Below are 144,179 nucleotides of genomic sequence, written 5' to 3' on the forward strand. Positions count from 1 at the left end.
TCGCGATAGTTGTCTGGACGCAAACGCTATTAGATTGTTTCAGTTTTCGAAGTCTGATAATTCGTGAGGTAGAGACTGAAGTATTGTTCAGTCATTTGACTGATGACAGTTAATCTTTACTGTTCTCAACGTGACGGTATAGTACGACGAGTGTTAGCCTTTGATTGAGTGATACTGGTTTATCAGACTTAGCCTTCGTACTGATGAACAGTTACAAACCTTGAGAGCAATGGATCAACGACAGAAAAACAATTCGTAGTCTTGAGTAGGACACACTAAAACGAAGACATGAAGAAAGACAAGTGCGCCAATTAGTCAAAAGTTGTCGTCAGCGTCACGATTACTGAGCTGAACAGAAGTTAATCTTGAATGACATATCGGTGTGTGTGTGTTGTAGGGACAAACAATTTATAACACAAAGAACAATAAAATCTGAGTCAAAAGGTAAATCTTACATGTCGCCTAACTCTTTAAACATTTTAAGTGACTAAGTGAGTACATGAATAATGGACCACAAAGAGTGATTAGTTTAAACCAGTATTACGGCGTATTTAAAAAAAAAGAAACATTTACTCTAACATAAGTTATCTCTGGAGTTACGACGGAACGTTGTTAATAACTGGACGTAGCAATGGCATAGCAATGGAATAGTAGACAGCAAAATTTCATACTCGCTATGTATGATGTGAAAAAGACCGTAATGATGAAATCAAGAATCACGATTTTATTTCACCACGGAACTAACTGGGCATAAAAATAAAAATAAACAATTGCAGTTTACCAGTTCGCACAAACTGTGAAGACTGTTGCAGACAGATAACAGAATATTTCTAAACCACACAAGGAGTTGTGCTCTTACGAGAGTTACAGGTGCTGTTCCCCGTCACACCAATGGGGACAAACATTGTTACGAGTCACGTCTCTTCCCGGCAAGTGAAGGAGGAGGGAAGGGACGTCACAATTGGTAGTTCCCAACAAATTTCCATTCAATAATCATTTTGTCTTGTGTAAGAATCCATCTCTCATACATTTTGTGATAATCAGTCTCACATAACATCTTGTCTATGACTTTACAGTTGACATTCAGCTGTGCACACAACCCGTTGTTTGTAATTTGCTACTCCTGATGGATGAGTTAACAGAGATTTCAGTATGGCAGACCAAGATGGACATTTCAAATTGTGTGCTATCTGCCATTAACAACTGTTGTGATACAAGAGTTACATATTTCTGAAATTTTAATTACATGATTCCTTTCTCTAAAATACACTAGTCAGCCAAAATGTTGTGACCACTGCCCACTGCACCGTTGGATGCCACCTGGTGACGTTGCGAGCATGTGACGCGGTAACAGAAGTATGTAAATGGAGCAGACACAGATGGGGGACATCCTACTAAAGATACACGCTGCAAATGGGGAAATTCACTGATATAAGCAACTTTGACAAAGGGCAGATTATTATTATTGTTATTATGCCTGCGAACGAATATTTTGAAAATGGTGAAGCTGGTCGAATGTTCAAGTGTAATGTCTATGGAAAGAGGTAGAAAAAAGTGAAACTCCCACTAGGTGCTAAATGGTTGGATGTCCATGATTCTTCACAGCATATGGGGTTCGGAGGGATGTCTGCTCTGGAAAGAAGGAAGATGATGATTTGTGGCATCTCTGCCGAAAGAGCACAATGCTGGTGCACACATAAGTGCTTTGGAGCACACCTTCATCGTGCATAGTTGAAAATGGAGACTACCCCTACACGTTCTTACATTGACCCAATGACATCATGTTACGATTGCAGTGAGAATAGATCCATCAGGATTCGATTGTCGGTCAATGGAAATGTGTTGGCTATTTGGGAGAATCGCATTTTTGCTACAATAGATTGATGGTCATCTCCACAAACACCGTCACTAAGACGAATGGTGGCTTGAAACGTGCAGTGCACCATGGACACAGGCTGGTGAAAGCAGTATTATGCTCTTGGAGACATTCTCCTGCACTTGTGTGGGATATGTGGTAGGAATTGCAGACATGCTGACAGCTGCGAACCACTTGTCTTCCCTGATGGATTTCAACAGTGTAATTGTCTGCATCTCAGTGCCAGAACCATGCTACAGTGGTTTGATGAGCATTATAGTGACCTCAAGTTGATGTCTTGGTGACCAAATTCTCCTGATGTAAATCCTATGGAAACCATGTAGGTCACTATCAGGTGCTATCACTGCATCCACAAACCAGCCACCCAATATTTACACGAATTTTATTATCTGTGTATCTAATGTCACATACCTCCACAAACCTACCAACACACTGTCAGATCTCTGATATGCAGAATCAGTAAAGTATTTTGTCGGTGTATATTGCTCAATATGAAAATTTGAATAGTGGAAAACAAGTAGTATGATTCATTGGAATAATAAATTTTGAAAATGCCAATGTACACAGACACCTATTTTTATGTTTCCTTTAATCTCTAATTTTTCTAATGAAAACTAACTTCACAACTGAGATCCATATGGGGTAGAAAAAAATTTGGAAACACCAAAAACACAATGCATTACCATGCCTAATATAGCGCAGGAAAACATTTGCCATTCCAAACAGCTTCCAGTCATCGTGGAATGGAAATGAAGTCCCATGTTCCTTGGCAGAGTGCAGGGGAACGATGCGGGAGATCCGCTCCACCATACTAGGCAAGGTCCTAATGGAGGTGGTTTGCTGTTGCCTTCCTCTGACCGTAATGGGGATGAATGATGATGATGATGATGATGATGATGATGACACAACAACACCCAGTCATCTCGAGGGAGGTGAAAATCCCTGACCCTGTCGGAAATCGAACCCGGGACCCCATGCTTGGAAAGTGAGAATGCTACTGCAACACCACGAGCTGCGGACTCCAGTCATCATGGAGTAGATAAATACAGATTCTGTATGGTTTCAAAGGGAAAGCATTCTCCTTGCAGAATACTGGTAAGTTCAGCTAATGGTTATGGAGATAGATAGCAATTATGCACCCTTCTCTCCAAAGTAGACCTTGGGCTCAATGACATTGAGATCTGGTGACTGGCACCCAGGAGAGACGTGACAATTCATCCTTGTGTGCACAAAACTAGAATGCAATGATGCGAGCTGTGTGACTGTGTGAGCAGGAGCCTTCTCACCTGGGAACACAGCATCATCTCTGGGGAAGAAATAATATGCCATGGAATGGACCTCATCAGCAAAAATAGTCACATAATCCTTGCCCAAATAGTCACTGAACCCCTGCCATGTTTCACTCTTGGTATCAAGCAGTCTGCATTGTAGGTTTCAGGTGGCATATGCCAGACATTACATGTGCATCTACATCATACTCCACAAGCTACCTAATGGTGTGTGGCAGAGGGTACTTTCAGTAACACTATCTGATCCCTCCAACCCTGTTCCACTCACTCACAAATAGTGCATGGGAAGAATGATTGTCAGTCCTGAAAAGTGTTGCCCAACATTTCAATAGTAAATCCCTCTACAATGCACAATGCCCCTCTTGTAATGTGTGCCAGTGGAGTTTGTTTACCATCTCCATAACGCTCTCTCGCCAGCTAAATGATCCCACAATGAATCACACCGTTCTTCATTGGATCTTTTCTATCTCCTCTATCTGTCCTACCTGGTAGGGATTCCAGACAGATTAACAATACTCAAGAATCAGGCAAACAAGTGCTCTATAAGCCACTTCTTTCATGGATGAGTTGCATTTCCTTAAAATTCTTCCAACGAATCTGAGTTTGGTATCTGCTTTTACACTATCTATTTTATGTGGTCATTCCACTTAAGGTCACTTTGTATAGTTACACCTAGATATTTTACAGCAGTCATTGTCTCCAGCTGTTTGTCATCAATAGTGTAGCTGTACAGTAGTAAATTTCTTTTCCTATGTATGTGCAATATCTTACATTTGTTTACGTTCAGGGTCAACTGCCAGAGCCTGCACTATTCATCGATTCTCTCCAGGTCATTCTGCAAATTCTTACTATAATTTGGCATTACTACTTTGGTATAGACAACTGCATCATCTGCAAATAGCCTTAAAGAGATCTGACACTTTCTACTAGATCATTTATATATATTGTAAACAGCAATGGTCCTATCACACTCCCTGTGGCACTTCGGATATTATCTTTACATCAGTCGATTTTGTTCTGTTAAGAGTGACGTGCTTCAGTTCTATCTGCAAAAAAGTCTTGAATCCAAACGCATGTCTGCTCCAATACTCCGTAAGCTCATATTTTTTTCATTAAACGGTACTGAGGGACGGTACCAAATACCCTGCTGACCTCAAGGGACACGGCATCAACCGGAGTGCCATTGTCCACTGCGCTGTGGATCTCATGGAGGAACAGAGTGAACTGAGTTTTGCAGGACCTCTGTTTGTGAAATCCATGTTGATTTTTATAGAGGAGATGTTAATTTTCCAAAAACGTGATAATTCATGAACATAAAACATGTTCTACAATTCTACAACATATTGACGTCAATGATATAGGTGTATAAGTGTGTGGATCTGTCTTACGGCCTTTCTTAAAAACGGGAATGACTTGCACTTTTTTCCAGATATTAGGTACCTTTCATTGCTCAAGTGATCTACAATAAACTACTGCTACAAGGGGAGCAAGTTCTTCCACATAATCTTTATAGAATCTTATAGGTATTATATCTGGTCCACACATCTTTCCACTACTAAGCGATTGTAGCTGCTTTTCAGTTCTGAGATTAGTGACCTCAATATATGTCATTTTGATGTTCGTATGATGATTGAAAAGAGGGACAGTGTTACAATCTTCTGCGGTGAAACACCTTTGGAAGACCGAATTCAGTATTTCAACTTTCTCTCTGTAATTTTCCGTTTCGGTGCTGGTGTGGTTGTTGAGAGAATGAATAGATGATTTTGCCCCACTTACTGGTTTTACATACAACCAAAATCTCTTAGGGCTTTTACGCAGGTCAGTTGACAACCTCTTACTTTCAAAATCGTTGAATGCTTCTCTCATTGCTCTCCTTACACTCATTTTTGCTTCGTTCAGCTTCTGTTTGTCAGCTAGGTTTTTACTTCTCTTGAATCTGAGATGAAGTGCTCTTTGTTTATGTAGTGCTTTTCTGACACTGGTGTCTATTAAGCCATGGTGGATCTTTCCCATCCCTTAAAACCTTGCTCAGAACATGCTTGTTTAGGGCATACTGAATGATGCATTTGAATTTTTTTCCATTTGATGGCACTTTGGGCCACAGCATGTATAAGAAGAAGATGCACACCGATTTGTACCTACATGCAGATAGCTGCCACCACCCGGCACAAAAGAATGGCATGCTCAAAACTCTTGTACACAGAGCTCACGCCATCTCCGACAGGGACAGTCTCCAACAAGAATTGGACCATCTGAAGACCGTGTTTCGGAGGAACGGTTACAGAGAAGGGCAAATTCAGAAGACTCTACATCCCACACCTGTAGCACTGGCGGAAACCGAGGATGAACCTCAGGAGGCGACGGCCTTGGCTGTTATTCCGTTTTGTGGGGCCTTATCCGGAAAAATTGGACGCATTTTACGTAAACACCAAGTGAAAACCATCTTCCATCCTCCAAGTAAAACAAAGAGCCTTCTTGGAAGTGTCAAGGACAACCTTGGTCTACATAAATCAGGGGTTTATCAGATACCTTGCCAATGTGGTAGTGTATACATAGGGCAGACCATTCGTACCATTGAGGATCGATACCGAGAACATTAACGGCACACTAGACTGCAACAGCCCAGTAAGTCTGCAATCGCTGAGAATTGCCTGTCGGAACTCCACAGCATGGATTATGACCAAACCTAAGTCCTGACACAGGCTTCCAAATACTGGAAGCCATAGAGATCGGAGTAAGGGAGCCACAACTAAATCGTGACAGCGGTTACATCCTTCGCAAAGTGGGAACCCACGACCACCCAGATTAGGAAGAAAAAGGATATTTCCCAGAAGGTACTGACTTCAGGAGAGGTGGGAAGAATAACAAGAGAGGTGCCGGCAGAGCCTCCTGAACGAGAAGACCTAGGACGCAGCGCCCAGACAGTGAGAGAACGGACGCTGTACCTGGAACACGCGAGAGGCGCGGACCACACCGACTCATAGGAAGGGCCTGAGTGAGGAGCGGGAGTGGGACTGTCCTATATATACATGGCGCTGGTCCATCGCTAGTCAGTACATCAGCACACCTGATGATGGCAACGTGGTCGATTGCCGAAAGTTTGTGTCCTATGCACACTCATACTAGGCTGTTCACCCGAGATTTATTTCGTCATAAAATAAGCCTGGAGAAATTGAAGAATTACAACTCTGGGCACGATGCAACAAATAGACAGCTTAGCCTGCACCCCACATGCATTACTAGTTGTCTTCACCAAATCTGCCAGTCGCCAAAAGGAGCCGAGGATGGCCTCAGAACCCAAGCAGAAGGCATCATTTGTGCCGACATGTGCCACTACCTGCAGCCGGTTACACCCAGTGTTCTCGATAGCTGCTGGCAAGGCCTCCTCCACATCACAGATGAGACCTCCTGGCAAACATTCTGAATGCACACTGGAATTCTTCCCCGCCTTGCCTGCTATCTCCCCAGGGTTCTCCAACACCAGCCTAACATTAAGGCTTCCAATGACAAGCATACCTACCCTCTGTACTTGTCCAGAGTGGACAGAAAAATCAACGACTGGATGAACAGGAGAAGCATCCCGTGCTGGCTCAATCATCAACACTGGGTAACACCTCGTACCTGTTGCTAACATGTAGGGAGCCAGCGACCTGGCCTGCTCCCTCTTTCGCCTTTTGTCCAATGACACACAAAACCACCACTATCTGCCACCCACTCTGGACTAAGGACAGACTGGTCAGATGTTGCATGTCAGAAGCTGCAGCAATGTCCGGATCATCACGGGATTCCAGTGGCACAAAAGGTGTCACAGGTTTGGCACTGGTGCTCTGATGTCACTGAAACTTTGAGCATTAACTAGAAGCTTGTTGACAGTAGCCAACGCAGCTTCCAGCTGTTTACGGGCAGCAGAAAACTCTCCTTGTGTCCATTCACAATAGCACAGTCCCTAGCCATATCCTACTGTGTATAAAATAGATACTTGGTCTCAGATGGTGCTATTAAGTTTGTATAATTTCAAACTACGGCAGAGGATAATAAAGTAACACTACAAATTTCTGTGCAGGTTTCTCACTGTACTACGAGACTGCAAGCCATTAAACAGAAATTAATTTCTCTACTGAAGTTGATGTATTTACAGATACCTTTCATTAGAAACCCTGTGAGCTGTGCGTGGCTCATGTTCCTGCCATCATGTATTTCACACCCTGTTTTTAACGTACTTCCAGCTCATTACGTTAATTTAAATAACTACTGTCACTGAGTTGCTGCTTTGCCTGGCCGTGAGCGGCGTTAGCAGCGCATATTGATATATCCCCTCTCGTAGTATCTTTGCTCGACTGCTATTACTTCCCGCTCATTGTCTGTTGTAAGTTAATTGGTCGCAATTCTTGTTGAGAGTTCGGGCCTGCCAGTCAGCTGGATTGTGTCTGGAGCGCAGTCCGGACCTGCCAGATGGGGAGTCGCAATGCGCCACTAGTGCAGTCAGGTTAGAGCAGCAGTGAGGTCTGTGTCAACATGGCACCATTGCCGCCACGCATCACTTGAGCCAGGCCATGGTCTTGGCAGGATCATCGGTCAGTTGTCCTACTGGATGACACATTTTGGCTCGCTAATCGTTCATGTGTGTGTGTGTGTGTGTGTGTGTGTGTGTGTGTGTGTGTGTGTGTGTGTGTGTGGTTGGCGTTACGTCCACTGACGACTGTTTTAGACGTTGTCGGCATTGTGAAAGGAGTCGGTCGGTTGTTGCGGGCAAGTGAAGTTATCTCCACACGGTGCAGTCAGCTGGGGCTGCTGACAGCCCCTGCGCAGTGTCAGAGCGTGTGTGGAGCTGTCCGATCGCTACGAGCTTCATGCTTCACCAACCCAGTATGTCAAAGTTGAGTAGTGGTTTCAACTACCCAGACCATGTCCATTCATGTTGTGGTGGTTCGTTTTGTTTGTTTGCTGTTGGGGAGGCTTTTCTGTGAGCAACAGCGAGCGTTTCTACTGCTGAAATTTAGCCACCATATGGTGCAATTATTTTGGTCGACTACAATTGGGGTGCACCAGTGCAATTTTCTGCCTTGTGGCCATCAGTGTTCTGGTTACCTGCCCTGGTCACTGACGTAAATTTAGGCAGTGTTCTTTTGGGTGAAGTTAACTATATTATGGTATTTCAAATTCAAGTGTACCAGCGGAATTTTCTGCCTAGTGGCTGTTAGTGTTCCGGTTACCTGCCCTGGCCACTTACGCAATTTCAGGCAGCGTCCTTTCCTCACCTGTTGTCGCTGTCCCACTTGATGTGTAATTTTGACAGCTAATACATACTCCATTGTGGATTATCACATCTGTAACCTTTCCGGTTTGAGTTCTCATGTACATTGATGGGAAGCAAGTCATCGTGTCAGTCGGTCCGTGGCTGTCCCCTGGTTGGGTTCCACCAGTTCAAGTATAGTTGGGCACACCACCTGGCTCGCCTAAGTGAATGAGGGCAGACCGACCTCCCTGGAGGCTTCTGAGTGCCACTGGTGTTTAATTATCTGTTGTCAGCTACTTTAAATTTGAGGCTTATGGTTTTTTTTTTTCTTAAAAATTGGCAAAATTAATTTTAAATTTATCTTTCAAGCTTGAACACTGCGGCCCTCTGCCTTTAAAAGATTATAGTAATATATCTGAAAATTTTCAAACTTAATTGTGGCCTTCAGCCACTGGTATTGCACCTTGCATATGTATGTTCTATCTGCTTAGGCTTAAGGCTTTCCATTTAGCCGTGATATGTTTCTTTATTTATATGATTTGCCTCTGTAATTGCATTTTAATCTTGTTGATTTTTAAGATTTCTTGTTGTTAAACATTCTGGTCTTCTGCCTTTAAAAGTCTATGGTAATATATTATACAAATTTTGAAATTCAATTGTGGCCCTCGGCCATTTATATTGCACTTTGCACATGTTTGCTGGTTTATTATTAAATTATTTTATTTCTATCTTAATTGGATTTTTATCTTGTTGATTTGTTAAGATTTCTTGTTGGAGACCTTCAGCCGTGAAAGAGTTGCATTCGGTAAAGGTCCAGCTACATGCCGCTTTGGTTGTAAAGGTTATTAAATTACAATAAATGACAATTAGATGGAGAAACTGACCTCGACCTTTGGCCCTTTCTATAATCTTATTACCTGTTCTGCCCAGTGGGTTTAGCGGGCGTATCATCCTGTTTACCGAAAAGTTACTGCATGAGATAAATATTCAAACTAGAATGCATTAATCTAAACTGTATGTTGTCTACTAGCACAAAATTAAAACTTAGTGGTATGACAGTTTCTGGCGACAGGAAAATTTACACTAAGAAGTCGGCCTGCACAAGGATATTCACAAGACATACACAAAAATAAAAGCTACTTTAATGTGGCCACAAGTTGGAAATATTGTGAAACAAGATTGATTGGACCAAATGACTTTTATGGTTTCAGCACAACATTTTCCTGTTACCAGCATTTGCATCACTGATAAGGGGCTTTGGAATTCCAGTATGTCCTGCATTTCCCAGCTTATGGGGCTCCTTTCATGCTGTTTTGGTTCTGACAGGACTTGTGAGTGTGACATTTAGTTCTGCAGTGACTTTTTGCAGCAGTTGTCCTCTTATTTTTCCATCACAATCCTCTTCAACGACAATCTGTCACAATCACTGAACACAAATTTTCGTCTGTGTTGTGACTCAGCAGATGATGTGTTTCTGTTTTCCTTGTACGCATTACATATCTCCAGTATGGTGTCTTTTGGATTGGTTCAGGTAGCACCCATTGTATGAGCACCAACACATTGACCACATTTGAACTCAGGTAGCTCCGAAATTATTTATTTAACCTGATCTGATTAGGGTCATAAGGCCCTCTCTTACACTGGACCAGGGTTTTATACGTACAGTACCTTTTCCACATTGTAGTTACCTAAGAAATAACAATTTTAATATGACAAATAGTATTAAAATGATTTGAGTGTCTGTAGTGACAATGTGAGTACATAATACTGACTATGAACTAATAAAGTTAATATTGGCAGTAGTTTTATTACTGCAGATGCTACCACTGATAATAATAGCAGCAGCAGCAGCAGTAGCAGTAGTAACAATAACAATAATGGTAGTGGCAGATATAAAAAGAATTTGTAGGTGTACAAATAGATGTTTTCTGATACAGAAAGATCTGGGGAAAATGAAATTTAAGGAGACTGCACCAGCTAACAATAATGGGAAGATCTGGTTGGAAAGAAGGATGTAAAAGGTTAACGACTGCGTGCAGGGCCAATGATAAACATTATTGCTTTAGTATATATGTCATTAACTGCCTTTTGAAGCTGAAGTTACTCAGTTATCTAAAATAATTCAGGAGATTCTTCTGGAGTTAGGTTCCTCTACTAAGGATTTTGAGTAAGTTACAAACAATGGAATGGGACAGAAAAGATTTTGCTCTGATGGGAACGGGTGTTCCTGCCTTGTTGTTCAGATAAGTGCATTAAGGTTGAGGAGAGGTATGGGGACAGTGTACATTGCCAAGACACTAGAGAAGACTGAGGGTATGGATATCTCTGCACGCAGCGAGGATAGCTGTGCATACGGTGATGAAATATGATCAAAAGAGTTGAACATCATAGGTGTAAGAAAGACAGGCATTCATAACCAGTTCCACACGCCATGACCTTTCCTGAGAAAGGCCTTTTAGAATAATTTGGTTTTTAACATTAATTGGGAGTGTAAGTGTTTGTACTGTTTTTCAGGTTAAGAGGAAACAGCTTTTGATATTTTTGTTGGGCACAGAGAAAAGCTGATGCCTTCTTGCATATTGCAGTTATGTGCTCAGTCTAATTTGGATTTTAATATATTATTAGTCCTATGCTCTTTGCTGCAGGAGAGAAGTTGATATTTGTCCCACTTGCGGTTAAAGATAGTAGGAATTACCAATAATTTGGGCTAATGAGCCTAGAATGATCAACCAGTACTGCTTGGGTTTAGAATGGGTTGCAATCACGACTATAAGGGGCGTTCAAAAAGAAACGAGCTGGAGGCATAACAACAGAAAACAGTACCTGTATGTTAGAAGTATTGACCCTGGCTGTTGAGACACTTGTCCCATTGTGACACAAGGTGGTGAATGGCTGCCTCATAAAATTCCCGGGGCTGCGATGTTAACTAGTTCCGCACGTACAGCTGGATGTCATCATCCGAGGTGAATCGTTTGCCCCTCAGAGCATTTTTAAGGGGACCAAAAATAGCATAATCACAGTGAGAGAGGTTCGGGCTGTATGGAGGGTAGCTGAGAACATCCCGTTTCAATTTCTGCAGTGGTGGCATGACTGGGTTGGCCATATGAGGCTTTGCATTGTCGTGTAACAGAATAACCCCACAGGTGAGATTGCCTGGTTGTTTTGATTTGATCACTTGGTGAAGGTTGATCAAGATTCGTGAGTAATGCTGGGCATTCACTGTTGTCCCATGCTGCAGCAAGTGAATCAGGAGGGGGCCATCTTGGTCGAAGAAGAACATCAGCATAACCTTTCCTGCACTCGTGAGGACGACAACGTCCAGCTGCACATTTAGAACTCGTTAGCATCGCAGCCCTGCAGATTTTATGAGACAGCCATTCACTGCCTTGTGTCACAGTGGGACAAGTGTCTCAACAGCCACGGTCAATACTTCTAACATACAGGTATGGGTTTCTGTAATTATTTCTTTTTAAACACCCCTGATACACAGAACGCTGTCTGGCCATGAGAGACACTTGCTATTTATCAAGGGCATTGCACAGTTGCTGTTCGTGGTCAAATACAACAATATCACCAGCATGCTTGGCTAGCATCTGCATTTATGCTCAAGTGTGCATTTTTTGTGGTGTCCCATATTTTTGTTGATCCCCTGTACTTTAGATCAGAAAACCATGCATTGCTAGAAATAAAAACCATACTGTAATTAAAATAATTGCGACCTTTTTATTTCTTATATTGTTAAATGACTCGTAAAATCAATTTTGGATGTGAAAACTAGCACTTCATATAAGGAAAATGATGTACTAATTTGATAATGTATACGTAATCAAGTGATATATGCATAAAGTAATGGAAATTATATATTTCTAACAGTAAATTAACTCTGAAAAGTGACGGCCATTGGAGCTCTGGTGAAGCTATGATAGACCCAGGAAGCCAGTAGTAGACAACCTATTTCCTTTCACCAGTCAAAATGAGCCTTGGATTGAATCCAGTACCAAAAGTGACAAAGCTTCTGAGCAGATCTGCTAGGTATGACAGTCCATATGGTCCCAATGAAAGACGGATTTGTCTGAAGAAATATATAATAATTGGGGCTATTAATGTTGTATCCTGAGAAAATATGCTACAATTCAAGAAATCACAAAGATAATGACAGAAAGGAACATACCAATAATGGGAATAAGCAAGGTAAAAAAGAGAGAGAATCGTAGTGAGGTGTTGGAAAAGTATATAAGATGTGGTGGTCAAGAACAGACAAAATAAGAAATGGTGTTGCAATAATAGCAGCTAAAGAACTGGTTAACAAAGTGCTTATGTGGAAAATAGAAGTGACAGAATAATTAAAATGACATTTGAAGTATTTTATTTGTGCTTCCTTCTGTTACCTAATGTTGTTGTTGTTGTTGTTGTTGTTGTGGTCTTCAGTCCTGAGACTGGTTTGATGCAGCTCTCCATGATACTCTATCCTGTGCAAGCTTCTTCATCTCCCAGTACCTACTGCAACCTACATCCTTCTGAATCTACTTAGTGTATTCATCTCTTGGTCTCCCTCTATGATTTTTACCCTCTACACTGCCCTCCAATACTAAACTGGTGATCCCTTGATGCCTCAGAACATGTCCTACCAACCGATCCCTTCTTCTAATCAAGTTGTGCCACAAACTTCTCTTCTCCCCAATCCTAATCAATACTTCCTCATTAGTTATGTGATCTACCCATCTAATCTTCAGCATTCTTCTGTAGCACCACATTTCGAAAGTTTCTATTCTCTTCTTGTCCAGACTATTTATCGTCCATGTTTCACTTCCACACATGGCTACACTCCATACAAATACTTTCAGAAACGACTTCCTGACACTTAAATCTATACTCGATGTTAACAAATGTCTCTTCTTCAGAAACGCTTTCCTTGCCGTTGCCAGTCTACCTTTTATATCCTCTCTACTTCGACCATCATCAGTTATTTTGCTGCTTACCTAATATGCAGTGTAATATCTTGCTGTCATGCTTAAAATTCTTTACTATTTATTTTGTAAATTTTTGTGAAGACATCTTCTTAGCCAATGGTATCATTTTCCATGCTGCTCGTCTTAGTCATTTCCATTTGTCTCAGTTATGTTCTGTTCTGCTCTTGAGCCATGCTCTCCATACACTATTCTTCTTCTTGACTGCTTCTGCCATTATCTCATTGTACACAAGATGCTGTTCGTTATGAGGGATGGCAGCTGAGCAGTTCCTCTTCCAGACTCTTATGCCAATTAACAGGTCCATACCCCTCAAATTAGCTCCCTCCCCACAACACACATCTGCTTCCGTCTCACAACCCTATTCCAACCATCTGTTTTACATAGTGTTAGCTTGTGGCCTGTTGTGTATATCCCTTTGATCACTACTGAAAAGCAGTATCCATTGGCTCACATTACAATTTCTGTATTGTCTCCATACACTTTTAGCAAACATTAATGGATTTCAACTGGGGCAGTTTGTTCAGCAGTGAGTAATTCAATGACACATTTCTGTCTTACATGTACCTCAATATCAGATGCAATTTTCAAATGCTCCCCTGCCACTACTATGTTTTACGGAACTAGGAAATCAACATGACATTTGATTACTCAAAGTCAACACCAAAGATTTTTGGCACTAATTCTGAAAGGATCCACATACAACAAATACATGACTCAGGCAAATCATTAACAACATAAAAAGCCAGAAACAGAGTTCAAACAAAGGTAATGGAAATTAATACAAAAATTTTTTGGAAAGAAACTGAAACAAATAGCTGAAATTGGAGTAGCCAAAAGGCATTATAGCTAAGAACACAAGGAAACACATGACTGTAAAAAGACGTACCATTTAATGCATCATGGAATGATATCCACAAGAATAAAATGAAAGTAGTTGATGTGTCTTTTAACACATTTAACAACTGAGGGCACAGAGGCCCATGCTAGCCCACATAAAGATGCTATCCACGTTAGGTGTCATTGGTATGGTGCTAGGTATGCGCAAAGGACCTGGTGACGGCAGCCGGTGAGTGGGTTGCTTCTGGTGGCCACCTCAGTTAGTTGCGGGTGTGCTCTCTGAACGTCTGTGTGCACTAAACTTGCCATAGTGTCTAGTGTGAAACCTTGATATCGCTCAGTCAGGTACTGTTTCGAATGACCTCATTGTCAACAGAACATTAAACTCTAATCTTTCTTTTTTTCTTTTTATACATGAAGTAGCTGCACCTCAATTTCCCACATTAAAAATAAATGGGATGAATAATACACTGCACATCTAAAGGAAGAATGGGAAGCGTTACAAAAATATAGAACAATGTCAATGACATTAATTGCCTTAGCCTTAAGAAAACACAAGCCAGAGTAAAATAATAATAATAATAATAATAATAATAATTGAAGAACAGAAGAAATAATAATATTAATAATAAACTACTGTACCTCTAAATCTACAGTTATGTGTGGACTGCCATGTCATTCCCATGCGAACCATTCATTGACAACTTCCTGAGGAACAGAAAAGTAATCATTCCACAAAAAGGGACTTCAGTGGAGCACAGGGAAATTAGTGAAGGACTTCCAAAGCAATCAGTCTTGGCTCCTGTTCCATTCAGTCTATGTATCACAGACCTCTGGGAATATTTTCACATCAATATCCAAATACTATAATGCACAAATTACATGCGTTTATATGATGAAGATAAAAATTTAGAGTTGCCAACTAAAGGTGAATGTAACGATTAGTTGCTTGCATGTATAGTGCATAGATAGTAGACTTGAAATATCTACTAGTACCTCCATTCTGATGATAATCACTAGACTGTGAATTCCAGCAATGAAACTGACACAATACAACTTCCCAATACCAAAACCAATAATATAGTTACTTGCGGGTGTGCTGACTGAATGTCTGCATGCACTAAACTCGCCATAGTGTCTAGTGCGAAACCTTGATACTGCTTGACTGATTATAAATGAAAATCTAAAACTGAAACACTGTATTACAAATGTTATTAGAAGAAGCATGTAGTATTATAAGAGTACAACTGGAGTATGGTGGGGTTCTGATCAATGAACAACCACGGCTTTATATACCAGAGCCTAATAAGGACACTCTTTGGTTACGTTCGCTTGTGCTATGGATCAGTGCCAAAGAGCATATTCAAGATGTTTTATACTATGCAGTGTTTAGTTACAGGGGCTATTACATCAGTGCCAATCACCTCATTACTACTTGAAGGACACAAGCCATCTTTAAAACACTGAAGAAATTTGTTGACAAGATATATTTTGACAAATATATGTCAGTGTAATATATGGGAACTGATGACTGACTGTACATCTGAAAAATACTGAGTAAATAAGTAAATTTCACCAAGATAGCAAAACACAAACAGATAGAAAAACTAAGAAACAGAGTACAAAAAGCTTCAACAATACCAACAAAAATGGGTCATATGAAACAATAATTCTGTAAACTGATGTTAGTATGAGCTTAAAATTTCAAGATCAAAACAAATTGCAAAATGATTTAGAAAAGATATCTGAATGGTGCAAAAATTGGCAGTTGACCCTAAATAACAAAAAGAGTGAGGTTATCCACATGAGTGCTAAAAGGAATTAATTAAACTTCGATTACACAATAAATCTGTCAAATCTAAAGGCTGTAAATTCAACTAAATACCTAGGAATTACAATTATGAACAATTTAAATTTGAAGGAACACAGAAAATGTTGTGGGGAATGCATTTTATTGACAGGACACTTAGAAAATGTAACAGATCTATTAAGGAGACTGCCTACACTATGCTTGTCTGTCTTCTTTTAGAATACTGCTGCACAGTGTGGGATCCTTACCAGACAGGACTGATGGAGTACATACACTACTGGCCATTAAAATTGCTACACCAAGAAGAAATGCAGATGATAAATGGGTATTCATTGGACAAATATATTATACTAGAACTGACATGTGATTACATTTTCACGCAATGTGGGTGCATAGATCCTGAGAAATCAGTACCCAGAACAACCACCATTGCCCATAATAACAGCCTTGATACGCCTGGGCATTGAACAAACAGAGCTTGGATGGCGTGTACAGGTACAGCTGCCCATGCAGTTTCAACACGATACCACAGTTCATCAAGAGTAGTGACTGGCGTATTGTGATGAGCCAGTTGCTCGGCCACCATTGACCAGAAGTTTTCAATTGGTGAGAGATCTGGAGAATTGCTGGCCAGGGCAGCAGTCAAACATTTTCTGTATCCAGAAAGGCCAGTACAGGACCTGCAACACGCGGTCGTGCATTGTTGTTGTTGTTGTGGTCTTCAGTCCTGAGACTGGTTTGATGCAGCTCTCCATGCTACTCTATTCTGTGCAAGCTTCTTCATCTCCCAGTATCTACTGCAACCTACATCCTTCTGAATCTGCTTAGTGTATTCATCTCTTGGTCTCCCTCTACGATTTTTACCCTCCACACTGCCCTCCAATGCTAAATTTGTGATCCCTTGATGCCTCAAAACATGTCCTACCAACCGATCCCTTCTTCTAGTCAAGTTGTGCCACAAACTTCTCTTCTCCCCAATCCTATTCAATACCTCCTCATTAGTTACGTGATCTACCCACCTTATCTTCAGCATTCTTCTGTAGCACCACATTTCGAAAGCTTCTATTCTCTTCTTGTCCAAACTAGTTATCGTCCATGTTTCACTTCCATACAGGGCTACACTCCATACAAATACTTTCAGAAACGACTTCCTGACACTTAAATCTATACTCGATGTTAACAAATTCCTCTTCTTGAGAAACGCTTTCCTTGCCATTGCCAGTCTACATTTTATATCCTCTCTACTTCGACCATCATCGGTTATTTTACTCCCTAAATAGCAAAACTCCTTTACTACTTTAAGTGTCTCATTTCCTAATCTAATTCCCTCAGCATCACCCGACTTAATTTGACTACATTCCATTATCCTCGTTTTGCTTTTGTTGATGTTCATCTTATATCCTCCTTTCAAGACACTGTCCATTCCGTTCAACTGCTCTTCCAAGTCCTTTGCTGTCTCTGACAGAATTACAATGTCATCGGCGAACCTCAAAGTTTTTACTTCTTCTCCATGAATTTTAATACCTACTCCGAATTTTTCTTTTGTTTCCTTTACTGCTTGCTCAATATACAGATTGAATAACATTGGGGAGAGGCTACAACCCTGTCTTACTCCTTTCCCAACAACTGCTTCCCTTTCATGCCCCTCGACTCTTATAACTGCCATCTGGTTTCGGTACAAACTGTAAATAGCCTTTCGCTCCCTGTATTTTACCCCTGCCACCTTTAGAATTTGAAAGAGAGTATTCCAGTTAACATTGTCAAAAGCTTTCTCTAAGTCTACAAATGCTAGAAACGTAGGTTTGCCTTTTCTTAATCTTTCTTCTAAGATAAGTCGTAAGGTCAGTATTGCCTCACGTGTTCCAACATTTCTACGGAATCCAAACTGATCTTCCCCGAGGTCGGCTTCTACCAGTTTTTCCATTCGTCTGTAAAGAATTCGCGTTAGTATTTTGCAGCTGTGACTTATTAAGCTGATAGTTCGGTAATTTTCACATCTGTCAACACCTGCTTTCTTTGGGATTGGAATTATTATATTCTTCTTGAAGTCTGAGGGTATTTCGCCTGTCTCATACATCGTGCTCACCAGATGGTAGAGTTTTGTCATGACTGGCTCTCCCGAGGCCATCAGTAGTTCAAATGGAATGTTGTCTACTCCCGGGGCCTTGTTTCGACTCAGGTCTTTCAGTGCTCTGTCAAACTCTTCACGCAGTATCTTATCTCCCATTTCATCTTCATCTACATCCTCTTCCATTTCCATAATATTGTCCTCAAGTACATCGCCCTTGTATAAACCCTCTATATACTCCTTCCACCTTTCTGCCTTCCCTTCTTTGCTTAGAACTGGGTTGCCATCTGAGCTCTTGATATTCATACAAGTGGTTCTCTTCTCTCCAAAGATCTCTTTAATTTTCCTGTAGGCAGTATCTATCTTACCCCTAGTGAGACAAGCCTCTACATCCTTACATTTGTCCTCTAGCCATCCCTGCTTAGCCATTTTGCACTTCCTGTCGATCTCATTTTTGAGACGTTTGTATTCCTTTTTGCCTGCTTCATTTACTGCATTTTTATATTTTCTCCTTTCATCAATTAAATTCAATATTTCTTCTGTTACCCAAGGATTTCTATTAGCCCTCGTCTTTTTACCTACTTGATCCTCTGCTGCCTTCACTACTTCATCCCTCAGAGCTACCCATTCTTCTTCTACTGTATTTCTTTCCCCCATTCCTGTCAATTGTTCCCTTATGCTCTTCCTGAAACTCTCTACAACCTCTGGTTCTTTCAGTTTAGCCAGGTCCCATCTCCTTAAATTCCCACCTTTTTGAGGTTTCTTCAGTTTCAATCTGCAGTTCATAACCAATAGATTGTGGTCAGAATCCACATCTGCCCCAGGAAATGTCTTACAATTTAAAACCTGGTTCCTAAATCTCTGTCTTACCATTATATAATCTATCTGATACCTACTAGTATCTCCAGGATTCTTCCAGGTATACAACCTTCTTTTATGATTCTTGAACCAAGTGTTGGCTATGATTAAGTTATGCTCTGTGCAAAATTCTACAAGGCGGCTTCCTCTTTCATTCCTTCCCCCCAATCCATATTCACCTACTATGTTTCCTTCTCTCCCTTTTCCTACTGACGAATTCCAGTCACCCATGACTATTAAATTTTCGTCTCCTTTCACTACCTGAATAATTTCTTTTATCTCGTCATACATTTCATCTATTTCTTCATCATCTGCAGAGGTAGTTGGCATATAAACTTGTACTACTGTAGTAGGCATGGGCTTTGTGTCTATCTTGGCCACAATAATGCGTTCACTATGCTGTTTGTAGTAGCTAACCCGCACTCCTATTTTTTTATTCATTATTAAACCTACTCCTGCATTACCCCTATTTGATTTTGTATTTATAACCCTGTAATCACCTGACCAAAAGTCTTTTTCCTCCTGCCACCGAACTTCACTAATTCCCACTATATCTAACTTTAACCTATCCATTTCCCTTTTTAAATTTTCTAACCTACCTGCCCGATTAAGGGATCTGACATTCCACGCTCCGATCCGTAGAATGCCAGTTTTCTTTCTCCTGATAACGACGTCCTCCTGAGTAGTCCCCGCCCGGAGATCCGAATGGGGGACTATTTTACCTCCGGAATATTTTACCCAAGAGGACGCCATCATCATTTAATCATACAGTAGAGCTGCATTTCCTCGGGAAAAATTACGGCTGTAGTTTCCCCTTGCTTTCAGCCGTTCGCAGTACCAGCACAGCAAGGCCGTTTTGGTTAATGTTACAAGGCCAGATCAGTCAATCATCCAGACTGTTGCCCCTGCAACTACTGAAAAGGCTGCTGCCCCTCTTCAGGAACCACATGTTTGTCTGGCCTCTCAACAGATACCCCTCCGTTGTGGTTGCACCTACGGTACGGCCATCTGTATCGCTGAGGCACGCAAGCCTCCCCACCAGCGGCAAGGTCCATGGTTCATGGGGGGGGGTCGTGCATTATCCTGCTGAAATGTAGGGTTTCGCAGGGAGTGCCGTCAATGCAAACAAGAGGTGACCGAGACGTGTAATCAGTGGCACCCCATACCATCACGCCGGGTGATACGCCAGTATGGCGATGATGAATACAGGCTTCCAATGTGTGTTCACCGTGATGTCGCCAAACACGGATGCGACCATCGTGATGCTGTAAACAGAACCTGGATTCATCCGAAAAAATGACATTTTGCCATTCGTGCACCCAGGTTAGTCGTTGAGTACACCATCGCAGGCGCTCCTGTCTGTGATGCAGCGTCAAGGGTAACCGCAGCCATGGTCTCCAAGCTGATAGTCCATGCTGCTGCAAACATCATCGAACTGTTCATGCAGATGGTTGTTATCTTGCAAACGTTCCCATCTGTTGACTCAGGGATCGAGACGTGGCTGCACGATCCGTTACAGCCATGCGGATAAGATGCCTGTCATCTCAACTGCTAGTGATACGAGGCCGTTGGGATCCAGCACGGCATTCCGTATTACCCTCCTGAACCCACCGATTCCATATTCTGCTAACAGTAATTGTATCTCGATCAACGCGAGCAGCAATGTCACGATACGATAAACCGCAATCGCGATAGGCTACAATCCGACCTTTATCAAAGTCGGAAACATGATGGTACACATTTCTCCTCCTTACACGGGGCATCACAACAACGTTTCACCAGGCAACACTGGTTAACTGCCATTTGTGTATGAGAAATCGGTTGGAAACTTTCCTCATGTCAGCAGTTCTAAGTGTCACCAATGGTGCCAACCTTGTGTGAATGCTCTGGAAAGCTAATCATTTGCATATCACAGCATCTTCTTCCTGTCGGTTAAATTTTGCTTCTGTAGCATGTCATCTTCGTGGTGTAGCAATTTTTATGACCAGTTGTGTAGAAAAAGTTCAAAGAAGAGCAGCACATTTTATATTATCACAAAATATGGGAGAGAGTGTCACTGAAATGATACAGGATTTGGGCTGGACATCATTAAAAGACAGGCATTTTCCCTTGCGATGGAATCTTCCATGAAATTCTAATCACCAACTTTCTCCTCCGAACGCAAAAATATTTTGTTGATACTGACCTACATAGGGAGAAATTATCACCACGATAAAATAAGGGAAATCAGAACTCGTACAGAAAGTTACAGGTGTTTGTTCTGTCTGTGCGCTGTACGAGATTGGATTGGTTGGTTTGTGGTATTAAAGGGACCAGACTGCTACGGCCATCGGTCCCTTTTTCCAAAAACATTAAACACCCACAAAGAATAAAAACGAACAATGGAGATGACAAGAGATGACACAGGACAAGAAAGACTCAGACAGAGACCAGACAAAAGAAATTAAAATCACACAGATTGTGACAGTGGTTGGCCGACCATAGAGACAAAAAGGAAAAGCCAACCACCTAGAAACACACTACAAATCCAGTCTAAAATCGCAGGCCAAAGGCCAGACTCAACACAAAAAAAAAAATGACAAACACTTAGATCAAGTGATAAAAGCCCCATGCCCAAATAAAATGCAAAACTAAGCCTGCCATGGCAGTGTCATCTGTTAAAAGGGCAGGGAGCGTATCAGGAAGCGCAAACATCTGCCTGAGCACAGTTAAAAGGGGACAGGCCAACAAAATGTGGACCACTGTCAAAGCCAACCCACAGCGACATATACGTGGGTCCTCATGGTGCAGTAAATAGCTGTGCGTCATCTGGGTCTGGCCAATGCGGAGCCAACAAAGGACAACTGATTCCCTGCGAGTGGCTCGCATGGATGACCGCAACACATTCGTCGTCTCCTTGATAGCACGGAGTTTATTTGCTGTGGTCGGGTTGTGCCATTCAGCGTCCCAAATCGCAAAAACTTTGCAGCGGAAGACTGCTTGCAAATCGGTCTCCCGGAGGCCAAAGAGGAGAGATGATTTACTGGTGGCCTGTTTGGCCAGGCGGTCAACATGTTCATTGTCTGGTATCCCAACATGGCCTGGGGTCCAAATGAAGGTCACTGAGCATCCACTCCGGTAGAGGGCATAAAGAGACTCCTGGATTAGCAATAACAAAGGATGCCTAGGGAAGCACTGATCGAGGACTTGTAGGCTGCTTAAGGAGTCACTACAAATGATGTAGGACTCACCAGAGCAGGAGCAGATATGTTCAAGAGCGCGATAGATGGCAACCAGCTCGGCAGTGAATACGCAGCAGCCAGCCAGCAAGGAGCATTGTTCTGTATGGTCAAAGTGAGCGTAAGCAAAGCCAAAAAGACCGTCGACCAGTGAGCCATCAGTGTAGGTGATGTCTAAGCCCCCAAACTCACCAAGAACAGAGAGAAAATTCTGGCGGAGGACCTCAGGTGGAACTGAGCCTTTGGGGCCAAGAAATAGGTCCAGCCGAAGCTGTGGCTGAGGTATTGACTGTGGAGGGGTACAGAAACGAGTCTGCAGGAAAGGTGGTAGGGGGGAAGCATCAAGGTCATGAAGAAGTGACTGGACACGGACAGTGAAGGGATTCTCAATTCTGGGCCGCCGTTGCGGGAGATGGACCACCGTGTTGGGGAAAAGAAGACGGTAATTTAGGTGGCGAGATGAACTATGGATGTGTGCAGTATAGTTTGTGAACAATAGTTGCCGCCGGAGCCGCAATGGATGAACGCCCACTTCTACAAGGAGACTGTTCACGGGGCTATATCGAAAGGCTTCCGTAGTGAGGCGAACTCCACAGTGGTGGACAGGGTCTAGTAGATGTAGTACAGAAGGGGCGGCTGAACCATACACCATGCTTCTGTAATCAACACGGGACTGTACAATGGCGTGGTACAGCTGCAGTAGAGTACGACGATCAGCACCCCATGTGGTGTGGCTCAGGCATCGAAGTAGATTGAGATGTTGCCAGCGCTTGTCTTTAAGCTGACGAATATGGGGAAGCCAACTTAAGTGGGCATCAAAGACCAGTCCCAGGAAGCGGTAAGTCTCCACTATGTCTAGTAGTTGGTCATCGAGGTAAAGTGTGGGATGTGGATGGACGGTATGACGGTGACAGAAGTGCATCACACAAGTTTTGGTGGTCGAAAACTGGAAGCCGTGATTGAGGGCCCATGACTGCACCTTCCATATAGCTCCCTGCAGATGGCGTTCAGCTACAGCAGTAGAAGAGGAGCAGAAAGAAATACAAAAATCATCAGCATAGAGGACGGGAGAGACTGACGGTCCTACTGCTAGTGCAGGGCCATTGACGGCTATTAGAAAGAGGGGGATGCTCAGGACAGAGCCCTGGGGGACCCCATTCTCCTGTGTATGGGGTGCACTATGGGAAGCACCAACGCAAACTCTGAAAGTGTGGTAGGATAAAAAGTTCTGTATAAAAATCGGGAATGGGCCCCGAAGACCCCACTCACGCAGAGTAACGGAGATGTGGAGTCACCAAGTCGTATTGTAGACCTTCATGAGATTGAAAAAGATGGCGATGAGGTGGTGTTGCCGGAAAAAGGCTGACCGAATGGCAGACTCCAGGTACACCAAGTTGTTGATGGTGAAGCGTCCTTGGCGAAAACCGCCCTGGGACAGAGCCAGAAGGTCCTGAGACTCAAGGAGCCAACTCAACCGCCAGCTCACCATGCATTCGAGTAACTTGCAAAGAACGTTGATGAGGCTAATGTTTTTTTTTTTGTTATGGTTTTAGAGTGCAAAACTGCTACGGTCATTAGCGCCCTGTCTGTGACTTAGAAAAAGCTAAAAAAACGAAACTGGAAACCAGCAGCAATGGGAGCAAAACTCAAAAAAGTGGGGAAACCAAAAACAGAAGGAAAGCCTAAAAACACACCTTTGGAGAGGGGGATGTTTGTCCCCAAAAAGAGCTTCAAATTACTGACGTCATCTCACTGGCACTAATGAACTCGAGAACGCGATCGGCTGATCGCGTGTCATCTGCGAAAACAGAAGATATATCAGGCGACAGCTGTAGACGGGCACGTAACGGAGTAAAATAGGGGCACTCAAGTAAAAGGTGTCTCACTGTCCACAGTTGAGAGCAGTTGGGACAGTGTAGGGGAGGATCACCGCTTAAAAGATGTCGATGGCTAAAAAGACAGTGCCCTATCTGGAGTCTAGTTAAAATTACCTCCTCCTGACAACAAGGTCAGGAGGAAGAGGTCCAAGCACAGGGAAGAGCTTTCACGTTCCGCAATTTATTATTGGGAAGTGTCGACCAATGTGTGTGCCATAAAAGAGCAACATGAAGACATAAAACACTCCGTAGATCGGCGAAGGGAATCATGCGAATAGCTGGCTGAGGAAGAGAGACTGCAGCCTTGGCTGCTATATCGGCCGCCTCATTTCCACAGATACCAACATGTCCTGGGATCCAGAGGAACGCCACAGAGACGTCCCCCAAGTGGAGCAAGTGGAGGCAGTCCTGAATCCGGTGGACCAGAGGGTGGACAGGGTAGAGAGCTTAGAGACGGAGGAGAGAGCTGAGAGAGTCTGAGCAGATAACATACTGTATCCGCTGATGGCGACGGATGTATTGGACAGCCTGGAGAACAGTGTAAAGCTCCACAGTATAAATCGAACACTGGTCAGGAAGCTGAATTCGATTTGGGGTGTCGCCAACAATATAGGCACTCCCAACACCAAACGATGTTTTTGAGCCATCAGCATAAATAAATGTGGCATCATTTGTGCGCAGAGAGCAGGAAATGCCCGACTATAAACAAGAGAAGAGGTACCATCCTTGGGAAACTGACAAAGGTCACGGAGTAGGCAGGTCCGGGGCCGGAGCCAAGGCGGTGCTGTACCCCAAGTTGCCAAGAAAGTTTTAGGAAAGTAGAAGGAAAGAGAATGGAGCAGTTGACGGAAGCGGACTCCCGGTGGTAGTAGGGAGGAAGGGCGGCCAGCATACCCTAAATCCAAGGAGGCGTCAAAAAAAATGTTATGGGCCGGATTTGCAGGCATGGAAGACAGATGGCTAGCATAACGACTCAGAAGGACAGTTCACCAATTGGACAGTGGAGGTTCAGCAGTCTCAGCATAAAGGCTTTCCACAGGGCTGGTGTAAAAAGCTCCATACACTAAACATAATCCACGGTGGTGGATAGAGTCGAGACGCCGAAGAATAGACAGCCGAGCAGAGGAATAAACTATGCTTCCATAGTCCAGTTTCGAGCGCCCTAAGCGCGATAGAGGCAGAGAAGGACCACTTGGTCCGCTCCCCAGGAGGTGCCATTCAGGACCCGGACGGTGTTGAGGGATCGCAGATGAGGACAGCGAGCTGAAAGATAGGAAATGTGGGAGGACCAGCACAGCTTTCTGTCAAACATAAGACCCAAGAATTTAGTGATGTCCGCAAATGGAAGGTTGACAGGGCCTAGATGTAAGGAAGGTGGAAGAAACTCCGTATGACACCAAAAATTAACACAAATGGTCTTACTGCGAGAACAGCGGAAGCCAGTTTTGATGCTCCAAGAGTGGAGGCGATCGAGACATCCTTGAAGACGTCGTTCAAGAAGGCTGGTCTGTTGAGAGCTGTAGTAGATCGCAAAATCGTCCACAAAGAGGGAGCCCGAGACATCAGGAAGGAGACAATCCAGAATTGGATTTATGGCAATGGCAAACAGTAGAATACTTAGCACGGAGCCCTGGGGTAGCCCGTTTTCTTGGGAGGAGGTACGGGAGAGAGTAGTGTTCACTCGCACTTTAAATGTGCACTCTGCCATAAATTTACGAAGAAAAAGGGGCAGCCGACCTCGAAAGCCCCAAGAGAACAGTGTGCGGAGGATGCCTGTCCTCCAACAGGTATCGTATGCCCTCTCCAGATCAAAAAATATCGCTACTGTTTGGCGTTTCTGGAGAAAATTGTTCATGATATAAAAGGAGGAGCAACAAGATGCTCAACTGCAGAACGATGCTTTTGGAAACCGCACTGGGCAGGTGTTAAAAGACTGCAGGACTCCAGCCACCAGGCTAAATGGCAATTCACCATACACTCCAAAACCTTACATACACTACTCGTGAGAGTAATGGGGCCATAGCTAGAGGGGAGATGTTTGTCCTTTCCAGGTTTTGGAACATGAACGATGATAGCTTCCCGCCATCGTCTGGGAAAAGTACTGTCGGTCCAAATTCAATTATAAAGGCGAAGGAGGTAATGCAGACTATGGTATGATAAATGCAGCAACATTTGTATGTGGATACCATCCGGTCCTGGGGTGGAAGAGCGAGAAGAAGAGAGTGCACGTTGGAGTTCTCGCATGGAGAAAACAGTATTGTAGCTTTCGCGATTTTGATAGGAGAAGGCAAGAGGTTGCACTTCCGCTGCACGTTTCTTTGACGCTGGTGGGTAATTTGAAGAGCTCGAAATCTCAGTCAAGTGTTGACCCAGTGAGTTAGAAATTGTGACGGTGTCCACTAATTTATCATGTGCCACAGTGAGCCCAGAGACTGGGGAGAAACTAGGCGCTCCAGATAACCACCAAATCCAACTCCAAGCTTCCGAGGAGGGAGTGGAGGTGTTAAAGGAGCTACTAAAGAAGTCCCAGAATGCCTTCTTGCTATCACAGATGACACAACGGCATTGCGCACGGAACTGCTCATAGCGGATACAGTTGGCCAAAGTAGGATTGTGTCTGAAAACGCGAAGAGCACGTCGCCGTTCATGTATTACGTCACGGCATGCCTCGTTACACCAAGGAACTGGGGGGTGCCGGGGCAATTCGGAGGTGCAAGGTATTGAATGTTCCGCAGCTGTAAGAATAACTTCTGTAATATGAGTGACCTCATCGTCGACGCTAGGAAAGTGACGGTCATCGAATGTCGCTAGAGATGAAAAAAGTGTCCCATCAGCTTGGGCAAACTTCCAACGTCTCGGGCGCATATATGGCAGTTGTGGTTGCAATCGAAGGACACATGGTAAGTGGTCACTCGAGTGTGTATCAGCAAGAGCGAACCATTCTAAGTGCCGAGCTAGCGGAACAGTACCGACCAAAAGGTCCAAATGAGAGAAATTTGTCGTGGAGGCAGACGAAAACATAGGGTACCCAGTGTTGAGGCAAACAAGATCCACTAGGGGAAGACGTCTATCAATAATGAGCCGCGCGGACAAGGATGGGGAGATCCCCAAAGCGGGTGGTGGGCATTGAAGTCCCCAACCAGCAAATAGGGGGTCGGAAGCTGATCAAGAAGATGAAGGAGATCTGCTCGCGCCATTGGTGTGGATGATGGAATGTAGACAGTACAAAGAGAGAAGGTGTATCCAGAAAGGGAAAGACAGACAGCGATAACTTGGAATGAAATGTTTAAGGGGATTGGGTGATAATGGAGAGTATCATGGAGAAGAATCGGGAGTCCTCCCTGGGCTGGAGAGCCTTCAACAGAGGGGAGATCAAATCGGACTGACTGAAAATGGGGGAAAACAAAGCGGTCGTGGGGACGCAGCTTTGTTTCCTGAAGACAGAAGATGACCGGCGAGTAGGATCGTAAGAGGATAGACAATTCATCCCAATTGGCTCGAATGCCGCGGATATTCCAATGGATAATGGACATAGGGTGGACAGAGAATGGAAGAATGTGACCAAGGTTGCCCTCAACTCAACGACTGCTCAGAGCAGTGCGCCTCGGCGACACAGAAGATGGCCAAGGGCGGTTACCACCAGGTGGTGCTGTAGATGAGACATGCCATGGCGGAGAAGGAGAGGAACTGGGTTTCTTATTAGCCTTTTTGGAAACAGAACATTGAGATGAAGGAGGAACCGATGGTTGTGAAGTTGGGGTACGTAAAAAATCTTCACGAGTTGGCTCTTTTTGGAAGTCCAGGTGTCTGATTTTGGGGCTCGAGATTTAGCAGAACCTGATGAAGGGTGAGCCATAGAGTGAGCAGGTGAGAGTGGGGACGTTGAACGGGCTATCTTTGCGCTGGCCGATCTGACGACCGTGGCACTAAAGGGGAGATCACAAGTATGCGTGGCTGCCTCCTTTGTTGGCCGAGGAGAGGCAAGGACAGTGCTGTAGTTACCTGCATGAGGCACAGTGGGCTTTCGACTGGCGAATAACTTTCGAGCAGCAAAGGTCGACACCTTTTCCTTCACTCTGATTTCCTGAATGAGCCGTTCGTCTTTAAAAATGGGGCAATCCGAGAGGACGCAGTGTGGTCACCCATACAGTTGATGCATCGAGGGGATGGAGATGGACAAGCACCCTCATGGGCATCCTTGCCACACGTAACGCATTTGGCCGGATTGGAACAGGACTGGCTGGTATGATTGAACCGCTGATGCCGATAGCAACGCGTAAGGTTTGGGATGTAAGGGCAAACAGAAATCTCATAGCCCGCTTTGATTTTCGATGGGAGTTGAACTCTGTCAAATGTCAAGAAGACAGTATGGGTTGGAACCAAGTCCTTGTCCACCCTTTTCATGACTTGATGAACAGCCGTTACACCCTGGTCATACAGGTAATTTTGAATTTCCTCGCCTGACAATCCGTCAAGGGAGCATGTATAAACGACCCCACGTGATGAATTTAAAGTGCAGAGCGCTTCCACCTGGACACGAAAGGTGTGTAGCAGTGAAGCACACAGCAATTTTTGTGCCTGGAGGGCACTGACTGTTTCTAACAACAAGGTGCCATTTCGTAAACGGGAACAAGACTTTACAGGACCTGCAATTGCGCCGACACCTTTCTGAATAATGAAAGGGTTGACTGTGGAGAGGTCTTGACCTTCGTCTGACCAAGAAACAACAAGGAACTGTGGCAACGATGGAAGAACTGTCCGTGGCTGAGACTCATTGAACTTACACTTGTGAGCAGACACAGTAGATGATGAGGAAACCATTGCGGAAGTATCCCCCATGATTACCGGCGTCTCCGATGGTGTGGTCCTTTCTTGTGGGGACCCTCTCTGAGGGCACTCCCGCCTTAGGTGATTGTTCACACCTCAGGTCACACCTCCCGAGAAATGGACGGAGGGACCAATCGGCACTTTCGGAAGGTATGAGCTCGGGTAATCACTCCTCCCTGGGCCTGGCCGATACCAGGGGGTACGTACGTGTCCTACCTGTCTAGGCGAGGCAGGGAATTATGCGTTACCCCGTCACCAGCTACGCATGGGAATGCGTGGGTCAGCCATCAGACACGCACAGGGAGGAAGAAAGAGAAAGGGAGGAACAAGGAAAAGGAAAGGAAAGAAGAGAGGTCTCAAATGCTGCAACGGAGAAAAGGGTAAAGAGAAGACGTAAGGAAAACAGAAGGGCAAAGGAAGGACTAAGACTTGCCAGCAGAGAAAGCATTGGAGAGAGACTGATTTACAGTTTCAAGCATCCGTCTCTGGACGTAGGCACTAAACATACCCCTAGAGGGGGAGAAAGGGAAGGGAAGAGGCGGTGGTGAGGGGGGGGGGCAAGATGGGGATGGGGAAGGATGCGGAAAAGGAAGGTATGCAGCCCGGAAAGGAAGGAGGGCCACACTAGCTCGGGGTCCTGTGCTCACTATGTACGTATCCCCAGGGGGGGGGGGGGGGGGTGGTGGCTAATGGGGCGGTAGCTGTCTACCTCCAGTGGGCTTTTGCTAGGTTTCATAATGGGGATTATGATGCTTTCCCGCCATTGTGACGGGAACTCACCAGCAACCCAGATACGGTTGTAAAGGTAGAGGAGGCGTTGCTGGCAGTCCACTGAGAGGTGTTTGAGCATCTGACAGTGGATGCGATCAGGCCTGGGAGCTGTATCAAGGCGAGCGGCTAGGGCACTGAGAAATTCCCACTCACTGAATGGAACATTGTACAATTCAGGATGGCGTTTGTGAAATGAAAGACTCCAACCACTCTTTCAGGGAGTGGAAGGCCAATGGGTAATTCACAGAAGCGAAACTCTGAGCAAATTGCTCTGCTAAGTGGTTTGCAATTGTGTCGGAGTCAGTACAGACTGCACCATTCAGTGAAAGCGCAGGGACGCTGATGGGGGTCCGAGAGCCATAGAGGTGCCTGATCTTGGCCCAAACCTGTGATGGAGAGGTATGGAGGCCAATGGTGGAGACATATCTTTCCCAGCACTCCTGCTTGCGATGGCGAATAAGGCGGTGGGCTCGTGCATGGAGCCGTTGAAAGGTAATGAGGTGTTCCAATGAGGGATGCCGCTTCTGACGCTGGAGTGCCCGCCTGAAATCTTTAATCCCCTCAGCGATCTCGGGAGACCACCAAGGCACAGTCCTCCGCCGAGGGGACCCAGAAGAACAGGAAATAGCAGAGTCTGCGGCAGTAACGATGCCGGTGGTGACCGAGTGAACCACTGCATCAATGGCGTCATTGGAAATGAGGCTCAATAGTGGCAATGGAGGAGAACAAGTCCGAGTCAGCCTTATTCATAGCCTATCTGCAGCGGCGCCCAGAAGAGTGATGCTGTGGCAGTGACAGAAAGATCGGAAAGTGGTCACTACCACACAAGTCGTCATGCACACTCCATTGGAGTAAGAGGCTAGGGCTCCAGATCGAAAGGTCGATGGCTGAGTACGTGCCATGCGCCACACTGGAATGTGTGAAGGCACCATCATTTAAAAGGAAAAGGTCGAGCTGTGCCAACACATGTTTAACAGTTCTGCCTCGGCCTGTTGCCACTGATCCACCCGACAGAGGGTTATGGGCACTGAAGTCGCCCAGTAACAGAAGAGGTGGCGGCAATTGGGCTATCAGTGCAGCCAGGACATGCCGCGGGACATCACCATCCGGTGGAAGATACAGACTACAGACAGTAACAGCCTGAGGCATCCACACCCGAACAGCAACAGCCTCTAAAGGCGTTTGTAGAGGGACAGACTCGCTGTGAAGGGAGTGAAGGACATAGATGCAGACGCCACCAGATACCCTTTCGTAAGCTGCCTGGTTCATATAATAACCCCGACAGCAACGAAGGGCGGGGATTCGCATTGCTGGAAACAAAGTTTCTTGGAGAGCAATGCAGAGGATAGGGTGAAGGCTGAGAAGTTGTCGGAGCTCAGCAAGATGGTGGAAAAAACCGCTGCAGTTCCACTGGAGGATGACATTGTCCATGGCCGAGAAAGGCGTGAAGAGACTGGGGAGGCAGATTAGGCCACTGGGTCACTTGCTGCCACCGACTGAGTACCCGTGCAAGTGCTATCCATTGTGTCTGAGGGACCGGTGAGATCTAGGTCGTCAGCAGACACCAGAATCTCCACCTCATCTTCAGGCGCAGAGCTTGAAGGTTGTGGTGGGGTGGGTGCCACCGCAAGTTCCTTGGCCTTAGAGTTCTTCCTCTTGGACTTCTCTCACTGCTCCTTGGGTTTCACTGGCTGGGAGGGCTTCACCGATTCAGTCTCTGGGACGGAGGAGGATCGCGAAGCCCTACGACCAGCTGCTTTTGGGCACTTATGCCACTGTCGGGCGTCATCCTTCCTGCTTCTGAAAACCTGAGAAGGGAGGGACCCAAGGGACCCCTTGCGAGTGAGGGGCGCCGAAGAAGTTGGACGCTTCTCCGGCTTGGAAGCGGGGACAGACATCCCCGATGGGTGGGGGCTTGCTGGTCCCGAGGTAGGTGGTGCACGAGCAACAGGGTGGGTAGTGCCCCCCCCCCCCCCCCCCATTGGCAAGGGGGCATGTGGAGTTGTACGACTCGGCAATCCGGCTGGAATTCGCTGAACTGATGGGGCTAGCACGATTGTTGTAGCGGCGGCATATGAAGAAGTCATTCGCACAGGATGTAGTCGGTCATATTTCCTCTTAGCCTCAGCATAGGTCATTTGGTCCAGGGTCTTATATTCCATGATTTTTCGCTCTTTCTGTAAGATCCTACAGTCTGGCGAGCAAGGTGAATGATGCTCTCCGCAGTTGACACAGATGGGAGGCGGGGCACATGGAGTATTGGGATGTGATGGATGTCCGCAATCTCGACATGTCAGGCTGGAAGTACAGAGGGAAGACATATGGCCGAACTTCCAGCACATATATCACCGCATCAGGGGAGGGATGTAAGGCTTGACATCACAGCGGTAGACCATAACCTTAACCTCCTTCAGTAATGTATCACCCTCGAAGGCCAAGATGAAGGCACCAGCAGCAATCTGATTATCCTTCAGACCCATATGAACGCGCCGAATGAAATGAACAACTCGATGCTCTAAATTGGCGCGCAGCTCGTCATCAGACTGCAAAAGAAGGTGCCTATGGAAAATAATACCCTGGACCATATTTAAATTATTATGGGGTGTGATGGTAACGGAAACATCCCCCAACTTGTCACAAGCAAGTAACCCTCATGACTGGGCAGAGGATGCCATTTTTATCAATACTGACCCAGAGCGCATTTTGGACAAGCCCTCCACCTCCCCAAACTTGTCCTCTAAATGCTCTACGAAGAATTGAGGCTTTGTTGACATGAAAGACTCCCCATCAGCTCTCGTACAAACTAGGAACCGGGGTGAATAACTGTCACTGCCATCCTGAGACTTATGCTCCTTCCCGGTGTGGCCAGGGAGGGGAACGTTTTGGGATCATATTTCTGAGCGTTAAATTGAGCCTAAGAGTGCTTAGAGACTGCTGGCGGCTGGCCACCTGCGAGAGATGATGTACCACACTTCATTGGGGGTCATCCGCCCTGAAGCCACCCACTCCAACCAAGGACCCTCCCCACGGGCACCACCCAGCCTCAGCAAGGGCCACCTGGGAGGATGGCCATTGCTAGGGGAGTCGCAATGCCCCAGGGAGATAGGCATCTACTCCTTGATGCCGTGGGGAGTTAACGGCGCAGGCATCAGCAGAGCGGTCCCTGTGTTGTCAGGGGGTTACAACCAACAGGGTACATGGCAGCCCCACCACAACGGGCTGGCTCCCGTGCTGGATATTAGGTGCAAGGAAGTCCATGGTTGTCGTCTCCGCAAAAACTAACACTGCACAGTGCATTGTGGAAATCGCGCCCAGGAAGGTATCCCCGCCCAAGAGATGGAGAATGAGCAGGACAGCAATGCGGCGACGAGAAAGCTGGCTAAAGGTCTCAATGCACGATGGACACCACAATGCACCATGTAATGCGCCCTTCCCCAATTGGCTCGCTCTTCGGAAGAATTTGGAAATATGGAGGTCAAATCCGACAGGCGGAAATGTTTGTGACTCCTTTTAGTTGCCTCTTACGACAGGCAGGAATATAGCGGGCCTATTCTTACCCCCGAACCTGCAGGGGGGAGTACGAGATTGGAGTAATAGAGAATTGTGAAGGTGGTTCGATGAACCCTCTGGCCAGCATTTACATATGATTAGCAGAGTACTCATGTAGATGTAGATGAAAACTGTGATCTTAGCAAAACAAATGCAATGGAATTCCTCCGCCAGCACATAGCAGTGTGCATAATATACAGAAACGGATTCAAGTGGTGGGCATTAAAAAATGAATGACGAGGCTTGTACAAGCCGGTCCCACACTCTACCACAACAATAGCTGTGTTGATTATCGTACTGGGATCCTCACTATTTGCGCAGACAACCATTGAAGGAACAACAGTCACAAATATCTGATAGCATTAGAAACCTCACAACCATTTTACAAATATAATAGCTAACAAAAAGTAGATATCATATTCCAGATGAAGAGGAAACATAAAAAAACTATAATGGCTTGGACAAAAACGGCATTCTAGAATCCATGAAAATGAAAATGTAGATGCTCTTGCTATGGAAGCATCTGCAAAGGGGAATCTTTTAGTATGAGGAAATTCCAGAAACAGAAATAATTTACACATTCAGAAAGGAGTTGTCAAGGAACTGGCAAGACAAATGATTAAGAACATCTATTAACAAAGGCAGCCAATATGCATTAATTTGTCCAATAATTCAAGTAATGCCAGGTTTCATAAGATGAAAGCCTCAAGAAGTTTCACAACAGATACTGCAAGATTGAAGATCAATCATTGCAGTTACAAGAAACACCTAAATAGGGTCAACCTTGGTGTCACATTCCTGGTTGTCCGTGGCAAGGAACAAGATCCAAGCCTTCCCCCCCCCCCCCCCCCTCCCCCTCAATGTGTCAGGAATATAGGGAGCATAAATTGATTGAAATTAACCTTAGAGAACTTGTCCAATAGTTTCCAGTTCCAAACCTCATCAGCTTCTAACAATATAGCTGTACATAAACTATTTAAACAAGTCAAAGAAACAGAACTATAGAACTTGTGCACTGTCTTCAACATTTGCAACAAAGTACCAAAACATTTGTTTCTGTAATTTAAGGTAGGCTTATACCCTTTGTTTAATGTCTCTGTGTCAATAGAAAGAACATATGCAATATAAAAGAGAATTTATCAGTTTATAGTGCACTGTTAGACAGACAATTCAATTTGTTCTATATAATATTCTTCATCTTATACAGTCTTTGTTTCAAACATTGTATGTGAAAATTTGTACCTTTAAATTTACCATAACTGTATGTACCTTGATTCGTGAAAGTCCATTTTGATACTGCATAATTTAGAAATGTTGGAATCTAAAGCATACAAAATCAACAGTAAGATGGCTGTGTGGGCAAATTCTAAAATCCAGCTTACATAAAGAAGTGCCTATCTCTCATCTTGGCCTGAGATGGGGGCTACCATTCCCTATCCTCTTCATCCAAAATAATATTCTGTTAATAAATGAAAAGCAACAGTTTGCTTTTGTTCTACAATATTACTTTTATTTTACAAAATAAAAGTAATAGAACAAAAGCATTTTCATTTATTATAATGTTGTTTTACCAAGAACCGACACAAGATTCTGTTAACATAATATTCTGTTGCCCATCAAGCCCAATCCCCAAGCTGCCCATGCTTGCAAGCAATCATGCACGTCCTTGGAGCATTCCCCTGTGGACAACACAGGCTGAAGTCCTACCCTTGCACCAGCTCTTCTGAGCCCTACAGTGAGGAGCTGTTTCTCCAATATAATTTTAATTTCCACAATCTCCCATCACTAAATATCCACTAGCCTTCTTCCCATTCCCTTACCATCTCTTGTTTTCCTATATTCCCATTTCCCTTACTGAATGAGCTTTCCAGGTCAGAGGAAAGCAAATTATGTCCAGTTAAACTGTATTCCATGAAGTCTGCTGCTTGGCAACTGATTTACCTTATTATTTGTTTACTAAAAGCTCATATTGCCTTGTAATGATGTAGGTGCTTGAAACACTAATGAGAAATTAATACAAGCTTGTAAAATTTAATAGCTAATCTGGTATGGGTGATATATATATCTACTATATAAAACATTAAATTCTTTTGAACATTGTTCAGACATAAAATCTCTAGTGTAACAAATGATGAAAGTTTTATACAAAAATAATAGTTGTCCAGCAATGAGTTTACTACAGTTACAGAAAACTTATTTTAAAGTGAAATTAAAAGAAAAGAAGGGATATGACAGCTATAAAAGGAACAAACATTTGACACATACTTTTATACTGCAGTGATTGAATTGCACTATTCTACATGTCACATAAGATAAAGCAAATAAAATTGCAACCTACCCCATGGGAGCATAAGATTTTTACATCATTTTAAGACAGAACTTCACATAGCGAAGAAATTAACAATCATTTGATGAATCTGAGTAACATGTTATAAAACTTTGCTTTTAGACATATTAGCTAATAGCACACATTGAAATAACATTTATTAATGACATACATTGCTATGAAATGTGAGAAAAACTTTTACACGAACAATGGATGTCCACACATTATGCTGTTATTATTTGTCTGAGTTCTCGTTGTTTCTTGAGAAGAAATGCCATCCCGTGCACACGGAAATGCTTATCTAATTCTTCCGATGTTTCAAAACTATCATGGCACACACTACATTTGTTTTCATCAGCTTCGTCATCTGATGATACAGTCACTGGGGAGAATCCATTGTAGGGGTCATAACTGTCTTGTTTACAATTAAGATTTTCAGTTACATATTTTTCAACATCTCTTATGCCATGGCAGACTAAAAGGTGCTTCTCAAATGATGGTTGGACAATAAAACACATTCCACATTCCATGCACTGGAAAGAACTAGAATCTGTCTTATGAAGGACAATGTGCGATTCAAATTCAGCTTTATCAATGTGGGTAAACTGACATTTGAAACATTCATACTTATTGTCTTCTTTTTTTACAACTGGGAATATAAGCTTTCCTGAACTGAAGGGTGTAACAGGTGCAGGTGGTTTGTCTTTGGATCCTAATTTTGACTTCTTTTTCTTTTTAGGTGGTTCAGGAGTTTCAGATTTTTCTCCAGAGGAAGTGTTTAGTGGAGGCTCAAGACTTTCACTGTCTTCTGGTTCCATTTTGATGATAGTACCCAACTCTTTCCCTTTCTGTGAATGTTCAATATTAATTTTTTTCAGAAGTGGAGTAAGTTTATGGATCTCTATGTTTTTGTGCTCTTTGCTAAAATGATCCTGAATATCACTGGACTGTATATTAATTAGCTTTTTGCAAATGTGGCACTTGAACTGCCCAGGAGGAGCTTTGGAATCAGTACTACTATGAGGGCCATTAAATGCAAAACGAGCACTTTCTTTAGTTTCTTCCAGTTTTTCTGTCACTATGCTGCCAAGAGGTTTCAATTGCCTGGTAGTAGGTATCACTGTTGTGGGATGTGTGGCTGTAACTGTACTTGAAACTGGAGTTGCCATCAGTTTTGGAGCGGAAACAACAGCTAAAGTTTTATTAGGGCTATTTGCCTTCTGCAGGTGCACAATTGTTTTACTTCCTGAAGTAAAAATACTTCCTGAACCTGAGAGAGCATTGTGTTTTTTTAAGCAGTTGTAACATTTGGAAGGAAGCATGGAGTATTGTTCCAATGAAGGAGAATGGAACACAATCTCTCTTTTGCATGAACTACAATTACGAATAACTCTACGGACTTTTAATACACCTCCATCTGTGCTTCTCACAGTTGCTTGTGCAGGCAAAATATTTGCTATTAGAGTATTCTTTTTTAAATCCTGCGTAAGTGTAATATGTTTTGTTGGAATAAATCTGTTTCCATTTGTCTTCACAGTTACATTGCTGAGCCTGTTGTTGCCGTACTGTCTAATAGGTGGTTTTACAGCCTGTGAAACCGGTTTCGGTTGTATAGTTTTTGGAGACGACAGCTTCTTCACTGGGAAGCTCCGGGTTAAAATTTTTATTGGAAGACACTTTGGCATATCAGACCTTTGGCTGCTTGTAGAAGTAGTATTATTCCAGTTATTATCATCAATATTATCAACAGATGTCTCTAGGTTGTTGGTGCTAACAGAGTTATCACTGCTGTTCATATTATCAGTGGTACTGCTAACAGAGGTATTTTTACCCCCATCTCTGCATGCATTGTCAGTGCTACAGTCAGATGCTATCATACTGTCTCCTTGTGAGTTAGTCCCCTGAGCACGATCTGCACACGCTGGTGGTCCACTGCAATGGTGTGCTCCAAATACAGCCTTCTGCTGGAAGAAGTTTTTGCATCCAGTACACTCAAACCCAAACGCCAGGCACTTTTTACTGCGGGTATGTTCCAAAACATGACCAGCAATTTGTTCTTTTGGGGTGAGGCGATCTGGGCATATCTGGCACTGCTGAAATTGGAGAGTCTTTACATCCTTTTTCACATGGGCAATTGCCTTGTGTTGATCAACAGAAATAGTATCAAAGCATGCTATGGGGCATAAGTCACATTTAAACACTGTCTTGATGTGATCAGAAAAGAAGTGCATTTCAAGCAATTCAACAGAATAAAAAAGTGTTGCACACTTTGGGCACCTGAATCGAATACACCGAGACAAATGAAAACATGAATAATTGAGGTGAACCAGGAATGATGCCCAAAGAGAGAAGATACGTCCACACTCAGGGCACGTGTGGGGTCTCAATTTTTGATGATACCTCTTATGAGCACGAAGACTACATATTGATGGTAAAATTAATTTGCATTGCTGACATTCTAACCCAGGGTCAACATAACAGTTTGGCCTCAGTAAATGATTCCTTAAGTCAATAAGAAGTTTCATGCCACATTCCTTGCACACCTCTGGCATTGTTAGGTTTTTGGAAACTTTAATATTACTCATAGCAGTTGTGTAAAGGGCATCTTCTACAGCTGATCTTTGCCGATCCTGTTCCTCTGTATGCACTGCAACTGCTGCATTTGTAGTTATCTCGGACGGAGCACCATTTTTGTTGAGTCCAACTGTTGCAGTAGATGAGGGTTTCACAAAAATGTTTTGGGTATAATCTTTGTTTTCGAATGTCTGTTGGTCTGTCCTAAGCTGGTCTTCAGCAAGAGGCGTCACTGTGACATGGAGTGTGTCAGTCAGATATCCTCCAGAGTCTGAGTGTTGTTGTAGGTGGTTCAGAAAGCTGCATCTATTGTAATCAGTGATAAAACGATTGCAGTTTTGACAATGATATTTTATTTGCAAACTTCGCCTCTTCATGTGGAATTCCAAGCTGGATTGCAGCAGATACCTAGAAAGAAAAATCAGACTGTAGCTTACACAACATTCAACAGGCAGGTAATTACAGGTTTATATTTCTCATTGTAAGCTGTTCTTCAGAGGACAGTGTATGGTATAGTGTAGTTACTTCCATGTTCTATGGATGAATCATAATTGCAATCTCTGACTATGATAGGGAATGAGATGGTTTCACAAATGCAGTACACCCCCCCCCCCTCTCTCTCTCTCTCTCTCTCTCTCTCTCTCTCTCTCTCTCTCTCTCTCTCTCTCTCTCTCTCTCTCTCTCTCTCTGTGTGTGTGTGTGTGTGTGTGTGTGTGTGTGTGTGTGTGTGTGTGTGTGTTTTTTTGTTTGTTTGTTCCTTAACTACACTGCGAGTGGTTGACCTTTACTCTTTGTATTCTACCCATGGCTTACAGTGTAGTATTAAGTTATCAGTAACTCAAACACGTACACAAGTAAAATGGACAATAGAAAAAGCTACTCGTTCATTCTGTACCTGCTCCTGTACCTGAGGTCATTAACACATGGTTGTGGGGTGGCTCTGAACTTCAAGGTGGTGGAAGACATTTTCACCTTTAATATTTGAATAGCATGAGTAGGTGAGGTGGTGGTGTACAATTCCTGATCAGCAGACTTTGCACTGATGTCTTGGATTAAATTCTAGACATCTCTGCAGTGCCTCATGGAGTGAGGGCACGCTACATTGCTCACGGCGATCGAGCTTGACAGCCCCTTTGGTCTGATTTGGTCACATGAGCATCCTACATAAACAAACTAGCTGAGATGGTTTGATAATTTGCTAAAAATACTTGACCTTTAAGGTTGCTATTTCATGCTCAGTGTATCTAACCCCACATACATCCATCACATTACCTTATAAAGAGTGAACCTGAACTCCACCACCAAAGTTTTGGAGGTGGTTCAGGGACACTTTCTGAGTATTTTGGTGCAAGGAACCTGTGGTCTCTGGTGGCTCATTACACAGTAACTACATTTTGTTGAATTTCTTGTTGGCAATTACTTTTCTTTGTATCTGTATGGCAGTGAAATTATCTGCAAATGCAGAAAATATGTATTGTGTGTCTTGTTTGGAAAGAAACTTGTTCCATTCACTCACGATACTTGCTGCTGACAACAGCAATGCCCTCACGATTGCACTCCGTACTGTTTGTGTCTGTCTCAGGTTTGTTTTTCTGACGCTATTAGTTGCATATGGATAGGTTTAATGACCGACAGTGGCAAAAGTAATGTGATGTGGTTTCATCACTGTGGGAACAGTTCAACATAATGGCACTGTGCAGCTCTTCCTCTGAATTCAGTGAACCCATACACGAGGTGCATATTGGCCCACTCTTCACGAGTAAACCTATCCATATTGAACTCTTCACAAGTAAATCTATCCATACTGCAGTTTATCACTGATAACAAACAAATATCACTACCAGAACAACAAAGCCCCAACAGAAACATGTAGTACCAAATGCGAGCTTGAGGGCCAAGAGTGAAGTGGGCCATATTATTGTCAACAACAAGTACCATGAATGAATGGAACCAGTCTATTTCCAAACAAGACACTGCACACACCACTGACATATATGCCATTGTGTAGGTATTTTCAGTCCAATACAACTTCAAAGGTAAATGGAGGTAAGAAATTAAACAAAATGCAATTACTCTGTAATATTCCATGGGAGACAATGGCTCCCTTATACTAAAGTCCTAAGAAATATCCCTAGACAAAATCAAACATTTTGTCAGTGGTGTTGTGGTTCACCCTGTGGAAATCTACATTTACCAATGAAAATGTTCTAAATGGTGTCACAATAATATATTAAAATAAAGCTTATATACCTTAAAACACATGGTACACATTATAAAAACTATAAATGAATACAGGTAAAAGTAACTTACCTGTCATGACAAATTGGACAGGTATAGAAATTCTGAGGCTTAAAAGGCTCATCATCTTGTAGGACTGGTTTGTAAGGTGGCAAAGCAGCATTTAGAATCTGGTCATCCCAATGTATCCCACTAGAATTACCATTTATATCTGAGTGATTATCTTCCTGATGTGGGCTCTCACTTACCTGAAACAAATTAAACAATTCATAAAAACGTTGAAGGATTTCAGTTTCTTTCCTGAAAGCGAATAAAATTCTGATACAAAGAGAACAAAAGATACCTTTGTGGTGTGTCATTAAAGATTTGTGTCTAAGAAAGCCATTCAGAGTCAACTATGAACTTAAGCTTGTCAACTACCTTTCATTTTGGGACTTGTAAGGTACCCTCCAAATGGCAAGCGATACAAGATCTCACAGATTAAATATTGACAGAGCTAATGAAGAAGAATTATCCTGTTGGCATATTCTTTGTCTTTGCCAAAGCACCTGATTATTTTATCTCTAAATTCTGATCAGAAATCTAAAATGTTATGAAATTAATAAAATCCCACTTGCATGGGGGAAACCTTTTAAGCTTCATAAAGAAGCAAGAGACAGTTTTAATAAGATTATGCAGACTTAACTGGAGAATCACTGCTTGTGGAGAACTTAATGTTGAAGTTAAACAATGAAAAGCGCATGTTGGAATGTCAATAATTTTATGAAAAGAATAGACTATTACTTACCATAAAGATGACATGCTGACTTGCAGACAGGCACAATGAAAAAGACTATTAGAGGCAACAGGACAAGGCTATAGAGTGCAGTGTGGGGAGGCTGTAAGGGAGGGAGGGACGAGGTTAATGGGGAGAGGAAAGAAGAGGGGCAGAGAAGGGGAAAAGACTGGTGAGTGCATAGGCAGAAAGTAGTGCAAAATGAGGGTGAGAGGACGTGATTTAGGAGGAGGTGATAGGACAGAGGGGGTGCAAACAGTTGGATGGAGGGTGTGAGGGCAATTTGTTACCAAAGGTTGAGGCTGGGGTTATTTTGGGAGCAAAGAATATGTTGTAAGGATAACTTCAATCTGCGCAGTTCAGAAAAACTGGTGGTGGAGGGGAGAATTCAAATAGCCTGGGTTGTGCAGCAGTCATTGAAATCAAGTATGTTACTTCCAGCTGCACATTGTGACACAGGTTGTCCACTTTGCTCTTTGCCACAGTTTGGTGGTGACCATCCATCCTGGTAGATGGCTGGTTGATAGTTATACCAACATAAAAAGCTCAGCAATGTTTGAAGCAGCACTGGTACATGACAGGGCTGCTTTCATAAGTGGGCCAGTCTCTGATGGGGTAGGAGATGCATGTGACATGACTGGAGTACGTAGTGGTGCATGGGTAGATTGGGCAGGTCTTGCACCCGAGTCTTCCACATGGATACAATGCCTGTGGCAAGGACTTGGGATTGGGAGCGGCATAGGAATGGACCAGAATGTCTTTGAGGTTGAGTGGGTGATGGAACATCACTTCAGAAGGGGTGGGAAGTATCTTGGGTAGGATGCCTCTAATTTCAGGGCACGAAGACAGATAATCAAGCACATGCGCCTGACATAAATGTCCACACTATGAGGATGAGGGTGATAAGTGTGTGGAATCTTCATAGGGTGATCTCCCATAAAATTTCTCAACACACCCTCAGTCCTCCCACCATTCTCAACAAGCAGCTATGCAAGAGAGCCACATCCTTTGTCAGGGCTTATCAGCTGGCAGAATCATGAGGGTATCACTGCAGTGTGTGTGAAGTCTGTTGCATTCAGCCCTAGTCAAGATATATGGCAGAGTTTAGATTTTGAAATAATCTGGCATGTTTTGTGACTTACACACACTCCACAATGACTCCCTCATCATGGCTTTACCAGCTGACAAGGGCAATGCATATGTTATTCTGAATAAAGCTGAATACGATGCTAAAATTAAGTTGATTCTTGAGGAGGATACCTAACGGACACTGTCACGGGACATGACGTCAAGAATAATGAGGAAGACATTGGAGCTCCTAAAACAGTCATCACTGGAAGATGCCATTATTAAGAATCTCCACCCTCAGGCATTAAGACCACCTATGTTTTATGGGCCACCAAAGATGCACAAAATGGGTTTTCCTCTTCACCCTATTGTGAACACTATTGGGTCACCAGCTTACAGAGTAGCAAAACATCTGGCCAGCCTTCTTAATCAGCATGTGGGTTACTGTATGCATCACATCAAAAGCACCAATTATTTTATCCACCAAATTAAACATCTGCTTCCTGGGCAATGTGATATAATGATCAGTTTTGGTGTGGTCTCCCTATTTAAGCATGTTCCTTTCAAAGACTGCACAGATCCCCTCTCCCAGTTATTTGATAGTACAGTTGTGGGATTGTTTAAGCACACATTGCCATCACCACATGTCCTATATGGCAGCCAGTATTTTGACCAGTTGGATGGCGTGGCAATGGGAATTCCATTAGCTCCATCCATAGCCAACCTTTTTATGGAGAAATCTGAATACTTTGCTTTGGACACAGCTCCCAAAAAGTCAAGTTGCTTTTATCATTATGTTAATGACACATTTATTATCTGTCTCCATGGATGTGAAAAACTGGGAGACTTCTTAGAACACCTGAACTGCATTCATGACCTCATTAGTTTTATGATGTAAGTAAAGAGAGGTGGTGCATTGCCCTTCCTTGACATACTCATTCACCAGAAAACCAATGGACACCTCAGTTACAATGTGTACAGGAAACCTACAATACAGATCGGTATCTGCACGCTCTTAGCCACCACCATCCAGAGCAAAAACATGGCGCTCATCTTAGACGAAGAAAATCTGGCACTAGAACTACGTCACCTCCCAAAAGTCTTCCAGACAAATGGCTACAATCACCAACAGGTATCATGGGCTATTTCTGGCGAGACACACACAAAAGCACCACCACTGAAGAAGAGAACAAGACACTTCCATTTTGTTTTCTGTGGCACAGTGTTGGGAAAAATTAGCCTCCTCCTGATGAGACACAACATCTCATCAGTATTCAGCTCTTGAGGCCTGCGAAGGATGCTCTAGGGCTCAGAATGCCTTGAGTGTACTAAATACCATATCAGTGTGGCCACTACTACAGTTACCATACAGTACCCACTGTGATGCAATGCTGGATGGAACACTGGAGATGCTTATGCGTATGCAATCCTGAAAAGTCAGCCGCGGCAGCACAAACTTTATAAAATCTACACCCAATTCTACACGATGAAATATCTGCCATTATGAGGATGATGGGATTTTGGGATAGCATCACAAAAGAATCAGTAGAAATAAAAATATCTGAAAACACCATCAACAAGGATGGCGGTTTGGGGCAAAAACATTATTAGATTTGTTGAGGGAGACAGCATCAGTGATGTCACAGCCAGTGGTACGGCTATATAACAGCAAGGCTGCTGCGACATGGCAGGCATTTATCACTTGACAATTGTCGATGAGAACTCAGCTGAAAGCTTGTGGGATTTTTACCACCTGATGTAGCTGGAAGCCCAAGAAGATTTTGTTAATTCATATTTCCCTGAGACAAGCATTCACACAATGTACAGTTTGTTTCTCCTTGGTATTCTTCCTGGTCAAGATTATCGCAGCCTGCAGAACATATTGCCAATAAAAGTTTATCATACGTACCTAAAAACCTTCCTAGTTACTGGTAAGTTGAAGGCCTAGGCATCAGCTTTATTAGTTTATTTTCTCTTCTGTTGGTCTGATCCCTTCTGGCAACACAGAATGACCCAGAAAGTCACTATCTTTTGCCATAACTGATATTTTTCTTTGTTCACACCACCACGCCTAATTGATACACCATATTGAAAACCTGCTGGAGGTGTTATTGATGTTCTCGCATGGTGAAGATGGAAAAATTAGCATGTGTTCAAGGTAAGGAAAACAGAAGGGAAACTTGTGCAGAGAGGATTCAATGAAGCACTATCAAGTCTGTGCTGAGGTTTTGAACCCGAATGCCATGCACAAAATGTTGGACAGCCCAAAGGAGGTAGTTATAGGAATCTTTGAAATGTCGTATGTGACCTTTGGTATTTGTAAGTAAGCCTTTTGACTGCCTATAATTTGAAGACTGAAGCACCTGATAATGGATGACAGAAGCCCTGTATATTCAGTATGGGATACTGGTTGGAACTGGTTTGAGCATTGACGGCTCTGTAATCTTCACATACCTGAAATTTACTGTCTTTTTTACTGAACCAAATGAATCGGGGAAACCCACACACTGTTGGAAGGTCATATGATGCCTTTTGTTAACAATTCATCTACTGCAACTTTCACTACATGTAACTTACAAGGGGACAGTTGCTGTGCCTTATAAAAGATGGGAGGTCCCTCTGTAGTTTCAGTCGTATGCACTGTAACCTCTTAAAGCTGTGGCCTTGGTGGGTAAGGGGTTGAGAAGTGCTAAACGTATGTGCATGGGAGACTGTCACTAAGTACACAGTCACTAACTTATGGGTGAGTCACTGATACAAAAGCAAGGTTTTTGTAGAAGATAGGCAATGTCATGCGTGATGATTCTGAGTGATGCAGTGTTAGCTATTTGCACAGCTTCTCTTAGGGAGGAGTGTGTGTTCTTGTCATATTTAGATTCTAGAAAGTCCAAATCAAGTAAAGCCTTGGTGGGCAACTCACCAACATATCTACATTTATTATCATCCTTTTTGGTCCCTTCCTACATCTTATATATATATGAATGAATTTCCACTTAACATTCAACAATAAAAACTGGTACTTTTTGCAGACGATGCTAGTGTTAAAAGAAATCCCATTAGAAAGAAGGCAGTAGAAGTAAATGATGTTTTACAAAGAATTATTAACTGGTTCTCTGAAAATGGACTCTCTCAAAATTCTGAAAAAAGTGACTACATTCGATTCTGTACAACAAAATTAGTTATACCAAAAACTGATGTAGCACATGAGGAAGAGTCAGTAAGTAGGGTACAATGCTCCAAAGTTTTTGGTGTGCATATTGACGAAAACCTAAACTGGAAGAAACATATTACTGAGCTTCTAAAACAATTAAGTTCAGCTACTTTTACTCTTCATGTAATCACTAATCTAGGAAACAAACATATCAATCTCCTGACACATTTTGCATATTTTCAGTCAATAACATCATACAGTATAATTTTCTGGATCAATTCATGAGTTAGAAAAAAAGTATTGATTGCAAAAAATCGAGCAGTGAGAATAATATGTGGTGTTCACCAACAGACATCATGTAGGTACTTCCTCAAGAAGCTAAGCATTTTAACTGCACTGTCACAATACATATTTATGCTAACAAATGTCATCAAAAATAATCCATCACAATTTGAGAAGAAACATGATGTACATACCTGCAACATTAGATGAAAAACTGATCTTTATTACCCATTGTTGAAGCTGTCCTTGGTTTAGAGAGGAATTCAATAAGCATCAATAAAATTTTTTGAGATCATTTGTCCAACATAAAATGTCTGACAGGTAGCAAAGCAAGTTTTAAATTTATTTTAAAATCATTTCTCCTGAACAACTTCCTCTATGCCATCGAAGAATTTCTACTTAAAACCTCGTAGCAAGTAAAAAAGGAAGTTTTTAAGTGAAGTTGTATGAGTAGGGATAAAACGACAATGTGTTCATTAATGTTAGTACCGATCATGTACAAATATAACATCATTTTGACAAAATAATCATTCAAATGATCTATGGAACAAGTAACTAACTAACTAACTAACTAACTAATGAAATGTAGTGGTGTTCGGGATCATGCCGATTTTGGAACCTGAGTCGACAAGAAAATATTGGTTGGTACTGCTGTGCTGTGGCTCTGTGTCTACTCTGCATGCAGCCCACAATACACCCAGACTGCATGGGCATCTGTCTTCCTTTTACATCACACACGCCTTCGGCCATGTTCTGCATGGCCACCAGATGGCAACCCAAGCATCATCAGAGGTTGCCTGCCCCACAAACCTTTTCTTTACATGAATCACGTGACTGAAAATAGACCCAGCTGTATCCTGGTGCCTGGGACTGTATTTAGGCCAGCTCATGGGCCCTGAGCAGCCGGTTCACTGTCAGTCAGCTTCCTGGCCCAGGCGCCAAATGCAGTTGCATTTCATCAATCAGGAGCTCACTCTGGAGTCATCGCTACACCAGCATCACAGTTTGCTTCCGTATTTGTGTCCTAGATCTTCCAACATGGCTGCACCTTGAAGATGATGTGCCCCTGTGCAGTAACTAATCTTTGGATTTGTAATTTATATTTATTCTGTTCTTGGCACTAGCTTCCCCGAACTTAGCTTTGGACTGAGATTTTGATAAATCCCTGAGCCTTATTTTTTTTTTTTACCACCATTGGTGGGCACATTAATTACTACTGTCAAGTACGTAGAAGTGGCCACTGTAGTCAAATGCTGGAAGCAAAGTAGTTTCATTCATGTAGATCAATTTTTGGCATACTTTCATAATATAATGACCTTTAATGCCTAATGAAGTGTTTGGTTTCTTGCATTTAGGGGAGCACTTATGCATGGCAGTTCTGAAGCACATGTAGAACCAGCATAATCATGCAATCTGTGGCCACTGGTAGCACCCTTGGTGCTGAGCAGCACTGGTCAGTTGGCTGTTGTCAGCTGATCACAGTGCATCTTGGTCGCCGGAAGGTACTGACCTGTGGTGGGAGTATATGGAGTCTAACGCGTTTGATCGTGCTCAGACACTGTCAGCCAAGGTGAAAGCCAAGATAACTGCTGCCATTCCATGTATATCTGGTCATGACACATTGGATGCGGTTGGCCTGCTCAGTAGCTGCCAGCTATGCTGAAGCACTTTACATCTGCCAAGTATATGTTCTGCTGGTGGCCGATGGATAGCAAGGGCACCCCATCTTGTAACACAAAAACACGATCTACCATCTGTAATTTAGCCTCTTGTGTGAGACCTTCATTACAAATTAAGGACACTTTAATCCAGTGAGGCAATTTACTTTCCCATATGCCCACAGCATACTGGCTGGTACTAATGCAGGATACACTAGACTTTGTAGATAACGTCAGAATGTTAGGGTGCCCATCCATTCAACTACTCAGAGAAAATTGGCAGTCATATTTGTTGCTCAGGTAAGTTTCACAGTCTCTGAAGTAATGCTGTCTTGGCCATCTCAAATCTGTTAAAAGTAGATGGTTATAGGACCTCATCATTGATGATAGAAGCATACTCTCCTGTGCGATGTAATAATGTGGAATATTTCACTGTATTCTCAATAACACTGTGAATGAAGAACATTTACTCTATGGTGGCTAACCATGTTTGTGATTGATCTGGTAGGAATTGAGGCAGTTTTGATAACATGTGGTGAACAGCAGAAACATTGCTGGAAAAGTGTCTGAATGGCACTAAAGTGAGTTGATCTGGGAGTGTCATCAGGCATAAGCCCATCAACATGGTAAGGAACATGAAAATAATCTGATGCGGCTTGACCAGCCAAGCCTCACCAAGGAGTAAAAATGGATCTGTCACCTCAAAAACTGGTGTAGTAGCACAGTTCAAACTAGGAGGAGTAAGAATGCAGTGTTGCACCTGCACACTAGGATCTAATGTAGGTCCTGTAACACATGCAGGTATCAGTTTCTGTTGTACCTCCATGAGATAAGTCAATCAGATCTGTGGGAGGCACTTTCACTAGCATCTTAACACAAGGGTGAATCATTTTGTTCATAGCACTACGCAATCCATGAGAATCAAAACTGACGAAAAGTCCCAATGACCTTTGATGGTCCGCAGTATTCAATATATTGTCCGGAAAGTTGGTGGTGCTGCATGTTTGTCAAGTTTATAAAAAAATGTATAGCTGTTGGCCACCAACGTGGGATCTTCGTAGCAGTTAGTATGCAGAATAACATGTGGATAATGCTGCCATTTTACCACTTTATTCATGTAAATCCATAGAATAATAAATGGACACTTCAGTCACCTGAGTACACAGCAAGACAATAACAACAAGGAAAAACAAAGACAATAATCAGTTTACAGAAATACACTCTTTCACTGTTCTTAATGCTGATTTTGTAATGTCAATTTTAACAGTCAGTGCCGCCACAGATGTTTATGTACAGGTCATATTGCAGAAGTATGCTGCAGCACATTGGGAACCAGGCACTGACTCCATCTGAATCACGTTAATAACATATCTGTCAGTGATCCTGTGCTTTTTGATACCAGAACATCAGTTTCAGACATGTACTTTTATGCGGGCACTCCCTCGTCTTAGCAAAATGTAATCAAAGTTGTGGGTATGTGGCCATCATTAGGTTCCACCTTTAGGTTGTGTGCAACTGGCAGTCATCTATAGTCAGGTGTCTCAAATGTTGTCATTTGTGGCTGTGGCATATTCAATGGTTGAGAACATTTTGGCCTTATTGAATATTCTGCCTTTGGAGTTTCATTACATCATGAACTACACTCTATCAGTTCGGCTCACTGGTTCTCTATGGGGTGTAAACTAGCTCGCGTCTGTGGAAGAAGTCCACATGTGCACGCTGGGTAATGCTAAATGAGCTAGAACGATAGCTGGCACCAGACTTATCTACTCTAGAGGATCTCCTGGCCTTGCGCACATGGAAGCAAGCCTGTCAGATAATGGCTCCTGCAGGAGCTGCATGATGTATCCTTCACTTATGTATTTTATAGTGTATTTTATCATATAATTTCATAATGTAATAAGTGTAAACCATGTGTGTAGCACCATACACTAAATAAAATAAATACTGGTTCTCTATGAAGCCACTGATACATTTTGTTAGCAATTTATGTGAACCAAATCTGTGATTTTTCTAAGCTCACCTGATACCACTGGCCATTAAGGATGAGGTTAGGATTGCACTAGACAGATTAGAACCTAAATAGGTTTTCTATTTCTACAGTCAGTGGGCTTCGCCCTTAGTGGTCCCTTACTAGTGGTTAGGATGCCTAGGGGCTTTCTTAAGTTGTGAAAAGTCTTCAAGCAAACCAGTAATGCAGAAGGCTACATTGAATCTTATCTCTTGCTTAGTCTACATGAAATTTCTTCTAAATTTTCAGAGGGAAACTATTTTCTAACATCAATCTTGCAGAAGCATACTTTCAGTTACATCTTGAGCGAGATTTTAGTTTTTAACACACTTTTCAGAATGAACCAATATAACAAGTTGCCTTTTGGTCTCACCAGTGACCTCTGTCATATTCAAGAGGTTTTGTGTACTGCCTACTGCAGTGATTTTGCATTGTCTGAATTAGCTTGATAATATTCTTGACATTGATGCACAAAGGAAGAACATGTCACCGTCTATGCCATATTTTTGCAGCCCTTGCACAAAAAGGTGTTAAGTGTAATTTTTTCAGATACTCCTTTTTTCAACCAGTGGTCAATTATTTAGACTATATCTTCAATAACAGGGCCTTTGGCCCACCAGTGAATATGTAGACACCATTCAGAACATGCTTCTGCCTAAATCCATACAGGACCTTCAAGTATTTCTCGAAAAATTGAATTAATATGCTCGGTTTATTCCCAGGCAGCCTCCATAGCCCACCCACTAAATCATCTGTGTAAAAAGGGAGTCCACTTTCAATGGTCAGAAGGATCCCACCTGGATTTTTAGAAATTAAAATCAGCTCTTCATTCAGCACAATACCTTATGACTAATCAGCCCCCACTTGCCATAGGTATTGGCAAAAAATGCATCTCCACATGGCACCAGGGCTGTTCTCTACCATAAATTAAACATACATGTCATACACCAGTTCTTATGTAAACACTGTTTGGCCTTTTACATCAGCATGACTACTACCCAGTTATCAGTCAGGATGAATGGGCATAGGCAGAGTGTATATACAGACAACACACAATATACTGTTGCAGAGCATGCACTACAACATGACAGTCATGATCTCCGTGCCTGTTTCATCACACGTGCCATCTAGATTCTTCCCCCAGACACCAGTTTTTCAGAACTCTGCAGGTGGGAACTAGCACTACATGTCCTTGGTTCTCGCCACCCACCTCACCTTAATTCCTTCTGTCTCAGCATTTCTTCATAGTAATTACTCCTTTCTTCATTCCATTTAGTTTTCTACATCTTCCATTTTCTGACTTGTCTGTTTTTCACAGTCCTGCCTCTCACCTCTGTTGCATACAATGCACTTAGCTTTTCACTCTTATTAACTCATGCACGATGTTTTAATAGCAACCTCTGTCTTGCACATTGCCCTGTCTTCCACCTTTAAGCTCTCAGGTTTTCAAATCTCATCTGCTGCAGTCCCCAACAATCAGTCTTTCCTTCTCATCCCGTCTGGTAAGTCTCCCCTGACCCGGGGTTTTGGACGACTTTTCTGAACTATACCCCTTTCCCTAAGCCTCTCCAGTCCTTTTCTTTCACCCCTCTTTCTTCCCCTTCAACTCTTCTGCCAGAAGAAGGAGCTACTGGCTCCAAAAACTTGTAAAAGTTAAATCCTTTTGTGTGTGCGTTCCCCGCTGGTGATTGGTGAGTAGATTTTGTATCTATCCATTTACATTATATATTAAAAACAAAGATTCCATGACTTACCAAACGGGAAAGCGCTGGTAGATAGGCACAATAAAAAAACACACAAACACACACACACACACACACACACACACACACACACACACACACACACACACACAGACACAAGCAGACATATTTCAACACCTGATTATTTTTGTTGTTATAAATTAAACAATGGAACGGAGAGGCAACCAAATTATGTGCAAGTCATTTACCCAGCACAAGAATGTTATTCACAGATCAAAAAGGAAGCATTAGCGATCTTATTGGGTGTACATAAATTTCACACTTTTTGCATGGTCACAAATTTCATCTTATTATTGACCACAAACTGCTATTGTCGCTTTCTGGACTTCCGCCAAAATTGCTGGAGTGAACACCACATCGCCTTCATCAATAGGCTCTCTATTTGACAAATTTCCAGTAATCCATTCACTATCATGCTTCACCTCAACATTATCTACTGGCCTTGTACCGATGGCAATTTTGCACAGGTGGGTCGCCAGTGTGCCATTTGGCAGGCACATCAGCCATCCATGCCCCAGTCAATCTCTCTGTGGCCAGTGTAACACAGCAGTGGGAGCAATTTCACATCGGCTGCAGTGTTGTTCGACAACACTGGTGGCCACGGTGGAAACTTTGGAATTGATATTCGCAATAAAGGGTGCGCCCTGTACTCTGGTGACTGACAATGGTTCCCAATCCACAGCTTCTAATGACCAGATGTTTTGCATCCTCAATGGAACTAAACATTTTACCGCAACCTTCTTCCATACAGTCCCAAATGGGTTGGCAGAACGATTTATTTATACATTCAAAATTTAAATGTTGAAATCATTAGAGCCTCCTAAATTGACTTCTGTGCTTCTCATCTTCCTATCTTCTTAACGGTCCTTGCTCGTCATTTGTCGAAGCTTGGTGGAGCTCCTACGACACTTTTGGATGCTGGGTCCTGTTTCTGCATTCAGAACATGAAGCAGATGCAGCCTTGCCATACTGTGTGGGTCGCTGAGTGTGGGCATGCATATTTAGGCAGAATCCAGGATGGATCAAGGGATCCATGGAATATCTTTTCTGAAAATTACTTCAAGCAGATAATTAAAGAACCAACTGATGAAGGTAATATCTTAAACTTCCTAGCAACAAACAGACCTGAACTTATTGAACAAGTTAGTGCAGAGTAAGGTATCAGTGAACATAAGGCTGTGATAACAACTATGTCTATGAGCATTAACAAAGAATGTTACAATAGGTTGAAAAATATTTTTGCTTAGCAAGAGTGACAGGGTGCACATTGAAAAGTATGTAAATAGTCACATCAAATATTCAGATTCTTAGGATGAAAATGTGGAGCACAAATGGAAAAAATTCAACAGTATCATTCAATATGCCTGAAACAAGTATGTTCCAAGCAAAGTTTTAATACGTGGGGAAGATCCACCATGGTTTAATTGCCATGTTAGAAAACTGGTATGTAAACAAAGAGAGCTTCACCAACACAGATTCATGAGAAAACAAAACCTAGCTGACTAACAAAGGCTGAAAGAAGCAAAATGCCTTATGGAGAGGAGTGGAGCAAGTGTCCAATGACTTAAAGTAAATCTTGTCAACTGATCTGACTAAAAACCCTAAGCGGTTTACGTCTTACTTAAAACCAGGAAGCTTTTGAAACTCATCTATTAAGCCAATCTGTGACCATACTAGCACTGAAATGGTAGATAACAGAGATAAAGCCAAAATACTGAATTTGGTCTTCTGAAACTGTTTCACCATGGAAGATCATAATGCAGTCCTCCATTTCAGTCATTGTATGAATGTTGACATGACAGATACTGAGATAACCAACTGCAGAACAGAAAAGGAACAACAATCATTTAGTTGTGGAAAGGTATACTTGTAAGATTCTATAAAGGTTATGAGAAAGAACTTGCTCCCCTTCTAGCAGCAGTTTACCATAATTCACAGGATCAATGATGGGTACCCAGTGAGAGGAAGAAAGTGTAGATCATTCTCATTTTCAAGAAGGGTCGTAGGACAAATGCACATAATTTCAGGCCTATATCATTGATGTCAATTTGTTGCAGAATTATGGAATATGTTTTATGCTGGAGAGTTATGGTTTTTTTAATGAAATCTCCTCTATAAAAATCAACATTGTTTCTGCAAACAGAGATCCTGCAAAACTCAGCTAGCTCTGTTCCTCCATGAGATCCACAGCACTGTAGACAATGGCACTCAGCTTGATGCTGTGTTCCTTGACTTCAGGTAGGCCATTTGACACTGTCCCGCACTGCTATTTAGTTCAAAAAAAAAAAAAAAAAAAAAAAAAAAAAAAAAAAATTACTGAGTATCAGACCAGATTTGTGACTGGATTCAAGCCCTCCTTGCATATAGAATGCAATTTGTCACCTTTAATGGAACAATACTGACAGATGTAAAGGTAATTTCTGGAATACCTCAAAGGAGTGTGATAGAATCGTTACTGTTTGCAATATATATAAATGAAGGTGTCGGGAGCTCTTTAATACTGTTCACAGATGATGCAGTTGTGTAGCAACGTCAGAAGACAGTATCAGTTTGCAGAATGACCCACAGAGGATTGATGAATGGTGCAGGCTCTGGCAGTTGACCCTGAACATCAATAAATGTAACATACTGCACATACATAAGAAAATAAATCCACTTCTGTACAACTATATTGTTGATGACAAATTGCTTGAAATAGTGTCTGCCGTGAAATATCTAGGAGTAACCTTAAATATCTAGGAGTGACCTCAAATGGAATGACCGCATAAAGCAAATAGTCAACCTGGGACCTTTACCAGGTAGAACTCGCAAAAGAGGTAGAGAAGATCCAACAAAGAGCAGTGAAAATCTCCTCTATAAAAATCAACATCATTTAGTCAGTGCGAGAGCATTCCAGAAATGCTCAACAAACTCCAGTGACAGACCCTACAAGTGAGGTGTTGTGCATCACGGAAAGGCTTACTACTGAAATTTCGAGAGAATACTCTCCGGCAAGTGTCGGACAACATATTACTTCCTCCCACATACATCTTGCAAAATGACCATTATGAGAAAATTCGAGACATTACAGCTAATACAGAAGCTTACCAAAATCATGCTTCCCACACACCATTCATGAGTGGAGCAGGGATCAGTTAGTGGTACCAAAAGTACCCTCTGTTATACATTACCAGGTGGCTGCAAAGTACTGATGAAGATGTAGATGTAGGAACAGCAGGGGCACCACGTGATGCTGGTGGCTACAATATGAGGGTTGCTACGTCAGCACTGCAACCAATACCAGTAGCAGCACCCTAGTCAGCGGCCTCCTATCAGGGATTCCCCCATGGGCGCAGTCACAACCACATCGCAGTGTACTTCACTTGCGGGTCACAGAGGATGGCCATCTGGTTCCCCCTTCCAGCAGGCTAAAGAGCACACCCATGGACGTTTTTCTGGTTTCGCCGATGGTTGAATTATCAGATCTGCTGAGTTCCTCAGGATGCCTCTGCTTCCAAGAGTGATGAGACTGTTATCTGCACTCCATGGGCTGGTATAACATTTCCATATAGTGTGTGTGGTTTCCATCACCGTAAAATGTATTTGGAACTGTGGCTAATATTATAATTTCAATACAGAGGCCCAACAAAATAGTTGTGCTTCGTTGAGAAACTATTATTGTTTGTCCTGCTGGAATTACATATTCTTGGAGACATACTGAGTCTCAACTTTATCTTTGATAAGGGTAGAAGACCCCCCCCCCCCCATGAACCATAGACCTTGCCGTTGGTGGGGAGGCATGCGTGCCTCAGCGATACAGATAGCCGTATCGTAGGTGCAACACAACTGAGGGGTATCTGTTGAGAGGCCAGACAAACGTGTGGTTCCTGAAGAGGTGCAGCAGCCTTTTCAGTAGTTGCAGGGGCACCAGTCTGGATGATTGACTGATCTGGCCTTGTAACACTAACCAAAACGGCCTTGCTGTGCTGGTACTGCGAACGGCTGAAAGCAAGGGGAAACCACAGCCGTAATTTTTCCTGAGGGCATGCAGCTTTACTGTATGGTTAAATGATGATAGCGTCCTCTTGGGTAAAATATTCCGGAGGTAAAATAGTCCCCCATTCGGATCTCCAGGCGGGGACTACTCAGGACGACGTCGTTATCAGGAGAAAGAAAACTGGTGTTCTACGGATCGGAGCGTGGAATGTCAGATCCCTTAATCAGGCAGGTAGGTTAGAAAATTTAAAAAGGGAAATGGATAGGTTAAAGTTGGATATAGTGGGAATTAGTAAAGTTCGGTGGCAGGAGAAACAAGACTTTTGGTCAGGTGAATACAGGGTTACAAATACAAAATCAAATAGTGGTAATGCAGGAGTAGGTTTAGTAATGAATAAAACAATAGGAATGCGGGTAAGCTACTACAAACAGCACAGCGAACGCATTGTTGTGGCCAAGATAGACACGAAGCCCATGCCTACAACAGTAGTACAAGTCTATATGCCAACTAGCTCTGCAGATGATGAAGAAATTGAAGAAATGTATGATAAAATAAAGGAAATTATTCAGATAGTGAAGGGAGACGAAAATTTAATAGTCATGGGTGTCTGGAATTCAGTAGTAGGAAAAGGGAGAGAAGGAAACGTAGTCGGTGAATATGGATTGGGGATAAGAAATGAAAGAGGGAGCCGCCTGGTGGAATTTTGCACAGAGCACAACTTAATCATAGCTAACACTTGGTTCAAGAATCATAAAAGAAGGTTGTATACATGGAAGAAGCCTGGAGATACTGACAGGTTTCAGATAGATTATATAATGGTAAGACAGAGATTTAGGAACCAGGTTTTAAATTGTAAGACATTTCCAGGGGCAGAAGTGGACTCTGCAAAAAGGTGGAAATTTAAGGAGATGGGACCTGGATAAACTGAAAGAACCAGAGGTTGTAGACAGTTTCAGGGAGAGCATAAGGGAACAATTGACAAGAATGGAGGAAAGAAATACAGTAGAAGAAGAATGAGTAGCTTTGAGGGATGAAGTAGTGAAGGCAGCAGAGGATCAAGTAGGTAAAACGATGAGGGCTAGTAGAAATCCTTGGGTGACAGAAGAAATATTGAACTTAATTGACGAAAGGAGAAAATATAAAAATGCAGTAAATGAAGCAGGCAAGAAGGAATACAAACGTCTCAAAAATGAGATCGACAGGAAGTGCAAAATAGCTAAGCAGGCATGGCTAGAGGACAAATGTAAGGATGTAGAGGCTTATCTCACTAGGGGTAAGATAGATACTGCCTACAGGAAAATTAAAGAGACCTTTGGAGAAAAGAGAACCACTTGTATGAATATCAAGAGCTCAGATGGAAACCCAGTTCTAAGCAAAGAAGGGAAAGCAGAAAGGTGGAAGGAGTATATAGAGGGTCTATACAATGGAGATGTACTGGGCAATGTTATAGAAATGGAAGAGGATGTAGATGAAAATGAAATGGGAGATATGATACTGCGTGAAGAGATTGATAGAGCACTGAAAGACCTAAGTCGAAACAAGGCCCCAGGAGTAGACAACATTCCATTAGAACTACTGACAGCCTTGGGAGAGCCAGTCCAGCAAAAACTCTACCATCTGGTGAGCAAAATGTATGAGACAGGCGAAATACCCTCAGACTTCAAGAAGAATATAATAATTCCAATCCCAAAGAAAGCAGGCGTTGACAGATGTGAAAATTACCGAACTATCAGTTTAATAAGTCACGGCTGCAAAATACTAAAGCGAATTCTTTACAGACAAATGGGAAAACTGGTAGAAGCTGACCTTGGGGAAGATCAGTTTGGATTCCGTAGAAATATGGGAACACGTGAGGCAGTACTGACCCTACGACTTATTTTAGAAGCTAGATTAATAAAAGACAAACCTATGTTTCTAGCATTTGTAGACTTAGAGAAAGCTTTTGACAATGTTGACTGGAATACTCTTGACTGGAATACTCTCTTTCAAATTCTGAAGGCGGCAGGGGTAAAATACAGGGAGCGAAATGCTATTTACAATTTGTACAGAAACCAGATGGCAGTTATAAGAGTTGGGGGACATGAAAGGGAAGCAGTGGTTGGGAAGGGAGTGAGACAGGGTTGTAGCCTCTCCCCGATGTTGTTCAATCTGTATATTGAGCAAGCAGTAAAGGAAACAAAAGAAAAATTCGGAGTAGGTATTAAAATCCATGGAGAAGAAATAAAAACTTTGAGGTTTGCCGATGACATTGTAATTCTGTCAGAGACAGCAAAGGACTTGGAAGAGCAGTTGAACGGCAAGGACAGTGTCTTGAAAGGAAGATATAAGATGAACATCAACAAAAGCAAAACGAGAATAATGGAATGTAGTCGAATTAAGTTGGGTGATGCTGAGTGAATTATATTAGGAAATGAGACACTTAAAGTAGTAAAGGAGTTTTGCTATTTGGGGAGCAAAATAACTGATGATGGTCGAAGTAGAGAGGATATAAAATGTAGACTGGCAATGGCAAGGAAAGCGTTTCTGAAGAAGAGAAATTTGTTAACATCGAGTATAGATTTAAGTGTCAGGAAGTCGTTTCTGAAAGTATCTGTATGGAATGTAGCCATGTATTGAAGTGAAACATGGACGATAACTAGTTTGGACAAGAAGAGAATAGAAGCTTTTGAAATGTGGTTCTACAGAAGAATGCTGAAGATTAGATGGGTAAATCACATTACTAATGAGAAGGTACTGAATAGGATTGGGGAGACGAGGAGTTTGTGGCACAACTTGACTAGAAGAAGGGATCGGTTGGTAGGACATGTTCTGAGGCATCAAGGGATCACCAATTTAGTATTGGAGGGCAGCGTGGAGGGTAAAAATCGTAGAAGGAGACCAAGAGATGAATACACTAAGCAGATTCAGAGGGATGTATGCTGCAGTAGTTACTGGGAGATGAAGAAGCTTGCACAGGATAGAGTAGCATGGAGAGCTGCATCAAACCAGTTTCAGGACTGAAGACCACAACAACAACAACAACAACAACAACAACAGAAGGGTAGAAGCTAAAGAAATGAATTAAAATTTGTGCCATGGGTGGGACTTGAACCCAGGTCTCCTACTTACTAGGCAGATGCACCATCCCCTACATCACCCAGGCAGCACAGCTGCCAGACTAGACTAGTCCAATGCCCCTCTAACACGAACTTCAACTTCAACTTTAATTCATTTCTTCAGCTTTTTGCTTTATTGAAGATAAAGTGGAGACTCAGCATATCTCCAGAAAATTGTAATTCCATCAGATCAATAGGTCACCCACAGCTGAGGTATACACAGCATTTCCCCCATTATTACAAAGCTGAGGTCTTATTCCAGTATCAGAGAGTCCTGGCAATACTGATGGTTTAAAAAGGGAATATCAAGAGGGGCAGGCCTTGGGACAAATTTTACTTCATTTTTTCAGCTTTTATCCGCTATGGACTGCAGGCAGTGGCAAGCACGGAATTACATGGGCCCTCTACATTCCTAATAAATAGGAGGTATAAAAACACTTAATTAAAAATGAATATTATGAAAAGGATAGATAACTACTTAACATGTAGAGGAGACGCTGAGTCACCGACAGGCACAATGAAAAGACTGCTATACATTTAAGCTTTTGACTGGAAGGCTATCTTCTGAATTAGAAAACACAAACACAAGTCTCATACACATGACAACAGTTTCTGGCTACTGAGGCTGGACTGCAGACTGCATCAGTGCTTCATGGGAGCAAAAATTTGTCATGGTTGGTAGAGGTAAGGAGGGGTCCTGAGCAGAGAAGGGAGGTGTAATGCTGCTTGTGGGATTGGTTGGTTTAAAAGAAGGGGGGAAGGGACCAAACTACGAGGTCATCGGTCCCTTGTTCCGAAGGAAACAATGCCACAAGGGTGAGAATAAGACAAAGAGACTTATAACACAAAACAGAATGAAAGGAAAAACCACAACAATGACTGAAGGGCAACAAAGACTTAAATGGACAAAAGGGGACAAGAAAACAACAAAGACACAAGAAACAGGCGGAAGAGGTTAAAACAAGAAAGCAGGTTACCATGGCTGGCTGACCTTGAGGATAAAAAGGAAAAGCCAGCCACTCTGCAACACATTAAGACCTCCACCATCAAAGCACTAGGGTGGAGGACACACAGGGACAAAGGACATGTGCTAAAACTTAGAGCAAATGATAAAACTCACCTTCACAAATAAAACGTAAAACTAAAGCTGCTGTTGAGGCACCAAAGGTAGGGTGCTGGGAAAGTTTAAAGTCAGCCGCAGAGTGGCTAAAGGTGGGCAGACCAGCAAGAGATGGACAACCATCATTCATGAGCCACAGCGACACCAAGGTGGGTCCTTGCGATGGAGGAGATAACCATGCATCAGCCACGTATGGCCAATGGGGAGCTGACAGAGAACCACAGAGTCCCTGCGAGAGGTGTGCACGGAGGTCTTCCACACATTTGTAGTTGCCTTAATGGCACGCAGCTTGTTGTGCGTACTGAGGTTATGCCATTCCGTCTCCCAAAGCTGCAAAACCTTGCAGCGTGATACTGAATGCGGGTCAGTTTCAGAGAAGCCGATCTCCATAAGCGGTTTTCCCATAGCCTCTTTGGCCAGCCTGTTGGCAATTTCGTTGCCTGATTCTGACATGACCTGGGGTCCAGACAAATACCACTGAATGACTGGACTGCTCCAGGGCATAGATGGATTCCTGGAAGGTCACTACCAAAGGATGGCAAGGGTAGCACTGGTCGATAGCTTGTAGGCTGCTCAAGGAGTCAGTACACAGGAGAAATGACTCGCCTGGGCATGAGCGGACATGTTCAAGAGCACGAAATATGGCAGCCAGCTCTGCAATGAAAACACTGCAGCCATCTGGTAAGGAGTGCTGTTCTATATGTCCTCCATGAACTTAGACAAAGCCAATGTGACCATCAGCCATTGAGCCATCGGTGTAAACCACTTCACAGCCCCGGTACATGTCAAGAATCGAGAGGAAGTGACAGCGGAGAGTAGCAGGGTTAACTGAGTCCTTAGGGCCATGTGAAAGGTCCAGGCGAAGCCGCAGCCTAGGTGTATAGCATGGAGGTGTTCATAAACGAACCTCAAGTATATGTGGTAAAGGCAAGGACTCCAGTTCAGAGAGAATGGATCACACATGAACTGGAATTGTAAGCCCTGACCTGGGCCGCCGATGAGGCAGATGAGCCACCATGGGCAGGAAAAGGAGACGGTAATTTGGAGAGAGAACTACAAACATGTGCAACGTAACTGGAGAAAAATTGCACATGCCTAACCTGCAGTGAAGGGACTCCGTCTGCCACCAGGACACTGGTCACCGGACCCATCCTAAAAGCTCCTGTCACTAGGTAAACGCCACAGTGGTGCACTGGGTCAAGTAAATGCAACACTGAGGGTGCCACCGAACCATAAATCACACTCCCATAGTCAAGGCAGGATTGAACAACGGTTCTGTAGATCTGCCGCAGCGTAGAGCGATCTGCATCCCAGTTGAGGTTGCTCAGGCGGCAGAGGGCATTGAGGTGCTGCCAGCACTTCTGCTTAAGCTGACGGAGGTGAGGAAGCCAAGTCAATCGTGCATTGAAAACCAGTCCTAAGAATCGATATGTCTCCATTAGAGGGAGGCGATTGTCATTAAGGTAAAGTTCTGGTTCCGGATGAACAGTAGGACACTGACAGAAGTGCATAACACACGACTTTGTAGCCGAAAACTGGAAACCGTGCGCTAGAGCCCATGACTGTGCCTTGTGGATGGCTTCCTGTAGGCGTCGCTCAACAACACCAGTACTGGTGGAGCAGTACGAAATGTAGAAGTCATCTGCATACAGAGCCGGACTGTCCTACAGCTGCTGCTAGACCATTATTGGCCACTAAAAATAGAGATACATTCAATATGGAGCCCTGTGGGACCCCATTCTCCTGGATATGGGGGGAACTATGGGAGGCACCAACTTGGACATGGGAAGTATGAAGTGACAGGAAATTGTGGATAAAAACTGGGAGCGGGCCTCGGAGACCCCACTCGTATAATGTGGCAAGGTTATGATGTCACCAGTCACATGCTTTTCGTAAATCAAGAAAGACAGCACCAGGTGTTGGCATCTGGAAAAGGCTGTTTAGATGGCAGACTTAAGGGACACAAGATTATCAGTGGTAGACCGACCCCGGCAGAAGCCACCCTGACATGGAGCCAGTAGGCCATGTGACTCCAGGACCCAATCCAACCGCCGATACACCATACATTCCAGCAGCTTACAAAGAACGTTGGTGAGGCTGATGGGCTGATAGCTATCCACATTAAGAGGGTTTTTACTGGGTTGTCCTTAGGGGTTTTATTTTTTGGACTTTTCTCACTGCTCCTTGGGTTTCTCTGGCTGGGAGGGCTTCACTGATTCAGTCTCCAGGACTGAGTATGATCGTGAAGCCCTACGACCAGTTGCCTTTGGGCACTTCAGCCACTGGTGGGTGTCATCTTTCCCATTAGCAGAAACCTGGGAAGGGAGTGACCCAAGAGATCCCTTCCTGGCGAGAAGAGCCGAAGAAACCTTACACTTCTCTGGATGAGAAGTGGGGACTGGTGTCCCCGATAGTTTGGGAGCAGGTGGGGGGTGGGGGGGCAGTGCTTATGAGGTAGGTGGTGCAATAGCAACAGGAGGGGGGGGGGGAGGGAATGGCCCCCAACATCAAGGGGGCAGGTGTAGCCTTCTGGCTCTGAGAGCCGACTGGAATTCGCGGAACTGATGGGGCTACAACTGCTTTCGTACGGGCAGCGTATGAGGTAGTCATAGCCACAGGACGTAGGTGCTCATATTTTCTCTTAGGCTCAGTGTAGGTCAGTCGGTCCAGAGTCTTTTACTCCATGATTTTCCTCTCTTTCTGTAAAATCCTGCAGTCTGGCGAGCAAGGTGAATGATGCTCTCTGCAGTTGACGGAAATGGGAGGTGGGGTACATGAATTATTGGGATGATGGACGTCCACAAACTCGACATGTGATGTTGGAAGTACAGCGAGAAGACATATGGCTGAACTTCCAGCACTTAAAGCACCGCATCGGGGGAGGGATATATGGCTTGGCATCACAGCGGAATACCATCACCTTGACCTTCTCAGGTAAGGTGTCACCCTTGAAGGCCAAGATGAAGGCACTGGTGGCAACCTGATTATCTCTCAGACCTAAATGGATGCGCTGCATGAAATAAACACCTCGCCACTCTAAATTGGTGCGCAGCTCATTGTCAGACTGCAAAAGAAGGTTCCTGTGGAAGATAATACCCTGGACCATATTTAAGCTCTTATGTGGCGTGATGGTAACAGAAACATCCCCCAACTTGTTACAAGCGAGTAAAGTCAGTGACTGGTCAGAGGATGCTGTTTTGATCAAGACTGACTCAGATCGCACTTTGGACAAGCCCTCCAACTCCCCAAACTTGTCCTCTAAATGATATACAAAAAACCATGGCTTCATCAAAACAAAGGAGCCCTCATCAGTTCTTGTACATATGAGGTACCGGGGTGAATAAGGTTCGCTGCCAGCCATAGCCTGGCATTCCTCCCATGGTATCGCCAGGAAGGGGAAGGATTTAGCGTCAAATTTTCTTGCATTGTACTGAGACTTGGAACGCTTAGAGACTGCTGGTGTTTGACCACCAGCAAGTGATGACGTGGTACGCTTTTTCGCACATCATCCGCCCTGATGCCACCCACTCTGACCAGGTGGCCTCCCTACGGGTGCCACCCAGCTGCAGCAAAGGCCTCCTGGCAGGATGACCATTGCTGGGAGTCCCAACACCCCAGGATGTCCGGCATCTACTCCTTGGCGTATGTGGGGAGTTAATGGTGCAGGCATCAGCACAGTGATCTCTGTGTTGTCAGGGGGCTACAACCAGCAGGGTACATGGTGGCCCCACCACAATGGACTGGCTACTGTGCTGGACATGAGGTGCAAAGAAGTCCATGGTCAGCGTCGGCGCAGAAAGTGACACTGTATAGTGCATGGTGGAACTTGCACCCAGGAAGGTGTCCTCACCCAAGAGATGTAGAATGAGATGGAATGCAATGCAATGACGAGAAAGTGGGCTAAAGATCTCAAGGCATGATGCACCATGTAAGGTGCCCTTCGCCAATTGGTTCGCTCTTTGGGAAAATTTTGGAAAATGGAGGTCAAACCCTACAGGGGACCATCACATAAAGGCTGAAACGTGTGCAACTCCTTTTAGTCGCCTCTTACGACAGGCAGGAATACCTCGGGCCTATTCTAATTCGCAGACCCACAGGGGGGAGCTGCTTGTGGGAGCATGCAGGGGTGTAGTGAGGATAGGGTAGGGCGGGTGCATTGGTGGAACAGATGGCTGTGTAGTGCTGGACAGGGAGCAGGGATAGGTAGGTGAAGGACAGGGACTACTGAATGTTGAGGCTCAGTTGTGTACATGAACACAGGATATATTGTAGGGAGAGTTTCCACCTATGCAATTCTGAATCATAGCTAACAACACCAGCTTTTCTGAATTGCACAACCGGCTAGCCTCCCTGCAAAATATCCTACATTCCCATAACCTCCTTGACCTCAACCTTTGCTAGTCCCTGTCCTCTACCTACCAAACCCCTTCTCTGCTCCCTGTCCAGCACTACATTAACTTCTGATCCACCAGTGTTTTTTTCCCTTTCTTCTCTACTTCTTGCGTTTTCTGCTCCCCATCCCCACTCCCTCAACCCTCAAACCTCCCAGCTGCACCTTGCAATCCAACCCCATCTCCTCCATGTCACTACATGCTCCCACAAGCAGCATTACACCTCCCCATCCCTCTCCTTACCCCCACAACCCATGCCAAATTGTTTCTCCCACAAAGAACTGTTGCAGTCTGCAGTCCAGCCTCAGCTGCCAGAGACTGTGGTCATGTGTGTGTGACTTGTGCTTGTGTGAATGTGTTATCTAATTAAGAAGAGGACCTTTCAGCCAAAAGCTTTAATGTATAGCAGTCTTTTCATTGTGCCAGGCTGTGACTCAGCATCTCCTCTACATGGTGAGAAGTAATCTATCCTTTTCATAATATTGTCGTTATACCATCCTGGACTTTCTACTGTTTGAATTAAAAATCAGTTTCTAGAATGCGCTCAATTGTAATCAAGAGGAATACAACATTTAAAAAGATTACTGTGAAGAATTAAAAAACAATTACTTAACCAATAAATTAATATTTATTATTACACAGATCTCGTATCATATACTGATGACTTAATGACTTGTACATTGTTACACTTAAGGCTGTTGGGACCCATTAATGGCATTCTAAGGTATGAAATGAGACACAATGCAGAGAGCAGAGAAAAGTGGTAGCATTTAGGCCACCGGAGCTAAATAGTAATACAGAGCTCTCAGAGTAATACAATAATACAGAACCTATACTAGAGCCCTAAATAGCAGATGCTCTGGGCATCTGTCTCAGGGGAGAAGTTTTACCTCAGAGAATTACCTGGTAACTCCATCCACTGCCTAGAAGCTTGTTAAGTGCTGGTGAGTTGATGGGTCAACTAAAGGACGCAAGAAATAGTGCACCACCATGATTCCTGAAGAGCCCAACTTTTTCTATTTAGAGAGAGTTTCCAATCAGATCGCTGGAGCACTCATGGCTAGCCTCAGTAAGCTCTGACATGTCTGTTTTTCTCACTTGGTGTGCTACTTTCAAATTTATACTTAACATGCTGCTAGTGTTCTCTACTTCTGTTAGCACCCATACCCCTGGATTCAGACACTGTTGAGCAATCAGTTGCCTCCTTAGCTTTTTCTAATGTTTAGAATTAGCCTTCAGTGTAGTAGTTAATCTGATCGCTAACAAATAGTGTTAATCAGACTCCTGAATTCCATGAGTCTCCTGCTGCAAGCGTCCTGTTGAGTCCCAGAACCAACGCCTCTCGTAGGTGTCCTGTGACAGTGTTTGGCGCTGATCCAAGGCATCATCCTGCCTTCACTGGGAATCTGTCTTTCTGCATTTGCTCCTCACTGCTTGGAAATTGCAGACTGACCTCAAACCCCCTGTCTTCCCTTATCTTGTGTCTGGACATGACACTCAGAGGTCATTTTAGTCATTACAAGGGTCAATACATTATTAATATGGAGATATATCCTCACAACACAATCAATGTCTTATTGATATAAATGTAAGAGCTGTCATATGTTAGTAGGTTTAAGGTGAAGAGAAGAGTAGCTGATTCTCCATGAGGATGAGGTAAACATCAAAGAAAGTGGCATGCGATATGGAATAGGATAACATGAAATTTAATTGGGAGAATGTACATAAGGATTCCAAAACCTTTAAAAGGGCGTCCTCACCGAGGGTCAGCTACATGCTTATGTTCACATTAAACCTAATAACAAATGATGATACTTACATTTTGAAAGTTCCCATCCTTTCCACGTCAAGCTTTCCTTCCCATATAGCCTTTACATTCAAGCCAAAGGTACTTGTTCAGGCACAGATTCTTTATGCAAAACACCACAATTCTGACTTCAGCTCCATTGGACATAATTACTCCATCATCCCAGTTCAAAAGCAGATTTCCAAGGCCATCACATTCAATCCTGGTACTGCTGATCCCTTTAAAAAACAGCTTAGGAGTATAGTTCTTGCCACTCAGTATTATCCTGGTCTTGAATGTAACAATCAGCTACTTCGACAAGGCTATAAGACTTCCTAAAACCATACCCAGAGATGAGGTGCATTCTATCTGACATTCTGTCCACCACACAAGTTTTCTCTTGCCACTGCTTGGTGAGTAGATTGTTTACCTATCCAATTACATTATATTTTCAAGTATTGATTATTTTCAAAGGTTAACATTGACATGATACTTAGTCAGAATGTTTACTTTCACACTCATGTTGTACACATCCCCCACTTCGTACCCACTGTGCATATCTGTTGTCTGTGCTGTAAACGGCTCACTATACACTTCAGCCACTTGCCCTGCAAGATTGTGATGCAGCACTTGTGCTCATGCTACATTTTGAACTCTGGCATACCTTCTGCAACAGATTAAGCTCTTTCGAATCGATCATTCGCTCTACAAACTCATCTCCCCTTCTTTTTCCTCTATTCACCCTTCTTCTGAGGAAATCTGTGTGCCAGTATCATTTCTGCCGTAACATCTGCAACACAACTATCAACAACTTTTTGCCCATTCCCTGTAGTATCTCTTAAAATAATATCATCACCTGCAGTCTTTTGCTGCACTCAGCACTGCATCCCACACTCATTCCCACTACCTGAGACTCCACAATTCCACTTGGTATTAGAGCTGGTACTCCTTACTTACTCTCCTTAATTTCAACTATATCATTACTCTGCACCACATGTAACTTCTCAATTATTTGTATTACTACACACGATACAATTGTTTTAGTGTTCACACTCAAACGATCATTCACCTTTTCACAACATTCTACGGTGCTCTTCACAGGATCGACAGGTTTCATTACATCAGTGTTAGTTGGCTGTCCTGCAGGAAAAGGTATACTATCCAGAAGCCTGCTCCTTCACCTTTCAGCTTCCTCCTTCTCCCTCCTCACTTTCCCTTCTTTACATCCAACTCATAATCAACATGTTCCTCACATCCCAAGGCCTGTTTTCGATCAACCAGATATCACTAGATATCATGCTCTCTCTGCAACTTCTCTCTGCACTCAGAAGTTTTGAGATAAGCTATTTCCTTCACCTCAGCATCAAGTGCTTCTGCTCTGTAACACCGCTTTGCATTGCTTGCTCAACACTGATCTACTTTGTCTCTTAAAATTCTCAGCACTTCACTGTGCTAGCCCCTAACAGTATTGAAAACTCTGCTCCCTGTGCTACTGAAAATGACACGATTACCTCTTATCAATTACATAAACACAAACAAGGGTGGGGGGGGGGGGGGAGAAACCTTTAAACATACCACTATCCCAGCTTCTCACTACCCCACTTACCCCCAGCTTCTCACTACCCCACTTACCCCCACCATGTATTGATGAAATTGCACTCCTGCAGTAGTTGTGTTGTAACCTTCATCCCTGGATGACAACTGTAGGCACTATTGCTCCCTCCCTAGCATTAAACAGTGTCATGGGCTTGAAGATCCTGCTGTGGACATTACTCTGTGGAGCGCAGAAGGCACTCAGTGAAAACTGATCTACTTCACAAGCACCCAATTCCATTTTTTAAAATGACTTTTCACTTTGACTTTATGAACTGCAAACTACTTGATGCCAAGTTATGATAACTAAGGAGTGCAGACAGTACTTGTTAACGTAAGTGGTGGAGTGATGGACCGATGGGCCCAGTGACACACTGGTGGTCAAGAGAAATGTTTTACTGAACTTCAAATACACGCCACATTGTTAGTAATGTGAGGCAGACATGGCCCCACTCTGGCAACCCTGGCTGGCATTGGCTCACAGGCGGTTGGCTTCCACTCCAGTGAAGAGACGCAAGTGTAGGCACCCTGTGATGCTGATGCTGAGCCAAGCAATAGCTGGCTGCCTGTCAGTAGGCCACAGCTTTGACACCAGTGACGCTCTTCTACTTTCTCTGTGATAGCGTTCTGCTTATTCCGCTGTGGAATAGCCGCACCCTGTGACACGGGCCCCAATCATGTCCACTGTAGAGGCGGGTCAAGACTGCTGTGCATGGAACATGACCTGCTGCCCTCTGGCAGGAGTCTGTCAATGGCATGTCAGTGGCATTGTGACACCAAGTTCCACAAGGAGACTCAGCACACAAGGTGGCTGGCCCAGTTCAATCTCAAACCAATGATTGTAGCTGGTGGTGCCCAGTCATCTCAAGGAACAAGTGTCATGGCAGTGCTGCTAGACTCCGAATGAATCTGCCCCAAAATTCACATCTATTTATATGGCTGTGAGGTGAATTTGCTGCACTATTACTGAGCCCCCGGTTAAGTAGTTCACAACATGCATCTTTCCCTGGTATGGTGATATCATACAGCCTACTTCGGCTATTGTCGATACGTAGTGGAAGTTTTGCCAAGCACGGCTGGTCCGTCTTCCAATCCTTTTTAACTTATGTTATCCCAACCTACATGTGACAACACTGTAGTACTGGCCCACGGTTGCTAATGCAACACTTCGCGGCATCTTCCTTACACATTTCTCTAAAACTGGATAGCGGCACTAAATAATGAATGATTTAACTGATTTGTACAGAAAGCAGTTTTGTGTTGTGTATTTACAATGGAATGATGTTAGGTCATATTTGTTTCAAGCATTGTAGTTTTAAAGCTAATTGCACTTTCAGCAGCTGTGATAGATCCCCTCGATGTGGCTTCGTGTGCTGTATAATAAATAATTACAATAAAGTCACAATTTGAAGTCTTCTAAACCTGAGTCTACGATAACCTCTAGGAGCCTTGTAGCATATTAGCCTCGCTATTTTCTTTTGTAATTTAGTGGTGGTGGTGGTGGTGGTTAGTGTTTAACGTCCCGTCGACAACGAGGTCATTAGAGACGGAGCGCAAGCTCGGGTTAGGGAAGGATTGGGAAGGAAATCGGCCGTGCCCTTTCAAAGGAACCATCCCGGCATTTGCCTGAAACGATTTAGGGAAATCACGGAAAACCGGACGCACTCTTACAGGTGCCCACAGATGATGCCATATTACTGTGGATTAATAAACGATTGAGAATGAAAATTTCAGTAGCCGATGGTCACATGCCCATTTTTAGTCTTAGCTGACGAAGTTGTGATGTTTTCAATGGTACATGCATGGGTCATCAGCTGCAGAGGCCCATTGTTAGGATCTTCGGTGCACTGTGTGTTCAGATGCACTTGTACTCTGTCCAGCATTAAGATCTGATGTTAGTTCTGCCACAGTTAGCAGCTTGTCCTGTTTTACCAGTCTACCTGGCCTTCAACGTCCAACATCTGCAATGAAGGGTGGCCGCCCTACTCCCCGAAGTTTGGACGTGGTTTCACCACATGTTGAAGACACTCACCACAGCATGCCTCAAACACCCGACAAGTCATGCAGTTTCTGAAATGTTTGTGTCGAGCCTCCAGGCCATCACAATCTGCCCTTCCTCAAACTTAGATAGATTGTGCGCCTTCCCCATTCTACACAAGGACAGCACACTCACTGATACTACATGCACTATGCGTGTGTCTGACTAGCAGTCATTCCTTGCCAGGTGATGCTACTATTGCCTGGATGGGTTTATATCGATAGTAGGTCAGTGGTCATAAGTTCTGGCTGATCAGTTTACATGTTCTATGTTTATTCTGTTGACACATTCCACATAACGTTTATTGTGGGTGTGTTCTATGGAACAAGTAACTCACTAACTTACTAATTAACATACAATTTCTTCATAGCGGGTACCACAGCAGTGAATTTATTAAAAGAAGGTGGCATTTTCCATTTATTTGTTGACTTAGCATTATACCAAGGAAGAGAAGCAAATAAATATCTCAGAAGAAATTGAAAGTATCAGTCATTTAAAAAGTTACCCTAACACACTGCTTAATGAGTAAACAGATCTTCAGAACAAAAAGTTACTTCATAGCATCAGCCACATTCAGTTAATCACCAATCAGAAATGATCTACACAATAAAGGGAAATTTAAAACTTAAAATTTAATCTCACCTCACCATAAATTTTAATATTTACTATATTTTCCATACAACTTTATTTCATCTTATTTTTTAACTTTCCTCAACTACATACATTAGGTTGGTGCATATGTCTGTAGCATTTTTCCGTTGTTGTTGTTGTGGTCTTCAGTCCTGAGACTGGTTTGATGCAGCTCTCCATGCTACTCTATCCTGTGCAAGCTTCTCCATCTCCCAGTACCTACTGCAACCTACATCCTTCTGAAACTGCTTAGTGTATTCATCTTTTGGTCTCCCCCTACGATTTTTACCCTCCACGCTGCCCTCCAATACTAAATTTGTGATCCCTTGATGCCTCAGAACATGTCCTACCAACCGATCCCTTCTTCTGGTCAAGTTGTGCCACAAACTTCTCTTCTCCCCAATCCTATTCAATACTTCCTCATTAGTTATGTGATCTACCCATCTAATCTTCAGCATTCTTCTGTAGCACCACATTTCGAAAGCTTCTATTCTCTTCTTGTCCAAACTAGTTATCGTCCATGTTTCACTTCAATACATGGCTACATTCCATACAAATACTTTCAGAAACGACTTCCTGACACTTAAATCTATACTCGATGTTAACAAATTTCTCTTCTTCAGAAACGCTTTCCTTGCCATTGCCAGTCTGCATTTTATATCCTCTCTACTTCAACCATCATCAGTTATTTTGCTCCCCAAATAGCAAAACTCCTTTACTACTTTAAGTGTCTCATTTCCTAACCTAATACCCTCAACATCACCCGACTTAATTCGACTACAGTCCATTATCCTCGTTTTGCTTTTGTTGATGTTCATCTTATATCCTCCCTTCAAGACACCATCCATTCCGTTCAACTGCTCTTCCAAGTCCTTTGCTGTCTCTGACAGAACTACAATGTCATTGGCAAACCTCAAAGTTTTTATTTCTTCTCCATGGATTTTAATACCTACTCCGAATTTTTCTTTTGTTTCCTTTACTGCTTGCTCAATATACAGATTGAATAACATCGGGGAGAGGCTACAACCCTGTCTTACTCCCTTCCCAACCACTGCTTCCCTTTCATGTCCCTCGACGCTTATAACTGCCATCTGGTTTCTGTACAAATTGTAAATAGCCTTTCGCTCCCTGTATTTTACCCCTGCCACCTTTAGAATTTGAAAGAGAGTATTCCAGTCAACATTGTCAAAAGCTTTCTCTAAGTCTACAAATGCTAGAAACGTAGGTTTGCCGTTCCTTAATCTTTCTTCTAAGATAAGTCGTAAGGTCAGTATTGCCTCACGTGTTCCAGTATTTCTACGGAATCCAAACTGATCTTCCCCGAGGTCGGCTTCTACTTTTTTTTCCGTATGTTTATTAAATACATCAGACTTTAATCATCAATAATATATTCTTCTTCACTATTTACAACTGTCTGTCAATGCTGATAACTTTTCAATTCCATGATTTTAGAAATCATGTAGTTTTGAGGCAAAGAACTCATACAGCCGTGTTCAGAGTGCATTTTTATCTGGAAAGGAAATCCTAAAAGGATGGTTGATAGAGAGCAGAAAAGGTGAAAATCGGAGGGTGCAAGATCAAGTCAACAAGGCGGGTGTGGAAAAACTTCCCAACCTAACTTGTGTATAATGATTTTTGACAGTCTAGCATAATGCAGGTGGGCGTTATTGTGGAGTAGCATTGCTTTACACAGTCTTCCTGATCATTGTTCTTGTACTGCATCTGTAAGACATCTCAGTTGTTAACAATAAATATAATAGTAATGGTAAAACCTCAGAGAAGCAATTCACTGTACACCACACCGTCGTCGTTCCACCAGATGCATAACATTATCTTTTGTGGATGCACACAGATCTTTGTACAGGGAGTCGGTCCTTTGGAGTGAACCATTCCTTTATTTTCCATATGTTAACATATAGGCACTATTTCTCATCACCAGTAAAGATACAGAATAGGAATGGTCAGCATTGTTCATGAGCCAATTGACGATGAGCAAGCAGAGATGCACATATGGCCACCTGCTGACTTTTGTGATTGTGGCTTAGAGCATGCAGTGTCCATACACCCGATTTTTGAACCTTGCCCACTGCATGCAAATGTGGTGTGCATGCATGGTGGAATGATCACAGTCATCAAATTTGCCAGTTCTCGAGAACACTGATGTGGATCATTGTGGATTAATACATATAAACTATCTTCATCAAACCCAGAAGGTCTTCCTGAACATGGAGAGTAACTAATGTCAAAATGATCCTCTTTAAAATGAGAAAGCCATGTTATGGCTATGCTCTGTCCATTGGGATTATGCTCATCCACAGCACAAAAAAATATGTCATAAACATTCTTATTTCTCCACTTGGCATCCACAGCTCCACTCACTACCTTTAAATGACAACTTGTTAACAGTGAACTACACACAAAATATTACAACTGATAAACAAACCCATAACAGCCAGAATACCAACACACAAAACAATAACACTATGAACTTCTGCACCAACCTAATATATACAGTCATAGTATTTGAAATTATTATTCCACTTTACCCTTCGATAAATATAATATCTTCACAAATACCAAGCCGTCAAATCAAAAAGACAGCATTTGTGAACCAAAATGAATAGAAAAACATTGTTTTCTATTGCAGGTGTATGTGTATGTATTCGCAGCATTACATTTCTATTTGTGGAGATAATATAACTTACTCTCTTTTTAACAGGGTACTTGTGCATGACTTAAGGCCGAAATTGTGCAATAGTGCACAAATAAACTTAAATTCTGAGTGTGGCATGGCCTCATCTGAGAAAGATATGGAAAGAGACGATAATTTCTAGCAATTTCATGTTGTAGCCAATAATGTCTGTTATGTTACATCAGAGCTGAATTTAATCATATGAAAATTTAGTTTATGAAAAACAAAGGCACTGCCATCAGAAGCAGTCAACTATGTACAAATTGAGTGCTTGCAATTTATCTTCAGTTTAATAAAAAGATCTGAGAATTCAATAGGATCATATCATAGAACCACCATTGCTGATGTGGCAGGCAGTTGTTTGTTAGCAGTTTAGAAACATGTGCCTCACACTTATTGCTCTTTAAAGACCCAATACTGCCTGAAATATTCATTTCCAACTATTGGTTATGTATCTCAAAACACTTGGTTTAAGGTCCTCTTCCATTTATACATTTTTTGTCCAAAAGTTGGGAACAAACTGTATAGTGCAGCAGCTTTATAATAGTTGTGTTCAGCTGATGTCAGTTTCACTATCCTGTGTTCTTGCAAAATTTGGAATTCTATTTTTTAAAGTTTTGTATACTGAGATAAAAAGTTTTGTATGTTGAGATAACAGCTACATCATAGGCACCAACAACAAAGATATGCAATATTCATTCAGAAATAAAATGTACATGTGTTCTCAGTGTATGACATCCTGTATCTTCAGTCTTAGTTGTTCTGTATTCTCACATATCTGTGCTGGAATATGAATGTTACTTACCTCAGACATAATGACACATTCCTCAATCAGATATCTTCAAATGTTATAACAAAAGTTTCTAGAGAAGTAAACTTCATAAATCTGGAACAAAAAGAAAAGAAAATTAAAAATATAATATAAGCTAAATGATATTAAGCAAAAAACTTGCAAGCTATAAGGGACAGTCAAACTCAACAGTAATCTCTGCATGTACTGAAGCCAATACTGTGAACAGAATTGAATAAGATAAATAGGTGAAAGATGGCAAATGTCATTTGGCAAAAACTTTAATTAATATAGACAATAGTATCCTGTAATAAGTAGATAATGTAGACAACATGTAAGAAGTGTGGTGTGAGTCACTGATTAATAAAGTCATTCCATCTCTAACCATTTCATCACTGTGATCCTACCTAGACTTGAGATGGTTTCTTATACTAGGTCCTTCAAAGACATATAGGATTAGTTATGTTTATGGCAAGACTTCTAGCTCACAGCTGTAAGTCTCGAAACTGTTCTTGTTAAGTGTGGAACTAACATTTCAGTAACATTTTATGTCTCTTTTCTCTCTGTTATTGAGTGAGGTTACTGTTAGGATGAGCGTGTAAGTAAAAGAACCGAATGGAACGAACACACAGACTCAGTCACACATAATGCAGATGGCAGTTTCAAGAATCAGTATTAAATGAGGAAACTATGAATATACTGCAGCCTCCTACATGTTACTCCAATAGGTGTCATGAACACAAGACTAGAATAATTACAGTAATGCAGTGAGGCATTCTCCCCTCACTACCAATGTGAATGGAATGGCTGAACTCCCTATTACAATGCCATCTGTCATTTTCTGCATAGTGATATGGATGTGGATTGTAAAGCATTGACTTCCATTACAGGACCTTCTTTTGCTTGTGAACTTACTGGAATTTTTTCCATCTCCTCTTTTATATTTTAGTCCAGCTCCTGTTTTCTGCTTTTTCTATTACAACAATTTAGCCTGGGTAATAAAAGTAAGAATATAACACCACAATTTTACATCAAGAAATGACAACAGGTGAATAATGACACTGTAAAAGCCAGGGAATATCACAGCAGGAGAGAACGGTTCCGTAAAAAATGCTCACCAGAAAGATGAAATAAGGCTGAACATGTAACTGTGAAATTGAAAAGCCAGAAAATTGTAGCAAAATTCAGGGAGACCTACAGAGGACGGACATCTCCTGGAAGACACAAACAGTTGAGCCTCAATGTAAATAAGTGTAATGTGTAACAACAAACAAAGAGGCAGAATGACTTATTATTATTATTATTATTATTATTATTATTATTATTATTTGAATACACTATTGGCCATAAATAAATGGAAACAATAACAACCATAAAATATCTAGGCAACTGTGAAGAGCAGTCTACAATGGAATGACCACATAAAACAAACTGCAGGAAAAATTTGTGCCAGATTGAGGAGATTTGCTGGGAGAACCATAGGGAACTGTAGTTCAATTGCAAAAGAAGTGGCTTATAAAAGACTCATTCAACCATTTCTTGAATGTTGCTCATCTGGAAGGAACTGTTACCAGGTATGATTAATTAGAGAGAGAGAGAGAGGGGGGGGGGGGGGGGGGAGAGATGGAACATCCAACTCTGTGCATCACTGAGAACATGATGTTAAAATTCTAAGAGTGCACTTTACAAGGAGAGCCACGCAACATATTACTTCATCTGATTTAATTGGATAGATAAAAAATTTACTCACCAAGTGGTGGCAAAACCCATACATAAAAGGATGTTTCAAATAGGCAAGCTTTCGGAACCAGTGGCTACTTCTTCAGCCAGAAGGGTTGAAGGGTTTAAGGGGAAGGAAGATGGATGAAGGAAAAGGACTGGAGAGGTCTAGCAAAATGGATAGATTTTGGGAAAGTCACCCAGAACTTTGGGTCAGGGGAGACTTACCTTCTCATCCCATGCAGTAAGTCTCCCATGACCCATGGTCCTGGGCGACTTTCCCAAAATCTACCTCTTTACCTAGACTTCTCCAGCCCTTTTCCTTCACTTCTCTTCCCTCCCCTTCAACCCTTCTGCCTGAAGAAGCCACTGGCTCCAAAAGCTTGCCTTATTACATCCTCCTTTTATGTGCGTGTTCTGCTGCCGCTTGGTGAGTAGATTTTTTTTATCCATCCAATTAAATTATTCTGTCAAAAATTGATTGTTTTTGTTGTTATATTACTTCATCTGACACATGATTTGCAAATAGACCACAATGGGGAAACTCAGAGAAATTAAATTTCATGCAGATGATTATCAACAGTCCTTCTTCATGTTAATCATTCGTGAATGGGAGAGGGAAGAGGAAAATAGTGTACTCTGTGTTGCACACCATCATGTTGCTTGTATAGCATGAATGTAGATATAAGGATCTAATAGTCCATATGTGCATGGCAATTTCCTATCTCAATAGTAAAAGAGAGAGAGAGAGAGAGAGAGAGAGAGAGAGAGAGAGAGCAGAGGAGGAGGGAGGAGGGAGGAGGGAGGGAGGTGGGAGGAGAGTCATTAGTGCCCCATTTTGACAGGATACTTTCCGGGACTGGATCAGACTCTGAATGTGCTCCAGCAGGGATACGACTTCCTCAAATCCTGCCCTGAAATGAGATCCATCCTTCATGAAATCCTCCCCACTCCACCAAGAGTGTCTTTCGCCGTCCACCTAACCTTCGTAACCTCTTAGTTCATCCCTATGAAATCCCCAAACCACCTTCCCTACCCTCTGGCTCCTAGCCTTGAAACCGCCCCCGGTGTAAAACCTGTCCCATGCACCCTCCCACCACCACCTACTCCAGTCCTGCAATCCGGAAGGTGTACACGATCAAAGGCAGAGCCACGTGTGAAAGCACCCACGTGATTTACCAACTGACCTGCCTACACTGTGAAGCCTTCTATGTGGGAATGACCAGCAACAAACTGTCCATTCACATGAATGGACACAGGCAGCCAGTGTTTGTTGGTAATGAGGATCACCCTGTGGCTAAACATGCCTTGGTGCACGGCCAGCACACCTTGGCACAGTGTTACACCATCCGGGTTATCTGGATACTTCCCACTGACACCAACCTGTCAGAACTCCGGAGATGGGAACTTGCCCTTCAGCATATCCTCTCTTCTCGCTATCCGCCAGGCCTCAATCTCCGCTAATTTCTAATTTCAATTTGGGCCCCCTACAAAACCTTTCACCTGACTCCATCAACCTCCTGACCCCACCGACACCCCGCACCCCTACCTTCCACCTTCTTCCTAAAATTCACAAACCCAATCATCCCGGCCGCCCCATTGTAGCTGGTTACCAAGCCCCCACAGAACGTATCTCTGCCTACGTAGATCAACACCTTCAACCCATTACATGCAGTCTCCCATCCTTCATCAAAGACACCAACCACTTTCTCGAACGCCTGGAATCCTTACCCAATCCGTTACCCCCAGAAACCATCCTTGTAACCATTGATGCCACTTCCTTATACACAAATATCCCGCACGTCCAGGGCCTCGCTGCGATGGAGCACTTCCTTTCACGCCGATCACCTGCCACCCTACCTAAAACCTCTTTCCTCATTACCTTAGCCAGCTTCATCCTGACCCACAACTTCTTCACTTTTGAAAACCAGACATACCCACAATTAAAGGGAACAGCTATGGGTACCAGGATGGCCCCCTCGTACGCCAACCTATTCATGGGTCGCTTAGAGGAAGCCTTCTTGGTTACCCAGGCCTGCCAACCCAAAGTTTGGTACAGATTTATTGATGACATCTTCATGATCTGGACTCACAGTGAAGAAGAACTCCAGAATTTCCTCTCCAACCTCAACTCCTTTGGTTCCATCAGATTCACCTGGTCCTACTCCAAATCCCATGCCACTTTCCTTGATGTTGACCTTCACCTGTCCAATGGCCAGCTTCACACGTCCGTCCACATCAAACCCACCAACAAGCAACAGTACCTCCATTACGACAGCTGCCACCCATTCCACATCAAACGGTCCATTCCCTACAGCCTAGGTCTTCGTGGCAAACGAATCTGCTCCAGTCCGGAATCCCTGAAGCATTACACCAACAACCTGACAACAGCTTTCGCATCCTGCAACTACCCTCCCGACCTGGTACAGAAGCAAATAACCAGAGCCACTTCCTCATCCTCTCAAACCCAGAACCTCCCACAGAAGAACCACAAAAGTGCCCACTTGTGACAGGCTACTTTCCGGGACTGGATCAGATTCTGAATGTGGCTCTCCAGCAGGGATACGACTTCCTCAAATCCTGCCCTGAAATGAGATCCATCCTTCATGAAATCCTCCCCACTCCACCAAGAGTGTCTTTCCGCCGTCCACCTGACCTTCGTAACCTCTTAGTTCATCCCTATGAAATCCCCAAACCACCTTCCCTACCCTCTGGCTCCTACCCTTGTAACCGCCCCCGGTGTAAAACCTGTCCCATGCACCCTCCCACCACCACCTACTCCAGTCCTGTAACCCGGAAGGTGTACACAATCAAAGGCAGAGCCACGTGTGAAAGCACCCACGTGATCTACCAACTGACCTGCCTACACTGTGATGTGTTCTATGTGGGAATGACCAGCAACAAACTGTCCATTCGCATGAATGGACACAGGCAGACAGTGTTTGTTGGTAATGAGGATCACCCTGTGGCTAAACATGCCTTGGTGCACGACCAGCACATCTTGGCGCAGTGTTACACCGTCCGGGTTATCTGGATACTTCCTACTAACACCAACCTATCCGAACTCCGGAGATGGGAACTTGCTCTTCAATATATCCTCTCTTCCCGTTATCCACCAGGCCTCAATCTCCGCTAATTTCAAGTTGCCGCCATTCATACCTCACCTGTCATTCAACAACGTCTTTGCCTCTGCGCTTCTGCCTTGACTGACATCTCTGCCCAAACTCTTTGTCTTTAAATATGTCTGCTTGTGTCTGTATATGTGTGGATGGATATGTGTGTGTGTGTGTGTGTGTGTGTGTGTGTGTGTGTGTGTGTGTGTGTGTGTGTGTGTGTGTGTGTGCGCGCGAGTGTATACCCGTCCTTTTTTCCCCCTAAGGTAAGTCTTTCCGCTCCCGGGATTGGAATGACTCCTTACCCTCTCCCTTAAAACCCATATCCTTTTGTCTTTCCCTCTCCTTCCCTCTTTCCTGACGAGGCAGCCGTTGGTTGCGAAAGCTAGAATTTTGTGTGTATGTTTGTGTGTCTATCGACCTGCCAGCGCTTTTGTTTGGTAAGTCTCATCATCTTTCTTGTTAAATATATTTTTCCCACGTGGAATGTTTCCCTTTATTTTATATATATATATATATATATATATATATATAGAGAGAGAGAGAGAGAGAGAGAGAGGGGGGGGGGGGGGGGGCAATGTCAAAATACCCACACACATGAACAGGAGTCGACAAGAGGTTCATGAACTTACACCACTTATGCCCTATTGCCCGAATCGCCCGTTTCCAAGCTGAAAATATCCTTTTAGAATGGGAAGAATTACCCCAAAGTATAATACCAATGACATACACAAATGAAAATAAGCAAAGTAGACTAATTTTCACGTCGAACCATCACTCACTTCAGATACTGTTTGAATAGTAAAAATGGCAGCATTAAGTCTTTGAACAAGATCCTGAACATGGGCATTCCACGAGAGTTTACTATCTATCTTTACATATAGATATTCGAACTGTTCAGCTTCAATGCTCATATGCCCATTCTGTGAAATTAAAATGTCAGGTTTTGTTGAACTGTGTGTTAGAAAACTGTAAAAACTGAGTCTTACTATGATTTAGCATTAGTTTATTTTCTACAAGCCATGAACTTAGACCATGAACTGCGCTATTTGAAACCAAACCAATGTTTTACACAACATCCTTTACTACCAAGCTAGTGTCATCAGCAAACAGAAATATTTTAGAGTTACTCGTAATACTAGAGGGGCACATCATTTATATAGATAAGGAATAGGAGTGGCCCCAACACTGATCCCTAGGGCGCCTCCCACTTGACTGTACCCCACATCAGCCATTCTCAACATTGTGAATAATAACCTTTTGCTGCCTGTCGCTACTCCCCATATTCTGTAATGGTCCCACTTCTGGAGCAATATTTTGTGATCAACACAATTAAACGTATTAGTTAAATCAAAAAATATGCCTAGTGTTCGAAACCTTTTGGTTAACCCATCCAGTACCTCACACAGAGAAGAGAGTATACCATTTTCAGTTGTTAAAAGACTTCTACGGCCGAACTGTACATTTGATAGCAAATCGTGCGATATAAAATGATCAATTATCCTTACATACACAGCCTTTTCCAGTAACTTTAGCAAACACTGATGGCATAGAAATAGGTCTAAAATTATCTACATTATCCCTTTGTCCCTTTTTATAAAGTGGCTTTACTACTGAGTACTTTAATCGTTCAGGAAACTGACCACTCCTAAAGGAAAAAGTACAAATATGGCTAAATACAGGGACTGCATGTGCAGCGCAGTACTTTTAATATTCTTCTAGGTACTCCATCATAACCATGAGAGTCCTTAGTCTTCAGTGATTTAATTATTGATTCAATCTCCCCCTTGTCTGTATCGCAGAGGAGTATTTCAGACATCAATCTTGGAAAGGTCTTTGCCAAGAAAGTTATATGATTAGCTGTAGCAACTAAATTTTTATTTAATTCACCAGCAATGCCCAGAAAATGATTGTTAAATACTGTACATATATCTGATTTATCAGTAACAGAAATATTTTTACTATGAACTGACTTTATATCATCTACCTTGTGCTGCTGACCAGACACTTCCTTCACAAATGACCATATGGTTTTAATTTTATCCTCTGAATTAGCTATTCTATTTGCATACCACATACTCTTGGCCTTCCTAATAACATTTTAAGCACCTTACAGTACTGTTTGTAATGGGCTACTGTAGCTTGATTGTGACTGCTTCTAACATTTTGATATAATTCCCGCTTTGTTCTACGTGATATCCTTATCCCACTTGTCAGCCACCCTGGCTCCCTGCTACTGCTAGTACCCAGTTTAGAATGTTCTAATGAAAAGCAACTCTCAAAGAGCAGAGAAATGTGTTAAGGAAAGCATTATATTTATCATCTATGTTATCAGCACTATAAACGTCCTACCACTCGTTCCTTGACAAGGTTTAAAAAACTCTCTATTGCTGCTGGATTAAGTTTCCTACATAGTTTGTAATTATACATGACATTTGTTTGAGTGCAAAACCTTTTAGTATTAAAATTTGTGCATTACGATCTGAGGGCCATTCACCCTTTTACTAATAGAATGCCAATTTAGTAATGAAGAATCAATAAAAATATTGCCTATGCCTGTGCTACTGTTCCCCTGCACCCTAGATGGAAAAAACACAATCTGCATCAGACATGAATTTATGAGGTCCACCAACATCCTTTTCCTTGCGCCATCGTATACAAAATTTATATTGAAGTCACCACATATAACTAATTTATGGTACTTCCTACAAAGTGAATCAAGAACCCCCTCTAGCTTGAGCAGAAATGCTCTGATGTCAGAGTTAGGGGACCTTTAAACAACAACAACAACAACAACTAGAAGTTTAGTTTCACTAAATTCAATTGCCCCTGCACAACATTCAAATATCTGTTTAGTGCAGTGCCATGATACGTCTATGGGCTCAAATGGAATACTGTCCTGTCCCCCCCCCCCCCCCCCCCCCTACGTACATAGCCACCCTCCCACCCCACAAGGAACTCCTTGAAAAACAGCCAGCTAATCTGTATCCTGGTAAAGGAAGCCTCTGAATTGTCAGATTATTTAAGTGGTGCACCGCCATACCAATAATTTCAGAGTCAATATCTATACGCAGTTCACTAACTTCATCCTTAATACCTCTTATATTTTTATGAAATATGCTAATTCCTTCTCTGCTTGGAAACATGATGTCCTCTGAAGGTGAGTCCTTAGTCAGAGGGACTTCCTTGAGGCAGGTATACCTATCAATTGACTTCAATCTAAAAAAAGGTGTAGCTCTAACACCAACAACACATCAACACACATCAACAAAAAGAAACTTCAGAGATATGCAACAAGCCAAAGTATGTGACTTAAATGATGACAAACTACTGAATAGTAATCAACAAGGATTTTGAACAGGTAGAAGTACAGAAACAGCAATAATAGATTACACGTAAGAAATAACTAGAAACCTAAATAACAACAATAGTGGCATAGGAGTTAATTTAGACCTTTCTAAAGCTTTTGATACTGTTAGTCATGAAATTCTTTTACATAAGTTGGAAGCAATGGGGATGAAAGGGATAGAAAACATGTGGTGTCAGTCATATTTGCAAAACAGATCACAGGATGTAGAATTCACTTCAGCTCATTCTGACCATTAAATCAGATTAGTATCTGATGCAAAGAAAGTTGAAATCAGAGCAGGAAAAGGTGGATGTTGGACCCCCTTCTGCTCCTTATTTATATAAATGACATGCAGGCCTCAGAAACTGCTGCTAAGATCTTATTGTTTGCAGATGACACTGCAGATAGAATAAGGAATGTTAAGGAATCTCTGTATACAACAATTGAGCAAGTCCTTAAATCCTTGCACATTTAATGACAATGGACTGACCCTTAATGAGAACAAAAGAAATTAAATTCCATTAGGACAAAATGAATCAAAACCAAGTTCCCCAGCTGGTAGTGGACAGAAATGAGTTAGAAACGGTACAATGCACAAAACTTTTAGAATGTATGTTGATCAAAACTTAACCTGGGAAGACCATGTAACAAAACTACCCCCATACTCTGTTCTGTAAATTTCACTCTGAGTATCAGGTCCAAAGTTTACTCCACAGAAGGTGCTACACTGGCTTATTTTCGTTACTTCTAAGCTTGTAGCTTATGGAATGGTATCTTGGGGTAAAACTAAAAGTCCAGTTAATGAATTTTTTTACATTACAGAAAAGGGCTATCCCAGTGTGGTTACATGGCTCTATAAGTGCTCACTCAAGCACCCATTTAAAAAGCTGTGTGTGCTTACAGCATACATATAGAAATCTGTGTTGATGGCAAGGGCTAATCTTGGAAGCTGAAAAATAATAGCGAATATCATAGCTATAAGACTCACAGCTGTGGATCTCTCCATGCAGAATGAGCTAAGACAACTTGTACACAAAGACGTGTGGACTACTTTGGAGTCATTTTTATAAGGCACTGTCAACATATATAAAGAGGTTAGAAAAGGAAACAGCTTTTGGAGAGGTTTTAAAATAATTTCTTGTTAAGAAGTGTTTCTACTGTGTAAATGAATATGTTAGCTTACTATCAAACAATGGAAAATCCAGGATTGATTGTAACAATACGAGAGAAGGAAAGTTGCTACTCACCATATAGCGGATATGCTGAGTCGCGATAGGCACAACAAAAATTGTGTGAATCTTTTTGTTGTGCCTATAGCGACTCAGCATCTCCGCTATATGGTGAGTAGCAACTTTCCTTCTCTGATTTATAAGATTACGTAATACTAGGCTCTCATTTATTGTTGAGAACTTTTTGAACTGTTAACAAATGTACCAACTATGTTGTGTGTGTCTTTGCACAAGAGTACATATGCTACAGGTTTCCTGTTTTCTCTGTTACAGAAGCAGTGCACTACACTTCCTAAGAAAAGTGTCTTCTGCAAGATCAGCGGTGATAGATACAGTGTTGGCAGATATTTGTGTGTTTATACTTTTCAGCAATATTATACAATGTGTTATTTGGTCTGCTTGTTTTAGTTGTCCTTTGGCAATCACTGTTGCCACAACCACAACATGGTCACTGATACCAATTTCAATGTGCTCATCCTCGAAGAGGTCAGGTCTGTTTGCTGCATTAGAGCCAATATGTTTTGATCTAGAGTGGGATTCCTAAGTATCTGTTCTAGGTAGTTTTCAGGAAAGGCATTTAGTACTGTTTCACAAGATGTCATATCATGCCCTCAAGTAACAAAACTGTAATTTTACTTACTTACAAGTGAACTGAGGTCTTCTCTAAAGTATTCGGTTACATCAGGAAATGAGTCTGGTGGGCGATAGAAGGATCCAGTTATCATTTTATGCCCAGCCCTGATAATGAGTTGTGCTCAGACGACCTCACATGCAGCTTCAAATTTATCTCTGTGGATTTGAGTTTGACAAATACGCTACTTCCATTCATTTGCATATCCTTTTGAAGTACACTAAAATTCTCCCCAAAAATATCTTTCTTTCGATCTTACACTGATACTTCCGGGTTTCCTACAGCTATCGTTAAGTGGATTGGATGAAGAGCTGTCAAACATAAAAAGCCCTTGCATGCACCTCATACAAAGTCAGCTACCTCGGTAGCAGCCTCTGATGTGTAGTGTGCACCTGACCCATTTTGGGGGGACCCTACAGTTCGCAATCCTATGGCCCAAGTCCAGGAAGTTGCAGCCTACCTTGTCACAGAACCTCCAGAGTCTCTGATTCAGTCCAGGGGAACCAAAGGGCCATAATTAGTTCTGGGGACAATGCTGCAAATTGTGAGCTTCATTGAACTCCCCGAGCAAGGCTGGTCTTCTCAACCTTCTCTACCAGTTGCTGGAATGATCCAAGTATGACCTGGAGCACAAACAACAGGCATAATTTGTCCCAACGTGTGCCACAATCTGAAGTTGGTTGCACCCTGTTCCCTCAACGTCTGCTGGAATATAGTCTCTTCAACATGTTGAATGAGGCCTCCAGGCATACACACTGAGTACACCTGGTGTCCTTTTCTATTCCCTGCTGCCATTTCCCTAAGGGGTACCATCATTTGCCATACATTTAAAATGCTGACAATTAATAGACCCTACCCTTTTGCGTTTGCCTCCTCTTGACACTGGACAAAACAGGTTTCCCCCAAGCAGCCCACTGGTAAGTTTCAGTGAGAGAGAGAGAGAGAGAGAGAGAGAGAGAGAGAGAGAGAGACAAACTTGTTGGTTAGAGAGATCAGTACAACACCTTGAGTACTCCCTGGTCCCTGTCCACCCTGTACAGGATGCCTAGATCTACCATTGACACATCACCCACAGTAAAGTGGACAAGTAATGACAGATCCTGTACTTTCTGGAGAGGAAACAGGATCCACAGGAGAGGATAGGTCTTGGGGTACCTCTGGTACTGGTTTCACAGGTACAAGACTCTCAGGAGTTCTTCCAACACACCGATTTGTAGCAGCTGCCAATTGTTTGACAGCAGCCAGGCGATTTCCAGCTGCTTATAAATGTTAACCAATTCATCCTGTGTTCAAGGACAGCATTCACAGTGAGGCTGCATTTTGGCTGGTGCCATGTATTACAAGGCAGTGGGGGGGGGGGGGGATTTTTAATGCAGCGAAAATTACTTATAAATGAAGCATAGGATATCACCCATCTGCTTTTAGCCATGACGTCATCAACATGTCACTACAAAAGAAATAAAAAAAGGTATCAGACTCTTCAGTTGACTTTACTATAGCAGGAGAACAAGTAAAATAGTTTTTTTTTTTAGTTTTCTGCTCATCTCTCACCTCCAACTTAACTTACAAGTTGCAACGAAAGACAGGACACACTGTAAAACTTCGCACAACCGACAAGAACGGAACAGCAAACACAAACGAATAAAGAACAACAAAACAAAGATGGCAATGAATTGCGAAGGATCATGGTAGCGGGACCGTAGAGACACCTATCGGTAGCTCGGCGTTTGAGCGTACGCTTATCCGTTTAGCACTACCATCGCCCACTATTAGCGGGCGAGGGCACTACATGCTTGTCGAACTGGCTGCCAGCGATTCAGTAGTGGAGAACAGTTGCCGCAGCTTCGAAATGCTTCAAGTTCAAACAGTCAATGATATCGCTTTTCCCACCAAAAACTGCACTGGTATCGTTCCTATTGCAATTACCAACACGAAAAAATGAAATAAATTTACGTCCGTGAAATAGGTCTTCGGCACTCAATCAAGTTCTCAACATCATAAAAAAACTACTTTGTCGATGAACTAGTTTACGGGTACGCATCCCCCGAGAAAAACAGCACTGAGCCCATTGATTATCTTTTAATCTGTTGAGCTAAAATGTTGCTAATTCCCTACGAGAATTAAGGCAAACACACAAAATGTGATTTCTATTAAGGCAACAAAAAAACTTGTGTTAAAGATTGCTAGTTTCCTAAAATGTTTTGAGGTTAATTATAGTTATTTGCAAACTCGAATAAAGGGTTATTTACAATGATGCAGATAATATACAGGGCTACTCCTCTTTAAGCGAAAACAAGATGTAACACAGTATATTAGTTAGAATATCTGCTACAGTAATTAAATGACAAACGCCTATTAACTAAAAATTGCTCGTAGTTTACGCAAATGACAATGGTAGCTTCGAAAAATCTCAAAAACGCACGTTTATTTGCATTGATACAAAATGAAATTCAGGGATGATGGATTCTTGGCAGCACTGTGAACCACAAACGCAGATCTGCTACGAAATAAATTACGTATGCAAAACACTCGTACCAGTAACTTACGAAAATATAGTTTTGTTAAGTGTCCGAAAATTTTCAAAAATAACCTATATTCCACGTAATTATGCAATTAAACTAGAGAATGCGAGGATAGTCCTAGTGTTCTCAAAAATTTTAGAAGAGCACAATTAAGTTTAACCCTATAATTGACGAGAACAGCAAGCGATTTTTGCGGCATTCGCGAGTGTTTGAAATTTCAGAATATACCACAATACAAACGGGTACTAATACAATCAATGAAAGATTATGCAGAAGCGACGCGTTCAGCAAAATAAGCGAATCTAGAATTTCAGATCGGTACACAGTTCTTGTACACGAAGTTTCACACAATGCAAAATTTCGAAGTCAGGTTTCATAAATAAATAAACGTACGTATTGCACACACTTTTTCACTTGGCTGATTCTGTGTACACTTCTACATTGGCGTACCGAAGAAGATCACTGCAGCGCCAGTTTATCTCGGTGAAAATCGTTAAAATGTGCAGCACCAAGAAAGCACGTCTTCTACCTGTAGCAGCTAATAATACAAGACAACACAGTTTTCAATGGTTTGTGGATTGCTGGGATGGTTCCATTTATAAGCCCATGGATGAGTTCCTGTTCTATGCTCGCCTAATTCTACCATACTCTGTATAAGTTTTATATATGTATATGTTATTTCTATAATGTATCTGATATGTTTAACGCTATTATGCTGAACAACAATTCAGACTCACGCCAATGAAAATACGTTATTGCCTCCTCACTTACAGTTATACCACATGGCTGCTGTGTATTTGCTATTTCTAGCTTAACATCTACTTGAATACCACATCCTATTTAGAGTAACTTACTATGTGTCCATATCAAACAAGATAATCAATTCTTGAAAATGTAAGTCTATAAATAAAAAGGTCTACTCGCAAAGCAGTGGCAGGCAAAAACACATGTGAAAGTTAAAGAGATGTGCAACCCTCTGAAGCCAGTGGTTCCTTCTCCTAAAAGAAGGGTTGAAGGAGAAGGAAGAGGGATAAAGGTAAAGGACTGGCAAGGTTTGGGAAATGCAGAGAGTTCAGAAAAGTCACCCAGAGCCCTAGATCATGGAAGACTTACCACATGAGATGGGAATGAAAGATTGTTGGGAACTGCGCCAAACAAGATTTGAAAAACTGAGAGAAGTGGAAAAATGATTACTAAGCAAGACAGAGATTTCTGAAAAAAAAAAAAAATCATTCAAAAGTTAATAATAGGTTAGAGTTAATGAGCTTTTGGAGCCAACAGCAATATGAGAAAACACATGTGCAAGCTATCGGAGCCAGTGGCTCCTTCTTCTGGCAGAAGGATTGAAAGGAAACGAAGAGGGATGAAGGAAAAGTACTATCAAGGCTTAGAGATGGGGAGAGTTATGGAAAACTCATCCAGAACCCTGGGTCTAGGAGACATACTAGATGGGTGAGAAGGAAAGATTGCAATGGACAAGATGTAAAAACCTGAGAGCTTAACGGTGATGATATAGTAATAAGCAAGGCAGAGATAACTGACAAAACATCAACGCAATAGCTAGTAAGATTGGGAAAGCTAAGTGTATTATTTCATGGTAGACGGGTGGAGATGGAGGAAAAATGGGCCACTCAGAAAATAAAACAAACAGAAAACTAAAAGGGAATAATGAAAGGAATAGTTACTGAGAAAAATGATGAAAGTGAAGAAATTAATGTAACTTAGGGCCAGGTGGATGGCGTGAACCAACGACATGATGTAGCACCAGTAAGGGCAACTCTTACAGCACATATGGTCACAGGGGGAGGAGCCACAGGGTAGGGAAATGGATGTGGAAGGAGCACCAGGTCTCACCAGGATATTGCAGGAATTGGGGGATGGGGGCAACGAAAATCTGTTCTATGTGTGGTAGGCCAAATGTCAGATAGATAGGACCTCATTGTCTCTAACCTCTTATTAACTATTACACATAGTTTTTGTCCAGAAATGTCTGTCTTGTTTACTACCCTATCTTCCACCTCTAAGCTCTTAGGTTTTCAAAGTTTGTCTGGTGCATTTTCCAACACTCAGTCTTTCATTCTCATCTCTTACGATAAGTCTTCCCTGACCTGGTGTTCTGGGCAACTTTTCCCAACTCTCCACATTTCCTAAACCTTGCCATTCCTTTTCCTTCATCTCTCTTCCTTCCTCTTCAGCCCTTCCACTAGAAGGAGCCACTGGCTTGAACATTTCCTTAACTTTTATAAGAGTTTTTTCCTGCTGCCACTTGGTCAGTAGACTTTTTATCAATCCAATTATATTACTATGTGTCATGTAATTTTACAATGAACACTGCTACTTGCCATACTTGCTACTTGGCTACATCCAGCCAACAAAACTTTTCAATTCTTGAATCTACATATGCAGATAATGTTTAGAAAGAGTGGCTGATGACGTATGTTTTTCTTTTTCTTTCGAATAGTAGGTATTCCTAATTTCTTGCTTTTCATTATACAGAGGCTTTCTCATGTTATAACACAGAACGAGAAATTTGCAGCCCGACAGTTATATCCAAGTCCTGGATTAGTACTATTGCCAGCATCCAGTCTCATTCTATTTCGTGTCCAAAATAATGTTTCCACAAGAAACTAAATTCAGTGCCAAATGTCTACCAAAAATTGGCAAATTATTCTTCTCGAGTCTAGGTCTAGCTGAAGAAGTACCTTCTCTCCTAATAGAAGACAGTATTTGTGCTGGTTTGGATTCGCTTCATTATAATTATGAGGATCTTAACTCTTTTTAAGCCAATAGTCTTTCAAAGTAGCATTTTGAATGTATTTCCTTTTTTTCCACCTGTTTCATGGAAAAGTGTTTCACCTAGTAGCAACTGGAGGTAGTCAGTTTCTCCAATCAAAATTCTACACTTTTTTATGTTATGGATATCCCTGAAAGTGGTGTTTAAGATATTTGAATCTTTCTCAACTAATCACAGCCACTTACACGTCATTGACTTCCCTCTGTAAAATAGCAGTGATAGCATGAGTTTTGGTAACTATAACCTAAGAGTAGTCAGTCAGTGTACTCGTCCAGTCTCAAATGCTCCTTCAGGTGATTGAAGAGGATAGAGTATAGCTATGCTTCTTTTCTAACAGCTCATTTGATTTCAATTTTCTTTGACAGGACTCTGTCAAATTTTAAATTGGAGATGGTGTATGTGTTTGGGTGGCTTCTAGAAGTATATGAAAATTCTTACATATGGTGAAGTGCCAAAGTTCCTGCTGGTATACGTACATTTGCGTTTCAGAACCTGTTCTACACATGACCTTGTCTTTGTAAATCCAGTGGGGTGGTATTCTCCTATACCAACAGCTCAGTTGTGTTCTTACTGTATTGAGTAATATCTTGGAGAGGATTCTGAAAGGTACATATAGAAAGACCCCTTAGTAGCTGCTAAAGATCAGTTTTCCCCTTTGCCACATACTGGGTGAATGAGAGTTGAGGTACAATGATTTGAAAGTGTTTCTGTTGTGGACTGAGTCCTCAACTGCTTGTTTCTGCAAACTTGCAATGATTCTATTTTCACATGCAGCTTTATTTGTTTCTGAAGTTGGAGGTGACCTGGCCAATTTTCTCATTGGTAGATGTGTGAGAGTCCAGGTCAGTAACATTTAAAATGTAATTGTTATTTACCATCAAGTTCCTAAGTACATATGGGACTTTTGTGTTCTCTGCAACAGCAATTGCAGCACAGCTCAGAAGACGATAATCTGAAATTTCGGTTTTGTACACGTTTCTGATGTTGCCCCTCTGGAAGATATCCTCTGTTTCATCAATGATGTGCTTATTAGGGTGTCTCTTGGCATTTTTGATAGTCCTAGCAGTATATTTCTTTATTATCAGGAAATAATGTGTGATATACGGTGAGCTTAGATGATTCTATGTAAAACATACCTGTTTTCTTTCTTCTCTTGCTTTATGACACAATGACATATGCTACAATTATTTATTTCTTCTTATTGAAGCCATATTTTATGTCAGTTCTTCTATTGGTACTGTCTGTGTATCGGATCAGTCATTTTTCTCCTTGCTATTTCCTGGCATGCTAGTAAAGCTATTGTCTTTCAGTTGTGTTTTGCTGTATTTTAGAACTGTGAACTGACTGTCTTTATTACCTCTTCACTTTGTGAGAGGAATAAAATTAGTGTTGATCAGAGACAAGCAGTGGTCTGAACTGATGTTGGCACTTCCTATACTTTGATACACTTCTTGGTATTCTTTCTACTGATGGTGACATGGTTGAACTAGAACTACCTTAGAAGGAATTTGGTCCCTAGAGAAGTACTCTCAGTAATACTGATTTGAGGAACATGCTGTAATTTTGGTAAAGGTACATCAGTCACTCCCTATACTGACAGGTCCTCAGGGATACAATATGGTCTTACAATGTTACTGAATATTTGCTACATAGCAATCTGAACTTGAAAGAGTACCGTGAAAATAATCGCATTATGTTCTATGTTTTGAAATCTTACCGATTCTTTCTTTCAGTCCTCCCTAAAGCATTCTACATATTTCTTGTTTGTGTCACTGGTAGACACTTGAAAGTTTATGGTTTGAACACTGACTGATCTTTCACAGTGCACAGTGTAACTTGGGGATACATGGTTTCAGCCAAGGGAGACCGCTGGCAATGACACACAGTCACAAGGTTTTCCTGTCATGAGGACAGACCCAACTAAAACTGCATACACAGTCATTAAGATTCAAATCATGTGAAAGTGCTACAGGGAAATTTCTTTGGGTGAGCAAAGGTACAAGGAAGCATAGCACTGCAAGAAACAGACACTTTGTAATTAGCATTGAAATAGGGAAATAAGTGGAACTACTGACCAACATCTCATGTGTGGTAGTGCCATATGTGTTTTTTGTGTGAGCATAGTTTTAGGGATGTATTTACTGGCAAAATGTAAGGGAGACTTTTGTTGCAAAGATGACGTTCCTGATGATTACCAAAACAGCGGGGGTGGTTTTTTTATATGAAAAACCCTGACAAATTATAGAAATGCTGTGCATGAGAAATAAGGTCGAACAGATTTATTTGCTGTTAGATGATGTGTAAAGAAGAAAGAATTTTTTCGACATTATTTGTTTTTGTTCTTTCTGGTTGTTAAGTGACAATACAATGGAGTAATGTCTATGTCTGAAAAATGACGGAAGTACAGTGAGTTAATATTAGAAAATGCTGCTTAAATTATTATGCAACCAACGAACAATGTGGTTCACACTACATAAGAGTAGAGAGACGCAAAGAATATTGTACTCTATGTGTCAACCCATGAAATGTATGAAGATCTTTTTTCAGAAATGTAAACAGTTCGCAATCTGGAGACCACATTTCTTAAAGGGGAGAGAGCATAGCACCACAGCTTTGCCTGGTGTGATAAATGTTTCCTGCATGGATTCAGCAGAATGAGATCATTAGTGGAAAAGCTCACACCAGCTTGATAACTAAATACTAAGTGTTCAGTATACAAGAACCATATGCAGTACACTGACAATGCAGAAGCAGCTAGTTAATTAGCTAGCATCTCTGACAGCCAAGGCTGTCCTTACAGCACCAACAGAGCTTCTGGAGGAGCTGAACAAACACAAAAACAAGGGCAAATGAAGTCATAGTTTCCAAATCATTATGCCTGGCCATTCCACCCTGTAGTGACTTCTGCACCGGGAGTGCTGTCATTTTAGAGACACTAGCCAACGTAATTCAGACCCCCAGTCTCAGTGCCCTCACTAGTGTTGATTGTGCACAGTATGTCCAGTTACCTAGTCAATGCCAGTTGCTACTTGTGACAGGAAGGCTGCTTACACACCAAGAAGAAACAGCCGACTGCCAGCGTCCGACATTGCTATCAGTAGCTCTGCCTAAACTTTAAAGTCCGAATGGAGTCTACTAGGTGCCTACAGATCATTGGCTCACCCACTGAGTGACTAACATCCGCTGCTGGACACCTTCCTAATGACACATGGATTTGAGTCTGGGCCATCCATTTGACCAGCCACAAACACCCAAGTGGGCACAGTGTCACTGTTGCTGTCGTTGTCAACCACTGCATGTGGTCACAGATTTTTGCTGTCCAGCATGTATGGAGGGCACATGCCGTTATTGTCAGCCGTGCAGGAGGCACCTGTTTAACCCTGCTTGCCCTATAGGTCAGCTGCCGTGGCTGCCTTCTGTGACCCGTCACCAGTTGATGCCACTGCTTACAAGGCAACCTCCCCATTGCACCCCCCTCAGATTTAGTTCCAAGTTTGCACAGTAGATAGGCCTTGAAAAACTGAACACAGATCAATCGAGAAAAGAGGAAGAAGTTGTGTGGAACTATGAAAAAAATAAGCAAAATATACAAACTGAGTAGTCCAAGCGCAAGATAGGCAACATCAAGGACATGTCAGCTCAGGAGCGCCGTGGTCCCGTGATTAGCGTGAGCATCTACGGAACGAGAGGTCCTCAGTTCAAGTCTTCCCTCCAGTGAAAATTTTACTTTCTTTATTTTCGCAAAGTTATGATCTGTCCGTTCGTTCATTAACGTCTCTGTTCACTGTAATAAGTTTAGTGTCTGTGTTTTGCGACCGCACCGCAAAACCGTGCGATTAGTAGACGAAAGGACGTGCCTCTCCAATGGGAACCGAAAAACATTTGATCGCAAGGTCATAGGTCAACCGATTCCTCCACATGAAAACACATCTGATATATTCTATACGACACTAGTGACAGCATGTCCGTCAGATGACAGGAATATGTTGTCAACCCACCTAACTTGTACACTTGGCGAATGGGTAAAAAGATTCTTCTACCTTGCCCGATTTAGGTTCTCTTGTGCATACATACTACGGCGCACTTACCTCGCATCGGACGGACGGACATATAATAATTGTCTGAAAATAAAAAATTAAACTTTTCACTCGAGGGAAGACTTCAACCAAGGACCCCTCACGCTAACCACGGGACCACGGCGCTACTGAGCTCACACTGTCCTTGATGTTGCCTATCTTGCGCATGGACTACTCAGTTTGTATATTTTGCTTATTTTTTTCATAGTTCGACACAACTTCTTCCTGTTTTCTCGATTGATCTGTGTTCAGTTTTTCAAGGCCTGTCCACTGTGCCAGCTTACAACTAAATCTGAGGGGGGTGCGATGGGGAGGTTCCCTTGTTAGTGTCAGCATTCTGTTACTGTGCTGACTGTAACACCTGCCACCAGCACACAAATGCTGCCTTCTTGCAGACGACTACTGACAGCATGCCTCAGTGATCGTGCCCGATTATGTCACAGAGGCTACAGTCTACCCCTCCAGCTTCAATTCTGTCACTGTTAACTATCATGAATAAATGACTTTCTTAATCAGCAATGTTTCCCTGACAGGCCACTGTCCAACACCAGCTACAACCACTCCCGCAGACACGGCCTGCCAGGTCTATTGCTTTACATCCTAATGTACCAGCAGCCCAAATCACCAGCCACCTTAGGGATCATGTCTTTGCCACTACACTTTGTTGGGAGTTTTGAAGCTTATGATTGATGTTCTCCCATTTAGGAGTGAGAAGGAGCATTGTTTATTATATTATTAACTAATAATCCGAGTTTTCATACTTTTATATCTGATAGTTTCTAAAATTGGCAGGAAATTTTGTCAAATGGCATCATTACATGTAAGTAAGATCCTTGTAGCAGCTGTAAACGAGGTCTACATCTGCATCTATATCTATATTCTGCAAACCACTGTGAGGTGCATGGCAGAGGGTATGTCCCTCTGTACCAGTTATTAGGGTTTCTTCCTATTCCATTCACCTATGGAGTGCAGGAAGAACGATTGTTTGAATGCCTGAGCTGTAACTATTCTAATCTTATCTTCATGATACCTGTGTAAGTGTTATGTAAGGAGTTGTAGTATATTCCAAGAGTAATAATTTAAAGCCAGTTCTTGAAACTTTGAAAACAGACTTTCTTGGGACAGTTCACATCTGTCTTCAAGAGTCTTCCAGTTCCGTTCCTTCAGTGTTTTTGTGACCGTTCGTGCCGCCCTTCTCTGTGTACATTCAATATCACCCCCCCCCCCCCCTCCCCAATCAGTCCTATCTGGTATGGGTTCCACACAGTTGAGAAATATTCTACGCTGGGTCACACGAGTAATGTGTAAGCAATCTCCTTGGTAGACTGATTGAACTTCCCCAGTAGTCTACCAATAAAATGAAGTCTACTAACTCCTTTATCGAGGACTGAGCCTATGTGATCATTCCATTTCAGATCGCTACAAAGCATTACACCCAGGTATTTGTGTGTGTTGGCCGATTCCATCAGTGACTCACTGTATAGTTTTCAGTTTTGTGAAGTACACGATAACTGCATCATCTGCAAAAACCCTGATGCTACTATTAATATTGTCTGCAAGGTCATTAATATAAAACACAAAGAGCAAGGATTTTAACACACTTCCCAGAGGTACACCCAAAGTTACTTCAATATCTGACGATGACTCTCCATCTAAGATAAAGTGCTGTGTCCTCCCTACCAAAACGTCCTCAGTCCAGTCACAAATTTCACTTGATACCCCATATGATCATTGGAACTCAATGTGTCAGACAGGCAACTCTTGATTCATACCAGAAATGAAATGTGGAAGAAAATGAGAAAAAAGAAGAAGATGAAGAAGAAGAAGAAGAAGAAGAAGAAGAAGAAGAAGAAGAAGAAGAAGAGAGAAAATAGGGAGACCCGTGCTCTTAGTAAACATTTTCATTTGAAGGGTTGGACAATGGGACAAATGAAATCTGATTTGGTTGGGCTCAGCATGCTTTGGGGGTCTCCCTCCCATAGTCGTCCCTCCTTCGATCTGTTATAGTCTATGTGTTAAACATGGGAGCAGAACCCACTACAAGGTCAGAATGGGTCCTACAGAGAGTGGATTCTTATTCAACTGTCTTTTTGTCATAAGTTAGTATTAAAGGTAAGGAATCCTTATGACCTTGCCCTCATCAGAGTGCTGTATCAGTGGGCAAAGGAAAAAAAGGGACTAACTGCATCTAAAAGTAATCAAAAACAGGGTGAAAGAGGGATAATCTGGTTGTCTGGTGGAGGAGGTGCAGTTGAGGGGCCTCTGGCCCAAGGATGTGGTGGAGATACACCACACCCCAACTACTGCCCCAAAAGCAGCGTAAATCATTCAATCAGAGAGTAAAAACCACTTTCTCAGAGGAAATGAAGAACCAGTTCAACTGTCCATATGTCATCTGTCAACATTAGAGGCAAATAATCTAAAAATCCATGCTTGACTTGGATACTCTGAAGGAGGGGGCATTCTCCCAGGGCATGAGTTACTGTCTATAAGGCTCCACAATCACAATGTGGGTCATTACATAAGATAATACTACAGATAAACCTGGTATGACTGATATGGAGGTGAGCAGGAAGGTAGATTCCTTTCAGAAGGAAATAGAGGCTGGATCTGCACTGGCAAATCCGAGCTTGGTATCATCAAAGTGAATGTTGGGTGAATAATCACGTCTACAGCCAGACAGTTGGCTAGTTCATTTCCTGTGGTATTTACACAACTTAGGACCCAGATAAAGGCAACTGAGCAAGTAGTAAGACTAAGGTCAGAGAGAAGATCACAAATAGCAGATATCACAAGGTGACAAAAGTAACTCTGATCAATAGCCTGGAGACAGCTCATTCAGCCACTACAAATTACAACACAGCTAAGGGAAGTCTATTTAATAATAAATGGGGCTCTGATAGAGGCTGTCAGCTTCTCCATAAGAAAACTACATGTTCATGGGAGCTAAGACTGTTCCTGATCAATAGGATGTCCAAAAAGGTTTCCCACCCTATTCACAGTTTTAAAGCCATCAGTGTGGATGATGGTAGCACCCTGATACTCCTTAAGATGTGATGATGATGATGATGATGATGATGATGGTGTTAGGTGAGAGGTATTCACCATCATGGTAATCAGTGCCCTGATGGAAAAATCAGCATGTCAGTCTCATTGGTAGGGATTAAGGCTGTCCCCACATGCTGAACAGTTTATAATGCATTAAAGTCTGCCTCCCTTCCCTGCCAATTTAGGCCTGACCATTCACAAAATGTCACCACTCTTGTAACAGTGGACCAGTAGCAGTGAGGATGGTGGGCAGATCTCCATTGAGACTGTGGACTATCCTGATAGCAGTATACAAGACACAATACGGTGAACTGAAAGTGATGCACCTCAAGCCTTATGGAGTGGTGAATTCTCCTACTGTAGGATGGAGCTGTGTGTTAAAGGGCTATGTCCAATGCACAGCCTGGTAAGCAGAACCACCTCCCAGTGGTGAGGCTGACATGAAATCTGCAATGCCTGTGGGGTCAATTTGAGTTTGTTTTCTGTTGCCTTCAACCATTCAGTCTCCCACTGACACATGATGCATCTGTCAGAGAAATGAGATGACAGTGTGCAAGGGGATGGGGCACTGACAACATCACCATCCCGACATGCTGCTTTGCCTGCTTTCACAACCATGTCATTTCCCTGTAACCTGACGTGGCCAGGTACCCAGCAAAAGATCACCTTCCTGCCATGGGTTTGGAGCTGCCATAAGGAGTCATGGATAGGCTGAATCAACTGGTCCACTGGATACATTTTATGAAGTACTTGTAATGCACTGACACTCAACCCTACAGATACCAGACACTCAGATCGGTACCAAACTTTCTATGTGGATAGAGTATCAACCAGAACTCTGATTTAGTTTGTACTTTGTGTTGTCATTCAGCAGAACGGGTGTAAATGTTAATTAAAAGTAACGCCAGAACTATGGAGCACAGGAAAAGCACAACTGTGAGTAACGTATGTATAGCTTCTGTGGGGAAGTTGGTAGAGCATTAGATCGTTGTACCAAGGGTTCTGGATTCATATCCCAATGATGACAACTATTTTTACTATATTATGAATGAAATTGTTATGTGGGACTATTACTACTTTCACACACTGTGAAGCTACAAATGCACTAGCTGCTTCATCACGAATGGCGTCTGTTCTGTCGTACGTATCTGACAGAACACTACACCTATCTATACAAATGCACTCTATAGGCTTGCTACTTTCAACTGACAAAGCGACAGCAGACTGGCAAAATACCATTGCTACAAACTCCAAACAGTCTTTTTACACGTCAGGAAAATGTTCTCCCCTACAACATTTTCAAGTGTAAACAGTTAAAACAAGTTGTCACCAGTGGGGTTTGACATGACTGAAGTTTCAACATGATGACCTCACGCTCTATCAACTCACCCATGTGATCCACAAAAATGAAACACAATCATTCACAGATATGCCTTTCCACTGCTCTGTAGTTCTGATGTTACTTTTAATTAGTATTTATCCATGTTCTACTGGAAGACAGCACATAGTACGAGTGCAGAGTGTCTCAAAATTCATATCAACTGGGAACCCCATCTGTATGAAAGTAGAATCTGACAAGTCAGATGATTAGGAAATTGTTGCTTGGCATTTTGAGCAAGAGTTGATACCACTGGAAATGACGAGGAAGATCCTCGCTTCAATGAGGAAACTGTCTATGGGACAAGTCCAGAAGGTGGCAGTGGCCAGTCTTACTTGATGATGATGATCTTGGAAAAATAATTTCAAAGCCAAAGGGGTGTTGCTGATTTATAAACCTGATAACCACTGTTCAGTCAGGACAAGATTATGGTCTGGTAAATACAGAATAGAGTAGCAGTATCCACAAAGAAGTGTGGGCAAGGAAGCAGACAGCATTGAGCTTATTAATGCAGCTAGTATTAAGCTGATGAATATGGGGCAGTCATGTCAGCTTTTTATCAAAGAGGAGTCCCAAGAATCGGGACTACACAGCATCCAAGTGCCTGAGTGCCCAAGGAAATTTCTGGGTCAGGATTAAATGTGATACAACAATAGAAATGGATAACTCCATTTTCACAGAAGAAAACTGGAAGCCATTAGACAGGGGCCAAGAAGAGGCCATTCCAAAAGCTCCTTGGAACTGGTATTCAGGCAAGACTACAGGTTGGGAGCTAAACCAAATGCGACAGTTGTCAAGATACAGTGCTGGGGTAATCAGTGGTCCAACAGAACTCATTAGCTCACTGATTGTGATAAAGGTGAGTGGAGCCCCTAGGGACACAGTTTGCTTAGACTTATGGGGAGCTGAGCGATGTACCATTTCTGAACTGAAACAACTGGAGAGATAAAAACAGTTGAAGAGAACATGGGAGGGAGCCTTAAAGGCACCGGTAAAGCGTGATGGGGGCACACGGTGTTGGGTGGTTATAACTGAAGAGCAGAAACTCACTGAGGTCCAATGTGGGCTGTAATTATTGTATGGCGGTGAAACTTGGTAGATATGCTAACGCATTAATGTGGAACCGATTTACGTTGGAAAAAGAATTAGTCTCAATTTTGGCATTCAGGTGAACATCTGGTGCTCTTGATCAAATAGTTTTACAAATGCACCATCTTGTTGATGCTTCCAGTATTCATACTGAATAACTGTATAAGCAATGGTTAACAATAAAATCAACATTATGCCTTTCTCACTTGCTTCACCTTTCCTGCCCATGTCCTGTTCCTAATCCATTACATATGAAACCATTTCTATATGTCTTTCTTGCATTCACAACACCAGATTTGCACCTGGTGGCCAAAATTAGAACTAATATTTTTTCAGCGTAAATCAGTTATGCATTATCATATTTACTACGTTTCACTGCCATATGATAATTATAGCCCATACTGGACCTCTGTGAGTAGCTGCATTTTAGTTGTAACCACCTGGTACATCTTATGTAGACTTCAATGAGATTTTAGTGTTTAGAAAAAGCTTGTCAGACTGCTGTCTCTGACCTAACCAGATGGTCAGTTGTGGATTGTTCCTCCAGAAAACCATACTGATATGGGGATAGAAGGCCCTGTGATTCAAGAACCCAGCATAATAGTTGGGCTACCATCCTTCCAAGCAGTTTGTAGAGCATGTTGATGAGGCTAATCAGTCCGTAGCAGCTGGTGGACGTTTTGCTGGTTAAAGGATTGGGATGATAACACTACCCCTCCAATACAAAGAGGAAACACCCTCTGATCAAATGCAGTTGTAGACCCTGAGTAGACTGAGTCTGTGAATCTCATTCAGATGCTAGATCGTCTGATTATGAACTGAATGAATCCCTGAGCCCATAATGTGTGATGTGTCAAGAGCCTGAAGCAGTTGCATTCAGTAAAATGTTCATTATTTAATTCAGGGTTATGACAGAGGAGGGGAAGTGGGGGGAGGATATTGGGATATCTTCATCTTGTCTATTATGTGTTGAAAATGTAGTTGGATAAAAAGAGGACACCAACACTGTCACAAATGGCCTGGGAAGTATCAGCAAGAAAGGAGAAAACTTGGAACAACTGTTGATCTTTGGTGGGCCATAAAACTACAGAATTCATTCAGACCTGGGTTAAAGATGTTCATGCTGCCAAACAGAAGACATAGTGCTCCCAGAATTCCTCCTTTTAATTAGGTAGTGAGTCCTTGTGAGGAACCTCATGAAACTGATGAGGGTGGACTGTGAAGGATCTTGCTTGAGACACTGCAATGCCTTCAATAGCATGAATAGCTGCTGAAATATCTTTGGTCAATCACAATATCAGCCATTGGAGGAGGGGACCTATGAAAAGATGGATAACAGTTCCAGAAGTGCAGGTGCTTGCGTCAGAGAGATCTCTGACAACCTGGTCAATATACTCTGATGGAGAGGGCATGAAGGTGATGGCAGAGGCATACAGCTGCCAGTTCGCTCTTCAGAGAGCCCAACATAGCAAATGGTCCAACAGGCAGTGGCAAGGATGTGACAGGATCACCAGAAAGTGATCATTGTCATGAAGATCATCATACAGTGACCACTGTGGTGAAGCTTTGAGACTGAGGGAGAAAGTCGTAAATTCAATAGCTGAAAATGTGTCACTGGTGGCACCGAATTGCGCAGAGGTACCTTCGTTATGGAGACGCAGATCGAGATCAGAAAGAAGTTGATCTATCCAAAGACACCTGCCCCTCCCCATATGAGGTGGTGTTCACTGGTTCACTGAAATTCTCAAGTAGGAGAAAGAGAGCAGAGAATTGTCAGGTAAACGTGTTCATCTCAATGTAGTAAGTGAATTAATGTTGGTGACTGCTGATGTTCACACTCACTCTGCCACTAGTTCCAGTATTAAGTGAAGGGGAATCCTCGCACTGGTAATATCTTCATGAACCACCATCCAGACACTCCTTTATGGCCAGTATGGTTCCAATAGATAGCATGGTGATCTCAAAAGGCTGGAGAATAGTCATCAGCTAATGCAACACAGACTGCAAAACATAAGGACATCAATTGTTATATTTCTGGCAGGTGACCGTAATATTCATTACAGCTCATTGTTATCATATTAAAGGAGTCCTGGTTGGGCATTGACGGGCCCGCAGGACAGGTCACACCCTGGTACCATTGTCTGTCATTGGTGGGGATGGAACAACATCTGCAAATATAAGTTCTGAGTTTGATGGTGAAGGAGGATTTGGCGCTTCCAGGTTCACCAGAGCAGTCTTCACCCAAGATTTCTTCTTTATCTCCTTAACCAGTTTAGAGGGTCAGTACTCGTGTGAGAGTTTATCCACTGTGGTGGCAGGGATTGAAGAGAAGCAGGCAGCCATGGAACCGGCAGTTCATGCATCCTTCAGCCATTGGCTGGTGATAGGTAGGTGGTCTGTGATTTCCAGAGAGAAGGTTCCCAAAAGGAAGCCTTGTTACTGGATAATGCTAATGGAGGAGGATGTTTCTCTCACCAGGTGTGGTGAACTCAGGTCTCTGAAGATGGGTGTTACTGGAACAACAAGAGGGGAGGAGCTATCTCCCCATGTCATATAACTTTCGCTACTGTAACTGATTTAAGAAATATTTTGGTTGGTTTATGTCAATAGTCTCCCTTTCTTCTCATTGAAAAATACAAATATAAAATGATTTGCAAGGTTGATGAATAATGTAGTCCACATTAACATATTTTAAGACTCACCATTTTTATTTTATCAAAACTGTTACAAAAACATAAGCATGCCTCTCTTTGCATACATTCAAGTCCATAGTTACCAGAACAAGACAAATTAGGTCTGCTTTTCTTCATTTAACAATTGACACTGAGATGGTGGCAAAAATAGAACTGCTCAAGTGAGCACATAATTGCTAATAAAGGATACCTGACAGGAGAAACAAAGACAAACATGTTACATAAAACCACAAAACTAAATGGAACAAGCTGTGTTGCAACTACAGGATAGAAGTAATTACACTTTCCTTCAGTTTCAAAATCTGAGAGGTGATTGCAGACCTTAAGCTCCTGGATTTCACATTCCTCAATTAATGCAGCACACACATTAGGGATCAGGGAGGGTGATCTTCTCTGCAACTGACACAGAATAGTGGTTGCTCACATGACAAATTTCCAAGTGATGGCCAACAAGTCTCCACAAACTGAAGAGTTTGTACAGTGGAAAGACATATACCTGAAGTGTTGGTACTTGAAGCACTGCATTGGGACTGGGATATATGGCTAAACATCACAACTGTAGAGACGATTTTAAGTTTTTTCAAGAGCTGGATTGGATACGCTGTTTTAATTACGACATAACTACTTTGTAGTTTACTGAGGGAAGCTATTTCTCCTTTAGATTTTTTTATATTCCACAAACAACATAGACTTATTACGTAGGTTGGAACTTAAATAGTGGCAACACTGTTGTGGAGACACTATGCAATGGAATCTACTATTGTCGCTGATAGCACATGTTATTGACATACCTACCTTACCTCCAGCAAACGGACTCGCCCGTCCCATGTCAACGACGTGGGCACAGTTGAGGGAAACACAATCACTCATGAGTGAGTGGCCTAACTTAACGGTGTCACTATGTTTTTGAAAAAGGAATAACTGAGCTGGCTCAAGATTGAATGTGCCATAGGTCGTACAGCACGACAGTGTCATCAAGGTCTTCAAGAGGCGTGCGGGCATCAGCATTGCCATACAGAACAGTGGCACATTGGATAAAAGCCTTCAACGAAGGTTGGCAAACTGTGGCAAATGTGCATCGGGCTGGTCGCCCTAGCATCTCTGAAGAAGAAGTGCATGCTGTTTCCGCGTTAGTGGACAGTGATTGACACCATACAATTCATGAGCTCATCCACGATACTGGATTAGTGCATACAACTGTGCTTCGCATCCTGAAGGAACCACTGGGCATGCGAAAAATTGCATCACTATGGGTTCCGCATGACTTGACTGAAATGCAGAAATGGATGCGTTATGACAGTGCTCAGATGCACTTGGAGTGTTATGAGCACGAAGGAGAGGCTTTCTTACACCATATCGCAACACTGGATGAGAGATGGGCCACATTGTACGAGCCAAACTGAAACGCCAATCCAATGAATGGCGTCATTATGGGTCGCCGCGAAAGTCAAAAGTGCATCAGAGCCCCAGTATGGTGAAAGTTATGGTGATTCTTGCGTACAATTGTGATGGTGTTATCCTAATGCATTATGTTCCTCCATGGCAGACCGTCAATGCACAGTATTACTGTTCATTTTTGGAGCATCACCTGTGACCAGCTTTGTGAAAGAAGCGGCGACACTTTCTGCGCAAGCCACACATCATTTTGCATGACAATGCATGGGCGCATACAGCACAAGCTGTGGCTACTCTGTTTGGTCGATGGGACTGGGAAGTGCTGTACCATTCACCATACTCCCTGGACTTAAGTCCTTGTGACTTTGATTTGATTCCGAAGATGAAGGAACCAATTCGTGGCATTCGCTTCAGAAGTGTTACAGAGATTCGACAGGCAGTAGACCGCTCCATTCACACCACAGAAAAGGCTGTGCTAACGGTATACTATGGATTCCACATCGCTGGCAACAGGTTCTACACAATGCTGGTGACTACTATGAAGAACAGTAACAGGTGTAAACATGTAACTCTTTTGTATCGGTTGTGAATAAACAGTTTTCACTATTTAAGTTCCAACCCTCATATATAGAAAAGATCCTCCACGAGTTCAGTGTAAAGGTGGAAATGGAGGGGGATAGTATGTTTGCAAAGTGCTCTTAATTGTTGAAGAAATTACAACTTATTTTGAGTTAGTAACTGTAGTGAGCTGGCCTCGACAAATTCCTAGGGAAGATGCAGTGGTTCTCTGTAGACTATTTCTGCAGCTAAAGAGTCCAAATCTCGTTTATCCATCATTTTAAAGCCCAAGAGAATGATCGGAACGGTGGAAGTCCAGAATGTACCATGACATTTGAGCACTCCCTCCATGGAACAGTGCTATCTCTTGACCATGCTATTATTAGCAGGGTGGTAGATAGTAGTTTTATGATGTACACACATGCAAAATGTAGCCAGCTGGGTGAACAACTCCAATTCAAACTGCCTGCCTCAATCAGTAATTATGTGGAGCGACCAGCCAAACCTAGCTAGCCAAAATGACGTGAAGCCAGAGGCAATGGTTTCTGTGATAATGTTGTCCACAGATGTTGCCTCTGGTCAGCACGTAAATTGGTCAGTCATTGTAAGGAGATATTGCTGGTTGTTCAGTGGAGAAAGCAGTCCCACAACACCAAGTTCCACATGAGTGAAACAAGAGGTTGCATCTGGAAAGTTACTCATTGGTGTCTGCACATGATGGGGCACTTTGCAAATCTGGTATTGAAGGCATGTCCACGTCCACCCTGGCATGTCCATGTCCACCCTTGGCAATCCCTCTCCACATATCGCCAAATGAAGCATTAAGCATTGTAACATGAGGTGAAAGATGGGAAGGGCTCCAGGGTGACATAGGTTGTGGACACTGTCGAAGGCTTGTCGTTGGAAAGCTGACAGAAGAAAAGGATGAGGTCCTTCTCAGGAGATGTTAGAATATAGTCTGGCATCTTCTCTTTGAATGTCGACGAGTTGCAGCTGCAATGCTGATGTGGCATCGTTGGTGAATGTTTGAAACTCTCAGCCATCCTGTTGTGCATGTGCTGTAAGTCCATACTAAATTGACTTATAAATTCCAGATGATTGAACTGGCGGGGGAATGTTTGATGCTATTCCTTTTGAATGTGTAGATCATTGGTTTGTGATCTGCATATATCATGAATGTCCTTGCTTTATTTGTGGATGTAAGTATTTAACTGCTTCACACACAGCAAGGAATTCACATTGTATGCACTCCACTTATGCTGATACAATGACAATTTGTGGGAGAAATATGCGAGTGGTTGTCACGAATCTTGTGACCTTTGTTACTTAAATACTTCTTGTAGATGCCGATGATGTTGCTCTCTGGTGACAGATGGTTGGTGGTGGTTGGTTTGGGGAAGGAGACCAGACAGCGTGGTCATCGGTCTCATCGGATTAGGGAAGGATGGGGAAGGAAGTCGGCCGTGCCCTTTCAGAGGAACCATCCCGGCATTTGCCTGGAGTGATTTAGGGAAATCACGGAAAACCTAAATCAGGATGGCCGGACGCGGGATTGAACCGTCGTCCTCCCGAATGCGAGTCCAGTGTGCTAACCACTGCGCCACCCCGCTCGGTCTCTGGTGACAGAAAACAAAGGTATGTCATCCAAGTATGCGACACATGCGGCAGTCCTCATAGAATGGAATCAATAAACTTCTGTCCGCTTTGTGCAGCGTTCTGTAACCCAAATATCAGTGATTATCCTCTGTCTTCAGAATGTCCTCTTCTGCCACAGGTAAGTGTGTATGTGCCTTGGTATAGCCTAAAACAATGAATATTGTTGCAATGGGGAGATCATAATTATAGACATACACCAAAGGCATGGGATACCAATTACGCATGGTTGTTGCGTTGAGTGCTCAACAGTCACTGCATGGGCGCCAGGCTTCTCCTTTCTTCAGAAAAAGATGCAGTGCAGATGACCATGGGCTACTTGCGGGCCGGATAATGCCTTCTTTAAACATCACACTGAATTCTGCTTTAACAGTGGCCAAACAATCAGGTGAGAATCTCTTTGGTCTACAAGATGCTGATGGACCATCTGTGTGCTGCGGTCAGCCCGGTAATACTGTCAACCGGTTTGGCATTGGCTATATCTGGTAAAAGATGGTAATGTGCCAGGAGATCAGCTCCACAGTGTCAGCAACAGTAAGGTCCTACATAAATGGATGCAACAGTCCCACATTCAACTTTATCCACTGCATTCAATATGTATAGATAGATGAGTTGTTCACCAAAGGTAAACAGAACACAGTCAGCAGTCTACAGTGGTGGACTAAAGTTCCTGGCAGGATACTCTAGCCTGAGCCAGTGTCTATTAAATATTCCTGACCAGATCTCCTGTCAATAAAACACAGGCATCATGACTTTGTTGAGCAGTCAGTTGCTTCTACTACCAGCTGCCGCTGGCATTTGGGTGCAAACACAGTGCTGTACATTTACGCATATGTTTGCGGAACCTACGGTTGTTCCAGCATGTAAAGTAATATGTGTTTGAAAAAGCAACATTTGTTGATGATCAGCTACTGGATCTCTGGTGATTACATCCTGTACCATTCCAAACACTGCCCTAGGACAATAGCATGCTGATCAGTGTGCATGGCATATCTACTTCCACTACCAGTGAGTCAAATTCCATGCATGTGACGATTGGTGCCCCTGTCACACTGATACATGGCACTGTCACTGCATTAACCTGTGTGGGTGTGATGTTCTCTAAAATCCAATCTGCAAGCTCAGCCACCATGTCCAACAAGATTTATGTCTGCGGCGCCACGATCGCTTTGATTTGTGGAGGTAATCGGCTACTCCATGGGGTGTGTAGCAGGTTATAAAGGACGGTAACTGTATCAAATTTCCTCTGGAGATGATGCAGATATTGCAACAGTTTACGATCACTGATGTCTTCTTGTGTTAGTACCGGTCTGATCCAGTTTTGAACAGCACAGCTACTCTCCAGATTAATTCTGATTTTCATATCAATTTTTGTGTGGCAGCGCAGTGATCATTTCTTGTACCTCTGCAGCTTAGTGATGGTCGAGTTGGCTAACAACATGGGTGAATTTTGTCAAGTCAGTCGTAATCCCTGGATAGCTAAAACTGGGTTCAACTTGAGCAAACCATAAAATTGGGTTGTTTGGCCAGATGGATGTAAATTGACTGCTTGTCTAGACACTGTTGGCATGTCTGAATCTTACCTGATATTTAAATACTGTAGTAGTCACTCAACCTTCTTCTTTATGTCAGGGTCACTATTTGCCAAGACTACAGGATTTGAGCTAAATGATCTTTGCTTGGCATGAAGAAAATCGAGTCTGGAGGTTTCACGGAACAAAACAGTGTCTGACAAATAGATTGGACAAGCACTTCCTCTCTAAGTTGAATACAAATCCAAACATTTAACTTTCAGGTGAAACGTTCTGAACATGCCTATAACTCAGGAAGAGGCAAAAAGAAAAATGGTCATTAACACTGTATAATTGAGAGACTAATTCTGAATGGAACATAGAAACATGGAACATACAAATCATATAAAAATTCGCATGTGAAAAAATAAACAATACAAAAGAACTTCAAAAACAGCACCCCTGGTAGTTGGAGTGGAAGCTGTTTGACAGCTGCAGCTCATCTGTTAACACAGACCACATGCATGACACTGCACCACTGATCACAATGACATTGCCTGTTGGAGCGAACTTTGTAGCAGACACTACAATGCAATTGTGATTGTAATGAAACTGAAATGTTTTGTGGGGAGGATATGTAACCATGTGAATACATAATAGATGGGCAATACAAGATTTTGTGTCAAAAGGAAAATCAAATTGAGTAAACAATATAATTATAAGAAGACATATATAGTATTGTGCTTTTATGTATGTGTGTCAGCAGTACTTAGAATTTCTGCTCCTGAAGGTATGTAATGGTCGGCCTTTCTGTCTCTGAACTTTAAGTAAGTTCTTTGCTGGTATAAGAAAAGACAGCCTATGATGTAATGGAAGCTGAGTAAATGATAATAGAAAACAACCAGGGGCTGCATTCAAGTGTACAGTTGAAGCCTACAATGCATAGGAAAGTCAAGAGGTCTTTAGGTGGCGACTGGGGTGGCCGAGTGGTTCTAGGCGCTTTAGCCTGGAACCGCGCGACCACTACGATCGCAGGTTTGAATCCTGCCTCGGGCATGGATGTGTGTGATGTCCTTAGGTTAATTAGGTTTAAGCAGTTCCAAGTTCTAGGGGACTGATGACCTAAAAAGTTAAGTCCCATAGTGCTCAGAGCCATTTGAACAATTTATCTTTAGGTGGAGTGGATGACAAATAGCTAATGATAATAAAACAAATTCTCCTACTACCACAAACAAGTTTATTCCTCATGGATGATATCCTAGCTGTGTCAAAAATGTTTTAAAATTGAAAATTTCAATGATTACCCCCATCCCCTTCGTCTTATTAAGGGCCTAGGATAATCAAATTGAGTTAAGTCTGATCAGTGAATGTCGAAAAGCTTAATACTGTTTGGTGAGAAGTTTATGATTTACAGTAATTATATGGTAACTGTGCAAATGGAGAAGCTCATGGGTTGAGAGAATTATGTATTTTGGAAGTTTGCAGTAGAAGCTTATCTACAGCTGGACAACTTTTGGGATGTCACACATGGAACCTTAAAGACCAGAGAACAAAGATTGTAAAACAAAATTCAAATTAATTGTTCTAGTCCATCTTGTAAGTTACATTCATACAGAAAAGGCTAGCATGGCAAAGGAAATACGGGACAATCCAAGGGGAGCTTTTGAAGACTGAGGTTTAACTAGGATAGTGTGTTTGCTAAGAGAACTTATCACCACACATTTAGATGAATATAAATACTGGTATGTTGATGTATAGGTAAACAAAATCATTTCCATTTTGAATAGTCTGAGAAATTATGGATTCTACATTACTGAAGAACAGATTGGTACCTTGTTACCAACAGGACTGCCTGATAAGTAGTGGACTTAGAGAGTTCAGTGATACCAATTACAGGCAACACTGTAACAGTCTAGGTATTACAAGCTGTTAAGAATGTACAAAAACATTTTATCCAGGACAGAGAAATGGCTTTGTATGTTAAAATACGAAAAGAAGAAACACGTTTAATGTTATAAATGCCAAAGAATGGAAATTTTGTATCGTACTGCACAGAAAAAAAGAGTTCACAAGAAAAAAGTCATGTTTAAAAAGGTCAGGAAATGATGGCAAGCAATCACCGAAAAGAAGGTAAGGTACTTACTGTGTGTTATTCTTATAATAAAACTGAAAGTAAGAGTACAGACTGGTTCCTGGATTCTGGTGCATCTACGCAAATTACCACAGATCAACTTAATTTTATATGATGTTTCTGCTAAAACACACATTGGTAGTTCCACAGTGGATGGTATGATGTTTCTTTTAAAACACAGATTGATTTTTTAACATGGATGGTGTGATGTTTCTCCTAAAACACACAACACACACTGGTGTTTCAACAGTAGATGGTTCTCAATTACAAGTGAACTGCTATGAAATATAAACTTTAGTTTCTATGTTAAAGGAGATGACAAGGTATTACAGAAAATTATGTACATTATTTGAAGAATGTGGCCATAAATTTGCTTTCAATGAGTGAAATGGTGAATAAGAGCAACACAGTAATTTTTTTTTATTTAAATGGTGCAGAAATAACTGATCAGAGTAGCAGTGTGATAGCCACAGCAAATTAAGAAAGGGGTATTTATAAATTAGATGTTCTTAAAGTTGGAAATGGTTACTCAGTATATTCTGCAAAAAGTTTTTGATGGCACTGAAGACTCAGGCATCTTAACAGGAAAAGTATGGCCTCGTAAAAAAGTATGACAGCAAGGGCAAAGTAATGTAATGTGTTGTGACTTACCTTGTGAAAATTGTATACAAGGAAATCTAATGGGATTACCACTTAAAACCAGTAAAAATAGATCTACTGAGCTTTTACAGCTGATCACAGACATCTGTGGATCTATGGAAAAATTATCTACAGGAGACAGTTGTTGTTTCCTTATCATGACAGAAAGTTTTTCAAGATATACCTATGTTTATTTCCTTATAACCTAGCACAAACTGAGCAAAGTATTTGCCAGTTTTCACACTGTTGTTGAAAGCAGACTGGTAGGAAGATAAAAGTTCTCAGATAAGACAATGGTACAAAATATGTCAACAGTTTAGGCAACAACTGAGTGAAGTTGGAATCAGACATCAAGTTACACTTTGCTATAGTTCTGCTCGAAACAGAGTAGCAGAAGGACTAACACAGCAATTGTAGAGAAAGCAAGGAGCATGTTGAAATGCAATCCGAAAACAAAGGAAGTAGGTTACAGTACGCTTGTTCGCCCACTGCTTGAATACTGCTCAGCAGTGTGGGATCCGTACCAGATAGGGTTGATAGAAGAGATAGAGAAGATCCAACGGAGAGCAGCGCGCTTCGTTACAGGATCATTTAGTAATCGCGAAAGCGTTACGGAGATGATAGATAAACTCCAGTGGAAGACTCTGCAGGAGAGACGCTCAGTAGCTCGGTACGGGCTTTTATTGAAGTTTCGAGAACATACCTTCACCGAAGAGTCAAGCAGTATATTGCTCCCTCCTACGTATATCTCGCGAAGAGACCATGAGGATAAAATCAGAGAGATTAGAGCCCACACAGAGGCATACCGACAATCCTTCTTTCCACGAACAATACGAGACTGGAATAGAAGGGAGAACCGATAGAGGTACTGAAAGTACCCTCCGCCACACACCGTCAGGTGGCTTGCGGAGTATGGATGTAGATGTAGATGTAGATGCAGGATTACAAAAATGTTACTGGGTAGAAACAGTATCACTTGCAGTGTATCTAAATAATAGATTGCTTACTAAAATTGTTCCAAATAAGACTCCATATGAAGTTTTGACTGGAAAAGAACCTAATCTAGATCATCTATGAATGTCTGCTTGTAAGGCCATGATACAAGTTCCCAAAAGCATTAGGAGAAAACAGGACTCTAAACCTGATTTTTTTGTTGTTGGATACTATGAAAATTACAAATGTTACAGCCTCATAAATTCTAAAAAGAAAAGGGCAATAGCTAGAAAAGATTTTATATTTTTAGAATCTGGTGAAAATGGAAAAATTTTTGAAAAAGTATGTGCAGATATCCTGAGGAAGATGTCCAAGAACATGCAAAGGCTGCAGTAAACTTGCAAACTAAAGCACCAGAAGTAGTTCAGGAACAATCAGATATGTTTCTTGAAGATGTACTGGGTAATGAGATATAGGAAACTCCAGCAGCAGAGGTTGTAAATTTATGGAGTACAACAAAATCTAAAGTTGTATCCATTTTATGAGATGGCTGCTCAAACAATCAACAGTGAATCTCTTACTGTTGAAGAAGCCTTGGCCAGCCTAAATGCAATTGGAAGAAAGCTGTAGAAAAGGAATTACAGTCTTTCACCAAGACTGATACTTACGAGTGGGTTGATGCACCACAATGAAATAAACCATTACGAGTGAGATCAGTCTTTAGCATTAAAAACCCTGAAGACGCAACATCAATTTTTAAGGCTTGTTTGGTAGTTAAAGGCTGTTCTGAAATAGAGGGCACAGAATATAAAGAAAAATTCTCATTTTTTGTGAAATACGCTTCCTTAAGACATCTCCTGTCCCTTGCTATAAAAGAAAATTTATTAAACCACCACATCGATGTGAAGACCAAATATCTCAATGGAAAACTGAAGCAAGAAATTTTTGTTATTCCGCCAGAGGAGCCAAGAAAACTCCTCAAGAAAAGAATAAAATCTGGCATCCCATAAGGAGCATGTATGGTCTTAAATAAAGTGGTTACCTTTGGAAACAGTGCTTACATAAAGCATTAACAAGAATGAACATGAGTCATTTTGCGGCTGACCTTGGTATATATCACAAAAGAAATGAAGAAGAAACTATAATTTTGGCCATATGGGTTGATGATATTTTTATTTTGACAAGAAGTGAATGTTCAATGAATAGTTTCAAGAAAGAACTTCAATCTGAATTTCATATGCATGGCGAAGTGAAACAATAGCTTGGTATAAGGATCATAAGAAGTGACAATGAAGGAGAATTGTCAACTGATCAATCAATGTACACAGAGGATGCTAGAAAAATTTGGTATGAATAATTTTAAGCCAGTTTCCACACCTTTGGAACAGAGTGTGAAGTTGTTAGTAATAGAAAATGATGAAATATGCTAAAAGGAAGTGCCTTATACGGAGGTAGTGGGAAGTCTTTTTATATTTAACTCTAACTTCCAAGCCAGATACTGCCTGTGTTATAATACTGCGAGCAAATTTTATCAAAGACCTTAGAATTAAACATTGGGTTGCAGTTAAAAGAATATTCAGAAATTTAAAAAGGATCTGTTGATTATAAATTAAGGTACTATAAGACTAGAATTTTATAGTGAAGCAGACTGAGGAAGTGAACTGTATAACAAACATTCTGTTACAGGTAGCTGTTTCAAGTTGGAGATCCTGGTCTTGCAAGAAACAAATAACACTGGCTTTAGAGTAGTGTTTAGACTGAATATATGGTGTTGTCTTTCACCATACAAGAAGTGTTATGGTTAAGAACTCTTATAAGTTGTGTGTGTGTGTGGGGGGGGGGGGGGGGGAGGGGGAGAGGGGGGGAAGAGGGGAGGAGACACCAACAATGCCATCACATACACAACTGTATGTTTATGAGACTTTTTCTACTTACCGAATTTTACATTCAGCAGCATGAGTTTAAATACTGACTGGATTGGCAACTATCTTACTTCACTCATACAGAGATAAATGCTTTATAATGATCAACAGAGTTTTTGGTGTTTATTTTGTCTCATAGCTTTCAAAAATTTAATTTCTAGTCCATTTCCTGAACCGAGTAATAGTCATCTCTTAAAGACAATGTTTGAATCTTATCTATTTTAACCATAAATGGTAAGCTCCAGCAGTGTGGAAAAAAAGTACTTCATTATACAGGTTATTATCTAACAAAATTGTAAGAATAGCCTGTTTATTTGTGATGTAGAATGTGTAAGACATTAATAAACACAGGTTTTTAATTCCTGTACTGATATTAACAGATACTACTTCATACTTTATGAACTTACTGTAAAACATTTACCAGGTAAATTGTATGGTGTACTGAAGCATATAAAATTCTTTTCGATTTCTATAACGGAAATGGATATACAATTTGATGCAGATTCCAAATAACTCATTCTCCCCTTCTACTTGTGGAAAAAAGAAATACACACACACACAATTAAATGTACAAGAGCAGAGAAGTATTTGTGCTAAACATATTTTATTTACTTCTCCCACCTTTGATTTCCCGCTAAATTATAGGTCTGTTTTCCTGAAGTTTTCATTTTCATTTATCCTGAAGAATTTACTTATACTTTACAAACTGGCAACAGGCTGTGGCAGTTATTCCCCCACACCTCCTTGCACTAGGCCCAAGCTGTTATATTATCAAAACTGTTCAGATACTCAACAGATCTGTTCCACCACCATTACAGACAGTGTTTCAGTGGGCAAATTTTATTAACTAGTGTGATTTCCAAGAATTCTTTGAAAATAAAAGAAATGAAGAATTGTGTTCAAATTATTTGCTTTTACTCAGAAGCGAAACGTCCAAGTATTTATTTCCCCCAACTGCCCAAAGGACATCAATAGCTAGTGACAGTTCAGATATACTGTTTCTAGGTTTATTATACATAAGCTTCCCTTAACAACAGTGTTGTGTAGGGAACACAATTGTAACTGCAGTGATTTCCACAATGGAGACATGTTATCATACATATGCTGGTATTAAAAAAACATGTATAATGTATTGAAAGTGAAAATTATTATAAAATGTTGAATACTATACTTCTGATATCCGCATTTAGTTTTATGGTGGGGATGTTGCAAGCACTGGATTGTTGGTTGTGTTAGAATGGCAAAATTGATACATGGGCAAAAATTATACTCCTAGTGTCTTAAAACAGTGGGAAAAACGAAGTTGATTGTGGAATATTTGAAGCAGAATGCAGATAATGAGCTGTTATGTCTAGTTTCTTTGTAGCTTAAATACTGCTCTAGTGTGCTTCAAAATGTCCAGTAGCATTATTGTGAAAATACAAAGTAGTCTCACAATGCACAAAACACACAGGACAATAACAGCAATTTTCAAGCATCAAAACTATGAACAAGTAATGGAAAACGTTTTAAAATGACATTAATATTGGTAAATATCTTCACAAACCGTGGTAATGCAAGAATACCAAAGATATCAAACGAACTTCTTACCAGATCGCAGTGTCGAGTATCAGACACAGGTAATTAGATCGTCTCACAGTGTAAAATAAGTTGCTGTTTACTGTTTTCAGAGTCTTGTGTGTACGATATTATTTACTTTTAAATCCTACAGAAATAAATTTCACGTACGTCCCACAATGCTTTTCGTCTTTCCGAACGGAACGACATTAACGACATCTAGCGTGTACCACAAAACTTTTGATCGTTGCTTCGCTATCTTGTGTGGAACACCACATGTAGCATGCTAAAAACTTTTAAAACAGTACGATATGAGTTACTGAAACGTAGGTGGGTCTTCTAGAATAAAAAATTATGCAATTATACTTTTAAAAATCGCAGCGTAAACAACGATCGTTTTGAAAACGTCGAGGCTGTAAAACCCAATGTATTACTACATACTACATGATATTGATGATGACAATGAGTATACGGTCACATAAAACGAGAGAACACAGCAATGTATTAACCAACTCAGATATGTTAACGAGTGTTAGCTTCTCACTGTTTTTTTACACGTTTTTGCGGAAAGAGTTCAAAAGACGTTCATTTTCTCTCAAGAGTCCAGTGACAACATGGAGGTATGAGTGACAATGACCTTCAAACATTTTCTTTTGCTCTAGGCCTCGTTAATATTAAGCTAACTTGAACAGTAGAGCGCTACAGTGTTGTTTGGGACAATAAATGTACTTATTGTTCTTCTTAGCATGTGAAAGAGGCTTCCACTCTGTAATAAATTTTTAAAGAAGGAGAAATGCTCCATAAAACGGAAAACTGAGTGTTCGGATCCCTTTTTTAGTAATAGAAATCTCCTCACACAGTCTTCAAAATGTTGTATTTTATCTGTGGCATATTCTTTTAATGTCTCTGACGCTAGGTTATAGAACCTATGACATTTGCTTCATGTATATCTTTGAACATGCGTTGTTTGTTTTAAATTATAGGTAGTATAGAATAAAATTGAGAAGTGGTAGCTTTAAAAGTATATTATGTTACCTAGAGAAATGTTATATATCATATAGATATTCCACTTTTATTTGCCAAGTATTTCGACAAGGTAACAGATAATTTGCGCTCTCCTCAGCTAGTTATAGAAAGAAGTCAAAATACATTCATTGCCTGTAGCATCAAAGACATCCTGTTAAGAAATAAGAGACGTACATGACGTAACTTCATCTCTCATTGTTGGAAAAAATAGAGTTGCGTTGATAGTGATGTTCAGCACAGTCTTTAGAAATTTTACGTCTACATGTGTATTCTGTGCCATGCTACTCTCGAAACCGTCGCATTCCTATCAGCGAAGACGCGTGTTACACTGGTACCAATGGTTAATAAATGAAAAATGACTTTTGCCATCCAAATTGAATCACTTGTTTGATGCATCTTACCTGCTGTTATATTGCAGCACATAAATAGTTAAAAGTGCCTGGTCATAGCTTTATTTTTTTTAAAATTAATCTGATGAATTTCTGGTGGAGTGAAGTGCAAGTTGGTAGGAGTAAACATGGAATGCTCAATGCTGTTTTTGCAATTATGTTTCAGAAAAAGTGAATTGTACAGGATGATTAAATGATATACCGTACATAAAAACTTTGTTCCATTTATTAATGCACGAAATTCTCTTTTCCGCAGCTCGTACCATAATTTAATCTGGCTCTTTAGTTAATTGTAGAATATATTTCCATGGAAGGCTATTTATTTGTGTAATAATGCTATGTACTGATAAGAGGGCTCGTATTTGTTAGGCTAATAATACATAATTAACTATCATATTTCTAATCAGTAATTGTTGGATCAAATATAAATAAATAAATATTGACCTCATGATTTCGGAAGCCATTTCGAGATGAAGTTTGCGATATTAGCAGTGTTGACCAGATTCATGTAAATGTTTGAACTATTGATGCGTTGCGTTTACAACTAACTATAAGTGAAAATAACATAGTTTCAGAAGAGTTATGTGATGGATCCTAATTAAAAAAATTTTTTCCTTGCTACTAATGCCCAGGCAGTTACTCTCCCAGTTCAATGCCCCACTCAAGATAGATATTCTGATTTGCCAATTTTTGAGAGGCCGAAGAATGTCACTTGGGATGACTCTTTCTGTGATTTGAGTGTTGCGTATCTGATATCCATAAGTAATTGCTGGCGTTCTGGGGAAAAAAAATCATCAATTCTTTCTCAGTCAGCTTAGATTAGCGTAAGTATACAGAATGCGCTAATTATTTGTGGGATATTAAATATTGTCAGGAAAATAGTGTACCAGATACTTAGTTGTCTTATAGTTGGTTAATTTTTTTGTTAGTATGCTTAGTGTTTATCTTCCATGGTACCATAAACTTAAAAACGAGTTTAGTTGATGTTTCTGATGTATCTATTTATTTAGCAGTCTATCCTTATATTACCATGGTAGCAACATTGGAGAAGTCACAGTGTGCAAACAGAATTATACATATTAATATGTGCAGATTGTTTACATTTGACAGAACTGTTCTGCTGTTATATTACACTCACTCTGAAGCTGTGTTCACACAGTATTCATTTACTTGAAGCATACAGTACATTTCTGCTGTAGGCTATTTCTTGACAAATATTTGTTGCATTTGATGATCTGTTAATGAATTTTAAAAGTACCACCAGAAAATAACTGCTGCTTGTAATAAAATTCACTGTCAACAGTTTGCTGCTTTACCTTTGTGTGTATTCAGCTCAAAGTGAATAAAATGAAGTTAGCAGAAAAGCTGTGACCTTGAAGAATCACAACTACTTTAGTTATCTCGTTGCTTGCTTATAGTACATTGAGTTATCGAATATTACCAGATAATAGTAGTTGTGTAGGTGCTGTAAGACTCATGCTACCTAGAGGACATTTTGATACAAGGATTTAGATAATTAAGTAAATAATAAGTCAATATGCCATGACATTATGTTTAACTGTTTGTCATAAACCAGATGACTGTTAGGATTGGTTGAAACCGTGGGTACATTAGTGAAGATAAGCCTTGGAATAGGCCTTTTAAGTCTTTTGGGGCGGGGGGTGGCTGCAGTACAAACAAGAGTTGAACAGAGTTTAATTTAGATAAATGTTCCATAAGCCATGGTTGTAATAATCATTATAATGTGCAAATTTATATAATCAGTTGAACAAAAGTTACACAAGTTTATTAACATACAGTTTCTTTTTCAAGCTGACTGTTTATGGATTTGTATTTGATCATTAATTTCTATTCAAGAATTCTTCTATAGAATAGGAGTTCTCAGTTTGAAGCAATTCTGCATTTGTAAGCATTTATTTTTACACTATCTGCCAGATTTTTTATTCCTGTGGACAGACTGTCAAAGAGCATTGTAGGTGCATTTCTCACTCCTTTCTGTGCAAAATGTATATTCATTTGAGGGTAAATTTCTTAGTACCTTGTTTTATTCTGTTACACTCAAGTAAATGGCCATTAAGTTTCATACTTGAATGCATATACCATGAACTCCCTACTGTTCGAACAAAAGCCTGCAAGATGACCATTTGCGAACCCACACTTTTTCAGAATGTGTGCCCCCCCCCCCCTTGCAAATGAGGAGTTACTCCAAAATTTTACTATGTTGGACACCAATGTCTAAAAAAAAAAACATGTATTGTTCAATTTGTATGACCCAAATTTGGCCATTATTCTACTAGCATAAGTAGTTCACCCTAACATTGCAGTTTGTGTAGGTCAGTGTCAGGCTACAGATCCAAAGATCTGGGGTGATATCCCCAGTCGATCCTAGCACTTTTTCTGACACTCATCACATTTTTGAACTTTATGAGTGATTTGTTATGGGAAAAATGCCCATCTTATACCAGTTTCGGAGTTTGCATAAATCTGTAGGTTCCTGTAAACTACCTGGGTACACCAGTACAAAAAAGTGATGGTAGGCAAGGGCATGCCTTGTCAGTAGGACCAATGTTAGTAAAGCATAGTGATATTCACCAACCTTCGGTTTGAAGAATAGCATTACTTACTAAAACATACCATATTCTTCAGTACCATTTTTCACCAATTTGCGTATGTATGAATGTATACCTCTCCACTTTGTTGATTAATTCTTGTGGTGTCCTACATTAATTGAAGGGGATGTATTCTTGACAGAACAAAGCTAGATAGTTGTATTTTTATTTTGTGTACAAAGAGTAGGCCTACAGGGGGCCTGTTTAGGAAAATTAGTTACATGGGGAACTAAACTAGGTATTTGCGGATTCATACTTTGCATAAAACAGTAACTTTCTTAATCATGAGGTGCCTTTAGTAAGTCCAGAAGACCACAAATCTTTTTCAAATGTCCTCTTAGTAGAGCAGCCCTTTTGAAACATAAACTGTAATTTGGTAAGTATCCCAATATTATCCAAGTGTGTGACAACTTGTGAGGGGATTACCTTCTCTACAATGTGGAATGTGATCAGTAGAGTTGCTCTTTACATAAAGGATCAAAAGTTTAGTGTGGCTTGGTAATTTATTGTGTGTTACATATGTAACTAAGAATGTAAGATGTTATAGTGCTACAACTTTTTAGTGTCTTATTGGATAGATCTATAACCCTTACGTAACTGTTATCATCGGGACTCTTGATGTGGAGCTGGTCAGTAGATACATTTAATAAGGAAGTACCTTAGAGTTTGAGTTGTATACTTCCTCTGGATATCTCTGGGTACTTCTGTAGGAGACCACACCACAAGCAACTCAGAGCCGGGCTGGAGTATATGTGGGAAGTCAGTCATTTGATAGGAGTATAGCTAGTTAGCAGATGAAGTCTCTCCCTCCCTCCCTCCTCTCCCTCCTCTCCCTCCCTCCCTCCTCTTCCTCCCTCCATGCCTCTTAGTTATTTAATGTTACTGTAACACACGTTCGCCATTTTATGACTCCAGATTAAATGTGAAAATAGATTCATTATCTTTAAAGTATCCAAAGTGAAATATAAGCCTCACTCTACATGTGCGATTTGAGGAATCAAATGCCACCTTAAGATCACAAGGCTGTATCTGTGAAATTCCCTCAATCATTATTTATTTAAAGCAACTTGTACCCCAGAACTGTAATGGTGCAAAAGCTCTGGTGTGGAAAAACTGCTCCACTATTAGCACTGCCCTGATGATTTTATGATTGTGGTCATGGATTGGTAAAAAATTCTAATTTCATCAAATTTTATCTCTCTTATTTTCCTTTGGGTACTATATAGTTTTCCCATCTGTACTGATTGTAACATAGTTTTACAAACACTTGTGAAACTTTTTCAGACTGAAGGCCAATCAGCGATGGAATATGATGATATGTGAGAAAATAAAATAGATTTCAGTAAGTAGAATAGGCCTTGAACACTAGACTGGCATGTAAAAAGAATGCTAGACTACAATGCCTTCAGAAACTGACCCTTCCTACATGCCTGTTTACCGCTAAACACAATATCTGTTTTTTTGAGAGTGACATTTGTAATGTACAAAATTACAGTGCTACATATTATTATTATTATTATTATTATTATTATTATTATTAAAGAGAGTGATAAATTATAGCCGGCCGCGGTGGTCTAGCGGTTCTGGCGCTGCAGTCCAGAACCGCGGGACTGCTACGGTCGCAGGTTCGAATCCTGCCTCGAGCATGGGTGTGTGTGATGTCCTTAGGTTAGTTAGGTTTAAGTAGTTCTAAGTTCTAGGGGATTTATGACCTAAGATGTTGAGTCCCATAGTGCTCAGAGCCATTTGAACCATTTGATAAATTATAAAGACAGTAGTCCCATTCATCCATTCTTCTCCATTTTGTCTGTCTATGATATTTCATATTGATTTGATTTCTCTCTCTGACTTCTAAGTTGAGACAGAAAATCTGCACGCTTGGAGAGTTTTTACAGCTTTTCTTCGTGTGTGATTCTTAATCTTTATAACATGAAAGGATTTCAAGAACATTACCTGCTCTATTTATTTTATGTTTGTGTTTCTTTTTGAAGAAATGTAGTAATCCAAAAAAAAATTGCTGACACTATAACTGTTTTACAATATAGACCCAAAATTGCCCATCTTGTTGAATTGAAAAAAGGTGTTGGTCCACAGTAAACTTCATTGTAGTCAAAAATTTACAGGCTTCCTCTAAAGCCTCCTGTTATTTGATCAGTAATCAGCCTCTCTGATTTCCTTAACACTTTCAAAACTAAATGCAGCTTAGACTGTGTGAAATTCATTTAACACAGAATAGACATGTTTGGCAGAATAATTTATGGGCTAGACGTCACTGTCCATTGCATATAGTATTTTTGCAAATGACCGCATTACTGTCACCAGGTATGGTGATGAAGTTCTGGCGTGAGAGAGCATGGCTTTATCTCTATGCCCGCTTCCACCCAACTTCTTGATTCTAGGAGGTCCTTTGTTTCTTTGTGTGAGGTTTGCACTCAAGTGGTGTGTATATAAACAGCATATGTGTCTGGTGCTTTGCCTGAAGCAGACCTCTACCAGATAAACCCAATAAGAAGTAGTGGTAATGAGCATCAACTCAAACAAGACATTATGGTCTTCTCAAGATTGATAATGACAGGATACCATTATGCCAAATCATAAACAACATAAGAGCCCCTACATACTATCATTCTAAGTACCTTGAGACCCTTAGCCTCTACTTTGGTAAAAGTGATAATCATCATTAAACTTCTGTTGACATTATGCATCAGTTCGGCAAAATCAGATTGTTTCTGACAGTCTTGTTAGCTCAGTGAGTGGTACATGAAGTTCCTATAACTTGTTTTGACTGTTACTTTAGAGAGAGAGAGAGAGAGAGAGAGAGAGAGAGAGAGAGAGAGAGAGAGGAGTAGTAGTAGTAGTAGTAGTAGTAGTAGTGGGGTGGGTGTATTGGTGGAGTAGAAGGATAGAAGGCTGTGTAGTGTTGGAATGGAAGCAAGGAAATGGATTGGTGGGTAAAGGATAGGAACTAACCAGGGTAGATGTCAGGGGGGTTAGGGGAATGTGGGATTGATTGCAGGGAGAGTTCCCACCTGCACAATTCAGAAAAGCTGGTGTTGAGAAATGCTGAGACAGAAGATGTAAATTAAGGCCAAGTGGGTGGTGAGAACCAAGGACATGTACTGCTAGTTCCCACCTGTTTAGTTCTGAGAAACTGATGTCTGGGGGAAGAATTGAGATGGCGCATGTGGTGAAACAGACACCAAGGTCACAACTGTCATATTGTAGTGCATGCTCAGGATACTGCATGTTGCCAGTATACACCCTCTGCCTGTGCCCATTCATACTAACTGATAATTTGGTAGAAGTCATGCCGACGTAAAAGGCTGAACAGTGTTTACATAACAGCTGGTATATGACATGTCATTTCACAGATGGCTCTTCCTCTGGGATTGTATGTTTTGCCAGTTACAGAGCGGCATAGGTGGTGGTAGGAGGATGTGTAGGGCAAATCTTGCAGCGAGGATGGTTACAGGGGTAGGAGCCATAGGGTAGGGAGATGAGTGCAGAAGGAACATAGGGCCTGCAAGAATAATGCGGAGATTAAGATGGCGGCGAAGAGCTATTCTAGGTTTGGCAGACAAAATCTCAGACAGAATGGATCTTATTTCAGGATGTGATTTTAGGAAGTCGTGGGCTTGTAGAGGTTACATTACAGACCAGTAGTGTGCTCCAAAGCTGTTTTTTGTAGGGATCAGCAGTACCAGGGTTTGATGTGATGGACCAGGAAATCCTAATGTGGACAGAAGTGTGTGGCTGGCCTTCAGTGAGGATGAGATCAGCATCAAGGAAAAAGGTACAGGTTTCTGAAGAGGACCATGTGAAATTTAATTGGGAGAAGGTATTCAGAGATTCCAGGAATTTTAACAGATCAGTCTTACCATGAGTCCATATGGTAAAAATGTCATCAGTGTATCTAAATAATATGAGATGGGATTCATCATGGCAAGAGAGCAGTTTGGAGTGTTAGCTGCACAGTCTCAGGTGCCTTGCCATGGTTCGCGTGGCTTCCACCGTTGGAGGTTAAAGTCCGCTCTTGGGCGTGTGTGTGTGTGTGTGTGTGTGTGTGTGTGTGTGTGTGTGTGTGTGTGTGTGTGTTGTTTTGTGCTTATCGTACGTTAGTTTAAGGTAGATTAAATAGTGTGTGAGCGTAGGGACCGATGACCTCACCACTTTGGTACCATAGGAAATTATCGAAAATTTCAAATTTTTTTGGAGTGTTAGAAATTATGGGAAATTTGACATGAGATTCACCATGGTGAGAGAGGACAGTTTGGAGTGGTAGAAATCTATTCGAAAACATGCTTTTGCACTATCAAAACCAAGGTCCCACATTCTGTTTGCCAGCTGGAGTGGCAGAGTGGTTCTAGGTGTTTCAGTCTGGAACCGCGTGACCGCTATGGTCGCAGGTTCTAATCCTGCCTCAGGCATGGATGTGTGTCATGTCCTTTGGTTAGTTAGGTTTAAGTAGTTCTGAGTTCTAGGGGACTGATGACCTCAGATGTTAAGTCCCATAGTGCTCAGAGCCATTTGAACCATTTTTGAACCACATTCTGTTTCTTGAAACCTCTTCGACCCTTAGAGTTACTTCAAAAGGCCTAACATTGAAAGTTCCTGTTTCTGGATGTTATCCTCTCTACACCAGGCTCTTTTACAATTTCAAATACAGAAATCTCTTGCCCTTACACAAGTAATCTGTGACCTCTATGCCTCATCAGCCAATTTCCACTCCACCAGACTTCTCTCCTTCTACAAAATCCTGCAATTATCTGCCCCTCATGTTTCCTTGGATGATTTCCTCTGCTGAGCGAACTTCAAACTGCAACAACAAGCCAGACATCACCTCAAAAAGCTATCCCACCTTCTGCTTAAACTACCTCAACAGTGGCGTTTCCCTTCCTGTCACTCTGCAGCTCCCTAAACAGCCATACCTTCAATCACCACTGCTCCCCTAAAAACCAAGCTTGCCCAACCTCCACCACGCGGTTAGAGGCGCCGTATCACTAATTGTGTGGCCCCTCCTGCCGGAGGTTAGAGTCCACCCTCGGGGATGGGTATGTGTGTTGTTCTTAGCATAAGTTAGATTACGTTAGTTTTAGTAGTGTGTAAGTCTAGAGACCGATGACCTCAGCAGTTTGGTCCCTTAGGAATTCACACATTTTTTTTGCCCAACCTCCTTAACATTCCACAGCCTTCACCACTGCCTTCCAGACCAAGAATAACTCATAATCACAAGAACCAGCCACAGCAGTACAGTGTCCTCAACTTTTCGTCTAAAGCACTCTTCTCTCTTGACTTATCTATATTGTCCAAGGGTCCCACTTTCAGCCCTAAACATGAATTTGATCATGCTGCTTTGGTGAAGGACTTCTTTCCTTCACACGTAATGTCAACTGGAACTTTCACTTTGCAAATCAGTCACAAAACCTTTCCAAGAGCAAACCTGATATTGAAAGCCGCCTTGAACAGTCCTGACCATGATCCCAACCTGATCCACCACCACTACCTCAAAACTATTTCTTACAAGCGTTCCAAGAAATCCTCACATCCAGCATTGCTTCACAACCCTTCCTCAGGTCCTTACAACATGACTCTAACCTGTCGTCTGCAGAACTCCAGGCTCGTATGTTCCCTAAATGCTGATGACTCCATGATTATGCTTCCAGTCGACAGAGGATCTACCATTGTGGTACTGGAGGAGGAGGAGGAGGAGGAGATTAGTGTTTAACGTCCCGTCGACAACGAGGTCATTAGAGACGGAGCACAAGCTCAGGTGAGGGAAGGATGGGGAAGGAAATCGGCCGTGCCCTTTCAAAGGAACCATCCCAGCATTTGCCTGAAGCGATTTAGGGAAATCACGGAAAACCTAAATCAGGATGGCCGGAGATGGGATTGAACCGTCGTCCTCCCGAATGCGAGTCCAGTGTGCTAACCACTGCGCCACCTCGCTCGGTCCACTGTGGTACTGGACCGAAAGGAGTATGTTAGTGAAGATGTACGCCAGCTGTCTGACAACTCTGCATACAGCGTCTGCCGTCAAGACCCCATCCCTGTGAGTCAAACTGACCCTCTGTCCCCCCTAAAAGCCTCTGGCCCTTCATAAGGACTAATACCTCAGTCCACAGAACATCTCACTCCACCTGAACCATGCACCCCCACCTTTTACCTTCTTCCTGAGATCAACAAACCCTATAATTCTGGCTGTCCTATAGTTGTTGGCTTCAAAACACCCACCAAACATATATCTGCCTTAGTTGATCAGCACCTGCAACCCATAGTACAAAGACTTCCCTCCTATATCAAAGACACCAACCATTTCCTAGTTAATTTGAAATCTGTGCCAGTCCCACTCCCACCACACACCTCTCTTGTTGTCATTGATGCCATCAGTCTCTATACCAGCATCCCACACATACATAGTCTGTCTGCTGCTGAACATTTCCTCAGTCAGCTTCCACCCAATTCCAAACCTATGACATCCTTCCTACTCACCTTAATCAACAGTATACTTACTAACAACTATGTCACCTCTGAGGGGCAGACATACAAACAGATCCGGGGTACGGCAGTGGGAACCAGAATGGGCCAAACTTTTCGTGGATCGCTTGGAAGGGGTATTCAAGGGATCAATATATCTTCAATCCCTGGTTTGATTTAAATACATTGACGACATTTTTACCATATTGACTCATGGTGAGGCTGATCTGTTAAAATTCCTGGAACTTCGGAATACCTTCTCCCAATTAAATTTCACATAGTTCTCTTCTGAATCCCGTGCCACTTTCCTTGATGTTGATCTCATCCTCACTCAAGGCCAGCTTCACACTTTTGTCCACATTAAACATAATAACAAACAACAGTACTTATATTGTGACAGTTGCCATCCTTACCCTGTGAAACTTTCCCTACCATGCAACCTTGGCTTTTAAGGCAAACATATTTGTTTGGATGCAGACACTTTACAGAAATACACCAACATTCTCACCTCACCTCACCCTTCATTAGACGTAATTACCCACCAGCCTAGTTAAAAAGCAGATTTCCAGGGCCATCACGTCCAATTCTGGTACTGCTGATCCCTCCAATAAAACAGCTTCAGAGCACACCACTGGTCACTCATAGCGATTTTGGTGTGGAATGTATTAATCAGCTATTTCAACAAGTCCATGACTTCCTAAAATCGTGCTGTGAAATATCTGTTCTGTCTGAGATTTGGCCTAAATCACCTAGAATAGCTTTTCACCTCCATCCTAATCTCCACAATATTCTTGCAGGCCCTATGCTTCTTCTGCGCCCATCTCCGTACCCTATGGCTCCTACCCCTCTGACCGCCCACGCTGCAAGACTTGCTCTCTATGCATCCTCCTACCACCACATGTCCACAGCTCATGGTCTAGTGGCTAGCGTTGCTGCCTCTGGATCACGGAGTCCCTGTTTCGATTCCTGGCTGGTTTGGAGATTTTCTCTGCCCGGGGACTGGATGTTAGTGTTGTCCTCACCATTTCATCATCATTTGTAAAGACATTGTGGAGACAGGAGACATTGATATATTCTTCTCAAAACTGAATCAAAGCTTAGACAAGGTTTCTGGACCAAAAGCAAATGTAGTTATCTGTGGTGACTTAAACATTAATATGGTGAAGCCTGATAAGGCTAGCAACATATATGTGAATATTCTAAGCTGTTATGGAATATCCTCCCTTGTTAATTGTCCAGCTAGAATAACGAAAGAATCCTCCTCCTCTATAGATCATGTAGCTACAGATATTGATAGTAAAAAATGTCATATTGTTGTCCAAAACCTGGGCCTATCAGACCACCTCTGCCATATCTTAAAAACTAACATTCATGTAGAAACTCCTCCTAAACTTTGTACATACAAAAGAATGTTTTCCAAATCAGCCCTGTATCAGTTTAAATCCCAGCTAGAATATGAAGATTGGAGGGAAGTCTATGCAGAAACCAATGCAAATCAGAAATTTATCAAGTTCATGTCCATTTTTAAACTCAGATTTCAAGAGATGTTTCCCAGAACTCTTTATCAAATTAAAACTACAAAGAGAAATCAATGGGTGACTACAGGTATCAAAAAATCCTCAGAAACTCTTAGATATCTCAACTCAATAAAAAATAACCAATCTAACCCAGAAGTTCTGCAGTTCTACAAAAAGTACAGGAAAATATACAGAAAGGTGTTGCTAGCCGCAAAAAAACTTTCAAACAACAAAATATTAATTGAAGCTGAAAACAAGAGCAAAGCAGCCTGGAACATCGTTAAACAGGAAACATCTAACTCTGCTAAAAAGGACCTCAATTCACATATTAAAAACAAAGATGTACCAGTAGGTAACCCTAAAAAATTAGCTGATTTTGTAAACTCATATTTCAGTAGTATTGCAAAAAAATTACAGCAGAAATTTCCAGATACGTATGATTTATCCACTCGGAACCAGCCAAGAAACTCAATGGTGCTCTTGCCAACTACAGAAAGGGAAGTGGCACTAGTAGTACACCAACTAAAAAATAAAACTTCAGTAGGACTTGATGAAATCCCAGTCTGCATAATTAAAGATTGTATAGACTCCATAAAGGGCCCATTAACAGACATAATTAATGAATCTTTCGAATCTGGATACTTTCCGGAGTACCGAAAACAAGCAAAAGTTATACCTATCCTTAAAAACGGAGATGTGGAAAATGTAGAGAACTACATGCCTATCTCTATACTGTCTATCATTTCTAAAATAATAGAAATACTAGTCAAAAAGAGACTGCTAAATTACCTGAATAAATATAATCTTCTTTCCAATGACCAATTTGGTTTTAGGCCCGGAAAAGGCACACAATCTGCTACAGCACAGTTCACTAAAGTAGTTTTAGAAGCACTGGACAAAGGTGAAAATGTAAGTGGTATCTTTTTAGACTTGTCCAAGGCCTTTGATACAGTTGACCACAAAATCTTACTTCATAAATTAGGGCAAATAGGAATAAGAGGTGTGACAAAGAAGTGGTTCAAATCATACTTGGAAAACAGAGTTCATCGAGTTGAGATATCACAAGTTTCAAACAATTCCCTTATAAAACACCTGTCTGACCCAGAAAATGTGAATATAGGCGTCCCACAGGGAAGTGTATTAGGCCCAATATTGTTTCTTATATACATTAACGACTTCCCACAAAGTATCAGACATGGAGAAAAAATACTTTTTGCTGATGACAGCAACATAGTAATAACAGGTGAAAATCCAACACAACTGTCAGAAAGAGCAAACGAGGCTCTCAATGATGTCCACAACTGGTCATTAAAAAATAAAGTAACCCTAAATGTAAAGAAAACTAACTATATTAACTTCCAATTGAACAAAAAACACAATGCCACTAGAATAAAAGTAATAATAATGAATTAGAATGTGTAACAAGTACCAAATTCTTAGGGATGAATGTAGACAGCCAACTGAAATGGACAAATCATGTCAACATTTTGGCAAAGAAATTATCCACAGCATGCTATGCTCTTAGAATCCTTGCACCGGTATGCAATAATACCTGTCTCAAAACAACATATTACGGATATCTACACTCAGTCCTCAGCTATGGGATCATGTTTTGGGGAACAAGTGCCAGTAACATACAAACTGTGTTCAAAGTACAAAAAAGAGCCATAAGGATAATAACAAACAGCAACAACAGGGCCCACTGTCTAGAATTATTTAGAAAGCTAGGCATTCTAACTGTTTCTTGTGAGTATATCTTTCAGAACATAATGTTCATTAAGAAAAATCTCAACATGTACAACACAAACAGCCTAATACATGACCATGAAACAAGAGCTTGTCACCACCTCCATCTAGATCGAAAGAACAAGGCAAAAACGCAAAAAAGTATATTTTATAATGGGATAAAACTGTATAACAAATTACCACAAGAAATTAAAGAAATAAATGAGCCCCTCACTTTCAGACAAAAGCTTAAAACCTTTTTAGTAAGTAAAAGTTGTTATACTGTGAAAGAATATTTAACATAGATGTAGATTATTAGCGACATATGACATTATCACCAAAATATTATGTAATTATAAATGTGTGTATGACTAGTTATAAAAACTACACAAAATATGAGAAACCTGTTTCATTGTAAATGTAAATGTGTGCTCATGTGTTGTAAACTGACGACATCCATACAATATTTATTGTTCCACAGATGAATAAATAAATAAATAAAAAGTGGCTGGACTGGACTGTGTAAAGAGTGGGACTTTGTACGGACGCTGATGACTGCGCAGTTGAGTGCCCTCCAAACCAATCCTCATCCAACCACCACCTATGCCAGCTCTGAAATTGTCAAAACGTATACTATCTCAAAGGGAGAGCCACCTGTGAAATGGCACATCATATACCAGCTGTTATGTAAACACTGTTCAGCCATTTACATTGGCATGACTACTATCAAATTATCAGTTAGTATGAATGGGCATACGCAGAGGGTGTTTCCTGCAACACACAGTATCCTGTTGCAGAGCATGCACTACAACATGCCAGTCGTGAACTCGGTGCCTGTTTCACCACACACGTGATCTCGATTCTACCCTCAGACACCAGTCTCTCAGAACTCCACAGTTGGGAACCAGCATTGTAACATGCCCTTGGTTCTTGCCACCCACCTGGTCTTAATTTATGTTAATGTCCTCCATTCGGCATTTATTCACAGTATTTACTCCTTTCTTCACTCTGTTCTTTTTACATCTGTGTGTGTTTTTTTTTTTTTTTTTTTTTCACTGCCCTCTCCCACCTCCCCACCTCTGTTACATACAATGCACTTTGCATTTTGCTCCTATTAACTCGTGCACAATGTTTAAGCAGTAATCTCTGTCTTGCATTTTACCCTGTCTTCCACCTGTAAGCTCTCAGGTTTTCAAATTTTCTCCGTTGCAGTGCCAACAATCAGTCTTTCCTTCTCAATCCCATCCGGTAAGTTTCCCATGACCCTGTGGTTCTGGGTGACTTTTCCGAAATCTACCCATTTTCATAGACCTCTCTGGCCCTTTTGCTGCGGCTGGGTGGCGCCCGTGGGGAGGGCCCTTGGTCGGAGTAGGTGGCATCAGGGCGGATGACCCGCAATGAAGCGTGGTACATCATCTCTCGCTGGCGGCCAGCCGCCAGCTGTCTCTAAGCGTTCTCGGGCTCAATTTATTGCTGAAAAGTACAATCCGAAAACGTTCCCCTCTCTGGCCACGCCGTGGGAGGAGCGTAAGTCTCAGGATGGAGGTAATAGTTATTCGCCCCGATTCTTAGTTTGTACGAGAGCTGATGGGGAGTCTTTTCTCTCCACAAAGCCTCAGTTCTTCGTCGAGCATTTAGAGGACAAGTTTGGGGAGGTGGAGGGCTTGTCAAAAATGCGCTCTGGATCAGTCCTGATCCAAACGGCATCCTCTGCCCAGTCACGACGGTTGCTTGCTTGTGACAAGTTGGGGGATGTTGCTGTTACGATCACACCGCATAAGAGTTTAAATATGGTCCAGGGAGTTATTTACCATAAGGACCTTCTTTTGCAGTCTGATGACGAGCTGCGCGCCAACTTAGATCGCAGGGGTGTACATATCGTCTGGCGCGTTCATCGGGGTCCGAAGGAAAATCAGATAGCTACCGGTGCCTTCATCTTGGCCTTAGAGGGTGATACGTTACCGGAAAAGGTCAAGGTGATGGTCTACCGAAGTGACGTCAGGCCCTATATTCCTCCCCCGATGCGGTGCTTCAAGTGCTGGAAGTTCGGCCATATGTCTTCCCGCTGCACTTCTAGCCTCACATGTCGAGATTGCGGATGCCCGTCTCATCCCGATACTCCATGTGCCCCGCCTCCCATCTGTGTCAACTGCGGGGAGCACCATTCACCTTGCTCGCCAGACTGCAGACTCTTCCAGAAAGAACGCAAAATCATGGAATATAAGACCCTGGACCGACTGACTTATACTGAGGCCAAAAGGAAATACGGCCAATTACATCCCGTGAGAATGACATCATCCTACGCCGCTGCTACAACACCTGTGCTCGCCCCATCAGTTTCGCGAATTCCGGCCAGATCGCTGAGTGGTACAACTCCTCCTGCCCCCTTGCCAGTGGGGGGCTCTACCCACCGGGTTGCTCCTGCATCACCTACCTCAGGGGCAACACCATCCCCCCCATCAGGGACGTCCGTCCCTGCTTCTAAGCCGGAGAAGTGTCCAACTTCTTCGGCTTCTCATGCTCGCATGGGGCCCCTTGGGTCCCTTCCTTCCCAGGTTTCCACCAGTGGGAAGGCTGACGACCAACAGTGGCGTAAGTGCCCACAATCAGCTGGTTGAAGGGCTTCACGATCCTCCTCAGTCCCGGAGACTGAATCGGTGAAGCCCTCCCAGCCAGTTAAACCCAAGGAGCAGCGTGAGAAATCCAAGAAGAAGAGCTCTAAGCCCAAGGAATTCGCGGTGGCAGCCACCCCACCGCCACCTTCCAGCTCTGCGTCTGAGGACGAGGTGGAGATCCTGGCGTCCGCTGTGGACCTTGATCTCGCCAGTCCCTCAGATGCCATGGATAGCACTAGCACGGGTGCTCAATCGGAGGCAGCAGGTGACCCAGCGGCGTAATCTGCCTTCACAGTCCCATCACGCCTTTCTCCGCCATGGACAATACCATCCTCCAGTGGAACTGCAGCGGTTTCTTCCACCATCTAGCTGAGCTCCACCAGCTTATCAGCCTTTATCCTTTCCTTTGCATTGCTCTGCAGGAAACTTGGTTTCCGGCAATGCGAACCCCCGCCCTCCGTGGCTATCGGGGTTATTATAAGAACCGGGCGACTTATGAAAGGGTGTCTGGTGGCGTCTGCATATATGTCCTTCACACTCTGCACAGCGAGTCTGTCCCTCTCCAAACACCTTTAGAGGCTGTCGCTGTTCGGGTGTGGACGCCACAGGCTGTTACCGTTTGCAGTCTTTACCTTCCACCGGATGGTGAGGTCTCGCAGCATGTCCTGGCTGCACTGGTAGCCCAATTGCCACCACCTTTCTTGCTATTGGGCGACTTCAACGCCCATAACCCTCTGTGGGGTGGGTCAGTGGCAACAGGTCGAGGCGCCATCGTTGAGCATTTATTGTCGCAGCTCGATCTCTCACTGTTAAATGATGGTGCCTTCACACACTTCAGTGTGGCGCATGGCACCTACTCCGCCATTGACCTTTCCATCTGTAGCCATAGCCTCTTACCGTCTGTCCAATGGAGTGTGCATGACGACCTGTGTGGTAGTGACCACTTTCCGCTCTTTTTGTCACTACCACAGCGTCACTCTTCTGGGCGCCCTAGCAGATGGGCTATGAATAAGGCTGACTGGGAATTGTTCTCCTCCACTGCCGCTTTTGAGCCTCTCTACTGATGACATTGATGCGGTGGTTCAATCGGTCACCACCGGCATCGTTACTGCCGCCAAATCTGCCATTCCCCGTTCTTCTGGGTCCCCTCGGCGGAAGGCTGTGCCTTGGTGGTCGCCTGAGATTGCTGAAGCGATTAAAGATCGCCGGCGGGTGCTCCAGCTTCACAAGCGACGTCCCTCCATAGACCACCTTATCGCCTTCAAACGGCTGCGTGCGCGGGCCCGCCTCCTTACCTGCCAAGGCAAGAAGGAGTGCTGGGAGCGGTATGTGTCCACCATTGGCCTCCATGTCACTCCTTCGCAGGTCTGGGCCAAGATTCGACGCGTCTACGGCTATCGGACCCCTGCCAGCGTCCCTGCGCTCTCACTGAATGGAGCAGTTTGTACTGACTCTGACGTCATTGCCAATCGCTTAGCAGAGCATTTTGCTATGAGTTCCGCTTCTGCGAATTACCCCCAGGCCTTCTGCTCCATTAAAGAGCGGATGGAACGTCGGAGCCTTTCGTTTCGCACCAACCACCCAGAATCTTACAATGCTCCATTCAGTGAGTGAGAATTTCGCAGTGCCCTAGCTGCTTGCCCTGATACCGCTCCTGGGCCAGATGGCATCCACTGTCAGATGCTGAAACACCTTTCAGTGGACTGCCAGCGGCGTCTTCTCGATCTTTACAACCGTCTTTGGGTCGAGGGGGAGTTTCCGTCGCAATGGCAGGAAGGCGTTGTCATCTCCGTTTTGAAACCTGGAAAGACCCCTCTGGAGGTGGACAGCTACCGTCCCATTAGCCTCACCAACGTTCTTTGCAAGTTGCTTGAACGGATGGTGAGCCGGCGCTTGCATTGGGTACTGGAGTCTCGGGGCCTTCTGGCTCCGTCTCAGGGTGGGTTCCATAAAGGCCGCTCCGCCACCGACAATCTGGTGAGCCTGGAGTCGGCCATCCGTACTGCCTTTGCCCGCAGTCAGCACCTGGTCGCTGTCTTTTTCGACATGCGGAAGGCGTATGATACGACATGGCGTCATCACATCCTTTCTACGCTTCATGGATGGGGTCTTCGGGGTCCTCTGCCGATTTTTATCCGCAATTTTCTGTCGTGTCGTACCTTCCGCGTGCAAGTCGCGGCCTCGTATAGTTCCTCCCACGTCCAGGAGAATGGTGTGCCACAGGGTTCTGTTTTAAGTGTCTTTCTGTTTTTAATAGCCATTAACGGGCTTGCTGCGGCCGTGGGAAATTCTGTCTCCGCTTCCCTGTATGCTGACGACTTCTGCCTTTACTACAGCTCTACTGGCATTGCAGCTGTTGAACGTCAGCTACAGGGCGCTATCCGTAAGGCGCAGTCTTGGGCTGTAGCGCATGGGTTTCAGTTTTCGGCAGCCAAGACCCACGTTATGCATTTCTGCCAGCGCCGAACAGTCCATCCTGAGCCGCGGCTTTATCTTGCCGATGAACTCCTTGCTGTGGTGGAGACCCACAGGTTTTTGGGGGTGGTTTTCGATGCCCGGTTGACTTGGCTGCCTCATATCCGGCAGCTTAAACAGAAGTGTTGGCGGCATCTAAACGCTCTGAGATGCTTGAGCCACACCCGCTGGGGTGCCGACCGCTCTACCCTGTTGCGGCTCTACAAGGCGTTAATCCAGTCCCGTCGGGATTATGGGAGCCTGGCTTATGGCTCAGCATCCCCATCTGCGTTACGGGCGCTAGACCCAATTCTCCACAGTGGGATACGCCTTGCCACTGGTGCTTTCCGCACCAGCCCTGTGGACAGCGTACTAGTGGAGGCAGGTGTACCTCCACTGCGGTTCCGGCGCCAACGTTTGCTGGCCGCTTATGCTGCCCATGTTCTAAGCTCACCCGGGCATCCAAACTATCGTCTCCTGTTCCCGCGATCGGTCATCCGTCTGCCAGAACGTTGGCCCCGGTCTGGTTGTACAATAGCGGTCCGCGTCAAAGAGCTTCTCTCTGGGCTTCAGGTTTTCACTGTTCCACCTCCTTTCCGGGCTACTTTGCATACACCCCCGTGGTGTGTTCGTCGCCCTTGCCTTCAGCTCGACTTGGCACAGGGCCCGAAGGACTCAGTCCCTCCAGAGGCCTTCCACCGCCGCTTTTATTCCATCCTGGCCACGTATCAGGGCTCTGGCATTGTTTACACTGACGGTTCGATGGTTGCTGGTCGTGTCGGGTATGCGCTCACTCTAGGGGACCGTTCCGAACAACGTTCCTTGCAGGATGGCTGCAGCGTTTACACTGCTGAGCTGGTCGCCGTCTCTCGTGCCCTAGAGTATATCCGCTCCTGCTCAGGTGAGTCCTTCGTTATCTGTAGCGATTCCCTGAGCGGTTTACGAGCTCTCGACCAGTGTTTCCCTCGTTCTCGTCTGGTGATGGCTATCCAAGAGTCTCTGCATACTCTTGCCCGTTGCGGCCGCTCTGTGGTCTTTGTGTGGACCCCCGGTCATGTCGGTATCCCGGGTAACGAACATGTTGACCGCCTGGCGAAAGAGGCCACCAGTAAGCCATCTCTGGACGTTGGCCTCCCAGAGACTGATTTGCGGGCAGTCTTCCGCCGCAAAATCTTGGCGCTATGGGACGATGAATGGCGCGAACTGACAACGCGCAATAAACTCCGTGATGTCAAGGAGACGACGGTTGTGTGGCGGTCATCCCTGCGAGCCACTCGCAGGGACTCAGTAGTTCTTTGCCGGCTCCGCATTGGCCACTCCTGGCTGACACACAGTTATTTACTGCGCTGGGAGGACCCTCCTCTATGTCGATGTGGGGCAGCTTTGACAGTGGCCCACATTTTGATGGCCTGCCCCCTTTTAGCTGTGGTCAGGCAGACATTTGCGCTGCCTGATACGCTCCATGCCCTTCTCACAGACGACTCCACTATGGCTGACTTAGTTTTACGTTTTATTCGGGCGGGGATTTTATCATTTAATCTGAGTGTTTCTGTTTTATTTTATTGTTTTGTGTTGATTCTGGCCTTTGGGCTATGATTTTAAACTGATTTTTTAATGTGTTTCTAAGTGGTTGGCTTTTCCTTTTTTATTTCTATGGTCGGCCAACCACTGTCACACTCTGTGTGGTTTTAGTTCGTTTTGTCTTGTCTTTGTCTCAGTTTCTCTTGTTCTGTATCGTCTGTGATCTATTCTGTTCCTCGTTTTTATTCTCTGTGGGTGTTCTTTGTATTTGGAAAAAGGGACCGATGACCGTAGCAGTCTGGTCCCTTTCATCCCCCAAACCAACCAACCAACCAACCCTTTTGCTTTGCCCCTCTTCCTTACCTTTCAACCCTTCTGCCTGAAGGAGGAGCTACTGGCTTCCGAAACGTTGCCTAATTACAATTTTCTTTTATGTATGTGTTCTGCTGCTGCTTGGTGAGTAGATTTTTGTATGTATCCAATAATACATTATTGTACGACGCATATCAAGTAAACAGATGAGCTAGTACACACTATGTATTCAGAATAAAGGCGTCAACAATTGTTAAATGTAGGGAGCAGCAGCAAGCACCTAATATTTCCTCCTCAAAGTATGTGATGCGTTTTCATGTATTTGCTCAATATTAGAGTCATGTATATGATAGTGAGGAGAATATTTTGCCGCGTGTACATATCCAATAATGTATTATGTAGTAACGTTGAATATGTATTCTGACAAACTGCTCTGCTTTAGGACTATGGTTTATATCTGTGTTACGCTCACTTTATGCAGCCTTATAATCTTTTTAGTTCTGTCAATTTCTTATATTTGCTGTTATTTTATGATGCCATTTTACAATATGGTGTATTTTTATTGAACTGACCAAAATGTTTTTATAGGTATTCTACAATTTTATAATGGAATTTATACCATGAAGCCATTCTAGGCGCTTCAGTCCGGAACCACGCGGCTGCTAGGTCGCAGGTTCGAATCCTGCCTCAGGCATGGTTGGGTGTGATGTCCTTAGGTTAGTTAGGTTTAAGTAGTTCTAAGTGTATGGGACTGATGACTTCAGAAGTTAAGTCCCATAGTGCTTAGAGCCATTTGAACCATTTTTATACCATGAGAGCAGTATACACATTACGTTGTGTTCCCAGTGGTGGCTCCCACACATCTTTCTGCAAGTATTATGTATTTGCTGCCCATTCCTACATTTAACCATTGTCAGTACCTTTTTTAATTCTGAATAAGTAGTGTGTATTATCTCATCTGCTTACTTGATATGCGTCATACAATAATGTATACCTGTTCCCGTCTTAATTCTGCTATTGGTTGCAATATATCCTTCATCAAAGAATGTAATGCGTTATCAGGTATTTGCTCTATATTAGAGGCATGTATATGATTGTGAGAAAATTATTTTGGAAACCCTACATATCCAGTACTTTTGATGTAGTGAATGTCGAGGAACAAACTGCTCTTCCTTGAAGAGTGTGATATTAACTTTTACACATTTTACATTTTGGTGTTATGTTTAGTTTTGTGTGGCCACATAACCCTTCCTGTTTCGAGGCTTATTTTCCTTGTATTAGACTGATCCAATGGTTTTTAAATGTATTTTATATTAAGATCCTATGATACACTGTAAGCCATTAAGTACTAAGTTCCTTTCAGATTGTGGTGATGCAATATCTCCATACTTAACAATCATATATAAGTGTTTGCTCTACGAAAGATCCTTAAACAAAGACTGGAAAGTTGCACAGGTTACAGCAGTGTTCAAGAAAGGTAGTAGGAGTAATCCACTAAATTACAGGCCCATATCATTAACGTCGATATGCAGCAGGATTTTGGAACATACATTGTGGTGAAACATTATGAACTATCTCGAAGAAAACGGTCTATTGACACACAGTCAACGCAGATTTAGGAAACATCGTTCTTGTGGAACACAACTAGCTCTTTACTCACATGAAGTGTTGAGTGCTGTTGACAAGGGATTTCAAATTGATTCTGGATTTCTGGAAGGCTTTTAACGCTGCAGCACACAAGCGGCTTGTAGTGAAATTACGTGCTTATGGAATATCATCTCAGATATGCAACTGTATTCGTGATTTCCTGTCAGAGAGGTCACAGTTCATAGTAATTGATGGAAAGTCTTTGAGTAAGATAGAAGTGACTTCTGGTGTTCCCCAAGGTAGTGTTATGGGCCCTTTGCTGTTTCTTATCTATGTAAATGATTTGGGAGTCAATCTGAGTAGCCGTCTTAGGTTGTTGGCAGATGATGCTGTCATTTATTGACTAGTAAAGTCATCAGAAGATCAAAACAAATTGCAAAACAATTTAGAAAGGATATCTCTATGGTGTGAAAATTGGAAATTGACTCTAAATAACAAAGAGTGTGAGGTCATCCAAATCAGTGCTAAAAGGAATCTGTTAAACTTCGGTTATGTGATAAATTAATCAAATCTAAAGGCCGTAAATTCATTTAAATACCTAGGAATTACAATTAAGAACAACTGAAATTGGAAGGAACATACAGAAAATGTTGTGCGGAAGGCTAGCCAGAGACTGCGTTTTATTAGCAGGACAAATAGGAGGTGTGACAGATCTACTAAGGAGACTGCCTGCACTACGCTTGTCCGTCCTCTTTTAGAATATTGCTGCATGGTGTGGGATCCTTACCAGATAGGATTAATGGAGTACATTGAAAAAGTTGAAAGGAGGGCAGCATGTTTTGTGTTATTGCAAAATAGGGGAGAGCTTGTCACTGAAATGAAATGAGACAGGATTTGGGATGGACATCATTAAAACAAAGGTGTTTTTTGCTGCGGAGCAATCTTCTCATCAAATTCATATCACCAACTTTCTCTCCAAATGAGAAAATATTTGGTTGACACTGACCTACATAAGGAGAAATGATCATCATGATAAAATAAGGGAAATCAGAGCTTGTATGGAAAGATACAGGTGTTCGTTCTTTCCATGGACTACCCACTGTACTGGTTCCATGCTGCTTACGGGGACACTGCCTGCAATTGCTGCACGCCCTGCGCCTACCCAAAAGAGACTGGTGGGCAGGTTTAGGTGCCATGTCCCACCACGTGCCTTCACGGTGCATATCTTCTGACGCTGCTCCACACGCTTCAGCAACGCGACACTTCTGTACCACAGATATCTCGACCGTCGTCTGCTTTCTGATCGACACTAGCACCGATGTTAGCGTCATCCTGGTCAAGCACGCTGTCGACGCGCCATCCCCCACTACCCTTGCCTTGATCAGCGCCAACCGTTCTCCCATTGCAGTCCACGGCTCTATCAAGATGTCGCTTCTCCTCTCACCCATTCAAATCTTCCCTTGGACCTTCCACAATGCTGAAGTGGGTGAACCTGTGATGGATTGGTTTTTCTACACCATTTTCACCAGACCTGCAGGCCGCCGCGGTTCGCCATGCATCCAGCTTTACAGTTCCGTGTACACCTGAGTGCAGCACCAATTCGCTCTCCACCCCCTTGGCTGCATTTTCCAAGTGTGGTTCCCTGGTTGAGTGCATAACCACGTGGCTCTCTCTAATCTGTCGTACATGTGCTTCCAGATCGACAATCGTCACACCCAGAACGATGACTTAGGTGCCCGCATTGCCTCTGCCTCCGACGAATTGTTACATGCACGGCGTACCATACTTCGCCTATCTACAGCCCTGCAGTGAGGCGGCCCAGCGCATGCCTGTACAGAGTCTTCTCACCAACCTGCTCCAATGTTGAGCATTCCACAGGCTGCTGTTTTTTTCGCATCGCTGTGGATGACTCTCCAAGACACACATACATTCGCCTTACCAAATTCTTCGTCACTCCTGTATCACGCCTTCTGTCGTTGACTACAGCCAACGCCCCGCCTATCGCCCTGGTTCATCAAGGTCAGTGAACCGACATTGCTTGTGGATCCCTTCTTGACCCTCATGCTGACTCCCCCACGCGATTATCGGCCATCAGTAATGGCACTTGCCATAAGATCTGCACCACCTACGGTCCACATGTTTATTATACGGCCAGGCGCCTTAGCCCTTCCAAACTTCTGTACGCCAATGAAATAGTTCAGGATCTGTTGGCTTTCGGTGTGCTCCACCCCTCCGATAGCAACTGGTCTTTCCATATTCAACTTGTTCCCAAAAAAGGACGGCACCTTAAGCATGTGTGGGGACTACAGGTCCCTTAATGCCAACACCATTATCAATAACTACCTCATACCACATATTCAAGATTTCATGTAGTTGCATCATGGTTCTACCTTTTCCTCGATATTAGATTGTTCCAAAGCGTATCACCACATTCCTATGCATCCACCGGATATTCCGAAGATGGCCATCATCAGAACCTTTGGCCTATTTGAATAATATTACATGCCTTATGGATTAAAAAATGCTGCACAGATGTGGCAGCAGTTCATTGATTCCATTTTGCTCCCTCTGCCTTTTGCTTGCACTTAGTTAGATGATATCCTTATCTTTTCTTCCTCTGCTGAGGAGCATCAAGTTCACCTCGCTTCAGTACACTCAGCCCTCGCTGCCAGCAGCGTGGTGATCAACAATATTAAATCTCAACTATGTTCCACATCCGTTACTTCCTCGACCATTCCGTCTCGGCCGACGGCCTCCCAACGACGAGCTCTCGTGTCAAAATTTTACTTACACTTCCTCTTCCCGAGGATTGTGCTCAGCTCTGTCGTTTTCTGGGTATGGCAAACTTTTACCGCCGCCATATTGCTCTAGCTGCCTCGGTCCAAATGGCCCTCAACGACACACACTCTGCCAAGAATACCATTGGAAAACGGAAGTTGGAGTGGACCCAACCAATGCTCGATGCTTTTGGTAACCTTAAAACTGCCCTAGCCAAAGCTGTCACACTCACCCACCCTGACTCTGAGGCCCATGTGTCGATCAAGACTGATGCCAGTGATTCAGCTGTGGGTGCCGTTTTACAGCGGCACACTGCCAATTCCACTCATCCCATCCGATTCTTATTCAAGAAACTGACTTAGAGCCAGTGCAAGTGGTTGGCATTTGATTGTGAGCTGCTCGCAATGTAAGAGGCAATTAAACATTTTTGTAGTGACCTTGAGAGGTGACCCTTCAGGATCTACACCGATCACAAGCCACTTGTCGACCCTGTTCGTAATCCGGCTAAAGACCTTCTGCCCAGGTGTTTCGGCCATATGGACTACATCTGTCAGCACTCTTCTGATGCATGCTGTATCCATGGCGCAGAGAACATTGTGGTAGACTACCTTTCCCGCATCTGTGTGCTAACTGCACTGCTGAATCTGGAGGAGCTCGCTGACTACAAGCTGACGACAACGATACACAGCCACTAATATCAGACAATGGCTCAGTGCTCTCTGTACAGCCCAATATACATCTGCATCTACGTTTATACTCCGCAAGCCACCCAACGGGGTGTGGCGGAGGGCACTTTACGTGCCACTGTCATTACCTCCCCTTCCTGTTCCAGTCGCGTATGGTTCACGGGAAGAACGACTGTCTGAAAGCCTCCGTGCGCGCTCTAATCTCTCTAATTTTACATTCGTGATCTCCTCGGGAGGCATAAGTAGGGGGAAGCAGTATATTCGATACCTCGTCCAGAAACGCACCCTCTCGAAACCTGGCGAGCAAGCTACACCGCGATGCAGAGCGCCTCTCTTGCAGAGTCTGCCACTTGAGTTTGTTAAACATCTCCGTAACACTATCACGGTTACCAAATAACCCTGTGACGAAACGCACCGCTCTTCTTTGGATCTTCTCTATCTCCTCCGTCAACCCGATCTGGTACGGATCCCACACTGATGAGCAATACTCAAGTATAGGTCGAACGAGTGTTTTGTAAGCCACCTCCTTTGTTGATGGACTGCATTTTCTAAGGACTGTCCGAATGAATCTCAACCTGGTACCCGCCTTACCAACAATTAATTTTATATGATCATTCCACTTCAAATCGTTCCGCACGCATACTCCCAGATATTTTACAGATGTAACTGCTACCAGTGTTCGTTCCGCTATCATATAATCATACAATAAAGGATCCTTCTTTCTATGTATTCACAATACATTACATTTGTCTATGTTAAGGGTCAGTTGCCACTCCCTGCACCAAGTGCCTATCCGCTGCAGATCTTCCTGCATTTCGCTACAATTTTCTAATGCTGCAACTTCTCTGTATACTACAGCATCATCTGCGAAAAGCCGCATGGGACTTCAGACACTATCTACTAGGTCATTTATATATATTGTGAAAAGCAATGGTCCCATAACACTCCCCTGTGGCACGCCAGAGGTTACTTTAACATCTGTAGACGTCTCTCCGTTGATAACAACATGCTGTGTCTGGTCTGATATTCCGTAGGCTCTTACTTTGTTTATCAGGCGACAGTGCGGAACTGTATCGAACGCCTTCCGGAAGTCAAGAAAAATAGCATCTACCTGGGAGCCTGTATCCAATATTTTCTGGGTCTCATGAACAAATAAAGCGAGTTGGGTCTCACACGATCGCTGTTTCCGGAATCCATGTTGATTCCTACATAGTAGATTCTGAGTTTCCAAAAACGACATGATACTCGAGCAAAAAACATGTTCTAAAATTCTACAACAGATCGACGTCAGAGATATAGGTCTATAGTTTTGCGCATCTGCTCGACGACCCTTCTTGAAGACTGGGACTACCTGTGCTCCAGTTGCGTTTCTATTCCTTGGACACTTATTTCGATGTCAGCCATTTTTTCGTTTGTGCGAGGATTTAGAGAAGGAACTGCAGTGCGGCCTTCCTCTGTGAAACAGCTTTGGAAAAAGGTGTTTAGTATTTCAGCTTTACGCTTGTCATCCTTTGTTTCAATCCCATCATCATCCCGGAGTGTCTGGACATGCTGTTTCGAGCCACTTACTGATTTAAACGTAAGACCAGAACTTCCTAGGATTTTCTGCAAGTCGGTACCTAGTATTTTACTTTCGAATTCACTGAACGCTTCACGCATAGCCCTCCTTACGCTAACTTTGACATGTTTAGCTTCTGTTTGTCTGAGAGGTTTTGGCTGCGTTTAAACTTGGAGTGAAGCTCTCTTTGCTTTCGCAGTAGTTTCCTAACTTTGTTGTTGTACCACGGTGGGTTTTTCCCGTCCCTCACAGTTTTACTCGGCACGTACCTGTCTAAAACGCATTTTACGATTGCCTTGAACTTTTTCCATAAACACTCAACATTGTCAGTGTCGGAACAGAAATTTTCGTTTTGATCTGTTAGGTAGTCTGAAATCTGCCTTCTATTACTCTTGCTAAACAGATAAACCTTCCTCCCTTTTTTTATATTCCTATTAACTTCCTTATTCAGGGATGCTGCAATGGCCTTATGATCACTGATTCCCTGTTCTGCACTTACAGAGTCGAAAAGTTTGGGTCTGTTTGTTATCAGTAGGTCAAGATGTTATCTCCACGAGTCGGTTCTCTGTTTAATTGCTCGAGGTAATTTTCGGATAGTGCACTCAGTATAATGTCACTCGATGCTCTGTCCCTACCACCCGTCCTAAACTTCTGAGTGTCCCAGTCTATATCTGGTAAATTGAAATCTCCACTTAAGACTATAACATGCTGAGAAAATTTATGTGAAGTGTATTCCAAATTTTCTCTCAGTTGTTCTGCCACTAATGCTGCTGAGTCAGGGGGTCGGTAAAAGGAGCCAATTATTAACCTAGCTCGGTTGTTGAGTGTAACCCCCACCCATAATAATTCACAGGAACTATCCACTTCTACTTCACTACAGGATAAACTACTACTAACAGCGACGAACACTCCACCACCGGTTGCATGCAATCTATCCTTTCTAAACACCGTCTGTACCTTTGTAAAAATTTCGGCAGAATTTATCTCTGGCTTCAGCCAGCTTTCTGTACCTATAACGATTTCAGCTTCGGTGCTTTCTATCAGCGCTTGAAGTTCCGGTACTTTACCAACGCAGCTTCGACAGTTTACAATTACAATACCGATTGCTGCTTGGTCCCCGCATGTCCTGACTTTGCCTCGCACCAGTTGAGGCTGTTGCCCTTTCTGTACTTGCCCGAGGCCATCTAACCTAAAAAAACCGCCCATCCCACGCCACACAACCCCTGCTACCCGTGTAGCCGCTTGTTGCGTGTAGTGGTACTACTACCTGGTTCGGCAATCCCTGTTCTTTGTGACGCCTCTACAGGTCCACTTTGCCCCCTGGTCCCCGCCACTCTTGACCATAGGGTCTTTACCACCTTGCATGGCTTAGCTCACCCTGGGACATGAACCACGATGTGGCTGGTTACAGAGCACTTTGTCTGGCCTGGTGTCAAGCACAACTGTCGTGCTTGGAGCCATGCGTGCATTCCGTGCCAGTGCAGCAAGGTCGGTAGGCATGCCCAATCTCCTCTGGGCAAGTCTGACATCCATAAGGGGCATTTCTGGCACACCCATAAGGATGTCGTAGGTCCCCTTCCTCTGTCCGAGGGCTACAGATATATCTTATCGGTCATCTGTCGTGTGACCCACTGGGACGAAGCAGTCCCCCCTTACTGACATCACCGCTGAGACCGTCGCCCATTCCTTCGCCTTGGCATGGGTTGCTCGCTTCAGCTGTCTCCTATCTCTCATCACTGCCCAAGGACGCCAATTTGAGTTCTTACTCTTCACACGACTCTGCGAACTCTGTGGTGTCGCCAAGTTTTGTTTCACAGCTTACCATCCACAGGCGAATGGCCTCGTTGAGTGGTGGCACCACACACTCAAGGCCGCCCTGATGTGTCTATGGTCAGAGGCCCTCCCGTGGATCCTGCTGGGTATTCGCTCAGCTCATAAAGATGATGTTAATGCCTCACTCTCAAAGGTTCTGTATGGCGAGCCACTCCTTCTCCCCTGCGAGTTCGAGGATTCACCTCCCATCACATCCGAGGATTTCCCCGCCCTGGTCGAGCATGTCTGCACGCATTTCACACACCTCCACACCGCCCCCGTCCCGCCCCCACACCACCCCGTCTGTGTTTGTCCACAAGGACCTAGCTACATGTGACTTTGTTATGCTGTGGGACCACACTGTGCGGGCAGCCCTTCAGCCGCCCTATTCGGGCTCTCACCATGTGATATGTCGCGGTACCAACACGTTTGTCATCCACCTCCACAGATGGCCCCAGACACTCTCAGTTAATAGACTTAAACCGGCATGGTCCCTCAATCACGACCTTCCTCCTGATGCAGCCGCCCTGCCTTCGGCCAAATCGTGTTTGCTTGTCATCATCTCCCATGTGCAGCTGTTGGAACCACGGGGCTGCAGCACCGCTGACACTGCTGCCCCCACTTCCTGCGCCGGCCACCATCTACACCTGCAGCCTTGGTACCAAGATTACGACTTCATCTTGTGAGCCTTCCCTCTGCTGTGCTCCGCAATACCTTGGTGGGGTGGGGTCTCTGTGCTGTGGTGTCTCTTGCGCAGAGTGCCCTATCTTTGTTACCTTTTTTCTTTGGACTAGTCTGTCTTGCGAACTTTCAGCTCGTGATATGTGTAACAGCAATAATTGTCATATGTACAAGTGATCAATAAATGTATATTTCATATCAAAGTGAGTTATCTCTCGACTAATCTTCCATGATAACCACAGTTTCATTGAATTTTCGGTGCTAGGGAAAGTGCCAACTAGACAGTGCTTACTGCCTTAACATATGGAAATATGAAAATGTCTTAAAAAACCGGCATATCTTGAGAAAACTGAAAAATTGCATTTAATTTTGCGGCACACTCAAGCTGGCCTTAAGGATACCGGGTAATTATAAATGGTGGAAAAATCGAAATTTTTTATGACTGTATTAAATTCTGTAGTCTTTCCTGATTACATTGATATATACATTTTAGGGTTTCAAATGAAAAATGACCTATATGTACCAAATTTTAAAGTTACAGTCATGTATGCTGCTATGCCCCCTTTATTTCTGTCACAGAAACCAGTATTATTTCGAAAATAACTGTGAACTTTCGGTTTCCAGCGATTATATGTATGATGCACTACATATGTTAGTAACAGTGCAAGCTTCTAGTGTCTGTAAATGATCATCTTTGCTAGTATTTACTTTTGTTTCTCTGAAGCGGTTTGCTCACATGTAACTGAATGTTTGTTGCCCAGTTGCTACATACAGTTGTGGAAGTACATATCCTTTAGTGTGCAATAAATACGAACTATATCACACATCAAGAAACTCAATAAAAGGAAATTCCGTGGTAATCGGTTCACAAACAAAGCAAACCACACTGTTGAAAGTAACCTATGTATCAGTTCTTCAGGGAAGAAACTCCCAATGGCACACCTCCTGGTGATTCAAATTTTTGTGTTAACAATGACTCTGTTTGTAGTGGATTTGTTGTTGTTGAGTTGGGCATCTTATCTTCTTAGATAAAGGAAGTGGCGAAGTGTAAACAATGTGATTGTATAGGCTATCTGGAAATAACTGAAAAACAAAGTAGCAGGAAGGTTTAGCATCAAAATTAGTTGTTCGGTGTAGATCCGGCAATAAATCTACCCCAAAAATAACTTCGAACATTGTGCATAATTCACATGATGTGAATTTGAATTTAATGTGTGCAATGCATGCAATAGGAAAAGGAAAAAATGCTGCTCAAACATTTTGTGGTTTGATGGACCTCCCTCCTCCTCCCAGTAGGTTAAGCAAGTACATAAAAATACTTTTAGGTGCCTTGGCAGTTGTGTCTAAGGCAT

The 144,179-nt window shown here is 42.6% G+C and overlaps 1 protein-coding gene across 4 annotated transcripts; it reads right to left on the reverse strand.

Moving 5' to 3' along the window:
* Positions 1-34,800: 34,800 nt before the first annotated feature.
* Positions 34,801-113,319, reverse strand: LOC126191065 (zinc finger protein 532-like). 4 transcript variants are annotated; one of them, XM_049931782.1, is made up of 4 exons: positions 113,117-113,319; positions 73,159-73,239; positions 40,397-40,572; positions 34,801-38,494 (listed from the first exon to the last, which is right to left on the reverse strand). In XM_049931782.1, exons 2-4 carry the CDS (start codon positions 73,165-73,167, stop codon positions 35,737-35,739), a joined length of 2,943 nt encoding a protein of 980 aa, XP_049787739.1. In that variant the 5' UTR covers positions 73,168-73,239; positions 113,117-113,319; the 3' UTR covers positions 34,801-35,736. The 4 variants fall into 4 exon arrangements, with proteins under 4 accessions (XP_049787739.1, XP_049787740.1, XP_049787741.1 ...); XM_049931783.1 differs by lacking the exon at positions 113,117-113,319 and adding an exon at positions 84,736-84,831; XM_049931784.1 differs by lacking the exon at positions 113,117-113,319 and adding an exon at positions 84,752-84,803.
* Between the last annotated feature and the right edge of the window lie 30,860 nt (positions 113,320-144,179).

The sequence above is a fragment of the Schistocerca cancellata genome, chromosome 6, assembly GCF_023864275.1.
Source record: "Schistocerca cancellata isolate TAMUIC-IGC-003103 chromosome 6, iqSchCanc2.1, whole genome shotgun sequence".
NCBI classification, from domain to species: domain Eukaryota; kingdom Metazoa; phylum Arthropoda; class Insecta; order Orthoptera; family Acrididae; genus Schistocerca; species Schistocerca cancellata.

Coding starts and splice junctions, on each gene's coding strand:
- LOC126191065 (XM_049931782.1), bottom strand. Junction 38,495..40,396: donor TGTCCAATTTGTCATGACAG/GTAAGTTACTTT, acceptor TTTTCTTTCTAG/GTATCTGCTGCAATCCAGCT.